Source organism: Dermacentor variabilis, chromosome 5, assembly GCF_050947875.1.
Source record: "Dermacentor variabilis isolate Ectoservices chromosome 5, ASM5094787v1, whole genome shotgun sequence".
Lineage (NCBI taxonomy): Eukaryota > Metazoa > Arthropoda > Arachnida > Ixodida > Ixodidae > Dermacentor > Dermacentor variabilis.
Genome location: NC_134572.1, coordinates 48,442,976 through 48,572,587, shown reverse-complemented (window position 1 = coordinate 48,572,587; position 129,612 = coordinate 48,442,976). Strand labels below are relative to the sequence as shown.

General features: G+C 45.0%; 4 protein-coding genes across 6 annotated transcripts; all 4 read left to right on the top strand.

The window, feature by feature from the left end:
* Positions 1–7,973: 7,973 nt before the first annotated feature.
* Positions 7,974–97,683, top strand: LOC142582558 (cytochrome P450 3A19-like). 2 transcript variants are annotated; one of them, XM_075692411.1, is made up of 6 exons: positions 7,974–8,208; positions 17,817–17,977; positions 19,216–19,307; positions 20,018–20,161; positions 20,277–20,439; positions 97,600–97,683. In XM_075692411.1, exons 2-6 carry the CDS (start codon positions 17,837–17,839, stop codon positions 97,681–97,683), a joined length of 624 nt encoding a protein of 207 aa, XP_075548526.1. In that variant the 5' UTR covers positions 7,974–8,208; positions 17,817–17,836. The 2 variants fall into 2 exon arrangements, 1 of the variants encoding a protein (XP_075548526.1); XR_012828455.1 differs by lacking the exons at positions 17,817–17,977; positions 19,216–19,307; positions 20,018–20,161; positions 20,277–20,439; positions 97,600–97,683 and adding an exon at positions 13,639–13,808.
* On the top strand, positions 27,597–55,139 carry LOC142582556 (cytochrome P450 3A11-like). The gene is made up of 14 exons (XM_075692407.1): positions 27,597–27,883; positions 33,109–33,205; positions 34,604–34,656; positions 35,801–35,897; positions 36,414–36,530; positions 38,258–38,346; positions 42,196–42,341; positions 44,058–44,173; positions 44,945–45,089; positions 46,036–46,196; positions 47,498–47,589; positions 50,863–51,006; positions 51,566–51,728; positions 53,623–55,139. Exons 1-14 carry the CDS (start codon positions 27,816–27,818, stop codon positions 53,698–53,700), a joined length of 1,566 nt encoding a protein of 521 aa, XP_075548522.1. The 5' UTR covers positions 27,597–27,815; the 3' UTR covers positions 53,701–55,139.
* Positions 72,675–76,556, top strand: LOC142582088 (cytochrome P450 3A31-like). Its single transcript, XM_075691498.1, has 5 exons — positions 72,675–72,830; positions 74,057–74,148; positions 74,859–75,002; positions 75,691–75,844; positions 76,479–76,556. Exons 1-5 carry the CDS (start codon positions 72,690–72,692, stop codon positions 76,554–76,556), a joined length of 609 nt encoding a protein of 202 aa, XP_075547613.1. The 5' UTR covers positions 72,675–72,689.
* Positions 97,684–97,719: 36 nt separating the features above from the next.
* LOC142582553 (cytochrome P450 3A41-like) lies at positions 97,720–126,268 on the top strand. Of its 2 annotated transcripts, XR_012828454.1 has the most exons (15): positions 97,720–97,919; positions 103,414–103,510; positions 104,910–104,962; positions 106,208–106,304; positions 106,729–106,845; positions 108,578–108,666; positions 112,528–112,673; positions 114,511–114,626; positions 116,272–116,416; positions 118,638–118,798; positions 120,562–120,653; positions 122,865–123,008; positions 123,570–123,732; positions 125,636–125,901; positions 125,987–126,268. XR_012828454.1 is itself a non-coding variant. In XM_075692403.1 (14 exons), exons 1-14 carry the CDS (start codon positions 97,852–97,854, stop codon positions 125,711–125,713), a joined length of 1,566 nt encoding a protein of 521 aa, XP_075548518.1. In that variant the 5' UTR covers positions 97,720–97,851; the 3' UTR covers positions 125,714–126,268. The 2 variants fall into 2 exon arrangements, 1 of the variants encoding a protein (XP_075548518.1); XM_075692403.1 differs by having other exon boundaries at positions 125,636–126,268.
* Positions 126,269–129,612: the final 3,344 nt, after the last annotated feature.

The window sequence follows — 129,612 nt, the reverse complement described above, 5'->3', positions numbered from 1 at the left end:
AAAATTCGGAAAAAGACTGCGCACCAGATTGCAGTTGCATAGGAATCGCTCCAAAAGAATGTATAGCCTATAACTTTAGCGTCGATCACGCAGTAAGAAAGTGTGTGTTGTTTATGTCGAAGACATCACACTTGGAAGATCAGCTTGGAAACCCAGTCAAATTGCTAAAGCGTAGAAAAGAGTTCGTGGCTATGACCCGAACTTATATTGACACCTTACAGATTGGGCACCTTCCCGGCTCAGAATCGTTGTCAAGTATAAGATGCTGTCGCACTGTAGAAGGTGTCTGTCAAAGATGAAAATACTAACCTTTAACATGAAATACATGATTACGATCATTTGTTACTTAATAATTACGAACACACTCTTTCACAAGACGAACCTTCCGAACAAGACACTGTCAGTCAAGAAGATTTTCAGAGCTAGTTTAAGTTGCTATCTGAAACTGAATGGTTCCTTGCCCCCATTTATATAGAAATAGTGTAATAGAACAGGTTCTTTAGATGGCACCGGTTACGCCTCGTCGATTGGCAAAGCCAAAACGTTATGACAAAATGTGTCCCGCAGTGTATCACGCAGGCTTTTGAAGTGCTCGATTTCATTAGTAACTTCGCCCACTTTGAATGTTAAGATGATTCCGAAAAATAAAGAGCATAACATATGCAGCGACCCTAATTGTGTATATACTAATTCGCGTCACAAAGTTTGTACTGGCTCCTGTTTTGTCGAGGAGACAGCATGGGCCACTATGTATGTGCCAGTGGTCGTGTCGGCGCATACAACTTCGTAGCAACGTCGGCAATGTGTATGCGATATTGGTGTGCACCTATTATTTGAGAATCCTCCAGAATGGATGTGCCAAGGCGATACAGGGGGTCATTCTTGGCCTTAGAGATTGGTCAGGCAATGGAGGGTGTCACAACAAAGTGTTTATTAAAGCTCAGAGAGAGCCAGAACATCCGTGAGTAGTAAGATAATATTAAAATTGTCGCTGTGATACCATATTCAAATATATTCAGTGGAAATTTTTACACTTGTAGTTCAGGTCATATATACGCACTGAGGCATGCGTTAAACGTTGGTTTCATTTAGGGTTGGAAAACGTTAATCTGGGAGGGTGATTTGCAAGAATGCGCGCTTTCATGGTCGGTGACCCCGGATACCGCTGCTCTGAGGGAGAATCACAAGCTCCGCTGATGCCGGTGGATCCGCGGCAGCGCTTTGGTTGGCGTTCGGAAAAGCACGCATGTGACAGCAGAGGCGACGTCACCTGTAAGATTTAGTATACACCCGCCGTGGTTGCTCAGTGGCTATGGTGTTGGGCTGCTGAGCACGAGATCGCGGGATCGAATCCCGGCCACCGCGGCCGCATTTCGATGGGGGCGAAATGCGAAAACACCCGTGTGCTTAGATTTAGGTGCACGTTAAAGAACCCCAGGTGGTCAAAATTTCCGGAGTCCTCCACTACGGCGTGCCTCATAATCAGAAAGTGGTTTTGGCACGTAAAACCCCAAATATTATTATTATTAGGATTTAGTATAGCGTATTGCAGCCAACGTAGCGACTTAGCGTCAGCGTTGCTCGACACAGAAGTGCGCATGCCCAGTATACACTGCGATGCTGGGGCTTTTTCCAGCATACACTGTTTAGGGAGAAACAAACAACAAACACGGTAGGGAGAAACATGGGGGCTACCATAAAATTGATTGAATTGCGCTTCGGATCTGTCGCCGTCCTGCACTCTTTAGCACATTCTATCTGAAATGATGCATGGATTTGCTTTAGATTTGCGTCATGATGCTTCGAGCAAAATAGGGACAATTGGGCGATGTTTCGAAGATTAGTTTTTGATTTTTAGGTGATTTAAGCTTAACAGGAGCTGTGTGTGGCATCCCAGATTTTGCGCCACACGTTATAAACCACGCGTAAGGCGCCCTCCTCGACGTTTACCGGCAACCCGCAAGCACGTCGGTTAAGTGGAACTAGGCACGCGCACTGCCAAATCTTCGAGGCAACGGATTACCAGTTTCTCGCATATATGTTGCCACAACCTAATCTATATGAGCTGGTCCACGCTACCTACGTCGGTACTGTGCAGATAATACGGATACAGCATGTGATGAAGTTGATATTTGGTGTGTATTTGATTTGCGTGCTCGTAGCGAACCTTTAAATCTTTGTGGCGTCGCAGCTGTTTGCAGTCGCATTAGCCTTCCACTCGGTGCCACTGCAAAAAAAAAAAAAGAAAGAGAAAGCTTATTCACACCGTGCTCTGCAGCATACGATATCGTTACGTCACCCGCCAACGGAGGACTTTTGTGCTATGTTCAAACAGTCTATAATGTTGCGCTCCCGTCACACGAAACCACACGAACTTGTGCCGGCCTAAGCGGCCGTGAGAAATCGGTGTGTACATTTGAAAATTTTCAGAAATCGTAGAGTTTCCTGCAAACATTACTAGAGGGAACTTTAGCGCTGCAATCGTTCGATGGGTAGCAAATACAAAAGTTCGCCTAAGCTTCGTGCTATTCGTTTCAGACGTTCGCGGGCTGTTATTTTTACGTTGTTATTTCTCGATCAATCAATCAATCAATCAATCAATCAATCAATCAATCAATCAATCAATCAATCAATCAATCAATCAATCAATCTATTAGAGTTTTCTAAACACTGCGAGTAATTACGTATGCATGCACATGCGTATTGATTCCGAATGATTTCACTTATAACGCGACACTTGAACCATCAGTCGCATACTGCACTTCCATGGCTGCAGCTCCTATAGACACTAGCGCCAGAGCATCTTCTATGTTTTGATGGAAACTCCTTCAAGAATATAATCTGATAAAAATGGCAGCAAGATTTAAAAGATGTAAGTGTTTTTTTTTCAGGAGCACGCTGTACTTCAAGGATAAAAATGCCCCATAAGATTGGTTTGTAACGGAGGCACACAGTTACTGATGGAAACGCGCTGAGATTTCAGTTCGTACAGTACACGTCTCGTCGGTGGTAAAAAAGTGAGCGCTTCGAAAAGAATTTCGTGGCACTCACGAATATTCGTCGCGTTGTTTATTTTTGATTAAATACTTTACGTGCAGGACCTTCGAGTCGAACATGCTTGAACATGTTTGTCGCCGAGCCCGAATTGGTCAAGCAGGTTTTAGTAAAGGATTTCCCATCACTCCCAAACAGAAGGGTAAGTATTTCTTCGGAAAGATGGCAAGCAAGTTTCTCGCTGAGCAGTCTGAATAACACCGCCTGAGAAAAAAAATTACGAGGCAGCTTTAGCTCCGCCCCACCTCGAATGCCGTCTATTCAAATACATGTAAAACGCTGAAATGATTTTCTGAAAGCACCCCTAGGGTTATGTTAATAATATTTGGTGTACTTGAGAGGGAAAGACAACATATAGTGACTGAAGAATGTGAAACATTGATTTAGGGCCTGAATTCTTTACAATAATTTCCGAAAATCGATAACTCTGGAAAAAAAACAGAAACACGAAGTTTACAAATCCATCGCTCTGCAACAAGAGCAGATATCGCAGTTCTAAAATGGACAAACTTGTTTTAATAATGTACAGCTTACGCAGAGTTTTCACCATGCTTGCAAGAGCTTTGCAAAAGCCGTATTCACAAACAATAAATATATATTGCCGGGGGGTGTATAATATTTCGATTTTGTCCACGTTTGATTTATTAATCAAGGCAGGCTTCAGAAGTGTGATACCCTTCTTAATTCTTGAGCTTCAGAGTTCTAAACTAGATGGTTTGGTTTTCCTAAATTTTATATTTATCAATTTCCATAGAAAGACTGATTGCATAAAGCAAAATTCCATTTCCAGCAACCACTACAGTTTCACTTTCTCTTTTAAGTGCAACTAGCCTCATCTAATTCATTGCAGTGGCGGCCGACAAGAACGATTTCTCCTTTCCATGTATTTAGATAGGAGGCATGGAGCTAAAAGCTTCCTCTTAAGTTCATAGTTCTCGAGCAGCGACAGAAAACGACGAGAAAAGAAGCATAAAGGTGCCGTTACAGGTAAAAGAAACAACTGACAAGACAATTAACGTATAACCGAGGCAAACTTAATTATTACAAAGATAGGTAAGAAGCTGTCACTACGCCATCGTAAGAACGACACAAGCTAAGAGAGAGAGAGAGAGAGAGAAAGGCAGGGAGGTTAACCAAAGGCGAGTATGCGGTTTGCTACCCTGCACTGTGGTGGGTGATACAGGGGTTGTAAAGACCACAAAGAGTGAGAGGAGAAAAAATAGGCACAAGTAAAAAGAAAAGCAAAAAGGTAAAGCAAAAAAGAAAGAAGAAAAATGAAAACCGGTAACAGAAAAGGCGTTCCAACCACAGGCGCTCACACAGGTCGGTCAATCTCAAGAAACGCAGTAGCGCTTGCACGCCCTCCTGATGCGATGTTAAGCTAAGCATCGCTTTATGATTATGAGTTTAGCCTTTGGCAATGCAACACTTTTCGAACGGGGTAAGAAAACGTTAGCGACCTGTGTACAATGCTGCTATGAGCATGCGAGCCAAGTACTATTCAGATGCATGCAGCGGGGAGCCCACAACCTCGGGTAATCAATCGCTCAATCTCACCTGAAGTTTTCAAGGCCCCCTAATATGCCTTGCCTGAGACGCCGCAGACCAGAGCGCAACAGCGCATAGACGCCAGCCATTGATCAATTGTTCATGGTCACCGGTTATTCCGAAATCCTTCAATCCTCTATCTAGCAAAGAGGAAAGTGCCGTCGTTGTCGAGGCCCATCCGCCCCGTCGCCGCTCCTGTGTAGCATTGCGCCCCTTTTGCCAGATGCCGAGATTGAAGGCTCACCATGAGTGCAACGCAGAAAGAAGTCAACGTAAGAATGATGAAATAGGCAGGACATTTCTACTGTTGGCGCCCGAGCTAAGGGAAATGTTGGGTTGTAGAAGAGCGGGAAATTGGGAAGGACTCCGCTCTGTATACATTTCCATTTTCATAAGGTAAAATTATGCGGGAATATAGGCATTTATCAGAATGCATCGAATTCACTTCTGTGTCTACTCAGTTTTGTAGAGACGGTGTCGCGAGACCGATTTTAAGTGTAGACGGCAAGAAGGTCAGTTTTTCTATTCCAGGCTATCAAGTTTTACGACCCTTTGCTGGACAACATGATGGGAGTCACTCCTATTGAACAGTGGTGGAAGATTCGACCTGTTGCGAGTCCAGCATTCTCCACTGGAAAGCTGTGAAAGGTGATTGGTGTTGTCCCTCTCGTGTCGTGACATTGCGCATGCCGAGGGTTTATGACGACGACGTCGAAACTGATTCTGCAAGCGTGTACTCGAATACTGGAAAGCATTGAAGACAACTTCCTTTGAATGCTATATAAGATGACAGTTATATAGAAAGTAATGGAACGCACTTGCAAAACGTCTCTGCGAGTTGAAGCTCTCTTGCGTTGGCAAAAAAAAAAAAGCTTATGTTATCCCTATGTGTACGCTTTGCGAGCTCGAACCTATGGAAAACATGGCATATGTTACATGCAGTGCATAAGATAGCGTGGCAATGTCTTTTGTGCCAAGGCGACCTCCTCAGCGAGTTTCGAAGCAATCTGCTCAGTCGCCATTTTGTCTGGACAGCAAAACCGAGGAGAGTCGCTCTCCGCCGCTCGGGGAGAAGCGCCATTCATCCGATGCACCTTTGTCTTTCGGCTGAGAAGCTTGCGACTGGCCGCACCTCAATTCAGCCGCTGAGACCACCGCACACCGTCCCGCTGCTGCGCTCGGCCTTCGTGAGCGACTGACTGCCCCAGGGCCCGAGCGCGGATCCATTCTGGGTGAGCTGACCTCTTAGCCTCTTTTGTGGTTCCAACATTGTGCGGTTTCTATCGCCTCAGACGTGCGGAACGCTCCGCCGCTGTGGTTTTGCATTTGTATTTGTGGTTGCTGTTGCTGCTTGTTGGTATTGTATTATAAGGTGAATAAACACCTTAAGTCCAAATCTCACAATGTCCCCCTGGCCTGGACCCACTGTGGTCGCAACTCAATGCGAACCGCGGGTTAGGGGTCACAGCTCTGACTCTTAGGGCTGCGGCGAAAGTGCTAGCGAGCGACTGCCGCTCCGCCGGTGCTGTGCTATCCAGAGAAGGGTCAGGTGCGCACGCGGGAACTTGAGTAATACCCACATATTTGGCGCCCAACATGGGGCCAGAGGTGTGACAGGTAGAGTCTGTTTGTGTGAGTGACTGCCACCACGCGAACGAACCATAGCAGCATACGGGCTGACTTACAGCCGTTGTAGACGCTGTCACAGGAGGCTACCAACAGGCAACAATTCGAAGCGGCGGTAACTGCTACCGATCAATCATACCCTGCGGCGAACGTTAGCCCTAAGAATTTGGTCAGCTTCGAAGATGGCAGCGCTGCACATGAGGCGCTCTCTCCGGCAGGACGTACCCTTGAAGGCATGAAACACATTATACCGAGCCATTCGCCAGAGTTTGCGGAGAGCATGGAGCCACAGCGGCACACTTGCTCAACGCGTCCCGTTCCTGTGCCAGACTTTACTGGCTAGGGCGAGCCTCAGCAGGTGCTGGTGCGGGATGCGATGCGCCTGATTGAGAGGTTGACAGGTGCCGTGCAGAACACTCTGCTGACATCTGCCGCAGCTGCTAGACCGAGAGTGAGGGTGGACTTACCCACCTACAGCGGGTATCATGATTCAGTTAGCGTCAACGAATACCTCGATCGTGTGCTGACTTACCAGCGCGCAACGGGGCTGTCCGATGGCGAGATGCTGGGTCGCGTCGTAATAGTGTCGCTGGCTGATAATGCTGCGCCCTGGTTCCGGCTTACTGGCTACCGGTCTAGCACGCTGGCCGAGTTCCGAGCGACCTTACGCGAGGAATTCCTGCCCGCAGATTAGCAGCGTCGTCTGCGGCGGAGGGTTGGAGCTACGCACTCAGCATCCGGACGAATCTTTGCTCGAGTATGTGAGGGCTATGGACGAACTTTATCTTACCACTGACCCTTCTGCTCCGAACTGTGATAAGGTGGAGAGAGTCACGCAAGAAGGTCATGCCACCTTCGCAGCGTATAAGAGGCGGCAAGTTCAGGGATTTGGATGAGCTGGTCTCGGAGGCAAATCGCATACAGGCGGACATACTCGCCTCGCGCTCATACCGACCTCCACCCCCCGCGTCCCAGGCACTTGAGCCGCGATTCGCGAGGAACGGGGACACTTTTCGCACTCGTTCCCGGGGAGATGGTGGTGTTGCTTTCAGTGACAGACCCCTGAGAAGCGGTTGGGACTCATGTGACCGGGCTCTCGACCCGTACACTTATGCCATGCGAGCAGCACGCGCTGCTGATGGTCGCAGAATCGGGTTCGACATGCCGGCCCGAGGATGCTCTTGAAGAATGAAGACCTGCCTTGTAACAAATGTCTGTCCTGTCCTAGGAGATTCTAACGTAGTATCACACGGTATAGTACTATAATTTCAACTGTCCAAAAGCATCCCTACGTTTTTTTAGAAAGGCATTATAAATCAACTGTCTCTGTCCTCTGTTCACAAGTGCGATTATATTTGATTGTGTTGCCAGCCTGCTTCGATGCCCGCCGAAATTAAAGGCTGTCGTATGATTGAAAAAGGGAATGAGATAATATGGAAAGAAGAAGGCATGAATCAAGGATATTTCGACATGCAATATCGATATTTCGATATTTTCATGCGGCGCGCGTTTCATCCAGCGGCAAGTAAACGTTAAGCACGTGCCGATTAAACTGTAGTCAGGAGGCGACCTTGACAACTCGACTTCCGCATTATACGGTTTCCACTCGTTCACCCGGGAATCCCCCTCCCTTCTGGATCCTCTTGCCAGAGAGAGAGAGAGAGACAGAGATAGTTTCGTACCCAAGACAACCCACACGCATTATCCGGCCGACGTTGCCTTCACTGCCACTTTACGTAGCCGCGAGCGCTGCTGAACCAACGCCTCGCGAATTCAGAGCTCGGCCTTCGACGAGCGGCAACGACGCGCCTTCACCGGACAGCGAGCGGATCGTTCGGCGTGCAGGGGGCGCTGGGAACAACCCTGTGTATGATCGTGCGCTCACTGAGGCATCACGAATAGCGGATTGACCATGGCGACCTTATTGGGATTACCGGATTGGATTATCTTCGCGGCGACGGTCTGTGTCCTCTTATATCTGTGAGTATATTCTTTCACTTTGCGATCCGTGACATGCTACGCATCCTCTCGGCAGCCAGAGGGTGCTGCGTGCCAAGGGGCGGGTAGCTAATTAAATTAAGAATAGATGAGAGGACGGCACAAGAAAGGGTGCAAACGTACGCAGCGCATTCAATGGTTGTGTGTTCGAGGTGCATGCGTACATGTATATCCGTATAGGAATGCATGTTAAAAAAACTGGAAATGGTCCTCTCAGTTAAACTTAACTCTCTCTTCCTTCCGTCGCTGACAGGAGGCGTCTTTAAATGGCAAGGTTCCCACTGGCGTCGCAGAAGTCTCCGGCTGATTTTTTTCGTCGCGACCCGAAATTAAATTTTTATGGCGAAAGCCTTAAGTAGCTCATACCCCCGATGGCCTTGAAGAAAGCGCGTCGTCTTGTCCAATGTTACAAAAAGTATCATCATCAGCAATGACTCATATCCCCTAAGCAAGCAAAGAGTGCACTGGCTCATCCCTCTCGTAATGCTGAGGCTACAAGTACGCATCAAAGCGAAGTGAACAGTGAATACATTCATTGAATCCCGCATAAAACGTACAGAAACACGGCGTTTAGTTGAGTGGTACAAAGAAACCGCCCGACTTTCTCAATAGCTCAGACACCTGTAAGCAATGGCTCACGCCCCGGAAGCAAGCGACACATGCAATGACTCATACCCCCGTAAGGCTGAGGCTACAAGAGCTCAGCAAACTGAAGCCACACCATTGAACTTTTGAATAACCTTCAAGTGTCCTTACGGGAGTTGTCTCATGGTCAATTTGTTGTTCAATTGCCCAATTATGTTTGCTAATCTTTCTTTGTTTTCAAGGCATGTATTCACTCCTGCGAGGTCTTGCTTAAGGAAGATGGCAGTAATTGTAAATAAAATAAACAAGTAATAACTGAACAGGACGTACATTCTTTGAAATCACACATACAACATAGGGAACAGCATACGTTCCAATCCCCTACTGAGAGGATGCAACGTAAAGTCGAAGAGAAACGTCGTTGGCCAGAGTCTGACCCCGCTGCACGCGTCCGCAGCTAAGCGTCGAAAACGAGCCGAAGAAGGTGAACTGCGAAATGAGCCACGCGATGATGCGAGTCTGCGCATTGCCAAGTGTGCAGCAGGCTTTCGTCTTCATGTGTTACCGGAGTGTAGCATGCTGCCGAATTTTGTTTGTTTCGTTGTAGCTGCTCTGCTGTTTATTCGCTTTTAGACGAAAGCCAACAATCTTATTTTTTTTTTCACAACTGCTGCTCTAGGAAGACACGTCTAAGTGACAAACAGAGGCAACAAGAGTTAACCTGAGGTTACAATAAAGCGGGTTATGTATTATCTCCAGCAGCAGCGGAGGAAGCAGAGTGATCCATCGGTTCGGGCCGCCAAGGCCGGATCGTGCCATATAACGTTATGCCTTACTTCTCTGCCGATAGGTTGTACATTCTGGAGAGTCTTGCGAAGCAATATTGACAAAAAGTAAGAGAATGGAAAAGCAGAAGAATATAAGGTCGCTATGCAGGGTGTCCCAGAGTTCAAGATATGCCGACGCAATCTTAAGACGACGCGACGAAACGCACGTCGCTGACTATTGTATGTAGTAAGCCAATGTATTTTTTGTATTCTACCTAATTACAAAAGTGGACAAGGTTAACTTCATTAACCAACTTCTGAAGCAACGAAGTTAGGCAAAAAATTCCAATTATCGAGTTGTGGAGCGCTTTGCAATATGTCCGATTAAACAGTTTCTAACTTCCTGTCTATCAGGTATTAGTGCGTTTCCGCTTATTGCAGACGCCCTCGAAATACAAAAAAGAAACGAAGAAAGAAATACCACGTGATATGCCCACTCACGCGTCGCGATTGCAGCGCAACGAACATAGCATCTAGCAGGGCGTGCTGCAGCTTAGAAGGCGACAGGGCAGTTGCGTAAGCGTTCGCGCTGCGATTTACGCCACCGATGTGATTCCCCCACGGCAGGCGACGCGGCAGCACTCAAGGTTAAATCCATTGTTCGTTTGTACGCGGAGCGTTTGGCAACGCGGAAATCACGGCACCCAAGCGGGCATTTCACGTGGTACTTTCTTAATTTATTTTGTGGGCATCTGTAGTAAGAGGAAAAAATCACTAATGCCTTATAGATAGAACGTTGGGAACAGTTTAATCAGACGTTTCGCAAAGCGTTCTACAACTTCCTAATCCGTTTTTTTTTTTGCCTAACTTCGTTGCTTCCGAAGTTGCAATGTTTAGTTAGCCTTGACTAATTATGCAGTTAAGCAGAATACAAAGAATAGTGTGAAAAGTGAGCCTGGACACCCTGTAAATTATGGGGTTTTACGGGCCAAACCACTTTCAGATTATGAGGCACACCGTAGTGGAGGACTCCGGAAATTTCGACCACTTGAGGTTCTTGAACGAGCACCTAAACCTAAGCACACGGGTGTTTTCGCATTGCGCCCCCATTGAAATGCGGCCTCCGTGGCTGAGATTCGTTACCGCGACCTCGTGCTCAGCAGCCCAAGACCATAGCCACTGAGCAACCACCGCATGTATATGTAGTGCAAGCAATGAGAACAGAAAGAATAAGTGAAACAAAAAAAGCAAAGAATTCTAGAGATATCGCAAGCATAACATGACCTAACGCAAGACATTGCTATTGAAGCCGACGAAAATTAATAAACTAGAAAAAAAAGAGATCGGAGAACGCTTAAGCTTCGCTTTTAACAGTGGAATGCGATAGGATTTAAAGATCTCTGACCGCTCCTCGCGGTTCCCGGTAAGTGCAGCTTATGTAACATTAACGTATACCGCGAAGCACTGACGGCGAACGGTATGTACGCAGGCGACCTTTCTGGCAGAAACGCGGCAGCTTGCGTGGGCCGATCCTGGAGGTTGTGCGCAGAAGCGCCAAAATAATATCATCATTTCGAGGTTTCTGCTATTGTTTCGCACTTTTAATCTGGGAAGGTTCAACTTGAAAGGCATGCGCTGTCGGTGTGTAGTTTCATGACAGTTGTTCGTGGGTTGCCATTCTCCAAATTCCGAGAAATTATTTTCTCAAGAATGCAAGACATGGTATGAGGAACTTTAGTAACAGAATGGCGTGGAAATATAGCCTGCATATACCGCATGTACATAAACGAAAATATATACGGCACTTTTCGCTCACGGACAACTCCGTCTACGCCGACACAGGATTTGCTGCGACACGGGGGTTTTAACACTATCAAGTTAAAATATCGCCCCTTACCAACTCGCCTAAATGCGCAGTTTACTTGTGAAGAAGATGGACGGAAAGGTACGACTCACCCCTTAATCTATTTATTCCAAAATCTGTCCTATGCGCGACACCTAAACCAAATCAGACCCTCATTGGTTGCATTGTCGTGCTACTGAAAACGAGGTAACGGGTTCGGAACCCGGCTGCGGCTGTTAAATTCTGATAAGGCCAACCCCAACAATCTTTACACACGCACGCCTTGAGAGCCACCTCATGCGCCACTATCGCTAATATAATAATATTTGGGGTTTTACGTGCCAAAACCACTTTCTGATTATGAGGCACGCCGTAGTGGAGGACTCCGGAAATTTTGACCACCTGGGGTTCTTTAACGTGCACCTAAACCTATGCACACAGGTGTTTTCGCATTTCGCCCCCATCGAAATGCGGCCGCCGTGGCCGGGATTCGATCCCGCGACCTCGTGTTCAGCAGCCGAACACCATAGCCACTGAGCAACCACGGCGGGTGCCACTATCGCTATACTGTGCTCGTCCTGTGTTTCCTTCACACAGTACGCCGTTCTTTTTCGTGCTGTTACCACTATGAATGCTTACCATCTTGCTCACCTTTCCACTTTATTACTTCTGCTACTCTCCCGGCCATACTGAGTCTTCGAAAGAGAAAATGAAAAGGTGTCCTTTCACACAATATTTTATTCGAGTTGCCGACAAATTTGACTTAGCTCTGCCATCTGCTAGCCGCATGGTTAGCTTAGATGGTAGAGCGGCAGCCGTGGAAAGGCGGTGGTCCCGGGTTCGAGTCCCGGACCAATCTTTCTTCAACTGCGAGGCTTTTCTTTCCAGTAACCCGTATGGATTTCCTTTGTAGCAATTGCTAAGATTGGGTGGATGTCTCATTTTCGCTTAATTAATACAGTATACGAATTTCGCTCGGCCTTGAGCGACTGGCGTGGCGGCCGCAGCTGCGTATCTTACCACACCGTAACTGCTTGATGACGTCATTAACCGGCGCCTATTCCGTCACGCAAACGTCAGCTTTGCCGTCACGTGACGTGAAGAATGAACTATGAGGTGGTTCCTCCGAATCAGCCATTTTGTCGCTCGTTTCATAAACACGCTGCTTCAAACTCCCAGTGGCGTATCACTGGTGTGCCAATCGGGCCACTGTCTAAGCCTCAAAACTGGTATAACAAACATCTGGGGCCGAATCCACAAAGCTTATCGTTCGTAAGTGCTGTCATTGGCAGGTCGCCTTTGCTAATAAAATGTCCTGCTCCAGGATGGGCTGGAATTGGTTCTTAGTCACAATTCTGGTTTAAGAGCTTTATATGAATACTGGCTCTGATGAAGACAGCGCTTTCTGCACTATTTGTTACTGCCCAGTTCATTGATGCACGTTCTGTGCAAGCTGCAGAAAGATGTCGCGATACACCTTTCAACTTAGTATATACGTGTAGTAGAAAAAGGTTTAATTAAAGGTAACGCTAGTAATATTTTCGAATTATTTTGATTACGGTGGCTGACAGTCGGCAGTGAGTTATTAGCAAGCTGATGTATTATTAATATTAGTTATATACATTTGCTTGACAGTCGATAGGTTCTACAAAGGTGATACCATAACATGTCGGTAAGAGCAGCTCATAAGGATGGACTATATAGTTCTTTGATTTTAAAAATCGTTTACCAACTGTCACCAGTATCTTTGCAGCATGTTATTAAAACGCCTAATGACAGATAAACTCGATGCTCACTATAAATTGGTTCTACAAACATTAATCTGTTTTGCAATGTACTTTTCGCTAGAAATTTCAATTTCAATTTTGTGCTTCTAAAGCCCTGAAGCAGGAGCTTTATGGGGGCTGAGACGGAGAGAAAAAATAAATGGCGTTTGTCGATGACGTCGCAATTAGCGATGTATGCGTGAGGCTGTGCGTGTACTGCATGGGCATGTGTGGAATGAGCACGCATGCGATGCCAGTGGGTTGTACACACTTCTTGCACATATCAGCGGAGTGTGACATCCTACATTAGTTCTGCGGTTCGCAAGCAATTCTGTAGCACGTGAATAATGAAAAAGAAAACAGTGTCGATGCAAAGACATCATTTTTGAGCTTGCGCACTTCACGCAAGTACCAAACGCACGAGCAACGGTTATTTGTGCAATCTTCGCAGGTATGCATATCGGAATCGCAACTACTGGAAGAACCAAAATGTCACGTCAGAGCCATTTGCCCTCATATTTGGCCCCACGTTGAAGCTTACGTTCCAAGTAAGCTATTATTTACAATCATTAGAAGTTATTGTTACGAGTTCGGAGCTGAAGGCGGACGAGCAGATGAAAAAGCGAGCTATTATAAAGGCGATTCAAGATAGTGGCAATGATGATGAGGGCATTGAGATTGCTGGGGAGGTGATAGAAGAACCACGGGAGCGTGAGCGTCGTGAACTTTAGAGTGAGCGTAAGCGTCAAGAACGCGAGAATGAACGGAAGCGTGGGCTTCAAGAACTTACTCTTAGATGTGAGCGTAAAGAACGTCAGCGTGAGTGTCAAGAACGTGAGAATGAACGTGAACGTGAGTATCAAGAAAGTAAGCGTGAGCGTGAGCAAAAGTACGAGAGAGAGAAGGCAGCATTGATAAAACAGATACAATATTGTGAGCAGTTAAAGGCACAGAGACAACGGCTGTCTGAAAATTCTGTAGGTAGTACAGAGCAAAAGAATGAGGAAGTATCTAGCGCATTTTCACCAAAAGCCGACGAGAAAAGTTGTGCCCGTGAGATTAGCGGCCCATTCAGAGGTGAACGGAAAGGGCTAGCTGCTAACGATGCCTTAGCGGCAACAGAGGCCGGTAAAGGCCGTAGTGAAAGCGACGAGGTGCTGGGCCAACAGAGCACTGTAGAGACAGCTAGGCCAGCTGCGAATGAATTGGCACAGTCACCACGCGTGTGCGTCGCATGTAACGTTAACGAGGTAGTTAACGAAGCACAGAATACCGCTGACCCGACAGACCCGAGCACCCATGTCGAGATGACTGTCGAGTCGGATCTGCGTGCCGAAGTGCAGTGCCAGCTGGACGATGCAGTTGAGGGTAACTCTCAGCATTGCGAGCTGTGTAGCTCAAGAGAAGACAACTGCATTGTTCAGGGATCGGTGCAGCTCTCCGCCAGTCTAGGTAGCCAAGAGAGGGATGATTTAGTTAAGGATAATTCGGACTGTGCGGGTAAGAGACCGATCCGGGCCGACGAGATGGGTACCGGCCAGCACGAGGCGCCAGAAGGCGACAAGAAAGCGAGTTCAAAGAGAAAGCGTCGTAAAAAGAAGCGCGATAAAAACCGAAAGACGGTGACTAATGTAGCGCAGCCAAAGACGGCGAGAGACCCAAAAGGGCAGGGCGCGAGGAGAGGAAAGGTGCGGTCGTCGTTGACGACCTGTACGCATCAAGTATGTTCGAGCCACCGGTCGAAAAGAGACCGAGAAGCATGTTCTGCACGGACGCGGACAAACGGCATGGGGCAGTTATGTTCCTTGTCGGTCCGTCGTTCTTTTCGAAGTTCAGCGTGTAGGGCGAAGGAGCGCAAGGTGGCAAGACGAGACGAGGTCAGTCGAGTTCGCGATGAAAGCGTGGCGCCAGGACGCAAATCGGCCGGAGACCGTAACGTCTTGAAGGAGCAGACAGTGAGTCAGCCCTTTTGTTGTTCCTCGGTAGCCAGAGTAGCTTTTGAACCGCGACCACCTCGAGTACGGCTCAAAAGTATGAGTCAGTCGTAATCGTTTGGAACGGGAGGCCAAGCGAGCTTCCGTAGAAGTAAAAAGTGCTGTTTTGTTTTATTTTTGACCATTTGAAAAATATTGCGATTTAAGACTACAGTTTCTTTAAGTATGTAAGGTATGAGCTTTATTTATGTTTTGTTTGAGAAGCTCCGAGAGTTGAAAGACGCGTTTTAAGTAAACCTGTAGTTTAGCGAGTTGTTAGTTAATGAGTAAATAGGCTTTCTTTTTTGTGTGCGTGAGTAACCTGGAGGTCAAGGTTATCGTTGAGAGGCCTATCGTAACGCGCGTTTCTATTAGTTAACTATCTTTTTTAGGTGCTTTTTTATTTTCTAAGGTTAAGTGTGTAGGCTTTCAGTAAGTGCGTGATTTGCACTAAGAGTTCGTAGTTCCATTAGCGCGTGTCTTGTGCGGACGGAAGGAAGCAGATTTATGACTGGGTTGCTCGTGTGTGTTGAGGGTAGCCGTATTCTTTCTTCTTTAGTGAGCGTGCGTAGAACTAGTCATTAGCAGACGCATTTTTTAAGGGTTCTACGGAGTGCGTAAGTTACGCAAGTGTAGTTGTTCGTTTAACGTACGTGTCCTGTATTGACTAGAGAAAGACACGTGAGTAAGCGTGATGGAACGTTTGCGTGCGACGCAAGTACGGGTTCGGAGTAGTGACCACAAAGCTAGCGCACTTGTGATTACGTACTTGTAGAGTTGACCGGACTGTTCAATGGCCCCAATACGTGCGATAAGTACGCCACTGCGATAGGTTGGAAACATGCTGTTCGTGTAGTTAGGCCACTTAAGTTATGTTAGGCTGTTTTCATTTTTTGTTTGCAACGACAACGGCCCTTTGTTTTGCAACAACAGTGTCACTCTGACCTTGTCGGCATTCGGGGAGAAATGGATAGCGGTTTGGAAAGGTGGTTGGAACTGCTTTCTAAAAATTAGGGAAATAAAAGATCAGGGTTCATTTTGACTCAGTAATAGCCTGGCGAGTCAGGAGTGAAGAGCCTGCGCTTACACGTGGTGCAGCGCTGTGTTGTTTTGTTTGTTTGACGTACGTTCTCCAGGGCCCAGGATCCCGAAGTTCGTCAAACGAGGCTCGACATCAGTACCCTGCAGGTTCTTTCAGCGTTCCTCATGGCCAGCGAATTGATTTCACCGGTCATTCCGAACTTCCGGGCCGAGGAGGAGCTGTTAGATACGGGACTTTTCCTGAGCCTCCTTCGAGTTCACCAGACCACATCGAATCGCGCCACACCTAAGTAAGGAACGCAGAAGCAGATCTACCCAGTTCCCGAGGCTTGGCACGTGCAAACGAGTTCGCGTCCCCCACCTCGTGCGCCGCAGGTGGAGCAATTCACTGCTTGACTCTTACCGAAAGTGCAGCGAGAGCCTGGCACTGTTCCAGGTAACGTGGGTCCCGAGGCAAGACGGCTGTAATGCACCGTGAAGCCCTGGCAGCAATCCCCCCATCCGCCTTTGTGAAGGCAGTTGCAGACCGGTAAGGCAATAGCGCTGATAGAAGTAAGCCTCGGACAATTGGGGTCCAAGGTGCCACCCTGTGCGCCGGGTGTGACACAATAGCACGGGCGCCCACCATTGGCCGAAAATGACGACACCTGAGCGGGCTCACCGATTGGCCGAACGTGACGTGACTTCGAGACACCGAAGGGCTTAAAAGCCAGAGACCGGGAGCAGCAAGGGAGCATTCCTTCATTCATCTCTTTCGAGCTTCTTGCCACGGGCCGCAGCGTCCGAGTTGCTTCCAGCCTGTAATGACTGTATGACTGTTAATTTCTTTGTACTCTCACTGTAAATAATGTAAATAAACCTCCAGTTTTTCATCTCAAAGTCCTCCTCAACCTCGGCTAACTCCCGCACCCAACGACAAGGTCCAAAATCTGGGGCAGAGAAATTGGGATTGTCCTCCAAATCCTGACAATGGCCACGATGTAGGTGAAGTGACACAGCACGAAGGCGTTGATCAGCCGAAGCAGGTTGTCCTCCTTCCGGCCACGATGTGTGTTCATGACCCTTCGCACGAGGCGAAATGCATTGTCGGTCTTCGCAATGATCTTGCGCAACGCAGTGCCGTTGCCGCCACCTGATTCGATGAACATGTCCAGGACTCTGATGGTGTCGACCCTGGGTATCGGGTCACCGCTCCGAGTGAACAGGTGAATGTCACTTTCCGAGAACGATTTTCATCCCTTGCTCTGCCGCCTTTTTCTTTTATATAAAGCATAAGATCAGATTTGGTTGGGGAGCATCTGAGTCCGGTGGGTAGCGCGTGCCCCGTGCTGTCTACCGCCTCTTGCATGGCGCTTTCCACTTGCCCTTCGCTACCGCCGGTGCACCAGATCGTGGTGATACGAGAATGTTTGTGCTTACCTTTCATCATGATGACCACCGATCGAGACATTGAATGCGTTCGTATTTTTGTTCAAAATTATGTGTCACCTCTGTGTCGTGTGCTAAACAGCTTCATTAGTCATCCACCTTTGCGGAGGGGAATGGCTCATTATTTAATTCTGGTTAATCACGATACAATTTTTCTGACACTGTCGACGTAAATGTTTGCCTGCAGCCCTGACTGAGGACGAGTCCATGGCGCAGTGCGTACTGTTCTTCCTCGCTGGCCAGGACAAAACCTCAACAGCAATCTCGTTCACGCTGTACTTGCTCGCCATTCACCCTGACGTGCAGGAGAAGCTGAGAGAGGAAGTCGACGAGTGTTTCAAGGTTCACGTACGCAGTCCGAGTTGTTTATTTTTTATTGAATTGGGCGTACTAACGCTTTCGCGTACTGACATCGCCAATGGATTATCATACATTAGCTAAAGTATCATAAAGTCGGGAGTTTTTCGCTAGCTGTGTCACAATTAAAGGACAACTGATAGCTTCTGCATGTCGTGGGTTCGGTTACCGGCCGATGTGTGTGGAATGCAAGAAAACTTGTGTTCTTAGGTTCAGAAACGCGTTGGCAATCTCCAGGTTGTGCAAACCACCCTGCCGTCCCTATCATGGCCTCTCTCGTGTTCCATGTGTTACTTCGAGTCGCTAAACTCAGTGAACGAATCGATCAACCATACTGAAATTCACGTTTCCATTCTAAATGGGACGACTTCGGTCATAACTTCGAAACTGGAGTATAGTTCATTCTCTATGTTTACGTTCAGCTTCAATGACATCCGTAATGTAGGGACTGAGAGACCGGATACAAAGTTTTGCGTTTTACGCTTCTGAAATTAAGGAAGCTTTCGTGAAGAATTCCCATTAAGGACGATGTCGCAGCGTCCCCCGCTTTTTAAAACTCGTTCACAACGGGAAAAGTTAGAAATTGCAGCAGCTTATGCGAATGCTCTATAAGAGCGCTGCGTGTAGTCTATTGTTTCACCTGAGCGGCTTTCAGGATAACCATCCACGAAAAAAGAAAACGAAAAATATCTGAAGCTCTATGCACCAGTCTGAAGCGCGTTATGTAATACTAATACAATGTGCGAACAGGATTAGATAAGACGCTATGTTCGAGGAAGGCAAAATTCTACGCCTGGGAGTGTTGTAGTGTAGCTATTGACATATTAGGCGCATTTATTGTAGCTGAGCTATGGCGAGCTTTTATAGCCATTCGGTGTATTGCTAACGTTGCTGTCGGACCATTCATCAAGCGAGAAAATAGTTATAAGACAGTAGTTTAAGCGTCGAGGTTTTATTACGATGTTAGCTACACGGCTTGTCCAGAGTGGTTACAGTTTAAAAAGGAACATGACAGAGTGGCATTCAACATTAAAGCGAGCGGAAAACGAAACCATTACACGACGCGCCGTAAATTGTAGGCTAGTATATCTACAATACTGAAGTAAAGTTTTCGACATCCATGTGAGTGCAGCGCTAAAGATTTCACAATGAGATTAGGAAAATTTGAACGTGACAGTTCCTCTGGCTTGGCTTCAAGGACATGCCGCTCTGCTCTATGTTGTATCCAGGGAGAGCATCCGAGCTTGCATGTTGTCACAAAACTCAAGTACCTAGACTGCGTCGTCTCCGAGCCTCTTCGAATGTATCCTTCAGCGACGCGGTAAGACCATTCGTTACACTTTCTCAGTGCAGATCAAATTCTCTGTAGTCAATGTGCCAACGGCAGGAAGAATGTGAAATGGGTGCCTTTAAAGGGACACTAAAGAAAAGCAATAAATCAGTTTAGGCTAACCAAGTACTTCTGTAAAACTGTATTTTGCGTTAATTATTAGAGCAGAAAAAGAAGGTAAAACTTCCATGTCTTGAACTTCGCGCCAAAACACCTGCACTGGTACGTCAGTGTGAAGTGGCCGACTTAAAAGTATATTACCGTGTTTGGGCCCTTGTGGCTCAGTAAAAGTTCTTCCAAGATGCTAAGTTCTGTCTTCGGGTCTTTTAGAATACAGTGCAGTATATCTCAAAATGAACAAGAAGAATAAACTAGTCTCACAGAGACGCCGCCACGGTAGGTTGTTGCGGGAACTTCAAGATGACGTCGCCACCCTCCTTCCGTTCCGGCGCCTTTTCTGGCTTACTAAATCTCTCACTGTAGAAGTGGCCTTTGGGTAGTGTAGAAATGTGGTCTGCTGGCATAGCACAAATTATTTCTTCTCTTTAGTGTCTCTTTAATGCGGAACGTTTCTTTACCAACCGAAGCCCCGTTTTCAAATAGATGCCGGGCAACCAATTAGAAAAATAATTATAATAAAGGCAGGTTGTTAGCGTCGATCGGACTTGGCGATCAATTCTTTTTTGCGCGCTTATTTTCAGTATTGAGCGATCACCGTATGAAGACTACGTTCTCGGAGATACGGGAGTGAAGGTGAAGATGGGCGAGTTGGTGGCCGTCCCCGTATACTCGATGCACCACGACCCACAGTACTTTCCCAATCCTTCGAAGTTTGATCCAGAAAGGTAAACGGAGAAAACTGCAACCTTTGAGCAGCGCAGCTCTGCTAGTTACCAGTGGTGTCATGTGTTTGCATTTCTTTAGGTGACGAGAGTAATACGACTGGCCAATTTCGTGCAGGTTCAGTGACGAGAATGTCGAGTCCATACAACCGTACACGTACCTGCCATTTGGAGCCGGGCCTCGCAACTGCATCGGCATGCGCTTCGCCTTGCAAGCCGTGAAGCTGTCTATCCTGCACACCATCCGAAACGTGAAGGTGGTTCGGACGGAAAAGACAAAGGTGAGTTCGAGTGTTTGCGCCAACTCTGGCATCTGGTGCGTTGCGGTGTATGAGCGGCTCTGATGAGTACACACGCATCACAGCGAAGTATAATAGAGAGAGGAGGAGCATTGCTTGCTGCAGGCGGACCTGTTGCCAAGGAGAAGCTGCCGCCGATTGCTCCGACCGAGCGCTATTTATCAAGCGCGGCAGACTCTGAAACGCGTCGCCATACGTCTGGTAACACTGGGACATCTAGTAAGAAAAGTGAATGGAGAGCAAGGATTCGAGCCGAGGAGCCACAGGCTGCACGCCATCCACACGGCGCCACGAATGCTGTCCCACCCAGGTGGTTCGCCATTCGCAGCCCAGCTATGCGTCATGGAGCTTTACAGAGAATATGCTTTAGACACTGATGAAACATGCACATATACTCATACGCCAAGTTGCATTGCAGGTTGCAATTTGTTCATTTACGTATGAGTAAGTTTCTGTGCATCGTAGTACCCTGCTACCGTCAATATACAAATTAGCATATAGGAGTGTGAGATGATGTTTTACTTGGGGACATTTCAGTTTTGTCATTTCTGTGTAGCCGCTCCTGCGCAAGCGAATTTTTTTAGAAAAGTAAGGGCTAACTCTGCCCCTTATTTCAGGTGCCCCTGGAATTCAAGAACGGATTCAGCGTCCTGACAGCCAAAGACATCACATTAGGAATACGGAAAAGGGGCTAGCAATTTTCCTTTATTTTTTCTTCTACAAGTCGTTGAGATATTGAGGACTGGGTGAAGCTGACTGTGCGAACGGCTCCGTCAGTTTGTTTAGTAAAACATGGACATTTACAGCTTTACAGTTGCACAGTGACTTCGAGTTCAAGAACTTTATGCCATCCGGCCAGCACGGAGGCATTCTTAGAAGATCTGTCGCACGTGTCTGAGCTTTTGGGTGAATCTTCAGTTTTATTCTTTACCTCTTCCTCTCCATCTCGTAACTTTCAATGCCTCTACATACCCCACCCCATAATTGAGAGCAGGACAGCCAGCCGGAGAATGCACTGGCTAACCTGCACGTCTCTCCTCACAATTTTTGTCTTTTCCCCTCCTGGATGTATGCGCTTTGTTAAGACGAACGAAACTGTACGAAGATGTGCCCAATGCGCAATAAATATAAGAATGGTGTCCTGCGCCTGTTGTAATTCTTTCTAAAGAGTCATTCACATAACATTGAAGGAGTGTTCATATCATACCTCGTGCTTCCCCAACCGTGCCACACCTCGTGCATTTACCCCAACCTTGAACGAAAATTTATAGGCAAAACATGTTTCGAAGGTTTATTCTTATATGGGTTACACACTAGCCTTACAACGGACGTAAGAGCCATCTTCCTGTGCAGAGAGTGAGAAAACCACGTTGCCTCGGTCGAGTAGTGACCGTAGTCGTACGTTGGTACGACTACGGTCATTCTATTTCATGAGAATAAACAAAGCCTTATTATTTCTTTATACGGAAGCTCTGTGAGCAAAAATTAATTCTCTAGGCAAACAACACTTAGCGCCCTAATTTTTGCGCTAACCATACTCTATATTGTCACGTGAATTATAGCAAAAACAAGTACAGCATGCTTATATTACAGGAATGTAAAGCTACTTGCTAGTTAAATATTGTAGACATGAGTACGACAAATAAACAGCGAATGTAAGATATATTTAATGCAAACCAAGAATTAATAAACGCACAGACCAAACAACCAAAAACGACTTCCTACTTGAGTTTAGCATAAGAAAACACCAGAGCATGCGATTTTTGGAGCATTTATCCGACATCGAGTCTATCGTCTTGGTAGGATATTTTCTTGTATTAGGTGAAGATGGGTGCTGGTCACTAGTTTGGTGCTCACCGACTCGGCCATAGCTCATTCTATGTGACCCGTGCGCGCAACGGTGAAACGAGATTCACTTAGATCTTTGTTGTACTCTACGCCTTCGCTCATTAGGTTGATATAGTAACGCAACAACAGTAATCGTAATAAGTTTTTCTGTCTTGTTCTGTTTCGTTCTTAATACGCCGTGATGGCTCAACAGCTATGGAGCCCACGCTAAGGAATGTTATTAAACAAGACGAGGCTTTCTAGAGATATCTTTAAACATGATGCCATGATAATTGTGAGCCAGAAAAGAAAAAAAAAGAGATCTTAAAAGCCTTGTACCCGCAGCGAAGGTTAATTTAACGCCACAAGGCTTTTCAACGGGTATGTCACCATGACATATGCGGACGGAACTTTAGGAGTATACCCCGTGAATAAACAGGACGTTCCCCGACATGTGACTAAGTCATTCCATTGCATGCACGTACGTCGCACTCTCCATTATAGACCCTCTTCTCGAGACACCATTAGTGGGCACATCGTTATGTGTCCGCTCGCTTAATGTCACGAGGCTATCTCGCATTATAGGCTGCAGGCTGCACTAGTGACAAAGCCGTCAAGGACACATCCTTCAGATAACGCTGACGGTGAAACGCACGAAGGGTAAACAACCTAGAACGGACGTTGCAGCCCAGTGCGCTTGTGCCTGCTTCAGCACATGTTTTCATTCAAGCGTAAGCGGTAGTGAGCTGTAGAGGACGTGAGCAACATTTTATCTGAAACCTAGACGCATTTCTCAGTCGCGAGGAGAGCCATTGGCTTACAGGATCTTTAGCTTCTGTAGTAGCATCAAACACTGTCAATTGAAAAGTACAGGGCTCAGCGAATGAAACGCGATACTCTGAGCGGATGGCGGTAAGCGTTTCGCACCGCCGATGAGCGCTAGTGGATCGCTCGGTGGTTGAATAGAGTCAAAATTTGTCGCAAAAGCTCTCGCTTTCACGGTACACAGAGGAAACTGGTTGCGCAAAAAGCGCTGGCAGCAATGCGCTCCGAGTATCGCGTTTGAGTCGCGGAACACTGTACAGTGAAGATCTTATTCGAACATCATATTCGCAGTATAGAAAAGATGAATGCCTATTGCCTAGATCACCCTAAGTAAATCATCCCGTTGTCTCGACACAGAGGAGCTCACACAACGTTCTCTGAAAGAGGTACAATCGAAGTGTGCCGCCACTAAATAAGGGGCGTTCTGAGCGTTTCGAGGTATTCTTGTAGTGTGCATTGATGCACGCCCTAGATATTCCACTTCTTCTGCGCCCTCGACATGCCAAGGTCAAGTACTAGCCACAATTATTTTCCATTGATTATATTAAATTCTTATCAATTGTTTCGCCGAGTTGCCGCCGAACTGTGCAACAGGGGCGCTATATCGATGGCTGAGAGTTGATGAACAAATAAAACAAAACAAATGAACAATGGAAACAAAAGAATTCCCACAAAATTTGAGCGCTTGCTAATGCGCTTCCTTATTTCGCGTGAAACACGCCGAAAAATGAGAGGTGAGAAAATGACAATACGACATGTCGCTGTTATTTCTGCTAGAGAAGTTTGGATATGGCCGGCTTGCCCCCCCAAAAAAAGAGAAACAATAACGAAGGTGACTCAAGGATGTGTGGTTTTTATTGGAGTCTTGCATAACTTGTGACTGCCCATGGTCACGAGTGCTATTGAGAGAACGATAAATGTCGTCGGCGCACCTATCCCCCCTCCCCCCCCCCCCCGTTTTCTACAGATTTTTATTAATTGTACAGTTCTTCCTCCTACACATCGCACTCAAAGGCGCTCGCACTATATGGAGTGCACGCATCCCTCGCATTTGCCATAAACATTCGATCGTCAGTGCCAGTTTTGAATTTTGACTTGCTGGTGGAGCATCAAATAGGGAATTTTATTGATTGGTGGCTTCAGTTGGAAAGGCATAAACGTTAAAGCGAGTGTTAGAGCTGAAGCTGGAGGTGCACGTGTTGGACGGAGGGATCAGATGCAGACATAGAATGCAGTTGATTTTGAGCGATTCCCTTTTTCCTTGGAAGCCGCAATAGAAATTCAGCTCCCAGCATTGAGCACCACCCGCTAAAGCTACATGACGTAAACCGGAGGCGGTAAGAGAGAGAGAGAGAGAGAGAGAGAGAGAGAGAGAGAGAGGCAAAGGTATGTCAGGGAGGTTAACCAAACGAATATCTCCGGATGGCTGCCCGGCATTGAAGAAGGAGGGAAAGGGGTGCGAAAGATGAGAGAAAAGAATGAAGAAAAACAATACAGAACTTTCTCTGTGGGCTTTGCCGCACAGTCTGCAAAGGCGTTACGTCGTTATACACAGTATCAACGTCCCACTAGTACATACCACGTAACACAGTGCACAGTCACAACTTGCCACACAGTTCACTATCTCATAAATAACGCACCAGCGACTTCATTGCGGCTCGCGCTGATTTTCGTGTAGGCTAGTTTCCAAGATAACTTAAAAGATTACAGGACGAATGATGCGAAGTACGTACGTTACGCAAGTAAGTGTATTCGGTCTTTGTAAACTCGTCTGAAAAACTGCGAAATTCGATACGTATTCTAGAATAATTCTCAGTAGATTTCTTTAATTATCCAACTAAACATGTTTGTATTTTGTGGCTTACTATCCGGTTATCTTTTCTGGCTTCCGGTACTGATGTGCAGAAGGTTGCCGTTCGTGCTGTCTGACCACAAAGGGTCTTTTTCAGCACATATTCTGATTTCAGTTTGTTCACTATTTGTTGAGTAGCTGGCACCGCCTAGACGCGCCAAGATCTCCCTCAAAACAATGCCATTCTAACAAACAGAAATATGGAGCCGTATCAAAATATCAAAACATAAGCTAAACTAAGAAGGAAAAAAGGAACCAGGGACCAGTGGGTGCTGTATAGACAAAGACTTCAAACAGAGAACGAGACATCGAATCATCGCTCAGAAGTCACATCAAACTCAGCAAGTGCTATGCATAGTTACATATCAAGCATCATAGTAAAGACGACATTGAACAATGAACATAAATGTGCGCACTATTACAACAAGAGGAATTTCGCCCAAGCTTTGCTCTACGTTCTTCCTCATGCGGTATTCTGACGCACTTCTATTTCATCTCATCCGTCCTTCTTCGACAGACCACACGCTGATACGCTGTTTGCTAAGTGCAAGAAATGGCATCATTGCGCTATTTACCTTGTTTGTTGGAATTTCTTTTTCTCTTGCCAATACAGGAAAACGGGACGCTAGCTTGACTTTACTGAGGTGAACCACCACAGGGCTAGTGGATGGATGCTTTTGCATAAGTATTCGCTTACCCATCGTCCCGCAAATATCGCCTTATTTCTCCCTGGATGAAATCAAGAAGCCTGCATGCTTGAGTGCACAACGTGAGGCTCACCGCATGGGTCATTAGACGACACGGACCTTGCAGAGGTGCCCATTAGGGCATCAATGCGCGGCAAAGATAAGTTGATCTGGTTCTCCAGTAAATATGTTCTGTCGGGCGAAACGGTGTATAGGAGGTTGTCTAGTTAAGAGGAAAGTGTCTTGCAGAAAGACAATATACTCTAGATACGCCACACAAGTTACGCGCTACAGGACTTTCAGGGCTTTGTCACTCAAGCGGGAGAAAAAAAGGAAGAAATTCGGGGTTTTACGCGCTAAAACTACGATATAACTATGCGGCACGCCGTAGTCGGAGACTCGGGGTTAATTTTGACCACCTGGGGTTCCTTAAGGGGCCCACAAATCGGCCCCACCGAAATGGGGCCGCCGCGGCTGGGATTTGATCGCGCTCCTCGGGGCTTAGCAGGGCAGCGCCGAAGCGACTATATATACGCCACCACGACGGGTTCGCTCGAGTCATAATGAATCGCGATGACAGCGCGGAAAATTGTGCATTACACGATGTGCTTTAGGAGCGACTGATTGATGATTAAGCACCGTGCGTAGCAGGAACTAAGATAAGTTTTACAGCAATGCATAACTCTCAGCGGTGGAACTTATGATATCCACGGTGATAATATGTGAATGTAAATAATGAACTAAAATTCGCTATTTATATTCTCTATTTCCGCTATTAAAAGGCTCAACACCGTTGCAAAAGTGAAGTTACGCAATGCTCAAGATGTATCGATTTTATAAAAATTCTGTGTCTTGCATTATTCTTTAAACGGAAGTGTAGAAGACGTGCCGCGAAACACAGATTTAAGTTTCAGCTGGCATTACGCCTCGCTACATAATATTTCGGTAAAAGATACGTTGACGGGGAACACCGAAATGAATTTCGCCCCACATTATTTCTAGTAACGGGTGGTCGACGCAGAATCATCCAGAATGTATAGTATACTCATTAGGCATGCACTGATGGCTTAATTGCTATACAGCTAACATATTACGCACAAAGTAAATAAAACAGCCAATGTGCAAATTTTATTTATTGAATTCACTATTAGTGATTAACAGAGAGATCATGACGTTCGCCCCAGTGACTAAAGTTCTACTTAAAAACTTGTATCCTAATTTATGGTTCTGTGTGTTTAATAATTGCTATGAGTGTTCTATGAGACATCAGATATAGGTAAGCACGAAATAATAAAAAAAAATTCTTGCAATTTACCAAAGAAAATAGAAGCGAGAAGAATTTCAGTATGTTAACCACATAGTCCAGCTGTATGTAGGTGCGTGGTATAGCAACGCTTTATTTGTGCGTTATTTCATCACACTCTTTCCTTTTTGACCATGATAGCTTGCGCTTAGAAAATGAAGACCTGCCTTTTAACAAAGGTAGCTCCTGTCCTAGGAGATTCTCACGTAGTATCACACGGTACAGTACTGTAGCTTCAACTGCCCGAAAGCACCCTTACTTTCTTTTTTTGTTAGAAAGGCATTAAAAATCCACTGTCTCTGTCCTCTGTTAACTGGTGCGATCATGTTTGCTTTTGCTTTCACCCTGCTTCGATACCCGTCGAAAGTAAAGGCTGTCATATGGTCGAAAAAGAGAACGAGACAATATGGAAAGAAGAAGGTATAAATCAAGGATATTTCCACATGTTGCATGCAGCGTACGTTTCATCCAGCAGCACCTAAACGTTAGGCACGTGCCGATTCGACTGTAGGCGGGAGGCGACCTTGACGACTCGACTTTCGCATTATACGGGTTCCACTCGTTCACCCGGGATTCCCCCTCCCTTCTGGTTCCTCTCTCCAGAGAGAGAGAGAGAGACAGAGATAGTTTCGTACCCAAGGCAACCCACGCGCATTCTCCGGCCGACGTTGCCTTCGCTGCCACTTTACGTAGCAGCGAGCGCGGCTGAACCAACTCCTCGCGGATACGGAGCTCGGCTGTCGACGAGCGGCAACGACGCGCCTTCCCCGGACAGCGAGAGGATCGTTCGGCGGCCAGGGGGCGCTGGGAACAACCCTGTGTATAATCGTGCGCTCACTGAGGCATCACGAATAGCGGATTGACCATGGCGACCTTCCTGGGATTACCGGATTGGATTATCTTCGCGGCGACGGTCTGTGTCCTCTTATATCTGTGAGTACATTCTTTTACTTTGCGATCCGTGACATGCCCTGCATCCTCTTGTCAGCCAGAGGGGGCAGCGTGCCAAGGGGCGGGTGGCTAATTGAATTAAGGACAGATGAGAGGACGGCAGAAGAAAGGGTGGAAACGTACGCAGCACATTCAATGGTTGTGTGTTCGAGGTGCATGCGCACATGTATATCCGCATAGGAACGCATGATAAAAAAAATTGACATCGTCCTCTCAGTTAAACATAACTTGCTCTCTCTCTTTTGCGTCACTGACAGAAGGCGCCTGTAAATGGCAAGGTTCCCACTGGTGCTGCAGAAGTCGCCGGACGCTTTTTTTGTCGCCACGAGAAATTGGATTTAAGGCAAAAGCGTTAAGTTCCTCTTACCAGCGATGGCCTTGAAAAAAAAAAGCGCTTCGTCTGGTCTAATGTTACAAAAGCTTTCATCAGAAACAATGACTCATATCCCCTAAGGAAGCGAAAGATACAATGGCTCATCCCCCTCATAATGCTGAGGCTATACAAGTACGCATCAAAGCGAAGTGTACAGTGAGCACATTCATTTAATCCCGCATAAAACGTAGAGAAGCCCAGCGTCTAGTTGAGTGGTACAAAAAAAAACAACCACGTGACTTTCTCGATGGCTCATGCCCCTGTAAGCAATGGCTCATACCCCCGAAGAAAGCGAAACATGCAATGGCTAATACCCTCGTAAGGTTGAGAGTACAAGCGGTCAGCAAAGTGAAGCCACACCATCGAACTTTGGAATAACCTGAAAGTGTCCTTGCGTGAATGGCCTCACGGTCTATTCAATTGACCAATTATGTTTGATAAACTTTATTTGTTTTCAAGGCCTACGTACTCACTCATGCGAGGTCTTGCTTTCTAAAGATGGCAGTATTTGTAAATAAAATAAACAAATGATAAGCGAACAGCGCGTACCTTCACTGAAATCACCCATATAACACACAGAACAGCATACGTTTCAATCCCCTATAATGAGAGGACGCAACGTAAAGTCGAAGAGAGACGCCGTTGGCGACAGTCTGACCCCGCTGTATGAGCGCGCAGAGCCGTAGCTAAGCGTCGAAAACGAGCTAAAGAAGGTGAACAGCGAAATGAGCAACGCGATGATGCGAGTCTGCGCATTGCCAAGTGTGCAGCAGGATTTCGCCTTCACGTGTTACAGGAGTGTAACATGCTGCCAAATTTTATTTGTTTCGTTGTAGCTGCTCTGCTGTTTATTCGCTGTGAAAAGAAAGCCAACCATCTTTTTTTTTCACACCTGCTGCTCTAGAGGGACACATGTGAGTCACAAACAGAGGCATCAGGAGATAACCAGAGATTATAATGAAGCGGGCGACGTTGTATCTCCCGGGCACCTAGGCGGCCGCGGAGGAAGCAGAGTAATCCATCGGTTCGGGCCGCCGAGGCCGGATCGTGCCATATAACGTTACGCCTTAATTCCCTGCCGATAGGTTGTACATTCTGGAGAGTCTTGCGAAGCAATTTAAGACAATGGAAAAGCAGAAGACAATGGAAAAAGTAAGACCATGGAAGAGCTGAAGAATATAAGGTCGCGGTGCAGGGTGTCCCAGAGTTCAAAATATGCCGATGCAATCTTAAGACGACGCGACGAAACACATGTCGCTGACTATTCTATGTAGTAAGCCAATCTATTTTTTGTATTGTCCCAAATAACAAAAGTGGACAAGGTTAACTTCATTAACTAACTTCTGAAGCAACGAAGTTAGGCAAAAAATTCCAATTATCAAGTTGTGGAGCGCTTTGCAAAATCTCCCATTAAACAGTTTCTAACTTTCTATCTATCAGGTATTAGTGCTTTTCCGCTTAGTGCAGACGCCCGCGATCAACAAAAAGAAAGAAGAAAGAAATACCACGTGATATGCCCACTCACGCATCGCGATTGCAGCGCAACGAACATAGTATATAGCAGGGCGTGCTGCCGCTTAAAAGGTGACAGGGCAGTGGCGTAAGCGTTCGCGGTGCGATTTACGCCACCGATGTGATTCCCCCGCGGTGGTTCATGATAGCGAGAAGCAGGCGACGCGGAAGCACTCAAGGTTGAATCCATTGTTCATTGGCACGCGGAGCGTTTGGCAACGCTGAAATCACGGCGCGCAAGCAGGCATTTCACGTGGTACTTTTTTCATTTATTTTGTGGGCATCTGTAGTAAGAGGAAAAAAATCACTAATGCGTATTACATAGAACGTTGGGAACTGTTTAACCAGACGTTTCGCAAAGCGTTGTACAACTTCCTAATCTGTCTTTTTTTTTTTTTTTGCCTAACTTCGTTGCTTCCGAAGTTGCAATGTTTAGTTAGTCTTGACTAATTATGCAGTTAAGCAGAATTCAAAGAATAGTGTGAAAAGTAAGCCTGGACACCCTGCAAATTATGGGGTTTTACGTGACAAAACTACTTTCTGATTATCAGGCACGCCGTAGTGGAGTACTCCGGAAATTTCGACCACATGAGGTTCTTTAACGTGCACCTAAACCTAAGCACACGGGTGTTCCCGCATTTCGCCTTCATCGAAATGCGGCTGCCGTGGCCGGGATTCGATCCCGCGACCTCGTGCTCAGCAGCCCAAGACCATAGCCACTGAACAACCACCGCATGTATATGTAGCGCAAGCAATGAGAACAGAAAGAACAAGTGAAACAAAAAAAGCAAAGAGGGCCAGAGATATCGCAAGCATGATATGACTTAACGCAAGACATTGCTATTGAAGCCGACCAATTTCAAAACTAGAAAAAAAAAATATCTGAGGGCACTTAAGCTTCGCTTTTAAGAGTGGAATGCGATAGGATTCAAAGACCCCAGACTGCTTCTCACGTTTCCCAGAAAGTGCAGTTTATGTAACCTTAACGTGTACCGGGAAACGCTGGCGGCGAACGGTATGTACGCAGCCGAGCTTTCTGGTAGAAACGCGGCCTCTTGCGTGGGCCGATCCTGGAGGTTGTGCACAGAAGCACCAAAGTAATTACACGATTTCGAGGTTTCTGTTATTGTTTCGCACTTTTAATGCTTAATTCTGGAAAGGTTTTACATGAAAGGCATGCGCTGTCGGTGTGTAGTTTCATGACAGCTGTTCGTGGGCTGTCATTCTCCAAATTCCGAGAAATAACTTTGTCAAGATTGTAAGACAAAGTATGAGCAACATTAGTGGCAGAATGGCGTGGCAATAAAGCCTGCATATGCCGCATGTACATATACGTAAATATATACAGCACTTTTCGCTCACGGACAACTCCGTCTACGCCGACACCGGATTTGCTGCGATATGGGGCTTTTGACGCTATCAAGTTAAAATATCGCCCCTTACCAACTCGCCTAAATGCGTAGTTTACTCGTAAAGAAGGTGCACGGAAAGGTACGACTCACCCCTTAATCTATTTATTTCAAAACGTGTCCTATGCGCGACACCTAAACCGCACAGACTCCTCATTGGCTGTATTGTCGTGCTACTGAAAACGAGGTAACGGGTTTGCTACTCAGCAACGGCTGTTAAATTCTGGTAAGGCCAACCCCAACAATATTTACCCACGTACGCCTTGAGAGCCCACCCATGTGCCACTACCTCTGTACTGTGCTCGTACTGTGTTTCCTTTACACCGTCCGCTGTTTTTTTTTCTCGCCTGTTACCACTATGAATGCTTACCAACTTGCCCACTTTTCTACTTTTTTACTTCCACCACTCTCCCGGCCATACCGAGTCTTCAAAAGAGGAAATAAAAGGTGTCCTTTCACACAATAAATGCTTCGAGTTGTCGACAAATTCGACTTCGCTCTGCCATCTGCTAGCCATTTGGTTAGGTCAGATGATAGAGCGGCTGCCTCCGAAAGGCGGTGGTGCCCGGTTCGAGTCCCGGATCAATTTTTCTTCAACTACGAGGCTTTTCTTCGAGAAAACCTTATGGGTTTCCTTTGTAGCAATTGCTGCGATTGGGTGGATGTCTCATTTTCCTTTAATTAATACAATACACGTATATCGCTCGGCCTTGAGCGATTGGCAAGGCGGCCACAGCTTACCAAACTGTGACTGCTTGATGATGCTGTTAACCTGCTACCATTTCGTCACGCAAACGTCAGCTTTGCCGTCACATGACGCGGAGAATCCACAATAAGGTGGTTCCCACGAATCAGCAATTTTGTCCCTCGCTTCATAAACAAGCTGCTTCAAACTCCCAGCGGCGTTTCACTGATGTGCCAACGTGGCCACTTTCTAAACCTCCAAATTGTTAACACAAATTACTCGGGCCAAAATCACTAAGATTATTGTTCGTAAGTGCTGTCATTGGCAGGCCGGCTTTTCTAATAAAATGTCTTGCTCCAGGATTGGCCGAAATTGGTTCTTAGGAACAATTACAGTTTAAGAGCTTTTTACGAATACCGGCCCTGATGAAGAGAGCGCTTTCTGCACTATTTGTTACTGCGCAGTTCATTGATGGAATTTCTGTGCTAGCTGCTGTAAGGTGTCATGATACACCTTTCAGCTTAATATACCTATCGTAGACAAGAGTTTAATTAAAGGTCTCTCTGATAATATCTGCGAAGAATTTGAATGAAAGTGGCCGACAGTCGGGAGGGAGTTATTAGCAAGCTGATGCATTATAAAAATTATTTGTATACATTTGCTTGACAGTCGACAAGTTCTACAATGACAATAACATAACATGCCGGTATAAGAGCACATTTAAAAGGTCGTTTACCACCTGCCACCAGTATCTTTACAGCATGTTAATAAAACGCCTAAGGACAGATAAACTCGATGCTCACTATCAAGTGGTTCTACAAACATTTTTCTGTTTTGCAATGTACCTTTCGCTAGAAATTTCAATTTCAATTTTGTGCTTCTAAAGCCCTGAAGCAGGAGTTTTTATGGGGGCTGAGACGGAGAGAAAAAAAAATGGCGTTTGTCGATGACATCGCAATTAGCGATGTATGCGTGAGGCTGTGCGTGTACTGCATGCGCATGTGTGCAATGAGTACGCATGAGATGCCTGTGGGTTGTACACACTTCTTGCACAAATCAGCGGAGTGCGACATCCTACATTAGTTCTGCGGTTCGCAAGCAATTCTGTGGCACGTGAATAATATTAAAACAAAAAAAGAGTCTCAGTGTAAAGACGTCATTTTTGAGGTTGCGCCATTTACGCAAGAAGCAAACGCCAGAGCAACGGTTATTTGTGAAATCTTCGCAGGTATGCATATCGGAATCGCAACTACTGGAAGAACCAAAATGTCACGTCAGAGCCATTTGCCCTCATATTTGGCCCCACGTTGAAACTCATGTTCCAAGTAAGCTATTATTTACAATTACTACAAATTATTGTTACAACTCTGCCATGTAACTACGTAGTAAAATAAATAAGCTTCAGAGTTTGAACTTCGAAATGCTCATATCTGCCCGGAAATTCTTTGTTTCAAGAGGTTGCATACCCGGCAGCTCATTAACCTTTCAAACAACATACATTACAAAACACGAAGCATTATTACTTCAGGCGGGGCTTCATCGCGAAAAAAAAGAGAAAGAAATGAAAGAAAACAGAAAAAGGAGAAAAAAGGAAAAAGAGTTTAGTGGCTATCAATTAATATGTTCTGTCAACAAAACGTTGTTATTACAGGCCATTTTATTGTTTTCTCTAATACGTGTTTGTTCTTTATACCAATACTTCACAATATTAAGCCCAGTATGTAGCTGGCTGTTTAATATTTCAACTGGTTGCAGTTTGTTTTTAGCAAATAAGTACGTAAATTACAGCAGAATGATGACTTCTCCTACGCTTGAGCAGCATCATGAGGTATGTTCCTGAAACGTGTATCGACAAATAGTTTTTTTAATGTAAAATCGTTACCACGAAGTTGGCTCGTGAATGAATAGCTTGTGGCCTACACTCCCCACAACCCGACAAAGGGTTGCACCTCACAGAACCCAGAATGTTCTATTATTCAATGGCGCCTGCAGAAATATACTGATTCCTATCCTCAGGTAGAATATAGTTAGGTAAATTGGCGATGCAAGTATTGCTGTCTTCTTACAAAAAGCTTAGCGCTTGACAACCTAGGCAAATTCGAGTTATGAAGATGGTTTCGCGTTCCCACGTCGCCACTACTATGCTGTGTAGTTTTGCATAACAATATGATTTCATGGTTGCCTTCGTCGCAGCGTCCTGATTGATGTGATCGTTGTTTGATTATTTTACTCTGCTGATCTAGGAAATGTTAGCGCCATTTGTCGTCTGGCTTTCAAGCCATAATTCGTCGTCAGACGACGAAACGGAAACGACATGATGGAAAAAATAAAGCAGCAAGAGAACGAACAAATACGCTGAACACAAAGGGTGTCTGGAAAGTAATGACATCATGCATAACGAACGAGTATAAGGATTGAAGGACTCATATTTAATGCGGTGTATGAATTCACTGTGCTAAAATTATATCAAACTTTGAAAGAATCATTTTTCCGAATAAACTACCGAGTGATATAGCTGAGTTATAAGCAGCCATGCTACAGTTATACGGAGGAGTGCGTTTGCTTTTGAAGGCCATAATTGCCGTGATTAAAATAATCCATGTGATATGATGCGCCACAAATCCACTCTTCATTTAAGTTTGTCGTGCTGTGTTTTCATTGATTACATGAACTCACGCATTCTATATTGTTGAACTTGGATTCAATGCCTTCTTACTTTACAGCCTATTCATATTCTTGACACGACCCGGTACAACAAGTATGGACGATTATTCGGGTGAGTGCATCGGTCCCAGTTAGGTAATTGTCTCTGTCTAACCAAAAACATGTAGGGCACACGACATTTCAGGAGGCTTACTTGGTTCATTGTATCCAACGTGAACCAGGGCTCGGTAATATTAGAAGCCACAGAAATCTAAATGTAATGATCTTATCATGAAGCAGACGATAGAACAAGTTTTTATTGTTTGAGCTTGGTATGGTAAATTCGTTATTGGCCTCTCAATACCTGGAAGTTCGATACCGGCAAATCTTCTTTAAGCACTGGAAGCTTTAACCACCGTCAAAAGCAGTGTCTGCGATGGGCTGGAATGAGGTTTCAGTTGTGGACAGTTTAGCGCACCAGTTTGTAATTAATTAGTTACTATACTCATGAAGTTCTAGCACAAACAATATATCATGGTCCTTTTCTACATATACAAATGTGATCTCGGTGTTGGGAAAGAAAGGTGAACCCAGTTGCCTAATTTTCCTTCATGTGCAGAGCCCGCAAACCATTTCACATCAAAGAAAGTTGAAACTTGTTGACATTAATTTCTGGCTATGGAGAGTAATGCTGCGAAGAAAACAGTGAAGTTATAGTTGATAAAAAATTAATGCGGTAATTAGTGAATTAGTAAGTAAACTGCTGAGGTAGACAACTGAAAACTGCCATCAGCACATCAAAATAGCTAGTACTATAGGCTGTACATTCGGTTTCCTGCGCTTAAATTCAAGTTTTTAAGCATCAATATCAGCGTATCAAAAATGATACGTAGGGTTTTGTGGAGTTAAGGAGAAAAGTAAGGAACCCTGATTTCGTGCTCTGATTGAGCGTGAGAGACGCTTGGCCCTTAATTGTGTGTGCTGACAGTGAAACTAAGAGCGGCCTCCCTCCATCTAAATTTCGTGAAGTATTCGTACTATAACTCAAAAGCGGCTGTCGATTACGCTCAGTCAGGTAACTGGCGAAACCGAAACTGCACTATAACCTAACCATGGGCTAAAATGACAAAGCTCCACAATATTTTTTTTTATTGAGAGCCTAGACATTTGGACAGCGTGGTGCATTAGCAATCAGCTAAATACATGCCACCGAATGTAACTTTCCTCATTCTTCTCGTGCGATCACATGCAAGGGACGACTGGTTAATTTTATGCAGTACCTTTGAGACCGGCAAGAGCATCCTCTTTGTCGCCGAACCCGAACTGGTGAAGCAAGTCATGGTCAAGGATTTTCCTGCACTGCCCAATAGAAGGGTACGTCGTGTAGCAGGGCTAAACCCACTTCCTCCTAAGTGGTGTGATGGAAATATGACCAAAAAAGAAGCTGCGATGTGTAGAAGATGATTGTTATTGCAACATAATTCTGTTTTACATTGTAGAAACAACCACATGGCAAAACTGGACATTCTGCGACAAGCAAACAAACAAACAAACAAACAAACAAATGGACTGATGGACAGACAGACAGACAGACAGACAGACAGACAGACAGACAGACAGACAGACAGACAGAAAAATAAGCAAACAAACAAACAAACAAACAAAAAACAAATGAACCAACGAACGAACAAGAAAGAAGAGCTTAGCAGAGTTCGCTAACGCTATATACTGCTCCATTATTCACAATACGGTGCCTTCATTTAGAGTGTGACGGCTTACTGGTCTATGTACTTTTGCTGAAATTGCCGAAAGTGACACGTGCTCACTTTTTAAGGGGACAACGAGCCGGCCAAGGAGCCCCTCCTCGCTACCCAATATCTCCTGTTACAGACGTTCAAGTTCTCCGACCCCATATTGGACAATATGATGAGCGTCATTTCCGTGGATAGATGGCGAAAGATTCGACCGGCCTCGAGTCCTGCCTTTTCTACTGGAAGGCTGAGAAAGGTGATGAGCGTTGTTGCCTTCGTTATTTTTTTAAGCTGTAGATAGACAGCACGTAGTGACAGTGCCATATTATAGAACAGAGACGGTCGAAGACAAGAAATATGTTTTTTAAAGTTCCTGCAGACTTAACGGAACGCTGAAGATGCATAGCCGATGGGAAAGTAAAAAAAAACGAAAAAGTTCACGAAAGGATGGAGACGAAGTGTTCAGCCAATGGGCGAACCAAGAAAATATCACCCTGAGTCAAAGTTTCAAACACATATCTCTTTGTCGAAACATTGGCTTCAAGCTTACTTTTTTTGTTCGGTTCAGTTGTTTGGACCACATGAATAAAAAAATGATAAGAAATTGGAAACGTGTGCTCACAATGAATGATCGAGAGGTTGGTTAAAGGAGAGTAGCTGCTTGTTTCATATTAATGTTCATTGCATAGAGTTTTATTGCTCCCTGAAGGAATATGCTCACTTTTCTTTTGGTTAATAGGAGCAAGCCGAGTAATTATTCAACTCCAAATAACATATAAGAAACGAGCCACAAGCAGTCTTTTTTACTGCGAGAGTATGGATCTGTACTGATAATAATGCACAAGGCTCGATGTCAAGAATGTGTTCAGCAGTAGAAAAAAAACTGCTTTTAGTAGTTAAGGGAGGCTACATCGTTTACGAATATTTGGGTATTATAACTTCTTTCTAGCGTGTTGAAAATTAAAAAAAGGAAAAGAAAAATGAAAAAGACACACACTAAAAGGCATGTATAGGAAGACAGTAATGATCCATAAAGTGTAGACAAATACTTTTTTTTTGAGCTTCTGGAGGTAGAAAAACAAGAGGCATTGAAACAGCAACCATCTTTTACAGTGGCATATAGTATCAAAACATAGTAGCTCGCCTTAAAATATCGGTTATGATAAATACAATAATAGGCAGGTGCATGAGAAACAGCTTGGTGAACGGCATGATAACGAATGTTAAGCCGTGAGAACCCTTGCTTTGGGATTAACGTGTCAGTCTTACACCATAGTATAGGTTTGACTGACCATGTCTGTTTCTTGGGGATGATTTCGGCGACAAACTTATTCTATTGTTCGAGCATAGTAGCCATAAAGATAGTTGGAAGAGGCTGCAACACAGCACAGTCGAGATGAATTCTCAAGAAGTGCAGAGCCATGATCGATGTTGCGTGGAACTGCAATAATACATCATGAAGCCATGCTCAAATGTACCAGTGCACTCACATTGTCGAACAAATGTTTTCCAACAATTACTGTCTTTTTTTCAATAAGGTAATTGTGTTTTATCTGTTTTTGTACCTTTTAAGAGGTATTAAGGCACAGAACATCGTCAGAAAGTAGCAACATGACAGTTAAAGGTGTATGCATTCGTTGGAAAACACAGGTGTGCTACTTTAGTGGCTTGTAGCAAGAACATATTGCTAAACATAATTAGCGCTAAGAACACACACGCACAGGAAAATAGTACGAACACAAGTAACGTATGCAGCAATATCACACGATGACGCTTGCACATCAAAGACGGTTGCTAAGTATTCCCATTCAGAAGCGTGCCTTAAAACAGACGGCGCAAGTAAGCAGCGTAATTATTTTGGGGTATTTTCCCTCCACCATTACGCAACACAAAGTAGCCCAAGAACTAGTACTCCTTGAGCAAATATTGCGTTTAATTGTCATAGAGACATGATGTATGATTGGCATCGACAAATTAACGCAGATGAATTGCTTGATTGAGGACTGCGCAGTGGTGACAGCAGAACACCTGAAAGAGGCGGCGGCAAAGGAGGAGGACATCGACATCAAACAGTGAGTGCCCGCGTGTGCTTTCCGAAAGAATGAATATCATTCACAAAGTAGCTCCTATACGCTCGTATTCTCAAAGACATCGGGGATATCGGCCAAGGATTTTACTTTCGGCAGCAAACAATAGGGAAGCCAGCGAAATAGGATGGTTCATGATATCAACAGAAAGGTTACCGAGTAATCGCTCTTGATAACACCAAGAAAAGCGTAGAGAGTGTGGTAAAGGAGGCAATAACCAATTTACAACGTTCACCATTTTCGTACGCGTCTCGCCTCGTATCCTACGTACGTGTCTTGCCATACAGGTTCTCGTTAATGTGCATTGTTTTACAAGAAAGTGCCATGGTATACTTTGTTATTATCCGATTTGACATAAGTGTGCAGCTGTATACCTTCCTGCCTAAATCACACGTTTATACACAGACCACTACCATGTTAGGTACAGGATTCTTTTTTTTTTCGACAGTGAAATAGAGGGACAACTTGTAGAATTATTGCTTCTGCTCATTTAAAACGACTCTACAATCGAAGCAAGAAATCCTGTTCCTATCGTGGTAGCAGCCTGTGACAGATGATGATACTGAAGAGTAATCTATGTTATGAGGATAGCTTTGTTTTCCTGTTTTTTAGGTTTAACCATGTGCAGTGAACAATCAGTCGTTAGTAGCGCTGTGTCTTAGTCCCCTTCTGTCGTCCTGCATGCTCTCTTTCGCTTTACCTCAAATTACGCAGTACCAAACCCAACGAGTCTGTCCTTTTGAACGTACGGTAACAATGCTTCGTCCGATGCGCACTTCAAGAAAAATAAGATTGCTTGCTTTTGAAATTTCCGCGCTGTTAGTCGCGCGTGGTGCCTAAGGAGGTCTGAAATAAATCACTGAAACGGAAGTAATGTCCTGGAAGTGAAGCCATACCGCCGCCGTCTCAGGAGGCACTGGGTAAAACATTGGCTTATAGTGAAGGAAAAGAAGCGCTTTTCTCACATTCCCCGCAAGCTTAACATGGCTCATTTTGTCTTACACACACACTTCCCCTCTTCCGATAAGAAGCTGCGGGAACTTCCTTCCAGCAATTTTTTAAGACATCCTTGTAAACTTGCGGGCCTCTAAGTCACTCGTTTTATTCATTGCGACGAATTCGAAGTGTCTGCGATCAAGGACGCTATTTCTCTAGCTCAGCTATTTTCCACTGATTTCTGCGCACATCTTTGGAGAGCCGCTATGGTTCGTGGCGCGCATGCAAGTTGACGTTCCCGTGCCTCTGCCGGAGATGGCGACTTCAGCGACGGCAGCGTCTAGGAAGCGTACCGGCCTCCAGAGCAATACCGACGGCGATAACACCAGTGTCTACTCGCTCAGCAGTGAGGACTTCTCCAATGACGCCTTCGAGCTTGTGCGGAGCCGCAAGGCGAAACCGAAGACACACCACCAGGGCATCCATGTCTTCGAGCACATCAACGGTAAGAACAACTCGGTATGCCGCAGGCATTACTATTCTATGTACCAGAACTCGATACCGACAACCTGAGGCAACTCAACAGAGAGTTTGTCTTGGTGCAACTTGAAGCAGTGACACCATATGAAATCACAGACGTTACAGTCAACCCACGAAAAAATGCGTTCGCTAGTGACGTCAAAGATGAGGCTGCGTTGCGAAATTTGAGTAAAGTTACAGAACTTTACGGAGTGAAGGTCCGCTAGTATATTTCTCTGGACAGTGAAACCACTGCTGGTGTCATCTACGAAGTGGACGTCTGCACCTCCAGCGTTCACTTGCCGATTCTAGTGAAGCCTGCCGTTCATGGCGTCGCCATAATCCATGTGTATCGCCTAGGCACGTCCCGCTGTGTGAAAATAATTTTCAAGGGCGAGACTCTCCATTCGCATGTCAAGGTGGTTCATTTTAGGCGCCCTTTGTGGCCATTCATTTCAAAGCCACTTCAATGCCGCAATTGTATGAGGCTGGGACACGTGAGCGCCGTGTGCCAGAACACGATCTAAAGTAGTAGCTTAGCGCAAATAAAACCACGGAAACAAGAAAGACGGACAACACGAGAGTGTACTCACGTTGCAGCGAGTTTCACGCTGCAGACTCTTGTGCAGCCACAGTTCTCAAATGAACAGTTGTCTTGGGTACCATGATGCTTTCTCGAAAAACTGCCCCAAAATGAAGAAGAAAAAGGCGGTCTTGAAGCAGATAGCGAGAGGCCGCTCGTCTCGAAGGGAAGCTGTTGCGGTCGTTAGAATGCGACGCTCCCGGCGCCGTCGGACTTCAAAGAACGCTGGTGCCTCTGTGAAAAGTACGCGCCATCCGACACCACCTCCTCCTTTGCCCCCTTGGACTGGCGGAATCGAATCCAAATCTGACAAGGTCATGGCGGAGATCAATACAACTTGGTCCGTAATACTAAAGCTACAGTCAAAGTAAGAGCCACAGTGGAAGTCACAAAGAAAGCCGCAGCCGATGCCACAGCCGATGCCACAGCCGATGCCACAGATGGAGCCGGAGCCAATTCAAGTGATATAGCTGCGCACCGCTGGAGAGTGCACAGCACGGGTTCCTGACAAATTGCCCGAAGAAGACCGGCAAGTGGTTATGACGCTCCGGTCTCTGATGAATACTTTTCGAAAGCTTTTGGATAACCTGCACACTCCGTCAGGGCGAAGTGCAGTGCAAGTGCTGGATGCTCTCAATTCAGTACTTGCAAGTCTTGAGCAGGCACCATAGCTCACACGCAGCATTCTATTCGCACTGAAGACAAAAAGGCTGGGTTCTACTTTAACGATATAATGCCACGTACTGCAACGTGGTGCTGACAACTAGTGGGTCCTCGGTCTTCACAGGGGACTTAAACTTGCATCACCAGCTATGGGGAAGGACCAAGATTGGCCTCAGACCACAGAATGACGGCAGCCTAATGTATCGGCGTGGCACTTGCTTGGACTTGAATGATTTCAAGGCGCTTTGTTGCGTGCACACAGTGTTCCATCTATCCTGCTTTCCTCTTTCTGTTCCCTCTTTCCCTTCCCCCAGTATAGGGTAGCAAACCGGACGCTATTCTGTTCGACCTCCCTGCCTTTCCTCTCTTTGCTCTCTCTCTCTCTACGCATTGCGTCATGTTTATATCTCGTATATTAACATACACTACGAAACAGATGACTTGAAAGACTCACCACGCAACGTTACCTCTTTACGGCAGCCTTGTACAAGTGCATACGGAACACCGATGCACCTTTAACATTATGTTGTGCCAGCCGAGCCTTAGGGTGTCGAGTTTCGTGTTTAAGAAACATAGTTGCTATAAAATATGCAGGACTTCAACGCGCAAGAAAGAGAGGTGTGGGTTACTTCAGACGTAGGGCAGTATAGTTTGCTTTAAATCTAGAAGTGTTTATAGTGTCATCGGATTGTTTCTTTACTATATGCAGCTGCGCTCTAACCTCATCGCTGCGCCTCACTCGATTTTTTTTTATTTGGATCGGCACGCACGTGCATGTTGTGTCCTTCCTATATACCTCATAGGAATGAGAAACTACAGTATGGCATCGACTGCTTACTTTCGAAATTAACGATCACAATCTCGTCAATGACATTTGTGGGAGGGCTGAACTAATAAAGAGATTGTTTGTTATAACTTACGAAATATCTTCGTGTCGCCGGCTGCGGACAGCCTCAAATGAAACGAACCTTGCAGCTGCTTCCAAGGTAGTCAATAGCGATAGTAAGTCTAAAGCACTGCATTGACCTCAGCCATTCCCCATTTTCAACAACTGCGAAGGACCTTCATGACTTTTAATGGGATCATTTTATTACCTGTAACGTATGACCTACTTAATGGTTTCTGCCACACAGGTTCTTTGGCAACTATGCAGTGGACGTAATTGCAAGATGCGCATTCGGCACGAAGTTGGACTCTCACTCGGACCAGACCAATGAGTTCGTCACCAGATCGCGACAGGCCTTCTCGGGACGTGTCACACCTCGACTTTTTATCTTTTGTGAGTAGTCGAACGTGGCCACATCATTCCTTCTTTACTTAGCTCGTTACTTGATCATTTCGTGAAGGTGATAATGAGTGTTATTCACAACACGCGTTATTTCTTTCCCCTTAATAATATTTGTTTACTTGTTGCTTCCGTTCTTGGGGTGCCACTGTGGCTTATTGGGTACTGCATAAAGGCGAGGTTAAGGTCCCGCGGCGGCCGCCTCATTGGCAAAGATGGAATGTATATACTGTCGCGCACAGTGCTTTGCGTGCATCTTAAAGAACCATAGTTGGTCAAAATCAACCCGCAGTCCTGTGTCCCTCATAAAACACTATGCAGCTTCGAGATGCTCAGCCAACGTATCTAATGCGTTCAATCCATGTGTACCGCGTAGTGTCTTTTTTTAGCATTGTAGTGACAACGAACTTTCCCGTTTGCATCATATAAACTGGTGCTATCGAATGTCAATAAATAAAATAAAGCTTGGTCTCTACTCCACAAATATTGCCTTGTTTTCCCGAAAAGCCTATTAGCATTCAGGGAGGAAACATTTCGAGAGCGTCTCCGTTATCTTAGAGTGGCTACGCCAAGTGTCGTCATGTATTTTCTAGAATCATTTATTGCCGACGAACCTCTCTAATACTACATAGCTGTACTGCAAGCATAGCTGCAGTTCATCGCGGTGTGTGCATGAAACATCTTGGAGCCTCAGCGCGTTATCAGATATAATTTTTGGATGCTCATGCATTCAGACACAGTTTTCTATTCAGGCGCATTTCCGTAAGAAGAAGCTTTAGCTGGGAACCCATTACGATTCCGCCGTTTTAAATACATGTAAAACACAGAAACGCGTTTCTGAGATAACCTTCGGGCCCATATTAAAGAAATGTGCTGCATTTGGCAGAGAATGTTAAATTACAGTGACTGTTGGCAGTGGACTTCTCATTTAAGACCCGATTTTTTAAAGCGAACATTAAGAAAATTGGTAAGATTGAAAAAAAATGCAAGCACGAAGTTCACTAATTCGTAGCTCTGCACTAAGAACAGATACCGAAGTTCTCTCAATTGCACCCGTTAGATCATCCAAGGCGTACAAATTTCATTTAACAAATTACAGATTACGTGAATTTTTTACATTGTTTGCAGGCGTATTCCAAAAGAGTGAGAGTTGTAAACTTCATAGTTTCGTTTTCATAAGATTTGTGAGATTTACCAATTGCTATGAGAAGATTGGCGGCGTAAACCGAAAATTTGCTACGAACAGTTACTATATTTTAACGTTTTCTTTCCAATGCAACAAACTTCATCACACTTGGTGCAGTGGTTGCAGAAAAAAACAATTTCCCCTTTTCATGTATTTAGATAGGAGCCCCTGCGCTAAAGCTTCCTCTTAATGCCGGGATGGTCAGCCCATGCATTTTCCGCACTATCAAGGAATACTCACAGAAACGTTATTTACATGCATGCGCATGTGGCGAGTAGTAATAAGCAGACTAAGTACGTTACGTTAAGATGTACCTAATGTACAAAACGTTGTAGCACTTAGCGTGGGATTGGGCATGTTAGCGTATATTGTAAGAAAGAACGTCGTGCTTGTTTTCCTAAGGATGCTGCGGATAGCTCTGACACTTTGCGTAAAAGTCTGCAATTGACTGTATTTTCTTCCTTGTATAGATAAAGGAGGCGCTGAGATAGAGAAGTCTGCAATTATTTATTTCTCAATTTCAGTTGTATTCCCAGCCATCGCAAGATTGATTGGGATACGACCATTTAACACGGACATATTCCTCTACTTCAAGGAGATATGCCTCAACATCATCAAGGGCCGGCATGACAAACGATCTGTAAGTAACGTACTGGCCATTTTTGGAAACGTTAATTGACGATTAATACAGAAGCAAAGCCTGCGCATACCGACGCCGACACCATCACCATAGCGTTATCCAGACATGACATTACGGCACTGCTCTCCTGTGCAACAAGGAGAACCTTCAGTACGCACTGAACCGATTCTAACTATCGCCAACATTACCTTCTCACGCCAGACCTAGAACTGAGGTTCAGTATTCCAACCTAAGCAATGCAAGTTCATAAAGCTTTACCTGTGACTCAAGGTGGCGTTTATTCGACGTTATCTTCATAAGAACAGCCTCAAAAATGACTCCGACTGTCACAGCCAAAGCCAGAGACGATCTCGCACGTCCTCTGCGATGGCCCTCATTGCAGTAGAGAATGTTGGACGCTTAATGCTGGAGTGTCTGGTTCGGATGACAGACGGCTTTCGGAGCTGAAGATTCTGGCGCCATCGAAAAACACCAAAAGTGCATGGCGAACCAGAGCACCCTTGAACTTTTTTAATGCAGAGTGGCCTCACCTCCGGGCTTTAGAACTGCGTGACAGGCGCATGCGGATTGTGACGTGTTATGCGATGAACATATTTACGAGTCGCATGCATAGGTACTTCACTATGGACTTCATGGCGCACTGTCTCAATTGCCTCCCTTTATCCCTTTCCGCTAAATATAATAGCAGGCCAGATAGCTCTTCCGGCCAATCCTCTTGGTTTTTTACATAAAAGATCTTTCTCTCTCTCTCTCTCTCTCTCTCTCTCTTAGCGGCACGAGGACTTTCTTCAACTGATGATGGATGCCAAGGAAGGAAAACTTGCACCCGCAGTAGAAAATGCTTCTGAACGCGACAATCAACTCTTCAACCTTGGTTCAGACCTGAAGTCCGACACGTCGTTTTCGTCAAACAAAAGTATGGCTATCATTTACTAAATGTTTTTTTTTTAGATCTAGTAAATGGAAAAGGTGACTAGGTGTGGTTGAGTGACACGTACAGCCACGAAGCTGAATATACATCAAGTGATGTTCAAAACCTCAGTGCAGCTGAAATATATCATTGTTAGTGTTTTCGGTACAGTGTGTTGCTCTTCAAGATGCAGACAAATGTGGCTGCTTCATTAAAAACAGGATGGATCAGACGTGAATTAATTTAAATGAGCATTGTGTCATTCTGCTACCGTAACCATACCTCGCTTATATTAGCCCATGCTTGGGCATCGAGAATATCTCACGAGTTTTTATGCCTCTACGTGTACACAACAGCGTTAGACTTTTACACGTTGAACACAAGAATTATTCGGCGCCAAGATTATTGTCGACAAGAGATTCTTCCTAACGTATGCAATGCGCAATATAGTCTCAACGAAGGAGAAAGACCTTGATGCTTTGCGCACCGCAAACGTCAAGCAAGCTAAATGTGAGCGTACTTGTCTGGACATTTGCAGGTAGCCATCGCAGAGAATATTCTCGATTGTTTTTGGTTTTTCGAAGTGATATTAGGCCAGTGTTCCCGATGGTGGCCGTCACGACAACAAGGACGTCATAAAACGGCGTTAAATGTACGGAGAAAAGGGCGTGCGCTGTCCAACGCGTTCAGTTAGCTACAAGTGCAGTTCGCAAGGAAAGTGGTGCTTTAAAATATAACTATGGAAACTTTCTCATTTTACCAACATATTTAAGTGCAGCTTGGCGAAGCTGATCTTCGTAACAGTTACTAAAGAATAAAATTGGAAGATGATTAGAAGCTGTGTTTCAAGGTTGCTGTAAGGGTAAGGTTAAACCGATTTACATAAATGAGAACAGAGAGAGCGAAGCTAGTGCTGTGACGATCTTTTTAACCACTGATGTGCATTTTGCAGCACTGACTGAGGATGAAGCAATGGCCCAATGCGTGCTCTTCTTCTTCGCTGGCCAGGACACGACCTCGAGTGTGATCTCGTACACGCTTTACCAGCTGGCAATTAACCCCGAGGTGCAGGAAAAGCTGAGAGAGGAAGTGGACGAATGCTTCAATATGCACGTAAGCTGTCTAAATCCATGCTTGAGTAATGTAGCTTGGTGGGTATTGTAGGTTGATGCTATAAAATCTACGTGCTTTCTTATATGAAAGTGTTCGAAGCAGTAACGCTCAACAATCTGTTATTCCCTGCCATTTCCATAGCGGCTATATGCACTGCAGAAAGAAGTCATTCTTCTTTCTGAAAATCTTCTTGATGACCCTTTGTTCTGACGCTCCCTTCTTTGTAAAACAGGAGTGATGGTACTCGGCGCCATGATGCTGAGGCAGCACTGTTCCTACAGCACATTTATTTCTTTATTTAAAGATACCTTAAAGGCCTCAAGAGGCATTGTGTAAGGGGGGAGAGTACACTAAAATATTATAAAATAATTAGAATACATATGTGAATACATATATATATAAAAAATACAGTGGAGTGATGGTAGTCGGCGCCATGATGCTGAGGCAGCACTGTTCCTACGGCACATTTATTTCTTTATTTAAAGATACCTTAAAGGCCTCTAGAGGCATTGTGTAAGGGGGGAGAGTACACTAAAAGATTATAAAATAATTAGAATACATATGTGAATACTTATATAAAAAATACAGTGTAAGAAATGCGCTAACGTACAGTAATGTCGTGTTAAAATTGTACAAAGGGCACACCGAATGCTTTTGAACGCGAGAGGTCAGTGAACAAGAAACTTTCACAAAGTAGGATATAGTCAATAGAACTACAGAGCGAGCGGGACATACTGCTGAGCGAGTAGACACTGGTGTTATCGCCGTCGGTATCGCTCTGGAGACCGGTACGCTTCCTAAACGCTGCCGTCGCTGAAGTCGCCATCTCCGGCAGAGGCACGGGAACGTCAACTTGCATCCGCGCCACGAACAAAACAGTATTTAAGGAATAGTAGCACAATAATAACGGGAAACTCAAGAAAAAGAACACGTTACGTTAAGTAGAGTTTAAAAAAATGCGTTGTGATGTGATGCTATTCGTTTCAGTTAGTTGAGAGGAAACATGGTAGCTCCAACAACGGTACCAAATGTAAATCGGCGAACACGTGGCACATAAACACGATGTACTTCGCAATACGCTTTTTATCACGGGCTTCGTGTAGCGCTTTAAAAGCAGTGCCAGAAAAGTGTTCATGATGCTAAAATAAAGAAAATAGTAATAGGGAAAACAGTGCAAAAAAGATAGCGGGACATGTGGAAACGCTTGAGAAAAAGAAATAGTTGGTATACCAGTGGCAAAAGGGGTGATTACTTTCTCAGAATATTCTCTAACATTTTGCCGTTTTCCATGTGCCACACAGGGAGAACATCCCGGTTTGGATGTGATTACTAAACTCAAGTACCTACACGGTGTTGTCTCCGAGGCTCTTCGAATGTACCCTCCAGCTACACGGTAATGTCATTTGTCGTATGTATTGCCGATATCACAGAATTTAAGCGGTACAAAAAGTTGCGTATTTCTCATCGAATACGAAGGCAGAATCTTTAATCTGTTTGTCTCATCTTTGCGCAAATGGTTATCTTATGCAGGTTCGATATATTGTTGTTTAGTGTAGTACTGCATCTCTCTTTATTGTCTTCAGAAAAACTGAGGATTTTGGGTCGCTGCATTCTTGTTTTTCCGTCTTCGCTACTTCTCATTATTTTGTATACGTGTGCCCTCGCATCAGTTCTTTAAACGCGTAATAGGAGAGGTTTACTTAAGTGGCTTCACTTGAGGACCCCTTTCTGTACTTCCGTAGGCCCATCCAGTTTCTCCACAACTGTACAATTGTCGTACGATGTGTGCCTATTTTTCCGTGGCCTTTCGAAGATGTATTATGGATGTGCCAAAATACTTAGTTGTACGTACAAAAGAAGAAGAACCGAGGAACCCGGTTATGTGAATCATACCCACATACGGCCAACATATAATGAAGCCAAGGAAAACACCGGGGAAATTAACTGTGGTTGAAATTAGAATGTAGAAAATAATGAAGTAAAGGGAAATAAAGAAGGAAGGAAAGATACGTTGTCGCCGGTGGCAACGATTATGTTATTAGGTACCATACGAGTGTTTATTAGCCAAGTGCCTGCTTTCCTAATATCTCGTGTTGGGTGACGCCATCGGGCAAAGAAAGGATGTTCCACGTCCGCCCACCCTGGCTCTGAGTGGGGCTGGCTAACACTCCCAGGGCTACATCTTGTAAAACACAAATACCCAAGTTAGTGGAGGAATTGATAGCCGTGGCCTTGTCACAGCTGGCAGTGCAACGCGCGCGTAATGCGGACGTTGTGGGCGCTGATCCCAGCGGCGACAAGTTATCGTGTCGTCTACTTTCATTTCCCCTAGACTTCCTTATTTCATAAATTCCAATTTCAACCACAGTTAATTTCCGCTATGATTTCCTTGGCTTCATTGTCTGTTTGCTTTATGTGGTCATTACTTGTATGCAGTATTTAAGTTCACGCTCTTTTGAAGCTGCATTCAGGAAATCATCAGCACACGTCACCATTCACGCACACAGGAATGAATAGACCACGCATGTGGCTAATCCAGGAAGCAATCTAATTTTACATATAAGTGCCACACTACGTGGTTGGGAGTAATGCGTTTACTTCGCGATATATTTGCGTCGACTTTGGCTGGTGAAGCAGGCACTGCTTCAGCAGATCCTAACAGTTCACACAGGAAATTATCGCTTATTAGCGAAATATTTCTGACTGAGGGAACTTTTTTTTTTTATTTAAGTGAATGTTAGGAGAGGTTGGCGCCTTTATGGTGGCACCGGCTACTCCTTGTCACTTGGCAAACGAAACAAATTTGCGTACAAAGGTAGAATAGCGACACAAAAGATAACACTCAGTAGAACACCGGATCAATAAAAAATATACAGTCCAGCAGTACATGAGTCGCAAAGTTCTGTGCACTCGTTCAGTCCACGTACGCATATATAAAGTCAGATGTTTTGAACAGCCAAAACACACAACACATGTAATACACTTCAAGTACAGAACAGAATTATACATATTGCGTAAAATATGCGATTTAGTGTATTCGGATCATCTGATACCTAATATTTTCCCAAAGTGTTGGTACCCTCTAAAAACTTTTTCAGAGCAAGAAGGGCTCTTTTTTGAAGGCCCGCAGTTGGCCATGGGCCGAGTATCTTTTTAAGAGTGAATGGTCTTCTGTCTAATATAAGCAAATTAGCTTGCAGTACCGTTCTTTGTGCATAGTATTTCGTGCATTCGAGAAGAAGATGATGCACATCTTCGTCTGCATGACCACAAGAACACTGCACTGCGTTTTATCCTGTACAAGAAGTGTTTCGTAAATGCAGTACCAAGACGCAGCCGGTGTACCAATGTTTCAAATTTTCTGTTGTGAACTTAACATTCAGAGCCTAAGGCAGCTAGTAGGTACTAGTAGGTAGTAGTAGTGAACTTAACATTCAGTACCTAAGGCAGCTAGTAGGTACGCACCACGTTCACCGCGCCTTTTCACGTATGCGCGCGATCCATTAACTTAACATTGAGAACCTAAGGCAGCTAGCAGGCAGCTAGTAGGTAGTAGTAGTGAACTTAACATTCAGCACCTAAGGCAGCTAGTAGGTACTAGTAGGCAGTAGTAGTGAACTTAACATTCAGAACCTAAGGCGGCTAGTAGGTACGCACCACGATCACGGCGACTTTTCACGTATGCGCGCGATCCATTAACTTAACATTGAGAACCTAAGGCCGCTAGTAGGCAGCTAGTAGGTAGTAGTAGTGAAGTTAACTTTGAGAACCTAAGGCAGCTAGTAGGTACTAGTAGATAGTAGTTGTGAACTTAACATTCAGAACCTAAGGCGGCTAGTAGGTACGCACCACGTTCACGGCGACTTTTCACGTATGCGCGCGATCCATTAACTTAACATTGAGAACCTAAGGCCGCTAGTAGGCAGCTAGTAGGTAGTAGTAGTGAAGTTAACATTCAGAACCTAAGGCAGCTAGTAGGTACTAGTATGTAGTAGTAGTGAACTTAACATTCAGAACCTAAGGCAGCTAGTAGGTACGCACCACGTTCACGGCGCCTTTTCACGTATGCGCGCGATCCACTTAGTGCTAGTGCCCGGTAAATTCGGTCAAATACCGAATGCTTCACGATACCTGAATGATATAAATTCAAATCAAAGCCTTTCATTCCATTTTGAAGCATTGAATTATCACTAGACCATTCGTTTTAGTTCATATACTGAACATTTTAGCGTAATGTTGCTGAAAAAATAAATATTTAGCACCGTAATATAGAAGTATGCGGAGATATCACTAATGTGCTCGCCTACGTAAATCCGCATAATCTGAAATTTTATTTACCTTTAATTTTTTCACCTTTGTAAAGTGGCACATAATAGTAACAATGGTACAGGTCAAAATGTCAAATTAAGTGATAAGTTTCTGCTTCCAATGAAAGGCAGAGTGAGAGAGAGATGAAGAAGGGAATGTAAGGAGGTTATCCGTGTAGAAAAAGAAACAAAGACAGATTGGTAAAAAAAAAAGAGGGAGTCAGTGCGAATATACTGACAAAGGCCGTCACATGAAAATGATAACTTTAGGAAGCGAGCTCATTGATAGTTATAGGAAGCGAGCCTCAATCACAGTTATACGAACGACTTACATGCTACTTCACCTCTCATTGTGACAGAATTGAGCGATCGCCAGTCGAGGACTACGTCCTGGGAGACACTGGAATCAAAGTGAAGAAAGGAGACTTAATTGCAGTCCCCGTCTATTCCATGCATCACGACCCGCAGTACTTTCCTGATCCGTTCACGTTCAACCCTGAGAGGTAAGCCAATAAAACCTGAATACGAAAATCTCGAATGCTCTGTACTTAGAGGGTTGAAATGTGGGCTTGTTGGTGTATTATGGTAAAGCGAGTTATAGCACGAAAAAAAAAACGCCACACAAGGTCACAAGAAGACACAGAAGAAGAGACAGGCCTCTCATAAAGGCCGTGTGTATCGAGTGTAAAGGAGGAGGACACCGGGGGCGGTGTTGACTGCAGTCGGATCTTGCCTTAAACGACATGTCAGTAAGTGCTCTGCCGGAGCGCTTTCTTTCAGAAAGCTTTAGAAGATGCAAATATTATAGGTATCTCTTAAAGTTTATCGTCGTTAAGAAGCGCAGTGCGAGAAAGCTGAACAAGACTACGCTCAGAGCGAGACGGAACAGGCCATAGTCCTTGAACTCGTGGCCGTCTTGTCACGTCGCTTTTTTTCCCTCGAAGTTATGTGTAGCTCGCGTTGACTCCATACTTCGCTGCCTCATGCTAGTACAGTCACCTAAGCTTAGTCTATTTTGAGATGAAGAAGATCAGAGTGACACAGTTGACCAACTTCTTGCAGGTTCAGCGACGAGAATATGGATTCCATCCAGCCGTACACGTACCTGCCGTTCGGTGCCGGGCCCCGCAACTGCATCGGCATGCGCTTTGCTCTGCAAGCAGTGAAGCTTTCTGTGCTCTACACTATTCGCAACGTCAAGGTGGTGCGCACGAAAAAAACGAAAGTGAGTTGAAATGCTTGCGTCCACACCGTGCGTTTGTCTTTAATGGTTACAGAATACTTTGATTAAGTGAAAGAAGCTACCAAGGTACCAAGGAAGGGGAGGGAGGGGGTAGGCAGGAGCGTTTGTGAGACACTCATTATAAACGAGAAGAAAGGGGGTTAACAGAGGAGCCCGATTTTTATTAGTCATATCATACGAAGCCAACAAACACTGACAGCAAGGACAACATAGGGGAAATTACTCGTGCTTAATAAGTGAAATAAAGAAACGATAAATTAATGGAAATGAAAGTGGATGAAAAAACAACTTGCCGCAGGTGGGGAACAATCCCACAATCACATTACGCGTGCGATGCTCTACCAATAGAGCTATCGTGGCACCGTTTCCCCATCCACTTTCTTGGGCATTTATGTTTTCTCAGTAGAGCCCTTGGAGTGTTAGCCGGCGCCACCACTCCCAAACCTTGGCGGCGGATGTGGAACATCCTTTCTGCCGCAGGCGTCACGAGAACGCGATCTTTTTTGGGTGAAGGCAACCGGTCAATAAACCGCACATGCTACCTGAAGGCATCAATGTTGCCGGATTCTAGACCATTGCGGATTCTAAACTCATTATAAAGTCGCCTGTTAGGTTTTAAAGCCACTAAAATACCGCGCTGGAGCCTCGTAAAGCATCGCTTGGTCTCATCTTGTGTCACTGTGGTAAATAAGCTTATGTAGACATCGTACTGCATTCTGTGACGGCGTGCTTCGATGTTGCCGTGTAAATTGTACATTGAAGACGTGCCACACAAGAACTGTAAGAGTGTGCAGAATGTGCATTTGTAAACTTTCATCAAAAATTGGAAATAACTAAATGATGCCGACTTTTATCATTGAAATTGTATTTGTCAATAGAATATTTTTTTTTCTGCATTTGTGCATAATCGTTTTTCCGTGTTCTCTTTTGTTATCACCTTCCCTTGGCCCTTGCGCAAAAATAACTGGGAACTAATGGGGAACGCCATTTATACTTCCAAAGGAACATTATCGTTTTGGAAAATGGCTAAGAAAAGTATTTGCGTGTGTGTGTGATTTTACGTTGTGCAAGTATACTTTGTCACTATAATTATTTCGCTATTCTTCAAGTTCTTGCATCATTTCGTGCACATCTTTGAATTAAGACAACAGGTAGCCGGCGCTGTCTACTAGTGACACCATTTAGTTGAAAATTAACAAATATATGATTATCACAACAGAACATTGTAGCTCAGTCTAAGGTTTAAACACTAATACATAAACAAAATCCGCTTGAGAAACATGATGAAGTAAAGTCAGTACCTAAAAAAATGTTTTAGTGGAGGAAAGCGTCAGATAGGGGCAGAAGACGACAAGGAGAGGCGCGTAGAAGCTAGGTTTACTTGCGTAGTGGAGGAGTGTTTCACTACAGGTTGTTGAGCTACAGGCGCAGATAGAGTTGAGTGCTCAGAACCGGTTGAGACAGAATTTCACATCTTGCTGATATTACCTGCGAATCGCTTCATTAACTTTGCGGAGAACTGCAGCACATTTGCGCACGCGCTTGAGACAGTGGAAGTGAAGTACGATCATATGAAACTGGACGTTGTGGTTCCCTTTCTTAGCTTAAATCGATCACAATGTACTTCTTCATGGTCAGCCATCGGCATGAAAACAGCAAGTACAGAAAACTTACCAAGTTTCGCTCACGGAGAAATCAGTACGCTTTACATTTTATGGCGCTCAGAATACCTTGCAATATGCTTACTGATCCTGGGCGGTATATAATATGTTTACCTGAATATGCTCGGTAATATTGACTACCTTGCATCCATGACCACATGTCTGTTAGGGCTCGCGATACGATGGTAAGTAACTAAAATTATCTTTATTTACAGGTGCCTCTGGAATTCCAAAACGGGTTCAGCGTCCTCACTGCCAAGGACATCACACTCGGAATCAGGAAACGAGGCTAACAAGCGGGATTTTCTCTCAAGTTATTAAACGCGCAATAACATCGAAAAGTGGTTTCCACCTGACCACCTGAGGAAAATTTCCGCCTCACCGAAACAAACCGACACCAAGCTATTCTCTAGAAAGACAGCGTTATCAATGCAAGCGCAAGTTCCCTGCCTCATCGCAGTTCTTAATGTATAGTAGCAACATAAGCTATTGTTAGGTTAACAGAATCAACTACTGTCCGAAGAACAAAGGAGCTCTAAATTGATTAATTTGTTTTGTTTCCTCAGATACACGTAGTGCAGTTGACGTACTTTTCATAAGACGCAGTTGCCAATTACTGCACGAACACAAACTGCACTGGAATGAGGGGTTTGCAAATAAAACCTAGCATTCATTTTGTAAATTCCGAAAAGCGTTATTGAATTGTCTAAGAGATGTTGACGCTTTTCACGTTGAGACGTTACGTGCTAGTAGAGCAAATATGTAATACGTGATAAGTGGGCCTCTTACGGAAACAAAATGCAGCACTCTTAGATTTCATAAAGATGCTGAAATGACACACAGAAGAACACTATCTCATTGTTTCCATTATATATGCTGTAGAGATGTTCTCCACCCGTGTTTTATTTTAAGTATACTATTTTTGTGTACGTGTGTGCGTGGGTGTACGTGCGTGCGTGCTTGTTCTGACACTACCTAATGCTGACGAATACATGGGAGAGAAAGTCGGCTGAACGGTTAGGGTCATTTGGCTGCGTAGCCGAAAGGTATGGTGCAAGGCAGCATGCGTTATGATTGGGTAAATATTATCTTCTTGGGCGCCCTCACCAGATCAGTGCTGCAGAAGAAAATTTGCAAAAAGGCTGCGCACCAGACGGCAGTTGCATAGGAATCACTCCAAAGGAATATATATCCTGTAAGTGGATCGTTGATCAGGCAGTGAGAAAGTGTGTGATGTTTGTTTGGAAGACATGACACTTGGAAGATCAGCTTGAAAACCCAGTCAAAGTGCTAAAGCGTAGAAAAGTGTTCGTGGCTATGACCTGAACTTATGTTGCCACGTTAAAAGTTGGGTGCCTTCCCGGCCCAGAAGGGTTGTCAAGTACAATATGCTGTCGTGTTGTAGAAGGTGCCTGGCAAAGATGAGAATACCAACCTTTAACATGAAATACATGATTACGATCGATCATTTGTTGCTTAATAATTACGAACACGCTCTTTCGCAAGACGCACCTTCCGAACAAGACACTGTCAGCCAAGAAGATTTTCAAATGTAGTTTAGGTTGCTATCTGAAACTGTAATGGTTTCTTGCCCCCATTTTTTTGAAATGGTGTAATAGAACAGGTTCTTTAGATGGCAACGGCTGCACCTCGTCAATTGGCAAAGCCAAAAATTATGACAAAATGTGTCCCACAGTGTATCACGCAGGCTTTTGAAGTGCTCGATTTCATTAGTTACTTCGCCCACTATGAATGTTTAGACGATTCCGAAAAATAAAGAGAATGACATATGCAGCGACCCTAGTTGTGTATACTAATTCGCGTCACAAAGTTTGTACTGGCTCCTGTTTTGTCGAGGAGACAACATGGGCTATTGCGTATGTGCCAGTGGGCGTGTCGGCACATACAACTTCGCAGCAACGTCGGCAATGTGTATGCGATATTGGTGTGTACCTATTATTTGAGAATCCTCCAGAAAGGATGTGCCAAGGCGACACAAGGGGTCATTCTTGGCCATAGAGATTGGTCAGGCAATCAAGGGTGTCACAACAAAGTGTTTATTAAATAAAGCTCAGAGAGAGATAGAACAACACCCGTGAGTGGTCAGATAATATTAATATTGTCTCTGTGATACCATATTCAGATATAATCAGTGGAAATTTTTTACACTCGTAGTTCAGGTCATATATACGCACTGAGGCATGCGTTAAGCGTTGGTTTCATTTCGGGTTGGAAAACAATAATCTCGGAGGGTCATTTGCAAGAATGCGCGCTGTCATGGTCGATGACCCCGGAAACCGCTGTTCTGATGGAGAATCACATGCTCCGCTGGTGCAGGTGGATCCGCGGCAGCGCTTTGGTTGGCGTTCGGAAAAGTACGCATGTGACAGCAGAGGCGACGTCACCAGTAAGATTTAGTATAGCGTATTGCAGCCAATGTAGCGACTTAGCGTCAGCGTTGTTCGACACACAACTGCGCATGCCCAATATACACTGCCATGGGACGCTGGGGCTCTTCCCAGCATACACTGTTTACGGACGGGAGCTCCGGTTCGGAGGGACATGGGGGCTACCATAAAATTGACTACCACGGGCTTCGAATCTGTCACCGTCCTGCCCTCTTCAGCCCATTCTATCTCAAATGATGCATGTATTTGCTTTAGATTTGTGTCATAATTCTTCAATCAAAATATTAGGGACAATTGGGCCATATTTCGAAGATTGGTTTTTGATTTTTAGGGTATTTAAGCTTAACAGGAGCTGCGTGTGGCATCCCAGATTTAGCGCCACACGTTATAAACCACGCTTAAAGGGTTTGGGACACCAAATTTTGTGGCTATAAAAAGCATGTTGTAGGCTGCTTCCGTATGCAAGGACACCCAGAACGAAGTATTGGACGCTGCAAACATTTTAAAATAATTTTAATTCAGCTCCAAAAAGTCATTAAAAACTCCTTCTCGTAGTCGAGACCCCTCGCTAGCGCGGCCGTTACTACGTCACAGATGAGGAACGAAAATATTGACGTCATAGCACACTAGCACAAAAACGTGACGTATGATGAGTAGCGATGAAATGCCGATTACGGAGCATGCCGAGCCGATCGACCGAGCATAGCCTCCACTATGACCGAGCTACAGGCATATAGAAATCCTTTCTTAATGCAAAGAAAGAGTAAGGCGTGCAGGCACGGACACAAGAGGAGAGAAGTGGACAACACGAACGCCGCACGGCGGCCCGCGAACGGCAAACTGCGTGCGGCGAGTTGCCGAGCGGACGGGCCTACATTTGAGCCGGCCGACTCCCTTTAGGATATGCGGCGTTCGTGTTTCCGCTTCTCTCTTAGCATAGTCGCATAGTTCGGCTGCTCGGAGCGGTCTCTCGTTCGCTTGGCCTTTCTCAATGTGAGGGCCTGTGCACGTTACCGGCACGGAAACTCGCCGCACGCCGTTTGCGGGCCCCCGTGCGACGGCGGTTTTGCTCGCGAACGGCGAGATTTCCTTGCCGTAGAGAGGATGGGCCCGGGACCCATTTGTGCGGCAGCCGTACGGCGAAGCGGCCAATCAACGACCAAGGAGTGGTCACTCTGGCACCGAGGGCAGCTTCACCGCCTCTGATCTTTCGGCGCCGCCGATATCGTCGCTAGGCCTTTTCCGGTTCACTTCAAAGCTAAAGCGTACGGCGCTTCGGAATGAATCACCGACTCTCACAAGCCGCAATATTTTCTTACCGTTGTTGTCGCTCTTCGCAATAATTATAATAATCGCGACATGCACTTCGAATCGCCAGTTGTTGACACCTGTTGGCAGAGCACGCGTATGCGCGAGCAGACGACGCAGCATAGTTTTACGTCACTATTTTTTGTGGCCCACGTGACCAAGCCATGTTGCGTTTCCTCCTCTGTGACGTCATAGCATCCACGGTGCCCAGAAACCGAAACCGAAATCGCTCGGTATAATAATGCTATTATTAAATTATTTATCGGATATATATGAATCCCGCTGTGTGTATCGTGCACCGTGTGTATCGTGAATCAACCGTGTGCACCGTGTGTATCGTGAAACAGTCTATAATGTTGCACTCCCGTCACACGAAACCACACGAACTTGTGCCGGCTTAAGTCGCCATGAGAAATCGGTGTGTACAATTAAAAATTTTCAGGTATCCTAGAGTTTCCTGCAAAAATTACTAGAGGGAACTTTAGCGCTGCAATCGTTCGATGGGTAGCAAATACATAAATTCGCCATAAGCTTCGTGCTTTTGGTTTCAGACGTTCGCGGGGTATTATCTTTAACGCGGTTCTTTCTCGATCGATCGATCGATGAATAAATAAATAAATAAATAAATAAATAAATAAATAAATAAATAAATAAATAAATAAATAAATGAGTTTTCTAAACACTGCAAGTAATTATGTACCCGTGCACATACCTAATGATTCCGAATGATTTCAGTTATAACGCAACACTTCAACCATCAATCGCATGCTGACTCAAGTGCCATAGTTGCAGCTCCTCTAGACATTAGCGCTAGAGCAGCTTCTTCTAAGTTTTGATGGAAACTCCTTCAAGAATATAATCTGATAAACATGGCAGCAAGATTTCAAAGATGTATGTTTTTTTTGCAGGAGCACGCTGCACTTCAAGGATTAAAATGCCCCATCAGATTGGTTTGGAACGGAAGCACGCAGTTACCGACGGAAACGCGCTGAGATTTCAGTTCGTACAGTACACGTCTCGTCGGTGGTAAAAAAGTGAGCGCTTCGAAAGGAATTTCGTGGCACGCACGAATATTCGTCGCGTTGTTTATTTTTGATTAACAACTTTACGTGCAGGACCTTCGAGTCGAACAAGCTCATTCTGTTTGTCGCCGAGCCCGAATTGGTGAAGCAGGTTTTAGTGAAAGATTTCCCATCACTCTCAAACAGAATGGTAAGTATTTTTTCGGAAAGATGGCAAGCAAGTTTCTCGCTGACCAGTCTTAATAACACTGCCTGAGAAAAAAAAAATTGCGAGGCAGCTTTAGCTCGGCCCAGCTCCGATGCCGTCTATTCAAATACATGTAAAACGTAGAAATGATTTTCTGAGACAACCCCTCGGGTTATTTTAATATTATTTGGTGTACTTGTGCAGGAAAGATAACATATAGTGACTGAAGAATGTGATACATTGATTTAAGGCCTAAATTCTTTAGAATAATTTCTGAAGATTGATAACTCTGAAAAAAAAAACAGAAACACGAAGTTTACAAAACCGTCGCTCTGCAACAAAAGCAGATATCGCAGTTCGAAAATGGACAAACTTGGTTTAATAATGTACAGCTTACGCAGAGTTTTCACCATGCTTGCAAGATCTTTGCAAAAGCGGTACTCACAAACAAGAAATATATATTGCCGGGGGGTGTATGGTATTTTGATTTTGTCCACATTTGATGTATTAATCAATGCAGGCTTCAGAATTGTGATACCCTTCTTAATTCTTGAGCTGCAGCGTTGTAAACTAGATAGTTTCGTTTATATTCATCAATTTCCATAAAAAGACTGACTGCATAAAGCAATATTCCACTTCCAGCGACCACTAGAGTTTCACTTTCTCTTTTAAGTGTAACAAGCCTCATCTAATTCGTTGCAGCGGCGGCCGACAAGGACGATTTCTCCTTTCCATGTATTTAGATAGGAGGCATGGAGCTAAAAGCTTCCTCTTAAGTTCATAGTTCTCGAGCAGCGACAGAAAACGACGAGAAAAGAAGCATAGAGGTGCCGTTACAGGTAAAAGAAACAACTGACAAAAAAATTAACGTATAACCGAGGCAAACCTAATTATTATAAAGATAGGTAAGAAGCAGTCACTACGCCATCTTAAGAACAACACAAGCTAAGAGAGAGAGAGAGAGAGAGAAAGGCAGGAAGGTTAACCAAAGGCGAGTATGCGGTTTGCTGCCCTGCACTGTGGTGGGGGATATAGGGGTTGTAAAGACCACAAAGAGTGAGAGGAGAAAAAAAAGGAACAATCAAAAAGAAAAGAAAAAAGATAAAGCAAAGAAAGAAAAAAAAAAACGGTAACAGAAAAGGCGTTCCAATTACAGGCGCTCACACAGGTCGGTCAATCTCAAGAAACGCAGTAGCGCTTCTACGGCCTCCTGATGCGATGTTAAGCTAAGCATCGCTTTGTGATTATGAGTTTAGCCTTTGGGCAATGCAACACTTTTCGAACGGGGTAAGAAAATGTTAGCGATCTGTGTACAATGCTGCTATGAGCATGCGAGCCAAGTACTATTCGGGTGCATGCAGCGGGGAGCCCACAACCTCGGATAATCAATCGCTCAATCTAACCTGAAGTTTTCAAGGCCTCCTAATATGCCTTGCCTGAGACGCCACAGACCAGAGCGCAACAGTCCATAGACGCCAGCCATTGATCAATCGTTCATGGTCACCAGTTATTCCGAAATCCTTCAATCCTCTATCTAGCAAACAGGAAAGTGCCGTCGTTGTCGAGGCCCATCCGCCCCGTCGCCGCTCCTGTGTAGCATTGCGCGTATTTTGTCAGATGCCGAGATTGAAGGCTCACCATGAGTGCAACGCAGAAAGAAGACAACGTAAGAATGGCGAAATAGGGAGGACATTGCTATCGGTGCTGCCCGAGCTGAGGGAAACGTTGGGTTGAGGAAGAACGGGAAATTGGGAAGAACTGCGCTCTGTATACATTTCCATTTTCATAAGGTAAAATTATGCGGGAATGTAGGCATTTATCAAAATGCATCGAATTCACTTCTGTGTGTACTCAGTTTTGTAGAGACGGTGTCGCGAGACCGATTTTAATTGTAGGCGGCAAGAAGGTCAGTTTTTCTATTCCAGGCTATCAAGTTTTACGACCCTTTGCTGGACAACATGATGGGAGTCACTCCTATTGAACAGTGGAGGAAGATTCGACCTGTTGCGAGTCCAGCATTCTCCACTGGAAAGCTGTGAAAGGTGATTGGTGTTGTCCCTCTCGTGTCGTGACATTGCGCATGCTGAGGGTTTATGACGACGACGTCGGAACTGATTCTGCAAGCGTGTACTCGAATACTGGAAAGCATTGAAGACAACTTCCTTTGAATGCTCTATAAGATGACAGTTACCCGCCGTGGTTGCTCAGTGGCTATGGTGTTGGGCTGCTGAGCACGAGGTCGCGGGATCGAATCCCGGCCACGGCGGCTGCATTTCGATGGGGGCGAAATGCGAAAACACCCGTGTGCTTAGATTTAGGTGCACGTTAAAGAACCCCAGGTGGTCAAAATTTCCGGAGTCCTCCACTACGGCGTGCCTCATAATCAGAAAGTGGTTTTGGCACGTAAAACCCCAAATATTATTATTATTAAGATGACAGTTTCTATAGAAAGTAATGGAACGCACTTGCAAGACGTCTCTGCGAGTTGAAGCTCTCTTGCGTTGGCAAAAAAAAAAAAGTTTGTTATCCCTATGTGTACGCTTTGCGAGCTCGAACCTATGAAAAACACAACATATGTTACATGCAGCGCATAAGATAGCGTGGCTACGTCTTTTGGGCGCAGGCGACCTCCTCAGCGAGTTTTGAAGCAATCTGCTCAGTCGCCATTTCGTCTGGACAGCAAAACCGAGGAGAGTCGCTCTCCGCCGCTCGGGGAGAAGCGCCATTCACCCGATGCACCTTTGTCTTTTGTCTGAGGAGCTTGCGACTGGCCGCATCTCAATTCAGCCGCTGAGACCGCCGCACGCCGTGCCGCGGCTGCGCTCGGCGTTCGTAAGCGACTGACTGCCCCAGGGCCCGAGCGCGGATCGATTCTGGGTGAGCTGGCCTCTTATCAGCCTCTTTTGTGGTTCCTACATTGCGCGGTTTCTATCGCCTCAGAAGTGAGGAACGCTCCGCCGCTGTGGTTTTTTATTTGTGTTTGTGGTTGCTGTTGCTGCTTGTTGGTTTGTATTATAAGGTGAATAAACACCTTAAGTCCAAATCTCACAATGTCCCCCTGGCCTGGACCCGCCGTGGTCGAAACTCACTGAGAACCGCGGGTTAGGGGTCACATCACAGCTCTGACTCTTAGGGCTGCTGCGAAAGTGCTGGCGAGCGACTGCCGCTGCGCCGGTGCTGTGCGATCCAGAGAAGGGTCAGGTGCGCACGCGGGAACTTGAGTAATACCCCCATATTTGGCGCCCAACATGGGGCCAGAGGTGTGACAGGTTGAGTCTGTTTGTGTCAGTGACTGCCGCCACATGAATGAACCATGGCAGCATACGGGTTGACTTACAGCCGGTGCAGACGCTGTCACAAGTGGCTACCAACAGGCAACAATTCGAAGCGGCGGTAACTGCTACCGCTCAATCATACCCTGCGGCGAAAGTTAGCCCTAAGAATTTGGTCAGCTTCGAAGAGGGCGGCGCTGCACATGAGGCGCTCTCTCCGGCAGGACGTACCCTTGAAGGCATGAAACACATTATACCGAGCCATTCGCCAGAGTTTGCGGAGAGCATGGAGCCACAGCGGCACACTTGCTCAACGCGTCCCGTTCCTGTGCCAGACTTTACTGGCCAGGGCGAGCCTCAGCTGGTGCTGTTGCGTGATGCGATGCGCCTGATCGAGAGGTTGACAGGTGCCGTGCAGAACACTCTGCTAACATCTGCCGCAGCTGCTAGACCGAGAGTGAGGGTGGACTTACCCACCCACAGCGGGTATCATTATTCAGTTAGCGTCAACGAATACCTCGATCACGTGCTGACTTACCAGTGCGCAACGGGGCTGTCCGATGGCGAGATGCTGGAATGCGTCGTAATAGTGTCGCTGGTTGATAATGCTGCCCCCTGGTTCCGGCTTACTGGCTACCGGTCTAGAACGCTGGCCGAGGTCCGAGCGATATTGAGCGAGGAATCCCTGCCCGCAGATTACCAGCGTCGTCTGCGGCGCGAGTTGGAGCTACGCACTCAGCATCCGGACGCCTCCTTGCTCGAGTATGTAAGGGCTATGGACGAACTTTATCGTACCACTGACCCTTCTGCTCCGAACTCCGATAAGGTGGAGAGAGTCACGCGACAAGGTCATCCCACTTTCGCAGCATATAAGAGGCGGCAAGTTCAGGGATTTGGATCAGCTGGTCTCGGACGCGAATCGCATACAGGCGGACATTCTCGCCTCGCGCTCATACCGACCTCCACAACCAGCGTCCCAGGCAATTGAGCGGCAATGCGCGTGGAACGGGGACACTTTTCGCACTCGTTCCCGGGGAGATGGTGGTGTTGCTTTCAGTGGCAGACCCCTGAGAACCGGCTGGGACTCATGTGACCGGGCTCTCGACCCGTACACTTATGCCATGCGTGCAGCACGCCCTGCTGATGGTCGCAGAATCGGGGTCGACATGCCGGCCCGAGGATGCTCTTGAAGAATGAAGATCTGCCTTATAACAAATGTCTGTCCTGTCCTAGGAGATTCTAACGTAGTATCACACAGTATAGTACTATAGTTTCAACTGCACAAAAGGATCCCTATGTTTTTTTTATTCGAAAGGCATTGTAAATCCACTGTCTCTGCGCTCTGTTCACAGGTGCGATCATATATGATTGTGTCGTCAGCCTGCGTCGATGCCCGTCGAAATTAAAGGCTGTCGTATGATTGAAAAAGACAATGAGATAATATGGAAAGAAGAAGGTATGAATCAAGGATATTTCGACATGCAATATCGATATTTCGATATTTCCATGCAGCGCGCGTTTCATCCAGCGGCAAGTAAGCGTTAATCACGTGCCGATTAAACTGTAGTCAGGAGGCGACCTTGACAACTCGACTTCCGCATTATACGGGTTCCACTCGTTCACACGGGATTCCCCGTCCCTTCTGGTTCCTCTTACCAGAGAGAGAGAGACAGAGATAGTTTCGTACCCAAGACAACCCACACGCATTCTCCGGCCGGCGTTGCCTTCACTGCAAATCTACGTAGCAGCGAGCGCTGCTGAACCAACGCCTCGCGAATTCGGAGCTCGGCCGTCGACGAGCGGCAACGACGCGCCTTCACCGGACAGCGAGCGAATCGTTCGGCGTGCAGGGGCGCTGGGAACACTCCTGTGTATGATCGTGCGCTCACTGAGGCATCACGAATATCGGATTGACCATGGCGACCTTCCTGGGATTACCGGATTGGATTATCTTCGCGGCGACGGTCTGTGTACTCTTATATCTGTGAGTATATTCTTTCACTTTTCGATCCGTGACATGCTACGCATCTTCTTGGCAGCCAGAGGGGGCTGCGTGCCAAGGGGCAGGTAGCTAATTAAATTAAGGACAGATGAAAGGAAACCATAAAAAAGGGCACAAACGTAAGCAGCGTATTCAATGGTTGTGTGTTCGAGGTGCATGCGTACATGTATGTCCCTATAGGAGTGCATGCTAAAGAAATTGGAAATCGTCCTTTCAGTTAAACATAACTCTCTCTCTCTCTCTCTTTTGCGTCGCTGACAGAAGGCATCTTTAAATGGCAAGGTTCCAACTGGCGTCGCAGAAGTCTCTGGCTGATTTTTTTGGTCGCGACCAGAAATTAAATTTTTAAGGCGAAAGCCTTAAGTAGCTCATACCCCCGATGGCCTTGAAGAAAGCGCGTCGTCTTGTCCAATGTTACAAAAAGTATCATCATCAGCCATGAATCATATCCCCTAAACAAGCAAAGAGTGCACTGGCTCATCCCTTTCGTAATGCTGAGGCTACAAGTACGCATCAAAGCGAAGTGAACAGTGAATACATTCATTGAATCCCGCATAAAACGTAGAGAAACACGGCGTCTAATTGAGTGGTACAAAAAAACCGCCTGACTTCCTCAATAGCTCAGACATCTGTAAGCAATGGCTCATGCCCCGGAAGCAAGCGAAACATGCAATGACTCATACCCCCGTAAGGCTGAGGCTACAAGAGCTCAGCAAAGTGAAGCCACACCATTGAAATTTTGTATAACCTTCAAGTGTCCTTGCGGGAATTGTCTCATGGTCAATTAATTGTTCAATTGCCCAATTATGTTTGCTAATCTTTCTTTGTTTTCAAGGCATGTATTCACTCCTGCGAGGTCTTGCTTAAGGAAGATGGCAGTAATTGTAAATAAAATAAACAAATAATAACTGAACAGGACGTACATTCTTTGAAATCACACATACAGCATAGGGAACAGCATACGTTCCAATCCCCTACTGAGAGGATGCAACGTAAAGTCGAAGAGAAATGTCGTTGGCCAAAGTCTGACCCCGCTGCACGCGTCCGCAGTTAAGCGTCGATAACGAGCCGAAGAAGGTGAACTGCTAAATCAGCAACGCGATGATGCGAGTCTGCTCATTGCCAAATGTGCAGCAGGCTTTCGCTTTCACGTCTTACAGGAGTGTAGCATGCTGCCGAATTTTGTTTGTTTCGTTGTAGCTGCTCTGCTGTTCATTCGCTTTAAGGCGAAAGCCAACAACCTTATTTTTTCGTTTTCACAACTGCTGCTCTAGGAAGACACGTCTAAGTGACAAACAGAGGCAACAAGAGGTAACCTGAGATTACAATAAAGCGGGTGATGTATTATCTCCAGCAGCAGCGGAGGAAGCAGAGTGATCCATCGGTTCGGGCCGCCAAGGCCGGATCGTGTCATATAACGTTATGCCTTACCTCTCTGCCGATAGGTTGTACATTCTGGAGAGTCTTGCGAAGCAATATTGACAGAAAGTAAGACAATGGAAAAGCAGAAGAATATAAGGTCGCTATGCAGGGTGTCCCAGAGTTCAAGATATGCCGACGCAATCTTAAGACGACGCGACGAAACGCACGTCGCTGACTATTGTATGTAGTAAGCCAATCTATTTTTTGCATTCTACCTAATTACAAAAGTGGACAAGGTTAACTTCATTAACCAACTTCTGAAGCAACGAAGTTAGGCAAAAAATTCCAATTATCGAGTTGTGGAGCGCTTTGCAATATGTCCGATTAAAGAGTTTCTAACTTCCTATCTATCAGGTATTAGTGCGTTTCCGCTTATTGCAGACGCCCTCGAAATACAAAACAGAAACGAAGAAAGAAATACCACGTGACATGCCCACTCACGCGTCGCGATTGCAGCGCAACGAACATAGCATCTAGCAGGGCGTGCTGCCGCTTAGAAGGCGACAGGGCAGTGGCGTAAGCGTTGACGGTGCGATTTACGCCACCGATGTGCTTCCCTTGCGGCGGTTCATGATAGCGAGAAGCAGGCGACGCGGCAGCACTCAAGGTTAAATCCATTGTTCGTTTGCACGCGGAGCGTTTGGCAACGCGGAAATCACGGCGCGCAAGCCGGCATTTCACGTGGTACTTTTTTCATTTATTTTGTGGGCATCTGTAGTAAGAGGAAAAAATCACTAATGCCTTATAGATAGAACGTTGGGAACAGTTTAATCAGACGTTTCGCAAAGCGTTCTACAACCTCCTAATCCGTCTTTTTTTTTTTGCCAGCTTCGTTGCTTCCGTAGTTGCAATGTTTAGTTAGCCTTGACTAATTATGCAGTTAAGCAGAATACAAAGAATAGTGTGAAAAGTGAGCCTGGACACCCTGTAAATCATGCTGTTTTACGGGGCAAACCACTTTCAGATTATGAGGCACACCGTAGTGGAGGACTCCGGAAATTTCGACCACTTGAGGTTCTTGAACGAGCACCTAAACCTAAGCACACGGGTGTTTTCGCATTGCGCCCCTATTGAAATGCGGCCTCCGTGGCTGAGATTCGTTACCGCGACCTCGTGCTCAGCAGCCCAAGACCATAGCCACTGAGTAACCACCGCATGTATATGCAGTGCAAGCAATGAGAACAGAAAGAATAAGTGAAACAAAAAAAGCAAAGAATTCTAGAGATATCGCAAGCATAACATGACTTAACGCAAGACATTGCTATTGAAGCTGACCAAATTCAATAACTAGGAAAAGAAAAGGTCGGAGAACGCTTAAGCTTCGCTTTTAACAGTGGAATGCGATAGGATTTAAAGATCCCTGACCGCTTCTCGCGGTTCCCGTTAAGTGCAGCTTATGTAACATTAACGTATACCGCGAAGCACTGACGGCGAACGGTATGTTCGCAGCCGAGCCTTCTGGCAGAAACGCGGCCTCTTGCGTGGGCCGATCCTGGAGGTTGTGCACAGAAGCACTAAAATAATTACATGATTTTGAGGTTTCTGTTATTGTTTCGCACTTTTAATGCTTAATTCTGGAAAGGTTTTACATGAAAGGCATGCGCTGTCGGTGTGTAGTTTCATGACAGTTGTTCGTGGGCTGTCATTCTCCAAATTCCGAGAAATAACTTTGTCAAGAATGCAAGACATGGTATGAGCAACTTTAGTAACAGAATGGCGTGGAAATATAGCTGCATATACCGCATGTACATATACCAAAATATATACGGCACTTTTCGCTCACGGACAACTCCGTCTACGCCGACGCAGGATTTGCTGCGACATGGGGCTTTTAACACTATCAAGTTAAAATATCGCGCCTCACCAACTGGCCTAAATGCGCAGTTTACTTGTGAAGAAGATGGATGGAAAGGTACGACTCACCCTTTAATGTATTTATTCCAAAATCTGTCCTATGCGCGACACCTAAACCAAATCGGACCCTCATTGGCTGCATTGTCGTGCTACTGAAAACGAGGTAACGGGTTCGGAACCCGGCTGCGGCTGTTAAATTCTGATAAGGCCAACCCCAACAATCTTTACACACGGACGCCTTGAGAGCCACCTCATGCGCCACTATTGCTATACTGTGCTCGTCCTGTGTTTCCTTCACACAGTACGCCGTTCTTTTTCGTCCTGTTACCACTGTGAATGCTGACCATCTTGCTCACCTTTCTACTTTATTACTTCTGCTACTCTCCCTGCCATACCGAGTCTTCAAAAGAGAAAATGAAAAGGTGTCCTTTCACACAATATTTTATACGAGTTGTCGACAAATTTGACTTAGCTCTGCCACCTGCTAGCCGCATGGTTAGCTTAGATGGTAGAGCGGCAGCCGCGGAAAGGCGGTGGTCCCGGGTTCGAGTCCCGGACCAATTTTTCTTCAACTGCGAGGCTTTTCTTTCCAGTAACCCGTATGGATTTCCTTTGTAGCAATTGCTAAGATTGGGTGGATGTCTCATTTTCTCTTAATTAATACAGCATACGAATTTCGCTCGGCCTTGAGTGACTGGCGAGCTGCGTATCTTACCACACCGTAACTGCTTGATGACGTCATTAACCGGCGCCTATTCCGTCACGCAAACGTCAGCTTTGCCGTCAGGTAACGTGAAGAATGAACAATGAGGCGGTTCCTCCGAATCAGCAATTTTGTCGCTCGTTTCATAAACACGCTGCTTCAAACTCCCAGTGGCGTATCACTGGTGTGCCAATCGGGCCACTGTCTAAAGGTAACGCTAGTAATATTTTCGAATTATTTCGATTATGGTGGCTGACAGTCGGCAGTGAGTTATTAGCAAGCTGATGTATTATTAATATTAGTTATATACATTTGCTTGACAGTCGATAGGTTCTACAAAGATGATACCATAACATGTCGGTAAGAGCAGCTCATAAGGATGGACTATATAGTTCTTTGATTAAAAAAATCGTTTACCAACTGTCACCAGTGTCTTTGCAGCATGTTATTAAAACGCCCAATGACAGATAAACTCGATGCTCACTATCAATTGCTTCTACAAACATTAATCTGTTTTGCAATGTACTTTTCGCTAGAAATTTCAATTTCAATTTTGTGCTTCTAAAGCCCTGAAGCAGGAGCTTTATGGGGGCTAAGACGGAGAGAAAAAATAAATGGCGTTTATCGATGACGTCGCAATTAGCAATGTATGCGTGAGGCTGTGCGTGTACTGCATGGGCATGTGTGGAATGAGCACGCATGCGATGCCAGTGGGTTGTACACACTTCTTGCACATATCAGCGGAGTGTGACATCCTACATTAGTTCTGCGGTTCGCAAGCAATTCTGTGGCACGTGAATAATGAAAAAAAAACAGTGTCGATGCAAAGACTTCATTTTTGAGCTTGCGCACTTCCACCAAGTACCAAACGCACGAGCAACGGTTATTTGTGCAATCTTCGCAGGTATGCATATCGGAATCGCAACTACTGGAAGAACCAAAATGTCACGTCAGAGCCATTTGCCCTCATATTTGGCCCCACGTTGAAGCTTACGTTCCAAGTAAGCTATTATTTACAATCATTAGAAGTTATTGTTACGAGTTCGGAGCTGAAGGCGGACGAGCAGATGAAAAAGCGAGCTATTATAAAGGCGATTCAAGATAGTGGCAATGATGATGAGAGCATTGAGATTGCTTGGGAGGTGATAGAAGAACCACGGGAGCGTGAGCGTCGTGAACGTAAGAGTGAGCGTAAGCGTCAAGAACGCGAGAATGAACGGAAGCGTCGGCTTCAAGAACTTACTCTTAGATGTGAGCGTAAAGAACGTCAGCGTGAGCGTCAAGAACGTGAGAATGAACGTGAACGTGAGTATCAAGAAAGTAAGCGTGAGCGTGAGCAAAAGTACGAGAGAGAGAAGGCAGCATTGATAAAACAGATACAATATTGTGAGCAGTTAAAGGCACAGAGACAACGGCTGTCTGAAAATTCTGTAGGTAGTACAGAGCAAAAGAATGAGGAAGTATCTAGCGCATTTTCACCAAAAGCCGACGAGAAAAGTTGTGCCTGTGAGATTAGCGGCCCATTCAGAGGTGAACGGAAAGGGCTAGCTGCTAACGATGCCTTAGCGGCAACAGATGCCGTTAAAGGCCGTAGTGAAAGCGACGAGGTGCTGTGACAACAGAGCACTGTAGAGACAGCTAGGCCAGCTGCGAATGAATTGGCACAGTCACCGCGTGTGTGCGTCGCATGTAACGTTAACGAGGTAGTTAACGAAGCACAGAATACCGCTGACCCGACAGACCCGAGCACCCATGTCGAGATGACTGTCGAGTCGGATCTGCGTGCCGAAGTGCAGTGCCAGCTGGACGATGCAGTTGAGGGCAACTCTCAGCATTGCGAGCTGTGTAGCTCAAGAGAAGACAACTGCATTGTTCAGGGATCGGTGCAGCTCTCCGCCAGTCTAGGTAGCCAAGAGAGGGATGATTTAGTTAAGGATCATTCGGACTGTGCGGGTAAGAGACCGATCCGGGCCGACGAGATGGGTACCGGCCAGCACGAGGCGCCAGAAGGCGACAAGAAAGCGAGTTCAAAGAGAAAGCGTCGTAAAAAGAAGCGCGATAAAAACCGAAAGACGGTGACTAATGTAGCGCAGCCAAAGACGGCGAGAGACCCAAAAGGGCAGGGCGCGAGGAGAGGAAAGGTGCGGTCGTCGTTGACGACCTGTACGCATCAAGTATGTTCGAGCCACCGGTCGAAAAAAGACAGAGAAGCATTTTCTGCACGGACGCGGACAAACGGCACGGGGCAGTTATGTTCCTTGTCGGTCCGTCGTTCTTTTCGAAGTTCAGCGTGTAGGGCGAAGGAGCGCAAGGTGGCAAGACGAGACGAGGTCAGTCGAGTTCGCGATGAAAGCGTGGCGCCAGGACGCAAATCGGCCGGAGACCGTAACGTCTTCGAGGAGCTGATAGTGAGTCAGCCCTTTTGTTGTTCCTCGGTAGCCAGAGTAGCTTTTGAACCGCGACCACCTCGAGTACGGCTCAAAAGTATGAGTCAGTCGTAAGTGTTTGGAATGGGAGGCTAAGAGAGCTTCCGTAGAAGTAAAAAGTGCTGTTTTGTTTTATTTTTGACAATTTGAAAAATATTGCGATTTAAGACTACAGTTTCTTTCAGTATGTAAGGTATGAGCTTTGTTTATGTTTTGTTTGAGAAGCTCCGAGAGTTGAAAGACGCGTTTTAAGTAAACCTGTAGTTTAGCGAGTTGTTAGTGAATGAGTAAATAGGCTTTCTTTTTTGTGTGCGTGAGTAACCTGGAGGTCAAGGTTATCGTTGAGAGGCCTATCGTAACGCGCGTTTGTATGAGTTAACCATCTTTTTTATGTGCTTTTTTATTTTCTAAGGTTAAGTGCGTAGGTTTTCAGTAACTGCGTGATTTGCACTAAGAGTTCGTAGTTCCATTAGCGCGTGTCCTGTGCGGACGGAAGGAAGCAGATTTATGACTGGGTTGCTCGTGTGTGTTGAGGGCAGCCGTATTCTTTCTTCTTTAGTGAGCGTGCGTAGAACTAGTCATTAGCAGGCGCATTTTTTAAGGGTTCTACGGAGTGCGTAAGTTACGCAAGTGTAGTTGTTCGTTTAACGTACGTGTCCTGTATTGACTAGAGAAAGACACGTGAGTAAGCGTGATGGAACGTTTGCGTGCGACGCAAGTACGGGTTCGGAGTAGTGACCACAAAGCTAGCGCACTTGTGATTACGTACTTGTAGAGTTGACCGGACTGTTCAATGGCCCCAATACGTGCGATAAGTACGCCACTGCGATAGGTTGGAAACATGCTGTTCGTGTAGTTAGGCCACTTAAGTTATGTTAGGCTGTTTTCATTTTTTGTTTGCAACGACAACGGCCCTTTGTTTTGCAACAACAATGTCACTCTGACCTTGTCGGCATTTGGGGAGAAATGGATAGCGGTTTGGAAAGGTGGTTGGAACTGCTTTGTCAAAATTAGGGAAATAAAAGATCAGGGTTCATTTTGACTCAGTAATAGCCTGGCGAGTCAGGAGTGAAGAGCCTGCGCTTACACGTGGTGCAGCGCTGTGTTGTTTTGTTTGTTTGACGTACGTTCTCCAGGGCCCCGGATGCCGAAGTTCGTCAAACGAGGCTCGACATCAGTACCCTGCAGGTTCTTTCAGCGTTCCTCATGGCCAGCGAATTGATTTCACCGGTCATTCCGAACTTCCGGGGCGAGGAGGAGCTGTTAGATACGGGACTTTTCCTGAGCCTCCTTCGAGTTCAGCAGACCACATCGACTCGCGCTACACCTAAGTAAGGAACGCAGAAGCAGCTCTACCCCTTTCCCGAGCCTTGGCACGTGCAAACGAGTTCGCGTCCCCCACCTCGTGCGCCGCAGGTGGAGCAATTCGCTGCTTGACGCTTACCGAAAGTGTAGCGAGAGCCTGGCACTGTTCCAGGTAACGTGGGTCCCGAGGCAAGACGGCTGTAACGCACCGTGAAGCCCTGGCAGCAATCCCCCCATCTGCCTTTGTGAAGGCAGTTGCAGACCGGGAAGGCAATAGCGCTGATAGAAGTAAGCCTCGGACAATTGGGCCCAAGGTGCCACCCTGTGCGCCGGGTGTGACACAATTGCACGGGCGCCCACCATTGGCCGAAAATGACGACACCTGAGCGGGCTCGCCGATTGGCCGAACGTGACGTGACTTCGAGACACCGAAGGGCTTAAAAGCCAGAGACCGGGACCAGCAAGGGGGCATTCTTTCATTCATCTCTTTCGAGCTTCTTGCCACGGGACGCAGCGTCCGAGTTGCTGCCAGCCTGTAATGACTGTATGACTGTTAATTTCTTTGTACTCTCACTGTAAATAATGTAAATAAACCTCCAGTTTTTCATCTCAAAGTCCTCCTCAACCTCGGCCAACTCCCGCACCCAACGACAAGGTCCAAAATCTGGGGCACAGAAATCGGGATTGTCCTCCAAATCCTGACAATGGCCACGATGTAGGTGAAGTGACACAGCACGAAGGGGTTGATCAGCCGAAGCAGGTTGTCCTCCTTGCGGCCACGATGTGTGTTCATGACCCTTCGCACGAGGCGAAATGCATTGTCGGTCTTCGCAATGATCTTGCGCAACGCAGTGCTGTTGCCGCCACCTGATTCGATGAACATGTCCAGGACTCTGATGGTGTCGACCCTGGGTATCGGGTCACCGCTCCGAGTGAACAGGTGAGTGTCACTTTCCGAGAACGGTTTTCATCTCTTGCTCTGCCGCCTTTTTCTTTTATATAAAGCATAAGATCAGATTTGGTCGTGGAGCATCTGAGTCCGGTGGGTAGCGGGTACTGCCCCGTGCCGTCTACCGCATCTTGCATGGCGCTTTCCACTTGCCCTTCGCTACCGCCGGTGCACCAGATCGTGGTGATACGAGAATGTGTGTGCTTACCTTTCATCATGATGACCACCGATCGAGACATTGAATGAGTTCGTATTTTTGTTCAATATTATCCGTCACCTCTGTGTCGTGTGCTAAACAGCTTCACTGGTCACCCACCTTTGCGGAGTGGAATGGCTCATTATTTAATTCTCGTTAATCATGATACAATTTATCTGACACTGTCGACGTAAATGTTTGCTTGCAGCCCTGACTGAGGACGAGTCCATGGCGCAGTGCGCTCTGTTCTTCCTCGCTGGCCAGGACACAACCTCAACAGTGATCTCGTTCACGCTGTACTTGCTCGCCATTCACCCTGACGTGCAGGAGAAGCTGAGAGAGGAAGTCGACGAGTGTTTCAAGGTTCACGTACGCAGTCCGAGTTCTTTATTTTTTATTGAATTGGGCGTACTAACGCTTTCGCGTACTGACATCGCCAATGGATTATCATACATTAGCTAAAGTATTATAAAGTCGGCAGTTTTTCGCTAGCTGTGTCACAATTAAAGGACAACTGATAGCTTCTGCATGTCGTGGGTTCGGTTACCGGCCGATGTGTGCGGAATGCAAGAAAACTTGTGTTCTTAGGTTCAGAAACGCGTTGGCAATCTCCAGGTTGTGCAAACCACCCTGCCGTCCCTATCGCGGCCTCTCTCGTATTCCATGTGTTACTTCGAGTCGCTTAACTCAGTGAACGAACCGATAAAACATACTGAAATTCACGTTTCCATTCCAAATGGGACGACTTCGGTCATAACTTCGAGATTGGAGTATAGTTCATTCTCTATGTTTGCGTTCAGCTTCAATGACATCCGTAAGGTAGGGACTGAGAGACCGGATACAAAGTTTTGCGTTTTACGCTTCTGAAGTTAAGGAAGCTTTCGTGAAGAATTCCCATTAAAGACGATATCGCAGCGTCCCCCGCATTTTAAAACTCGTTCACAAAGGGGAAAGTTGGAAATGCGAATGCTCTATAAGAGCGCTGCGTGTAGTCTATTGTTTCACCTGAGCGGCTTTCAGGATAACCATCCACGAAAAAAGAAAACGAAAAATATCTGAAGCTCTATGCACCAGTCTGAAGCGCGTTATGTAATACTAATACAATGTGCGAACAGGATTAGATAAGACGCTATGTTCGAGGAAGGCAAAATTCTACGCCTGGGAGTGTTGTAGTGTAGCTATTGACATATTAGGCGCATTTATTGTAGCTGAGCTATGGCGAGCTTTTAGAGCCATTAGGTGTATTGCTAATGTTGCTGTCGCATCATTCATCAAGCGAGAAAATAGTTATAAGACAGTAGTTTAAGCGTCGAGGTTTTATTACGATGTTAGCTACACCGCTTGTTCAGAGTGGTTACAGTTTAAAGAGGAACATGACAGAGTGGCATTCAACATTAAAGGGAGCGGAAAACGAAACCATTACACGACGCGCCCTAAATTGTAGGCTAGTATATCTACAATACTGAAGTAAAAGTTTTCGACATCCATGTGAGTGCAGCGCTGAAGATGTGACAATGAGATTAGGAAAATTTAAAAGTGACAGTGCCTCTGGCTTGGCTTCAAGGACATGCCGTTCTGCTCTATGTTGTATCCAGGGAGAACATCCGAGCTTGGATGTTGTCACAAAACTCAAGTACCTAGACTGCGTCGTCTCCGAGTCTCTTCGAATGTATCCTCCAGCGACGCGGTAAGACCATTCGTTACACTTTCTCAGTGCAGATCAAAGTCTCTGTAGTCAATGTGCCAACGGCAGGAAGAATGTGAAATGGGTGCCTTTAAAGGGACACTAAAGATAAGCAATAAATAAGTTTAGGCTAACTAACTACTTCTGTAAAACTGTATTTTGCGTTAATTATTAGAGCAGAAAAAGAAGGTAAAACTTCCATGTCTTGAACTTCGCGCCAAAACACCTGCACTGGTACGTCAGTGTGAAGTTGCCGACTTAAAAGTATATTACCGTGTTTGGGCTATTGTGGCTCAGTAAAAGTTCTTCCAAGATGCTAAGTTCTGTCTTCGGGTCTTTTAGAATACAGTGCAGTATATCTCAAAATGAACAAGAAGAATAAACTAGTCTCACACAGACGCCGCCACGGTAGGTTGTTGCGGGAACTTCAAGATGACGTCGCCACCCTCCTTCCGTTCCGGCGCCTTTTCTGGCTTACTAAATCTCTCACTGTAGAAGTGGCCTTTGGGTAGTGTAGAAATGTGGTCTGCTGGCATAGCACAAATTATTTCTTCTCTTTAGTGTCTCTTTAATGCGGAACGTTTCTTTACCAACCGAAGCCCCGTTTTCAAATAGATGCCGGGCAACCAATTAGCAAAATAATTATAATAAAGGCAGGTTGTTAGCGTCGATCGGACTTAGCGATCAATTCTTTTTTGCGCGCTTATTTTCAGTATTGAGCGATCACCGTATGAAGACTACGTTCTCGGAGATACGGGAGTGAAGGTGAAGAAGGGCGAGTTGGTGGCCGTCCCTGTATACTCGATGCACTACGACCCACAGTACTTTCCGAATCCTTCGAAGTTTGATCCAGAAAGGTAAACAGAGAAAACGGCAACCTTGGAGTAGCGCAGCTGTGCTAGTTACCAATGGCGTCATGTGTTTGCATTTTTCTTTAGTTGACGAGAGTAATACGACTGGCCAATTTCGTGCAGGTTGTGGGGTCTCTCACACCGTGCTCTTGGGACAAAGGAACGACAGTACACAGTAGAGTAAACAATCACAAGGGCATTTATTGCACCTTTCATAGATCAGTGCCTACTAGCCGAGTTGCTATCCACAAAACATGCCTATGGGCGCGCGACAAATCTAGAAGTCTGACTCACCGCGACCGGAAGCGAGCGAATATGTTCGCCCCATGCTGGATCCCAAGGCCTGGTCGTTCGCGTGTATGGTCACGCGAATCGTGGCGCGTTCGAGGGCGGCCACGCGAGGCGGTCTCGCAGAAGCATGGGTCGGCGCGCACGCGGGAGACGTCCCCGCCGCGCGCCGACCCGCCGGGCAAGAGGGTCGCTGCACGTGCGGCACGACCGTCCCGCTTGCCGTGTCGACCCCAACAGCCCGAGCGCCTGGTCTCCCGACGCCCGAGTAACCCCGCAGCGGCGCGACGCTCGCGCCGTCTCGCGGGCGCCAGGCCACGCGGCGGGCGAAGCCGCCTTGCAGGAGACTAGCCATGCGGGAAAACTAGATCTCAGGGGAGGCGTGAGAGTCACGCATCCCCACAAGGTTCAGTGACGAGAATGTCGAGTCCATACAACCGTACACGTACCTGCCATTTGGAGCCGGGCCTCGCAACTACATCGGCATGCGGTTCGCCCTGCAAACCGTGATTCTGCACACCATCCGAAACGTGAAGGTGGTTCGGACGCAAAAGACAAAAGTGAGTTCGAGTGTTTGCGCCAACTCTGGCATCTTGTGCGTTGCGGTGTATGAGCGGCTCTGATGAGTACACACGCATCACAGCGAAGTATAATAGAGCGAGGAGGAGCATTGCTTGCTGCAGGCGGACCTATTGCCAAGCAGAAGCTGCCGCCGATTGCTCCGACCGAGCGCTATTTATCAAGCGCGGCAGACTCTGAAACGCGTCGCCATACGTCTGGTAACACTGGGACATCTGGTAAGAAAAGTGAATGACGAGGAAGGATTCGAGCCGAGGAGCCACAGGCTGCACGCCATCCCCACGGCGCCACGAATGCTGTCCCACCCAGGTGGTTCGCCATTCGCAGCCCAGCTATGCGTCATGGAACTTTACAAAGAATATGCTTTAGACACTGGTGAAACATGCACATATACTCATACGCCAAGTTGCATTGCAGATTGCAATTTGTTCATTTACGTATGAGTAAATTTCTGTGCATCGTAGTACCCTGTTACCGTCAATATACAAATTAGCATATAGGAGTGTGAAATGATGTTTTACTTGGGGACATTTCAGTTTTGTCATTTCTGTGTAGCCGCTCTTGCGCAAGGGAATCTTTTTAGAAAAGTAAGGGCTAACTCCGCCCCTTATTTAGGTGCCCCTGGAATTCAAGAAGGGATTCAGCGTCCTTACAGCCAAAGACATCACATTAGGAATACGGAAAGGGGGCTAGCAATTTTGCTTTATTTTTTCTTCTACAAGTCGTTGAGATTTTGAGGACTGAGTGAAGCTGACTGCGCGAACGGCTTCGTCTGTTTGTATAGTAAAAGACGGACATTTATAGCTTTACAGTTGCACAGCGACTTCGAGTTCAACAACTTGATACCACCCGGCTAACACCGAGACATTCTTAGAAGATCTGTCGCACGTGTCTGAGCTTTTGGGTGAATCTTCAGTTTTATTCTTTACCTCTTCCTCTCCATCTTGTAACTTTCAATGCCTTTACATACCCTACCCCTTAATTGAGAGCCGGACAGCCAGCCGGAGAATGCACTGGCTAACCTGCACGTCTCTCCTCCCAATTTTTTGTCTTTTCCCCTCCTGGATGTATGCGCTTTGTTAAGACGAACGACACTGTACGAAGATGTGCCCAATGCCCAATAAATATAAGAATGGTGTCCTGCGCCTGTTGTAATTCTTTCTAAAGAGTCATTCACATAACATTGAAGGAGTGTTCATATCATACCTCGTGCTTCCCCAACCGTGCCACACCTCGTGCATTTACCCCAACCTTGAACGAAAATTTATAGACAAAACATGTTTCGAAGGTTTGTTCTTATATAGGTTACACACTAGCATTACAACGGACGTAAGAGTCATCTTCCTGTGCAGAGAGTGAGAAAACCACGTAGCCTCTGTCGAGTAGTGGCCGTATTCGTACGTTGGTACGTCTCTTTGTACAGGCCGTCATTATTATTCTTAGTTCTCACAATTACGTAAGTAATTCTATTTCATGAAAATAAACATAGCTATTTATTGCTTTATAATGAAGCTGTGTGAGCAAAAATTAATTCTCTAGGCAAACAACACTTAGCGCCTTAATTTTTGCGCTAACCATACTCTATATTGTCACGTGAATTATAGCAAAAACTACACACTAAACAAAAATAACGCGAAACGGGAGTAAACCGCTCGTCCTGTATCGCATTCCCGTTTCTGGGTTTTTTTTACTACGTACCAGTCGAGGTAAAAATTTACTACCATGCTGACCAAGTTTTTTGTATGTAGAAACGAGAGTAATTTTTTAATCTGTGGGAAGGTTTTTAGGGACGATAGTGCGACTATATTTTTACTCCCATCACGAAGTTCTAGCGGCTATTCCTGAGAGTTATTTTTCAAGCCCATTCGCGAGTTTCTTGGGTCTGATGTGAGAGTATTTTTTTACCTCCTTCATTAACTTTTCTCAGCTTTATCTGATAGTAATTTTTCAAGCCCATTCTGGAGTTTTTTGGAGGTGATGTGGGATTACTTTTTTACATCATTCATCCAGTTTTCTAGGCTATTCCTGGGAGTTATTTTCAGGCCTATTCTCGAGTTTGTTGGTACTGATGTCGGGGTATTTTCTTACCTCGTTATCAAGGTTTCGTAGCTCTACCTGAGAGAAATTTTCAAGCCCATTCTGTGGTTTCTTGGAGCTGATCTCGGAGTATTTTTTTACCTCGTTCATCAGGTTTTCTCGGTTCTTTCCGAGAGTAATTCTTCAAGCGCGTTCTGGAGTTTCTTGGGCCTGATGTGGAAGTAGTTCGAAGACAATTGAAAGATTACAAGGATGATTTCATGGATCCCAAGCATGAGTGATTGTTTATTAGTTGTGACATGTTTCTCATAAAAAAGTCAGGCATGAGTTAATCATCACAAAACTATAGCCTTACAAAATGCTGTGATAAGCATAATAAATATTTGTACTAATACACAGACTGGGGGCTGGTAACTGCCCATTAGATCTCTCATAGCAAAATAAAATACATCACAACACATTCAATGTGCAATCCCACTAAAGTACAGTGAAAACAAGCAACATACAATATAAAATCTAACTGATAAATATACAGTCAGTACTAGAGACATTCACATTAAACCCACTGAATATGCAGGTCATTCCTTCAAACAGGCAGTTGTCCAGAACATGGGTGTGCTGTGCATCCAATGGATTAGTATGAACATAACTATGCAACATAAAAATATTGCACTTAAGGCCAAATGGCATCTGCTGCTAACGGCCATTACTGCGCCAGACAAAATGAAACAACCATGTGGTAAATACAGCAAGCATTCGTACTATCACATTAGTGCCGGCCACTGCCCATCATATCTCTCACTGCAAAAGGAAAACTATCAACCCATTCACGATGTAGTGAAACTAAAGCACAGCGAAAACAAAATGACACACAATACAATATCTAACTCACAAATACACAGGCAGTACTAGAGATTTTCACATTAGACACACTGAATATGCAGATCATTCCTTCAAACAGGCAGTTGTCCAGAACATGGGTCTGCAGTGCATTCAATGGATGATTATGGACAAAACTATGCAACATAAAAATATTGCACTTAAGGCCAAATGACATCTGCTGCTAACGGCCACTACTGCCTCAGACGAAATGAAACAACCATGTGGTAAATACAGCAAGCATTCGTACTATCACATTAGTGCCGGCAACTGCCCACCACATCTGTCACGGCAAAATAAAAACTATCACAACACATTCAAGATGTAGTGAAGCTAAGTCAGTTGTAGAGATGTTCACATTAGACCCACTGAATATGCAGATAATTTCTTCAAACAGGCAGTTGTCCACAACATGCGCGTGCAGTGCATTCAATGGATCATGAACAATACTATGCAACATAAAAACATTGCACTTAAGGGCAGCTAGCATCTGCTGCTAATGACCATTACTGCCCCAGCGAAAAATTAGTGTCGGCAACTGCCCACCATATCTTTCATTGCAAAAGAAAAACTATCACAACACATTCAAGATGTAGTGAAACTAAAGTACAGTGAAAATAAACAAGTGACACAATATACAAAATCTAACTCTTAAGTATTGCAACAAGCAAATGAGAGGGCACTAGAGATTATCATTAGACCCATCGATAGCATGCTGACCTTCAAACAGCTAGTTGCCCAAGACATGGGTGCACAGTGCAATGAATGGATAGTTAGGAAGAAAACTGCAACAACCATGAGCAACATGTTCTATAAACTTTCAAACTTTCTAAAAAATGAACTCACTCAGATAAGGAAAGTGGTGATTGCTAATACACACGACAAAACATATATGTGAAAACAGCCATTAACTGATACTAAAGCCCCTCCATACACGTTTCCGCCAACCAGGTTAAGTACCGCCAACCTACCCTCTTCCTCCACGTTCCTCTGCCACTCGCCCCCTTAGCTTCCAGCGTCAAGCGGAACTTCCGTAGCTGCAGCTTCCTGTTCCGAGTGGAAGTAACGCTATGTTTTTCTTAACGTTGTTTACTTTCGCGTCGATGGAAAGGCTTTAATTGCACCAGCTGCGGTTTAAACTGTGAATGCGATTCCATCCAAGTACCACCGCCTATTGTAACCAGCGATCTGATCATGTTCGCTGTTTCGCGTCAACCTGCGACGGGTTGTGCCACGAGACAACGTACAGTGGAATGTAGTGCCTGGGCGCTTGGAGACCACTGCCATTTTTCGTGCATTTAGAAAACAGCGACCGCGAATTACTACTTCAGCGGAATACAACAGCTTGTCGCCTTTGCATTCTTCTCATGGTGACTACCACAGCTCTGCTAAGCACGCGTGGGCATCTCACCATCGGCAGTCAAAGCGGAAATTCCCGCAGCACAACTCCAGGAAGCGGTAACGCCGGAACCGGAAACTTTGAAACTGGAAATGCTGGAACCGGATTTGATGTCAGGGGAAAAGGCGGCGCACAACAAAGGTTGTCGCTACTTAAGAAAACGGCAGTGGCGCGTGGATGGAGGGGCTTTAACTGATACCACTCCCCCTTGTGCTCAAAGAAAACGTATGCAGCCCTTTTTCCACACAAGAGGAACATATTATACAACTGTATTGCAGTACTTATGGGTACAAGCCAGATGTCAATTTCGTTGCCTAAATATTGTAGTGCTTCTTAGATAGAATAAAAGGTAATTGAGTGTGTTGCCCTTGTCTTTTTCTAGGCATGCAGTTGTGATGGATGCCATATGCTTGTGTGACAAATTGAACATAGTGCTATAGGTACGACTACAAGGATGTATATTCGTAGCTGCCCTCAAACCCCTTCATGTTGCCAGTCAGCATCTATGGTGTATCTTTGTATTGCTCATCTAACACTGTTTACACACAAAAGGCATGTCTGAATACCAAACCACCTTATTCTCCAGTTACTTTAAAGTGAATGCGTTGTGACAAAGTGTAATGTGAGAAGTCCATGATAAAGAAAAAAAAAATAAACAGCTAATTCAACTCCCCCCTGAATTACCAATTTCTGGGCCATTAAGTTTTGCATAATACACTTGTGGTGATTAACACAGAGCCATGTTGGCCTAACCCTAGTGGCACAGGACATCCTTCAAATTATCAGTTGGTACAGAATCACTGAGCATGCTGCTGGTGCTCTTGCCCCCGCTGAGAACACCTGTCGCAAACTAACACACATTTTGTTGCTAAAGGTCCATTACAGAGATACTAAAGAGAAACAATAAATCATTTTAGACTGATAAAACAATCTTTCAGAACTGTATTCATGAACATTGTGGCAATAAGCGGATTAATAGATGAGAAAATGAAGATTTAACTTTCAAGTTTTATGCAGTGCCCGCACATCAGTGTGGAGTCATACTTCAACTAAGTATATTCTTTGACACCTTTACAACAGAATTCATCAATATTGGCCAGTAGAACATTAGCTAGACCCGAACAGACACCGTCAAATTCCATATCACAGCGAGCTGGTGCAGGAATTATAAGGTGGTGGTGGCGACACCAGTTTTCGTTTTTGCAAGTTATCTGGCTTATCAAGCCAATTCTCATGGAGGGAGTTGTTTTTTCGGTGTTGTAAAAAAATGATTTAATAACGCTCAAAGAAATTTTCCCTTTTGTGCCCCTTTAAAGCAAGCACTGTGCTACATGGCTTGGGCAAGCTGCCAGCCACAGAACCCACGAGTGCTTTTGTTAGGCAAAATAATTTTTACAGAAACTTTCTTGAGGATATGCATCTGAAAATTTTTTTGCCTAGCAATAGTTCTTGTAAATATTGACTAAATCCAATGCTTTCACCTGCAGCTTTGTGTAGCTCAAATCCAGAAAGCAGTGCTCAATAAATGTCAAAACCCTGTGGGCCTTTTCGAGTAGATAACGTGGAAGACCCAGAACGAAGCGAAAAGGCAGGCCAGGCCTGCCAGCAGTGACGATGTCACAAACAATCGCTGCGCATCCATGTGTAGCGCCTCCCTTCAACCTCTTCTTTTGTAAAAGGAGCCTTAAGGAGGCCCCCCGCGAACTGAAAGCCTGAGTTGTTAGCATCCAGGCGCAGCCTCTTCAGCAGGCACTTTTCAACATATACACCGTCGCCGATGTCTACCTGTGAAACAATAGAACAAGCACAGATTAATTTTCTACACTTTTGATCAAGGAAAGGTTAGGAAATAGGGTAAGGTGTGCAAAAACGGAAGTAGCTGCTTCTTGTTGATATGGTTTAAAGAACAAAGTACCCTTACGTATACCATACGTGCGTTGTGCTGAGCTGTGTACTTTCACCTAAGACTAGAAAGTATTGGGAACTTCAATGCGAAAGAAAGACATTCATCTGCCTAGCTCTAAGCGAATGCGTTCCACCCCTTGGCACAGAATGAGATCTGGTGCTGTTCTAGCGATTAGCAGACATTGAAAGCTTCAAGCCTGATTTAGTATTAGGCCAAGGGTCAAGCTGTGCTCGATTATAGTCGGATACAACTTTAGAAAAACAGGCGTTTACTCCTCCGAGGCGGATGCACACGAGCATCCACTAATGGTTGCGCACTCTGGACTGATGTCATGCGCCGGACGGCCGGTGGCCCGCCGTCGGAGAAGATGGCCGCCCGGGCTTCGAACTAGGCCAAGTCGCGTCAGCTGTGCGCGTCAATGCCTCGTCACAGTGAATTCCCAAACAGTTTGTCATTGTCTATCATGCCGGAAATATTACTGCGAGCTTACGATGCGGCATCTGTGCTGCATGCGTGTATTCTAAGCCGTGATCCGGCGAAGAAACATTGCAGCGAGCATTGCTGATGCTGCGCTATGCTTTGCCTGAAAACAGGATGTCTCGGTGACTGCTGCATACACACATCCTGCCTGTTTGTTCCATGTTTTTTATTTCGCTCCCGAGTGAAGTTAGGACAAGAAAAGTTTGCCAAAGTCTGGTGCCTGCTGCCAGCTGCGGGTGAGTTCGTGTACCGTGTCGCTGCATTTTCCGTCGGACGGGGTAAAGTGATGGAGCAAAACCATTCTGAGGAGAAATTAGAAAAGCGTGCGTGCGTGAAACAAACCTACGAGCGTCTCAACAGAAAATATTTGCAAAAGAAGCCTCCAATGCAAAGATTTGTCGCCGTCAACTTAGCGTGAATGATTGTTGTCAACAGTGAGATAGCCGAGCGTCTAACAGCGGTGTTCGAGCGTTGTGTATAGCACCGTCGATTGATTTCTTTCCAACAGTGCTCACCGCGCACGCAAGCTGTAGAATGCGTGCTGTGGCACAGTCACGCATAAGTTGTGTTGCCAGCGTTCCTGCTTCCATGCGTGTTTGCACTTAGTCATATTTGTCCTTTTATTTTATATTAGCATTTGTTTTTACTAGTTTTCTTTCAGCAAAATCTTTACACATTTTCATTAGCCAATCTCATTCAAAGCACTAACTCCTGTACACTGCACAACTGGCCTCTTCCATCTCATTAAAACCTTTCTCGCTGGTCTACCTCGTCTTCTCAATCTGCCTACTCGCTGCGTTTTCTGTCCTTGTTTCTTGTGCTGTTGCTGCAATGTGACTAACCAACTTGCTCAAAACAAATTTTGATCGCCTATCAAAACAGAAAGGTTTAGAGATACATTTTCTTAAAAGCGTCATGTGGGTTGCACAGTAACTTTGCCTCTTACCTCTGTTCATGTTTATGCATCAGTGCATGTGGCAGCTAGCCAGAAGTGCACATGAAAGGCTGCATATTGTGAAACACCTTGCTATGCTGTTGAATTTTTCATGCATGCAGTCTTAGTAAACAAACGGTTTCACTGCCTATCACATATGATGGTGAAAATTTTCAGCACGAATAACAATGTGCAGTGGGGTGTGATTTCTGTCTGACGCTTTCGCCGTTGCAAGGACATTATTCAGTGAATGGAGCCCAGCAAAGCAGTGCACTAAGAGCTTTTGCAACTTTCACCCTTTATTACTTCACAAATGACATTGTCTGAACCTGGCCGTTGATCGACATGCCGATGGCTTGTGAATTAAATAATTGCCTCAATAAAACACATTCAATTTCACTCAGCATTTTTTAGCACAATGCTAGCAGAGCTATTCAGGGTGAATAATTGTGCTTACATTGGTGTTACTTGCCCGGTCAGATAAACAAATACAACAATGGCTGCGGTATGACTGTGATTTGACATGCAGACTGCTAATGGTGCCTTTTGAGCGTGCCCTTGACTACTGCTATTAATAGCTACCCGCCTGGGTATATTGGGCCTAACTAAGCTAATGATGTTTGATAATTGTTCTCTTATTCGCATTACTTGCCTGGGCCAGGTAACCAAAATAAACAATGCCAACACATGAATGTGTGTTTGCATGCAAGCTGCCAACAGTGGCTGTCATTCTCCATTGATTGCTGCCATTTCACCAACAGTGGCGACGGATTGACTGCGCTTTGACGTGCAGACTGCTAATGGTGCCTTTCAAGCGTGCCCTCGACTACTGCTATTAATAGCTACCCGACTGAGTATATTGGGCCTAACTAAGCTAATGATGTTTGATAATTGTTGTCATATTCGCATTACTTGCCTAGGCCAGGTAACCAAAATAAACAATGCCACCACATGAATGTGTGTTTGCATGCAAGCTGCCAACAGTGGCTGTCATTCTCGCATTGATTGCTGCCGTTTCACCAACAGTGGTGACGGCTTGACTGGGCTTTGACGTGCAGACTGCTAAAGGTGCCTTTGAAGCGTGCCCTGATGACTGTTATTTCATCACAGGGCCCGTCATGCTCATAGGTGGCTGCCCAATAGAGTATTGGGCCTTCTGACATTGGCATTATTCATCTCAACGGGCTGGAAAAAACAGTAGGGGCAGCACAACTGCACGCAAAGCACAATGTGCTTTGGCGTGCAGGCTGCTAAGAGTGGCTGTCAATTTCATTCACGTTGACTACTGCTTTTTCGTGTGAAGCTGGACAGTGGATGCCCGAATGAGCATTTCGGACCCCACATAGTTATTCAGGATTAATAACTGCATTTGCATTCAGATTTTCCGGCATTTCAGCACGTTTCCATGCCAACGCTTATATTGAGCATGATCTGTGCAGGACGTTGCTTTTTCAGAATTGGGCTTCCATTAAAAGGAATATATCATCAAATGAACTGCTTATTTATTTGAGAGGCCACGGGAGAATGCTTGGCTGCTGTGCTTGACACACAGTACACCGCTTCAGTGATGGGAGATCCATTGTTGCGTTTGCCGAGGTATGTGTGGCTGGCAGGAGGTCTGGACCTCGCTTCACGCAGAGTCAGAGACGAGGAGAGTTTTCTCTGCGAATAATTCTTTATACAATGTTTACATGTTGTCGTCGTTATCAGGACAGAGACCAACAGAGCAGCTGCAAGCTGCTTAAATAACACCCCTCAGTCCAAAGATCCCCCAGACAGTCCCCAAGGACGAAACAAGGTCGAGAGAGGGAGGGTCCGGGCAGCCTCCGGTGTCCTAATGCCGCTCTCGGTGGCCGGCGCTTCCTTGAACCGCGCTGCGGCGTCGGGACGATTTGGCGGTCGGTCAGAATGGTGCGCCGGTCAAGTTTTATGGCCCGCATAGGACAAAGGGAACCAACTGCAAGGCACTGGGTCGAAACACAGCCCTCCTTTGGAAACTGTCCCCAACACAGCGGGAGTCGTTTGTGGTGCGGGCGCCGCCGGACAAACGAGGGGGAGGGGGGGTTGCATTGCTGCCGGGACGGGGAGGGGCCGAAAAGCAGTCCGTGATCCGGTGGCTGCTTCCGTCGTGGACGCCGTGCAGCCGCGAGGAAACCCGAGCCGTGCACGTAGTCGTGTCCGAAGCAGGCAGGCACCATGCAGGGATGAATGCTGCCTCCACGGTCGACAAACCATAGCACTGGCCTTCCGTCAGGCAAATCCCAGGGCACAAACATAACACCACATACACTTCGAGAACTCGTTAGTGATCTTCTCGATCGTCGGTATCTCGTTGTGGTGAAAGAAATCGTGCACACGACCTCAGCGCACATGTGTCCTACTTCGTGCTGCTTCTTCTTTTCTCCACATTTTGTGGGCGTTTTCACGAGGGTGTCGACAGTTTGCCACCCGAAATATGCGAAGCTTTGACCTCCCTCCTCACCTTTAACCCGGTGCTTTCGCTGACACTGAGCATCTTGGGTTTGTAATGGTTGCGATAAATGCATTGTTTTATATAAGTACTTGTTCAGTAGCAACTGATTCATTTGAAGCTCGGAACAGGAGTAGTAAATTTGCCGTGTACATGTAAACAAGCACAAATGCCATGCAGAGTTGCTCTTTCTACTTTTGCCACTTGCAATGAAGCTAAAGAGCAGACGACGGGCAGCGTTGTGGAAGGCACGGGGTTATTTTTCTGTCGCGATCTGGCATGTGCTGTAGCACATGAGAGCTCTACTAATCCAGTCATCAAAGTCTTTATTTATACCGAGAATTGCGCGTTTCCGAAGCACGATTTTTTGAGCGGGATTATTTTAGTCGCGGAGGCAATCGGACGTCGCGCTTCAGTCATCTGGGCGGGGCCTCCCCTTTTTTCTAAAGTTGTATCCGACTATAGTGACGCACAAGTGCTCGAGAACTATTGAACAAGACGCAATTGTTTTCGATTTACTGACTGCACTTGGGTGTAAAGCTTTTGTCTGAGAAATGAATAAACCACATACACAAGCAGCATTTTCATAGTTAGCACAGTCTTTAATAGGTACTGATACCTTCAATTTAGAAAGCCCTGTATATTGGGCCTCATCAAACTAATTTCATAAAAGGTTTGGCAAGGTAGAAGCATAGAATTTTAGAGTCATTAGAAGACAGGTGAAATGAGTTATTTATTGCAATTATTACTCAAATTTAAAATTTAGACCACTCGTCCAGTTTGTACATGCCACATAAGCATGTAGATATCAAAAATGGGGATTAGAGAAAACCTTCCCTTGGAGGTTCATTATTGGAAGCAGTCATGCCCTCGAGGAGAAATAACTTCTTTTTCTGTAGGCAGAAATGAGGCTCGGGTATTTTATTGACACATATATATGCCCATGCATATATGTTATCTCTGCTGTAAACCTTTTTTTCATGTATATGCAAGGTGTGTGTGTAACATCTCATTGTGCACAAAATCAAATCCATAAGAACCCGACAAGAAGCTAAACAAACAAGAGAGCAATCCCAGTGACAAGCCATGCTAAACCAACGAGGTAGCCATCGCAGTAACAACCCGTATCAAAAATTTTACTGACATGAATTCTGACCTTTGAAACATAACATGTGTATATGAATACTATCTACATTAGGGCAATGGGCAACTTTAAACAATGGCTACGCCAACATCAGAACTACGTGGATGAGAAAAGAGTGGCATCAAATGCTTTGGCAGAGCATGCAGCAATGACTAAACACAATAGTGACTGGATAGTGTCTAGCATAATCGGCCAGGAAAGAAATTGGAAGCCATGCCTGTACCCGGATTCCCTGGAGATGCAATCAACAGGACACACGTTTATCTGAAACCAAGGAGCCCACGCCCATCTTATGCTAAAACTTAATTAAATATGCAGTTCCACTTTTTTTAGCCTTATTGTGAACAAGGCTTCCATATGGAAGCCAAAATGTATTGCTTTTAATGTTGTATTTGGTTGGTCTATGTCTTTCTTTGTCATGTTTCATACCGACCACACAGGCTTCTATGAAACTCTTGATGATACAACTTTTGTGCGAAAGCATTGCTTAAGGCACTTTTGCCTAAACCATGTCTTTAGGCGGTACAACGCCTTTTTCGAGACACGAAACCTCAATTCATGGTTCTTAAAAAGGCATTTTGGCTAGATTAATATAGTCTATACGGAGTATATAAGGCATAATTACTCAAGCGTCCAATTATATTTAACTCAGAGGAGGCTACTTTAGGTAAATTCATTAAACTGAGGGCACTCCACCAAAACATAAAATTCGTGATCAGCCACTAGAAATCCTGAAAATGGCAATACAGTAAAATGATTGCATATTACACAAATGTGTCCTACAACTCGAAAGGCAGCGCCAGTTTTGTACGCACCTTTGAGAAAGCACACAGATCACGTGCTTTATTGTCGTGCTGTCCAGCTTCCAGCAGTGCAGCAGGTTCCTGCTTGATGTAGGGATGCCTCCAGAATCCACATAGCCTTCAAAAGTAAGAAATGTTTAATTTATTGTGTTGTGAACCTGGGAATTTGTGATTTACCAGTGTCATGTGGAATTGCAAAGAGAGCCTCACACAGCCAGCTGCATGAATTTGCGTCTGGTTGCACAAATGTCTCTTTGTTATATCTAAGGAGGTTACACTGATATTTTGTAACAAGCGAAGTTTCAGGAAGGAACGAAATCAGCAACAACAGGCTACCTGGACAATCAAAAACAAAACTCAAATATGCAGTAAAACGTGGCGCATTGGATTAAACAAAAATATTAAGCACATGAAAAGCATTCTGAAAGCTAGATCGCGATTTTGTAGCGATGCTATTCCTTTTCGTTATTCGTTAGTGGTTTGACCGTCGCCCCGGCCCGTGCTACGTACTGGAACAGCCGGCCGTTTGCGGTGGGCGACAAGAGTGGTATAGAATCGAGGGGTAAGTATCGCTACAAAATCGCAGTCCTTACTTTATTACGCACTGCCGTATAACCTACGATTGCAAGAGCTGGCATCCCGTTCGTAAGAATTGGTTGGTCTATGTCTTTCTTAAAGGCCGGTGTCTGAAATGTCTCGATTAAAAATAAACTTCGTTACTGTAATATCGGCCTATGTCGGGTCTGCAGCATAGAAGACAAATACGCGAAGACACTCAAGAACATAAACAATACACAGGTTCTCGCGACGTGGTCATCCAAACCAAACTGTATACATAGAAAAATCTTCATACAAGCTTCTATCTGCTTAAGCGTCAAACATAGGAATCGTGTGCCAACGCGCGAAGCCCATGATACATCGACGGATACATTACACATGTACTGTACTTGCGGGAATGCATATATAACGAATAACTTCTTGCCAGAAAACTACCGAACGAACAGCAACTTTCAGTGTTTTCATAATTGTGTGCCCATTCAGGCATAGCAATCAAGGCGGGTAGCATATATTTTACAGCAGAATGCAAGTACGCTGTAACATCAGAGGAAGCCTTCGTGAAATTGTTTGCTAAATGTGCACAGCAAGACGGCCAACCTACGATCAGAAAGCGCGTTGCTCTAGCTAGTTACACAACGTTCATTACGTAAATCATAAGTTCAAGAATGCGCGCAAGGGCCAAACTTGCTTACCTTTCAAAAAGACTTGGCCAACGCTCCTTCGTCTCAAAGGTACCGAGGCACCGACGTTTTTCTGGCGCAAGCACTGTAGAACTTCCGATGAACTCCAGCTCCACAAAAGCACAACCTTCAACAGTCTTCCATACACTACGATTCGAAGCTCCAGTACCATAGTTTTCACGAGAGCGCGGGCAGACAGCTCGGCAGAACAAAGGCAGCTCGGACGGGCGCTGTAGTAAGACACTCACTGTCGACACTGGTAGATCGCACGAAACACACGGCGAACTAACGGCGTTACACAAGTCCGGAGGGTTTGCGATGGTTACTGCACACGACAAGGAGCAGATTTTGTCTAGGCACTTCTAAAATATAACTCAAATACCGCCTTACTGCAAGGTGCATTCACTACAACCAACGTGGTATGTCGACCAAACAAATACTGCAGTGGCGCCACTCTACGGTTTTTAGAAAAATGTATCGTAAATGAGAAAATTACGTGTTTTTTCCTAACAACAATCGGTAGGGACACTTTAACAAATTTCTTGGGTTCAAAAGTGTTAACTTTGTATAAATATGCACTTTTTTATACGAAGTTTAGGAAAATGTACTGTATATATTAAAAAAAAAATGAAGCGGATGTCGCCTTCAAGATTCGCAACCGCTTCAGTGGCATGCAGTTTACAAAAGCACGGCCTTCGAAATCGGACTTTGTCGCTCAAACGAAGCCGCAGCTGGGAGGAGGGCAGGCATTTAGGCCCCAATTGTTGGGTTTACAGTGCCTAGGTAGGCTTCCTTATTTATAAAGAATATACAGGGACTTACGCCGAACCATGAGCGAGCTTTAAGCAGGGGACACACGGTACGATTTGGCGTCCGATCCAACGTGCGTGTATCCGAACGGTCGAGCGGCGCGTAAGCTCCGCCCAGATCCTACCCCCCCCCCCCCCCCCCCCCGCTTGAGTACATATTCACGTCGAGAAACGCAATATAAACAACTCTGCACAACACTACTTCGCTTTACGTGAACACTGTCAATAAAATTATGCCCCTGCAAATGACAGAACACTTCACGACGGCGCGTTGTCCACTGACGGCTCCGGTGACAGCCAGCGATACGGCCGGCAGGCATAGCTAGGCGGACGCTGCGGCCGACGGCGCTTGATTCAGCCCGAGCTCGATGAAGAGGGCTTATTTTTGCCAAAACAATTACCGCTGTGCACTTAGGTAGCCCGTAATTAAATACAATTGGTTTACTCGACGCAGTCGTTGCGAAGGGCAAACGTGCAAGCGAAGCGAGCAGCCTCGCTCAGACGGTCGGTGTGTGCTATTTGCCCACGGAAAGGCCCTCGCGTCGCGGCTCCCGATTTCGACGGTAGCTTAGTGCTAGTGTACTAGGCGCTGTTTTGCATAATAAGCACAGGTTCGAGATAACTTTATTGAACTGGTAACTATTTCGTGTCGGCAACAAACTGCAGCAGGCAAGGAAAAAAAAAGACGGCGAGAAACCGGCCTGCCAGCGCCGCCTCCGTGGAGGGAACGTCAGAGAACGTCACATTAGCAGCGGCCAAACGACGGTGCGGTCAGTGCGGTTGTCGGACACATCAGACGATGAAAATTTGCCCGGTTTGTCGCACGCCGGACGTCCGATCCGGCGGTTCGGCACGGCAAAACACCTCGATTCCGGCTGCCGTTCAGGCGCGTCGGACGCCGGATCGGACACCGAATCGGGCCGTGTGTCTCCCGCTTTAGCTGGCGAACACGAGCCCATCAGCGCGCCGTCCGTGCAGCTCCGTCTGCTTGCAATAGTGGATGGCCTACGGACTTCTTTGACGCCTACTGAGCACAAATTCATGATCACCGCTCGTATACACGCTTCCTACAGCGCTAGCTGTAGTGTTTACGAGATTATATGCCCTCATCTTGAATTGGTGAGACCGCTCGACATGATCGCATCTATTTCTAGTGCGTGAGGCTTTCCATTGACTGTCACTACAACTTACCAACGTTTTATTTTGTGCTACAGTGGGTCGTGACGATTCCGTTCACAGCTTCAAAGTGGACAAGCGACAGTCGTTTTCTAGCTCGTAGAAGCATGAAAAAGTGGGCTTGTGCTTGGCAATGAACTTTGACCGACACGCTTGCTTCCGGCCGGAGCAGCAGACGCGACAACTCGCCGTTTGTAGGCTGCCGGCCGATGGCGGTATCCCTCGCGAACGGCAAGATATTTACCTGCCGTAGAGAGGATCGGTCCAGGAACGATTCTTGAGGCGATTTTTGTCGCTGAATGCGAGCATGGCCACGCCGGTTCGCCGTGCAGAGCGGAATCGGAACATTATTTTTCGATGAGTTCGCACTGACGCAATGCAGTCGATTGGCTCGTCGGTCGTGCAACGGGCGGCGCGCCGGCAGGAAGCCGCGTCCACTTGAGGCACCTCTTACGCGACGTACATACGTTCCAAGTTTCCAACGTTCTGCCGTTCCGCTGGTGGATGTACCGCCACGGCATCGATCTTTGCTATTTCTGCCGCGGCCGTGCCTGTCGCCGAGCATAGGCTTAACTGGATTGGGCGGAGCTTGCAATGATCGAGACCTTGGGGAGTAAAGTGGTAGTATTTAATCACGTGATCTTCAGGTTGGTTCCAGATCACGTGGTTTTAAACTCTCAATAGATGGTTTTTGGTCACGTGATCTAAAACTCCGTACGTCGTAAAGCCGGCTCATGACATCCTTTTACTACGTTTCTCAGAGATGGTAGTAAAACGATGTAATGTAACGCATTTTACTGCCTCATGCCAGAGTAATTTTCTGGTGCAAGGTAGTCTTCAAAGCTCATGAGCCGCAAAAACCCCAATGTCGGCTAACTTTTGTTTACAGTGTAGTACAACATGCTTACATTACAGAAATTTAAAGCTACTTGCTAGTTAAGTATTGTAGACATGAGAAAAACAAATAAACAGCGAATGTAAGATATAGTTAATGCAAATCAAGAATTAACAAACGAACAGAACAAACAACCAAAAACGACTTCAAACTTGAGTTTAGCCTAAGAAAACACCGGAGGATGCGATTTTTGGCGGATTTATCCGACATCGTCTTTATCGTCTTGGTAGGATATTTTCTTGTATTAGGCGAAGATGGGTGCTGGTCACTAGTTTGGTGCTCACCGAGTCGGTCATAGCTCATTCTATGTGACCAGTGAGCGGAACGTTGAAACGAGATTCACTTAGATCTTTGTTGTACTCTACGTCTTTGTTCGTTAAGTTGGTATAGCAACGCAACAACAGTAAACGTAATAAGTTTGTCTGTCTTGTTCTGTTTCGTTCATAATACGCCGTGATGGCTCAACAGCTATGGAGCCCACGCTAAGGAATGTTATTAAACAAGACCTGGCTCTCTAGAGATATCTTTAAACATGATGCCATCATAAGTGTGAGTCAGAAAAAAGAAAGTTATGTAAAAGCCGTGTACCAATAACGAAGTTTAATTTAGCGGCACAAGGCTTTTCAACGGGTTTGTCACCATGACATTTACCGACGGAACCTTAGGAGTACACCACGGGAATAAACAGGACGTTCCCCGACATGTGACTAAGCCATTCCACTGCATGCACGCACGTCGCACTCTCCATTATAGACCCTCTTTTCGAGACACCATTAGTGAAGACATCGTTATGCGTCCGCTCGCTTGATGTCACGAGGCTATCTCGCATTATAGGCTGCAGGCTGCACTAGTGCAACGCTGCCAAAGCCGTCAAGGACACATCCTTCAGAGAACGCTGACGGTGAAACGCACGAAGGGTAAACAACCTAGAAAGGACCTTGCAGCCCAGTACGCTCGTGCCTGCTTCAGCACACGGTTTCATTCAAGCGTAAGCGGTAGTACAGAGGACGTGAGCAACATTTTAACTGAACGTTAGACGCATTTCTGAGTCGCGAGGAGAGCCATCGGCTTACAGGATCTTTAGCTTCTGTAGTAGCATCAAACACTGTCAATTGAAAAGTACAGGGCTCAGCGAATGAAACGCTATACTCTGAGCGGATGGCGGTAAGCGTTTCGCACCACCGATGAGCGCTGGCGGATCGCTCGGTGGTTGAATAGAGTGAAAATTCGTCGCAAAGGCTCTCGCTATCACGCTTTACGGAGCAAACTGGTCGCGCAAAAAGCGCTAGCAGCCATGCGCTCCGAGTATCGCGTTTGAGTCGTGGAACACTGTACAGTGAAGATATTTATTATTTATTTGGATTTTAAACAACGCCGTTTATTCCACCACCCCTTTTCCACGTCAACCAATGTAGCGGAGCATGCTAAGGGGGTGAGGGCAAGGCTGACTTCTTCCCATATTTCTTCCAGTCGAGCCTATACGTGTCGATTTTGGAAATGTTTACACTACCATAACTTAGCAGGCGATGATTTTATTACACGAACACCATATTCGTAATACTAAAGAGATGAATGCCTATTGCCTAGATCACCCTGGGTAAATCCTAACGATGTCTCGACACAGAGGAGCTCGGACAACGCTCTCTGAACGAGTTACAAGCAAAGTGCGTCGCCACTAGATAAGGGGCCTTCTGAGCGCGTTTCGAGGTATTCCTGTAGTTGGTATTCCTTGATGCACGCCCTAGCTATTCCACTTCTTCTGTGCCCTCAATATGCCAAGGTCAAGCACTAAAGACTATTGTTTTCCATTGATTAGACCAAGTTCTTATCAATTGTTTCGCCCAGTTATCGCCGAACTCTGCAACAGGGGCGCTATACCAGTGCGCGAGAGTTGATGAACAATTCTGAAAGGAATGGAAAGAAAGGAATACCCACAAAATTTGAGCGCTTGCCAATGCGCTTGCTTGTTTCGCGTGAAACACGCTTAAACGTGAGAGGTGAGAAAATGACAATACGCCATGTCCCTGTTATTTCTGAGAGAGGAGTGTGGGTACGGTGGGCTGGCCGAAAAAAAAAAAAGAATGACAAAGGTGACTCAAGGATGCGCGGTTTTTATTAGTGTCTTGCGCAACTTGCGCCTGCCTACGGTGAGGAGCGCTATTGAGAGAACGATTCAATTTCGCTTGCGTCTCCCACCCCCAACCTCCCCGTTTTCTACAGCTTTTTATTAATTGTACAGTTCTTCCCCCTACCCATCGCACTCTAGTGCGCTCGCACTAAATGGAGTGCACGCATCACTTGGATTTTCCATACACATTCGATCGTCAGTGCCTTACATTTTGTGGCCATGACTACCAGTTTCGAATCTTTACTTGCTGGTGGAGCATCAAATAAGGAATATTATTCATTGGTGCCTTGAGTGCGAAAGGCATAAACGATGAAGCGAGAATGTTAGGAGTGAAGCTGCAAGTGCACGGGCTGGACGGAGGGATCAGATGCAGACATTGAATGCAGTTAGTTTTGAGCAACTCCATTTAATTGGAAGCCGCAATAGAAATTCGGCTCCCAGCATTGAGAACACCCGCTAAAGCTACATGACGTAAAACTGAGGCGCTAAGAGAGAGAGAGACAGAGAGGCAATGGAATGTCAGGGAGGTTAATCGAAAGGATATCTCCGGTTGGCTGCACTGCACCGGGGAAGGGGAAAGGGGTGCGAAAGATTAGAGAAAAAAAAACTAAGAAAAAAAACAATACCGAACTGCCTCTGTCGCACAGTCTGCAAAGCTGTTAACGTCCCACTATTACATTCCACGTAACACAATGCACCGTCACAACTCGTCACACAGTTCAGTATCCCTTAAATACCGCACCAGCGACTTCATTGCGGCTCGCGCTGATTTTCGTGTAGGCAAGTTTCCGAGATAAAAGATTACAGGACAAATGATCCGAAGTACGTACATTATGTAAGTAAGCGTATTCGGTATTTGTAAACTCCTCTGCAAAGCTGCGAAATTCCATACGTATTCTCGAATAATTCTCAGTACATTCCTTTAATGATACTACGAAACAAGTTTGTATTTTGTGGCTTGCTATCCGGTCATCTTCTCTGGCTTCCAGCACTGATGCACAGAACGTTCCCGTTCGCGCACTCTGACCACAAAGAGTGTTTTTCAGCAGATATTCTGATTTCAGTTTGTTTACTATTTGTTGAGCAGCTGGCCGCGCCTAAATGCGCCAAGATCTCCCTCCGAACAATGCCACTCTAACAAACAGAAATATGTAGCCGTATCAAAATATCAAAACATAAGCTAAACTACGAAAGAAAAAAGGAAGGCGGGACCAGTGGGTGCTGTATAGACAACGACTTCAATCAGAGAACGAGACATCAAATCATCGCTCAGAAGTAATATCAAATTCAGCAAGTGCTATGCATAGTTCCATTCCAAACTTCATAGTAAAAAAGACATTGAACAATGGACATCAATGTGCGCACTCTTACAACAAGAGAAATTTCGCCCAAGCTTTGATCTATGTTCCTCTTGATGCGGTATTCTGACGCACTTTTATTTCATCTCCTCGGTCCTTCTTCGATGGACCACACGCTGATACGCTGTTTGCTAAGTGCAAGAAATGGCATCATTTCGATATTTACCTTGTTTGTTGGATTTTATTTTTCTCTTGCCAACACAGGAAAACGAGACGCCAGCTTGACTTCACTGAGGTGAACCACCACAGGGCTAGTGGATGGATGCGTTTGCATAAGTATTCGCTTACCCATCGTCCCGCAAATATCGCATTATTTCTGACTGGATGCAATCAAGAGGCCCGTATGCTTGAGTGCACAAAGGGATGCTTACCGCACGGGTCATTAGACGAGACGGACGTGGCAGAGATGCCCATTAGGGCATCAATGCACGGCAAAAATAAGTTGATCCGGCTCTCCAGTAAATATGTTCTGTCGGGCGAAACGGTATATAGGAGATTGTCTAGTTAACAGGAAAGTGTCTTGCAGAAAGAAAATATACTCTAAATATGTTACGCAAGTACGATATGGTTATGTGGCACGCCGTAGTCGGAGACTCGGGATTAATTTTGACTACCTCGGGTCCCTAATGGGCACGCAAATCGGCTCCACCGAAATGGGGAGCCGCGGCCGGAATTTGTTCGCGCTCCTTGGCAGCGCCGAAAGCACTATATATACGCCACCACGACGGGTTCACTCAAGTCATAATGAATTGTGATGACAACGCGGAAAAATGTGAATTACACGGTGTGCTTTAGGAGCGACTGAATGATGATTAAGCACCGTGCGCAGCAAGAACTAAGATAAGTTTTACAGCAATGCATAACTCTCAGCGGCGAAACTTACGATATCCACAGTGGTAATATGTGAACGGAAATAATGAACTAAAATTCGCTGTTTATATTCTCTATTGCCGCTTTTAAAAGGCTTGTGACCATTGTAGAAGTGAAGTTACCCAATGCACAAAACGTACCGATCTTACAGAAATCCTTTGTATAGCATTAGTCTTTAAAAGTACCTGTAGAAGACACGCAGCGGAATCCAGATTTCAGTTTCATTGGGCATTACGCCTCCCTGCGTAATATTTCGGTAAAAGATTCGTTGACGGGAAGACCAAAATGAATTTCGCCCCGCATTATTTCTAGCAACGGCTATTAGACGCAGGATCTCTCCAGAATGTATTGTGTATGCTTTACGCATGTACTGAAGGCTTACTAGCTATACACACTAAAGTATTACGCACAAAGTGAATAAAACAACCAATTTGGGAATTTTAGTTATTTAATTCACTATTAGAGATTATCAGAGAGGTCTTGACGTTTGCCACAGTGACTGAAGTACTACTGAAGAACTTGTATCCTAATTCATGGTTCTTTGTGTTCAATAATCGATACGAGTCTTCCATGAGACATGCGATATAGGTAAGCCCGAAACAGGAAAAAAATATTCTTGTAATTTAACAAAGGAAATGAGAAGCGACAAGAATGTCAATGTGTTAACCACATAGTCCAGATGTATATAGATGCGTGCTATAGCAACGATTCATTTGTACGCTATTTTATCACGCTATTTCCTTTTTGACCATGCTATAAGTTGCTCTTGAAAAACGAATACCTGCCTTGTAAGAAAGGTCCGTCCTCTCCCAGGAGATTCTAAAGTAGTATCGCACGGTATAGTACTTTAGCTTCAACTGCCCAAAAGCATTCCTATAGACTTTTGTTTTATTGGAAGTACATTAAAAATACACTGTCACTGTCCTCTCTTCATTGGTGCTATCCTATTTGCTTGTGTTTTCAGCCTGCTTCGATACCCGTCGAAAGCAAAGGCTGTCAAAAAAGAGAATTAGGCAATATGGAAAGAAGAAGGTATAAGGATATTTCCACATGTTGCATGCAGCGCACGTTTCACCCAGTGGCACGTAAACATTAAGCACGTGCCGATTCAACTGTGGGCGGGAGGCGACCTTGACAACTCGACTTTCGCATTATACGGGCTCCACTCGTTCACCCGGGATTCCCCCTCCCTTCTGGTTCCTCTTTCCAGAGAGAGAGACAGAGAGAGTTGCGTTCCCAAGGCGACCCACACGCATTCTCCGGCCGACGTTGCCTTCGCTGCCACTTTACGTAGCAGCGAGCGCGGCTGAACTAACTCCTCGCGCACTCGGAGCTCGGCCGTCGACGAGCGGCAACGACGCGCCTTCACCGGACAGCGAGCGGATCGTTCGGCGTGCAGGCGCGCTGGGAACGCCCCTGTGTATGATCGTGCGCTCCCTGCATCACGAATAGCGGATCGACCATGGCGACCTTCCTGGGATTACCGGATTGGATTATCTTCGCGGCGACGGTCTGTGTCCTCTTATATCTGTGAGTATATTCTTTCACTTTGCGAACAGTGACGTGCTACGCATCCTCTTGGCAGCCAGAGGGGGCTGCGTGCCAAGTGGCGGTTAGCTAATTAAATTAAGGATAGATGAAAGGAAGGCACAAGAAAGGGTGCAAACGTACGCAGCGCATTCAATGGTTGTGTGTTCGAGGTGCATGCGTACATGTATATGCGTAGGGGAATGGATGTTAAAAAAACTGGAAATGGTCCTCACAGTTAAACATAACTCTCTCTCTCCCTCTCTCTTGCGTCGCTGACAGAAGGCATCTTTAAATGGCAAGGTTCCCACTGGCGTCGTAGAAGTCTCCGGCTGATTTTTTTTCGTCGCGACAAGAAATTAAATTTTTAAGGCGAAAGCCTTATGTTGCTTATAGCCCCGTTCGCCTTAAAAAAAAAAAAAACGCGTCGTCTGGTCCAATGTTACAAAAATTATCATCATCAGCAATGAGTGATATTCCCTAAGCAAGCAAAAAATGCAATGGTTTATCCGTCTTGTAATGTTGAGGCTACAAGCACGCATCAAAGCGAAGTGTACAGTGCATACAGTCATTGATTCCCGCATAAAACGGTGGGAAACGCGGCGTCTAGTCGAGTGACAGTGACAAGAACTTTATTGGAGTGTCCTGAGGAACTTAATTGGGCGGAACCGAAGGCTCCCCAATCAAGTTGGTGGCTCCGCCCACGACAGGAATGGGAGGTGATGACTCTCCGCCACGTCGCGGGCCCTCTGGACGGCCTGTAGCTGGTTCGTCAAATCCGAGCTGTTCAGCAAGGCCTCCCAGTTGGATTTGTATTGCAGGTCGGAGCCCGCGTTGTACGGCCACAGTGAGAGCATATGGTCGAAGGAGGAGCATGCGTGACCGCACTAGGAACACGACTACGGGAAGTTGGGGTCTATCCAACTAAACAATCTGTGGTGAAGTAGGATCTGGTCTGTAATAGCCTGAAAATACCAGCCTGAGTCCTGTTCAGTTTCGGGCTGGGGGGAAGGGAATTTCCTCCTGCTGTGTCTGTAATGCGAAGTAATTTCGTGAAATGTGGGAAGAGGATCTTGGAAGGGGCAATCCTGTGGGAAAGCAGGACCGTTAGCTTGGGCGCGGTTCGTGAATTCGCGCGCCAGGCAGTTGGGCCGCTCGTTAGGGTTGCAACCCGCTTGGTTAGTTATATCCTTCCGGTGGGCCGGCAACCACGTTGTGACCTCCAGTTTCCTCGCCCGTAGTAATAGGAAAGGATCTGTTGACGATGCCGACTGCGTGTTTCGAAACTAGAGTGGACGAGAAAGCCCTGACCGCCGTGCGCCAGTCAGAGAAAATGGTTGTCGGGCCTTTTGCTGCTTGAAGAGACAAGGCTATCGCGGTTACCTCCGCTTTGTTCGCATGTGTAGTGTAGATTGACGCGTCGCTCATCAGTGTTCCGCGCACCTCAATGACCGAGATTGCAAACCTGTCTGGTCGAGTGGTACAAAAAAAAAAACAAAAAACGCGTGATCTTCTCAATGGCGCATACACCTGTAAGCAATGGCCATGGCTCATACCCCCGAAGCAAGCAAAACATGATGTGGGTCATACCTCCGTAAGGTTGATGCTACAGGCGCTGAGCAAAGTGAAACCAGACAATTGAACTTTGGCATAACCTTGAAGTGTTCCTGCGTGAATGACCTCACAGTCAATTTGTTATTCGATTCCCCAATTATGTGTGGTAATATTTTTTTGATTTCAAGACTTATGTCCTCACTCCTGCTGGGTCTTGCTTACGCAAGATGGCAGTATTGGTAGATAAAATAAGCAAACAGCAAGCCAACAGTGCGCACATTCATTGAAATCACCCTTGCAACACACAGAACCGCATACGTTTCAATCCCCTACTAAATGGATGCACCATAAAGTCGCAGAGAAACGTCCTTGGCGAGAGTCTGTACCGCTGTAAGCGCGCGTAAAGCCGCAGCCAAGCGTCGAAAACGAGCCGTAGAAGGTGAACTGCGAAATCAGCAACACGACGATGCGAGTCTGCGCATTGCCGAATGTGCTGCAAGCTTTCGCCTTCACGTGTTACAGGAGTGTAGCGTGCTGCCGAATTTTGTTTGTTTCGTTGTAGCTGCTCTGCTGTTTATTCGCTGTAAAACGAAAGCCAACAATCTTATTTTTTTTTGTTTTCACAACTGCTGCTCTAGGAGGACATGTGTAAGTGGCAAACAGAGGAAACAGGAGATAACCTGAGGCTACAATAAAGCGGGTGATGTAGTATCTCCAGGGCACCTAAGCAGCAGCGGGGGAAGCACCGTGGTTGCTCAGTGGCTATGGTGTTGGGCTGCTAAGCACGAGGTCGCGGGATGGTATCCCGGTCATGGCGGCCGCATTTCGGTGGGGGCGAAATGAGAAAACAACCGTGTATTTAGATTTAGGTGCACGTTAAAGAACCCCAGGTGGTCGAAATTTCCGAAGTCTTCCACTACGGCATGCCTCATAATCAGAACGTGGTTTTGGCACGTAAAACCCCACAATTTAATTTTCTTTAATACCGATGAACTCTAAGACGACGCGACCAAATGCATGTTGTTGACTACCGTATGTAGTAAGTCACACTATTTTTTTTTTGTATTCAGCATAATTACATAATTGGTCAAGATTAATTTTATTATCCAACTTCTGAAGCAACGAAGTTAGGCAAAAAATTCCAATTGGAAAGTTGTGGAACGCTTTGCAAAACGTCCGATTAAAAAGTTTCTAACTTTCTATCAGGTATTAGTGTTTTCCCGCTTATTGCACATACCCGCGAAAAAAATAAGTACCACGTGACATGCCCACTCGAGCGTCGCCATTGCAGCGCAACGAACATAGCATCTCGCAGGGCGTGCTGCCGCTTAAAAGGCGACAGGGCAGTGGCGTAAGCGTTGGCGGTGCGATTTACGCCACCGATGCGATTCCCCCGCGGCGGTTCATGATAGCGATAAGCAGGCGACGAGGCAGCACACTCGGCTAAATGCTTTGTTCGTTTGTACGAGGAGCGTTTGGCAGCGCTGAAATCACGGCGCGCAAGCGGGCATCTCACGTGGTATTCTTAAAAAATTTATTTTACGGGCATTTGCAGTAAGTAAAAAAAAAACGCTAATGCCTAATAGATAGAAAGTTGGGAAATGTTTAATCGGACGTTTCGCAAAGCGCTCTACAACTGCGAAGGCTAGCCTTCTGGTAGAAACACGGCCTCTTGCGTGGGCCGATCCTGGAGGTTTTAATACTTTTAATACTTAAGTCTGGGAAGGATTTGACATGAAAGGCATGTGGTGTCGGTGTTTCGTTTCACGACATTTGTTTGTCGGCTGTCATTATACAACTTCCGAGGAATAACTTTGTCAAGAATGTAAGACATGGTATGAGCAACTTTAGTGACAGAATGGCGTGGCAATATAGCCTGCATATACCGCATGTACATATACCTAAATATATACGGCACTTTGCGCTCACGGACAGCTCCGTCGACGCTGACACCGGATTTGCTGCGACGTGGGGCTTTTAAAGCTATGAAGTTAAAATATCGCCCCTTATCAACTAGCTTAAATGCGCAGTTTACTCGTGAGGAAGATCGATCGAATGGTCCGACTCACCCCTTAATCTATTTATTCCAAAACGTGTCCTATGCGCGACATCTAAACTGCCGCGGCTCCTCATTGGCTGTATTGTCGTGCTACTGAAGACGAGGTAATGGGTTCGGTACCCGACTGCGGCTGTTAAATTCTGTTAAGGCCGATCCCAGCAATCTTTACTCACGCACGCCTTCAGAGCCAACTCATCTGCCACTACCTCTATACTGTGCTCGTCCTGTGTTTCCTTCACACCGTCCGCTGTTTCTTTTCGCGCTGTTACCACTACGAATGCTTACCAACATGCCCACTACTACACGCCCATTACCTCTACTACTCGCCCGGCTAAACCGATTCTTCAAAAGCGGTAATGAAAAGGTGTCTTTTCACACAATATATGCTTCGAGTTGTCGACGAATTCGACTTCGCTCCGCCATTTGCTAGCCGCCTGGTTAGCTCACATGGTAGAGCGGTGGCCCTCGAAAAGCGGTGGTCCCGGGTTTGAATCCCGGACCAGGACGAATTTTTCTTCAACTGCGAGGCTTGTCTTTCGAGGAACCCGTATGGGATTCCTTTTTCGCGATTGCTGCGGTTGGGTGGATGTCTTATTTTCACTTAATACATTACACGTATTTCACTCGGCCTTGAGCGACTGGCGCGGCAGCCACAGCTGTGTCTCACCAAACCGTGACTGCTTGATGACGCCGTTAACCTGCCCCTATTTCGTCACGCAAATGTCAGCTTTGCCGTCACATGACGTGGAGAATCAACAATAAGGTGGTTCCGACGAATCAGCAATTTTGTCCCTCGTTTCATAAACACGCTGTTTCAAACTCCCAGCGGCGTTTCCCTGATGCGCCAATGTGACCGCTGTCTATGCCTCCAAATTGTTAACACAAACATTTGGGGCCTAAATCACATAGTTTATTCTTCGTAAGTGCTCTTTGTCATTGGCAGGCCGCCTTCGCTAATAAAATGTCCTGCTCCAGGATTGGCCGGAATTGGTTCTTAGGAACAATTACAGTTTAAGAGCGTTTTATGAATACCGGCCCTGATGAAGAGAGCGCTTTCTGCACTATTTGTTACTGCTCAGTTCATTGATGGAATTTCTGTGCAAGCTGCAGTAAGGTTTCACGATACACCTTTCAGGTTAATGTAGTCCTATCGTAGAAAAGACTTTAATTAAAGGTAACTCTAATAATATTTTCGAAATATTTGAATTACGGTGGCCGACAGTCGGCAGTGAGTTATTAGCAAGCTGATGCATTATAAAAATTATTTGTATACATTTGCTTGACAGTCGACAAGTTCTACAATGACAATATCATAACATGTCGCTATAAGAGCAGCTCATAAGGACGGACTATAAGGTACTTTCATTTAAAAGATTGTTTACCACCTGACACCAGTGTCTTTACAGCATGTCGTTAAAGCGCCTAATGACAGCTCATAAACTCAATGCTCACTATCAATTGGTTCTACAAACGTAAATCTGTCTTGCAATTTACTTTTTGCTAGAAATTTCAATTTAAATATTGTGCTTCTAAAGCTCTGAAGCAGGAGTTATTATGGACGCTGAGACGAGAGAAAAAAATAAATGGCGCTTGTGAACGACGTCGCAATTAGCGATGTATGCGTGAGGCTGTGCGCGTACTGCTTGTGCATGTGTGGAATGAGTACGCATGCGATGCCAGTGGGTTGTGCATACTTCTTGCATATATCTGCGGAGTGCGACATCCTACATTAGTTTCGCGATTCACCAGCAATTCAGTGGCACGTGAATAATGAAAAAAAAAAATAAAACAGTGTCGATGCAAAGACTTCATTTTTGAGGTTGCGCACTTCACGCATGCAAGAAGCAAACGCACGAGCAACGGTTATTTGTGCAATCTTCGCAGGTATGCATGTCGGAATCGCAACTACTGGAAGAACCAAAATGTCACGTCAGAGCCATTTGCCCTCATATTTGGCCCCACGTTGAAGCTCATGTTCCAAGTAAGCTATTATTTACAATTATTACAAGTTATTGTTACAACTCTGCCATGTAACTACGTAGTAAAATAAATAAACTTCATAGTTCCAATTTCGAAATGCTCATATCTGCCCGGAAATTCTTTTTTTTTTCTGCTTCAGCAGGTCGCATACCCGGCAGCTCATTTACCTTTCAGACCGCATACATTACAACACATGAAGCATTATGACTTGAGGCAAGGCTTCATTGCGAAAAAAAAAAGAAATGAAGAAATTAAAGAAAACAGAAAGGAACAAAAAAGAAAATGTGTTTAGTAGCTATCAATTAATATCCTCTTTCAATAAAACGTTGATATGATAGGCCATTTCATTGTTTTGTACAATACTTGTTTGTTCTTTATACCAACACTTCACAATGTTAAGACCAGTTATGTAGCTGGCCGTTTAATGTTTCATCTGATTGCAGTTTGTTTATAAACAAATATGTGCATAAATTACAGCAGAATGATGACTTATTCTATGCTTGAGCAGCATCATGAGGTGTGTTTCTGAGACATGTGTCGAAAAACACTTTTTTTTCCATAATAGCGTTGCCATGAAGTTGCGCTCGTGAATAAATAGCGTGTGACCTCCACTCCCGACAACCCCACAAAGTGTTGCACCTCACAGAACCCAGACTATTCTATTATTCAATGGCACCTGTAAAAATACACTGGTTCCTATCCTCAGGCCGCATATAGTATTGCTGTCTTCTTACCAAAAGCTTAGTGCTCGACAACTGAGGCAACTTCGAGTAATGAAGGTGGTTGCGCGTTCACAAGTTGCCACTGCTATGCTGTGAAGTTTTGCATAACAAAATGATTTCATAGTTGCCTTCGTCGCATCGTCCTGATTGATGTGATCGTTCTCTTATTATTTCACTCTGCTGATCTAGGAAATGTTAGCGCCATTTGTTGTCTGGCTTTCAAGCCATAACTCGTCGTCAGACGATGAAACAGAAATGACATGATGGAAAAAATAAAGCAGCAAGAGAACGAAAAAGTACAATTAACAAAAAGGGTGTCTAGAAAATATTGACATCACCCATAACGAAACAGTATAAAATTGGAAGGACTCATATGTTTAATGCGGTGTACGAATTCACGGCACAAAAATAATATAAAGCTTTGCAATAACCATTTTCCTAATAAACTACCGACTGATATACCTGCGTTATGAGTAGCCATGTTACAGTTATACGCAGGAGTGACGTTCGCTTTTGAAGGCAGTAATTGACATGCTTAAAATAATCAAATATCCAGCTGATATGATGCGCCACAGATCCACTCTTCATTTATGTTTGTCGTACTGTATTTTCATTCATTACGTCAACTCACGCATTCTATTTTGTTGATTTTGGCTTCAATGCCCTCTTACTTTACAGCCTATTCATTTGCTTGATACCACCCGGTACAACAAGTATGGAAGATTATTCGGGTGAGTGCATGGGTCACAATTAGGTAATTGTCCAAAGCTAACCAAAAACATGTAGGGCACACAAAATTTCAGGAGGTTTTTTTGTTTCATTGCATCAAACGCCAACAAGGGCTCGGGAATACTAGAAGTCGCAGAAATCTAAATGTAATGATCTTATTATGAAGCAGACGATAAATCAAGTGTTTTTTTAGCTTAGTCTGGTACACATGCTATTGGCTGCTCGATACCTGGAAGTTCGATACCGGCAAATTCTTTTTTAAGCACTGAAAGCTTAAACTACCCTCAAAAGCAACGTTTTCGAAGAGCTGAAGTGAGGTTTCAACTGTGAACAGTTTATCATGCCAATTAAAAATTAATTAATCACTATACTAATGAAGTTCTAGCACAAAAATATCGTGTTTCTTATATATGTATTTTTATTTATCGTCTTATATATATATATATATATATATATATATATATATATATATATATATATATATAAATATATATATATATATATATATATATATATATATATATATATATATATATATATATATATATATAAATGTCTTCTCGGTGTTGGGAAATAAAGGTGAGCCAGTTGCCCACAAACAATTTCACGTGAAAGAAAGTTCAAACTTGTTCACATTCATTTCTGGCAATGGAGGGTATTGCCGCCAAGAGAACAGTGAAATGACAGTTGAATAAAAAATTAACACACTAACTAATGAATTAGTAATTGATTTGCTGAGGTAACCACAACTGAAAATGCCCATCAGCACATCAAGAAAGCTATTACTATAGGCACTACAATCGGTTTCATGCGCCTAAATTCAAGTTTTTAAGCATCAATATCAGTGTATCAAGAATGATACGTAGGGTTTTGTGGGGTTAGGTTAGGTGAACCCTGATTTCGTCCTCTGATTTATCGTGAGCGACAGTGGGCGCTTAATTTGGTTTTCCGACAGTGCAACTAAGAGCGGCCTCCCTCTATCTAAATTTCGTGAAGTATTCGCACTATAACGCAAAAGTGGCTGTTAGTTACGCTCAGTCAGGTAACTGAAGAAACCGAAACTGTACTAGGACTTAACCATGGACTAACATGGCAAAGCTCCACAATATTATATTTCCTTATTGAGAGCCAAGACATTTGGACAGCGTGGTGCATTAGCAATCAGTTAAATACATGCCACCGAATGTAACTTTCCTCATTCTTATCGTACGGTTACATACAAGGGACGACTGGTTAATTGCTTGCAGCACATTTGAGACCGGCAAGAGCGTCCTGTTTGTCGCCGAACCCGAACTGGTGAAGCAAGTCATGGTCAAGGATTTTCCTGCACTGCCGAATCGAAGGGTACGTTGTGTAGTAGGGCTAAGCCAACTTCCTCCTAAGTGGTACGATCGAAATATGACGAAAAAAAGAAGCTATGATGTGAATAAGATGATGATAAGATGATAAGACTTTTATTTTATAGAAACAACCACATTGCAAAACTAGACGTTCTGCGACAAACAAACAAACAAACAAACAAACAAACAAACAAACGAACGAACGAACGAACGAACGAACGAACAAAAAAAGAATAGCTTAGCAGCGTTCGCTCACGCTATATACTGCTCCATTATTCACAATACGATGCCTTCATTTTGGGAAGCAACGGGTTACTGGTCTATTTAGTTTTGCTGAAAGTGCCGGAAGTGACACGCAATCACATTCTAAAGGGGACAGTGAAAAGGTCAATGAGTCCCTCCTCGCTACCCGGTTTCTCCTGTTACAGACGTTCAAGTTCTCCGACCCCATATTGGACAACATGATGAGCATCATTTCCGTCGATAGATGGCGAAAGATTCGACCGGCCTCGAGTCCTGCCTTTTCCACTGGAAGGCTGAGAAAGGTGATGAGCGTTGTTGCCTTCGTCATTTTTTTTAAGCTGTAGATAGACAGCACGTAGTGACAGTGCCATATTATAGAACACAGACGGTCGTAGACAAGAAATATATTTTTCAAAGCTCCTGCATACTTAACGGAACGCTGAAGATACATAGCCGGTGGGAAAGTAAAAACAAAACAAGGAGTTCACGAAAAGATGGAGGCGAAGTGCTGAGCCAACGGGCGGACCAGGAAAATATCAGTCTGAGTCAATGTTCCAAAGACACGTCTCTCTCTCGAAACATTGGCTTCAAGCTTACACTTTTCTTTGTTCTGTCATTGGTTATCACGTGAATAACAAAATAAGAAATCGGAAACGTGATCTCTAAAGACAATGAATGATTGAGAGGTTCCTTAAACGAGAGTAGCTGCTTGTTTCCTATTAATGTTCATTGCATAGAGTTTTATTACTCCCTGGAGGAATATGCTCACTTTTCTTTTGGTTAATACGAGCGAACATAGCCCAGCGGGGAAGTAATTATTCAACGCCAAATAACATATAAGAAAGGAGTCGCACGCAGTATTTTTACGGCGACATTATGGATCTGTACTGATCATACTGCAGGAGGCTCGATGTCAAGGATATGTTCAGCAGTAGAAAAAAAAAAGCTTTTAGTAGTTAAGAGAGGCTACATCGTTTACAAGTATTTGGGTATTATAACTTCTGTCTAGAGTGTTAAAAAGTAAAAAAAGAAAAAGAAAAAGGAAAATATTAAAAGGCAGGTATAGGAAGACAGTAATGATCCATAAAGTGTGGAAAAATACCTTTCTTGCTCTTCTGGAGGAAGAAAAACAAAAGGCATTGAAATAGGAACCATCTTTACAGTGACATATGGTATCAAAACATAGTATCTCGCCTTAAAATACCGATTATGGTAAATACAAGAATAGGCAGGTGCGTAAGAAACAGCTTGGTGAACGGCATGATAACGAATGTTAATCCGTGAGAGCCCTTGCTTTGGGATTAACGTGTCAGTCTTACACCGTAGTACATATTTGACTGACCATGTCTCTTTCTTGGGGATGATTTCGAGGACAAACTTGTTTTTTTGTTCGACCATAGTAGCCATAAAAATAGTTGGAAGAGGCTGCAACACAGCGCAGTCGAGATGAATTCTCAAGAAGTGCAGAGCCATGATAGACGTTGCGTGGAACTGCAATAATTCATCATGAAGCCATGCTCAAATGTACTAGTGCCCTCACATTGTTGCATAAATTGTTTCCACCAATTACTGTCTTTTGTTCAGTAAGATAATTGTGTTTTATCTGTTTTTGTAACTTGTGAGAGGTAATAATGCACAGAAAATCGTCAGAAAGTCGCAATATGATAGCTAAAGGGGTACTTATTAATGGGAAAACGCAGGTGTGCTACTTTAGTGGCTTATAGCAAGCAAATATTGCTAATGACAATTAGTGTTAAGAACACTCACGCACAGAAAAATAGTACAAACAAAAGTAATGTATGCAGCAATATCACACGATGACGCTTGCACATCAAAGATGGCTGCCAAGCATTCACATTCAGAAGCATGCATTACAACAGACGGCTCAAGGAAGCAGCGTAATTATTTAGGGGTATTTTCCCTCCACTATTACGCAGCACAATCTAGCCCAAGAACTAGTACTGCTTGAGCAAATATTGCATTTCAGTTGTCATGGAGACATGATGTATAATTGGCATCGACGAATTAACGCAGATGAATTCCTTGATTGAGGACTGCGCACTGGTGACAGCAGAACACCTGAAAGAGGCGGCTGCAAAGGAGGAGGACATCGACATCAAACAGTGAGTGCCCGTGCGTGCTTTCCGAAAGAATGAATATCATTCCCAAAGTAACTCCAACGCTCGTGTTCTCAAAGACATCTCGGATATCGGCCAAGGATTTTGCTTTCCGCAGCAAACAATATGGAAGCCAGCGAAATAGGATGGCTCATAATATCAACAGAAAGGTTACCGAGTAATCGTTCTTGATAACACCAGGAAAAGCGTAGAGAGTGCGGTAAAAGAGGCAATAACAAATTTACAACGTTCATCACTTTCGTATGTGTCTTCTATCGTATCTATACGTGTCTCGCATCGTATCGTACGTACGCGTCTTTGCCAGACAGGTACTCGCTAGTGTGCATGGTTTTACAAGAAAGTGTCACGGTATACTGTGTTATTCTCTAGTTTTGCATAAGTGTACAGCTGTATACCTTCCTGCCTAAATCAAACGTATATACACAGACCACTACCATGTTAGGTACAGGATTTCTATTTTCGACAATGAAGCAGATGGACAACTTGTAGAATTACTGCTTCTGCTCATTTAAAACGTCTCGACAATCGAAGCAAGAAATCCTGTTCCTATCGCGGTAGCAGCCTGTGACGGATGATGATGCTGAAGAGTAATCTATGTTATGACGGTAGCTTTGTTCCCCTGTATTTTTTCTTGTTGCACTATGGTTAATATGTTTAACCATGTGCAGTGAACAATCAGTTGTTAGTAGTGCTGTGTCTTAGTCCCCTTGTGTCGTCCTGCGTGCTTTCTTTCGCTTTACCTCAAGTTACGCTGTACCAAATACAACCAGTCTGTCCTTTTGAAAGCACGGTAACAATGCTTCGTCCGATGCGCACTTCAAAAAACAAAAAAAGATTACTTGCTTTTGAAATTTCTGCGCTGTCAGTCGCACGTGATACCTAAAGAGGTCTGAAAATAATCACTCGAACGGAAGTGATGTCCCAGAAGTGAAGCCATACTGCCGCCGTCTCAGGAGGCACTGGATAAAACATTGGCCTATAGTGAAGGAAAATAAGCGCTTTTCTCACATTCCCCACAAGTTTAACATGGCTTATTTTGTCTTAAACACACACTTCCCCTCTTCCGATAAGAAGCTGCGGGAACTTCGCTCCAGCAATTTTTTAAAACCTCCTTGTAAACTTGCGGGCCTCTAAGTCGCTCGTTGTCTTATGCATTACGACGAAGTCGAAGTATCTGCGTGCAAGGACGTTTTTTCTCTAGCTCAGCTGTTTTCCGATGATTTCTGCGCACATTTTTGGAGAGCCGCCGTGGTTCGTGGCGCGGATGCAAGTTGACGTTCCCGTGCCTCTGCCGGAGATGGCAACTTCAGCGACGGCAGCGTCTAGGAAGCGTACCGGCCTCCAGAGCGATACCGACGGCGATGACACCAGTGTCTACTCGCTGAGCAGTGAGGACTTCTCCAATGACGCCTTCGAGCTTATGCGGAGCCGCAAGGTGAAACCGAAGACACACCACCAGGGCATCCATGTCTTCGAGCACATCAACGGTAAGACCAACTCGGAATGCCGCAGGCATTACCATTCTATATGTACCAGAACTCGATACCGACAACCTGAGGCAACTCAACAGACAGTCTGTCTTGGTGCAACTTGAAGCAGTGGCACCATATCAAATCACAGACGTTACACTCAACCCACGAAAAAAATGTGTTCGCTAGTGACGTCAAAGATGAGACTGCGCTGAGAAATTTCAGTAAAGTTACAGAACTTCACGGAATGAAGGTCAAGCTCGTATATTTCTCTGGGCAGTGAAACCACTGCTGGTGTCATCTACGAAGTGGACGTGGGTCACTTGCCGATTCTAGTGAAGCCTGCCCTTCATGGCGTCGCCATAATCCTTGTGAATCGCCTAGGCACATCCCAGTGTGTGAAAATAATTTTCAATGGCGAGACTCTCCATTCGCATGTTAAGGTGGGTTCCTTTAGGCACCCTGTGCGGCCATTCATTTAAAAGCCACTCCAATGTCACAATTGTATGAGGCTGGGACGCGTGAGCGCCGTGCGCGAGAACACGAGAGTGTGCTCACGTTGCAGCGAGTGCCAGGCTGCAGACTCTTGTGCAACCACGGTTCTCAAATGAACGATTGCCTTGGCACCATGATGCTTCCTCGAAAAACTGCCCCAAAACGAAGAAGGAACAGGTGGCCTTGAAGCAGATGGCGAGAGGCCGCTCGACTCGAAGGGAAGCTGTTGCGGTCGTTAGAAATCGACGCTTCAAAGAATGCTGACGCCTCTGTGAAAAGTACGCTCCATCCGACAACACATCCTCCTTTGCCCCCGAGGCCTGGTGGAATCGAATTTATATCTGACAAGGTCATAGTGGAGATCACTGCAACTTGGTCCGTACTAATAAAGCCACAGCCAAAGTCAGAGCCACAGCGGAAGTCATGGCCGAAGCTGCAGCCGATGCCGCAGCCGATACCGCAGCTGATGCCCCAGCCGATACCACAGCCGATGCCACAGCCGATGCCACAGATGGAGCCGGAGCCACGGCAAGTGACACAGCTGCGCACCGCTGTAGAGTTCACAGCACCGGTTCGTGACAAATTGCCCAAAGAAGACCGGCAAGTGGTTATGACGCTCCGGTCTCTGATGAATACTTTTCGAAATCTCTCGAATAACCTGCACACTCCGTCAGCGCGAAGTGCAATGGAAGTGCTGGATGCTCTCAATTCAGTACTTGCAAGTCTTGAGCGGGCATGATAGCTCACCCGCAGCATTCTTTTCGCACTGACGACAAAATGGTTGGGTTTTACTTTAACGATCTAATTCCACGTACTGCAACGTACTGCTGACGAGCAGTGGCTCCTTGGTCTTCACAGGTGGCTTCAACGGGCATCACCAGCTATAGGGAAGCACCACGATCACCTTTAGGCAGCAGAGTGACGGCAGCGTATTGTATCGGCGGGGCACTTGCTTGGACTTGACTGATCTGAAGGCGCTTTCTTGCGCGCACACAGCGTTCAATCTATCCCACTTTTCTCTTTCTGTTCCCCCTTTGTCTTCCCCCACTGCAGGGTAGCAAACCTGACGCTCGTCTGATTGACATACTTGCCTTTCCTCTCCATGCTCTCGCTCTCTTTCTCTCTCTCTCTCTCTTCGAGCATTGCGTCATGTTTATATCTCATATATAGCATACATTACAAAACAGGTGATTTATAAGACTCACCGCGCAACGTTACCTTTTTGCGGCAGCCTTGAACAAGTACATACGGAACACCGATGCACCTTTAACATCATGTTGTGCCAGCCGAGCCTTATATTGTCGAGTTTCGTGTTTAAGAAACATAGCTGCTATAAAATATGCAGGACTTCGAAGCGCAAATAGAGAGATGTGTGTTACTTCAGACGTAGGGCAATACAATTTGCTCTAAATATAGAAGTGTTTATAGTATCATCGAATTGTGCCTTTATTATTATATCTACGCTCTAAACTCATCGCTGCGCTTCATTGGATTTATTTAATTTAGATCTGCATGCACGTGGATGTTGCGTCCTTCGCATTATAGCTCGAAGGAATGAGAAACTACAGAATAGCATCGACTGCTTCCTTTGGAAATTAACGGTCACACTCCCGTCGACGACATTTGTGGGAAGGCTGAACTAATAAAGAGACTATTTGTTATAACTTATGATATATCTTCATGCTGCCGGCTGCGGACAGCATAAAATAAAACGAACATTGCAGCTGCTTGCGAGGTAGTCACTAGCTACAGTAAGTCTAAAGTACTGCATTGACCTCAGCCATTCCCAATTTTCAACAACTACGAAGGGCCTTCATTGCTTTTAATGTGATCATTTTATTACCTACAATGTACGGCCTACTTAATGGTTCCTGCTGCACAGGTTCTTCGGCAACTATGCAGTGGACGTAATTGCAAGATGCGCATTTGGCACGAAGTTGGACTCTCACTCGGACCAGACCAATGAGTTTGTCACCAGATCACGACAGGCCTTCTCGGGACGTGTCACACCACGAATTTTTATCTTTTGTGAGTAGTCCAACGTGGTCATATCATTTTTATTTTCCTGAGCTGGTTACTTACTCTTTTCATGAAGGTGATAATGTGTGTTATGTAGAAGAAGCGTTATTTCCTTGCCCCTTATCCTATTTGTTTATTCGTTGCTTCCGTTCTTTCACCACTGTGGCTTAGTGTGCTACTGCATAAAGGCGACGTTAAGGTACCGCTGCGGCCGCCGCATTGGCGAAGATGGAATGTATGAACTTTACAGTGCTTTCGGTGCATCTTAAAGAACCATAGGTGGTCAAAATCAACCTGGAGTACAGTGTCCCTCATAACTCACTATCCAGGTTCGAGATGCTAAGCCAACTTATCTAACGCGTTTGTTCCATTTGTAACACCTACTGTCTTTTTTTTAAGCATTGTAGTCACAACAAACGTTCCCGTTTGCCTCACATAAACTGGTGCTATCGAGTGTAAATAAATAAAATAAAACAAAGCTCGGTCTGTACTCCGCCAATATTGCCTTGTTTTCCCGAACAGCCCATTAGCGTTCAGGGAAGAAACATTTCGAGAGCGTCTCCGTTATCTTGGAGTGGCTACGCCAAGTCCCATCGTGCATTTTCAAAAATAATTTTTTGCCGAGCCTCTCTGATACTTATAGCTGGGCTGCGGGCATAGCTGCAGTCATCGCGGTGTGTGCATGAAACATCCTGGAGCCTTAGCGCGTTATCAGATTTTATTTATGCATGCTCATGCATTCACACATAGTTTTGTGGCCGGCCGCATTTCCTTAAGAGGAAGCTGTAGCTGGGGCCCCACTACGATTCCGCCTTTTTAAATACATGTAGGACGCAGAAACGCTTTTCTGAGATAACCTTCAGGCCCATTTTTAAGAAATGTGCTGCATTTGGGAGAGAATGTTAAATTACAGTGACTGTTGGCAGCGGACTTCTCATTTAGGACCCGATTTTTTAAAGGGAACATTAAAAAAATGGTAAGATTGAACAAAAAATGGAAGCACGAAGTTTACTAATTCGTAGCTCTGCACTAAGAACAGATATCGAAGTTCTGTCAATTGCATTCGTTAGATCATGCAAGGCGTGCAAATTTCATTTAAAAATTTACAGATTACGCGAATTTGCTACATGGTTTGCAGGGGTATTCCTAAAGTCCTACTCAAATAATAGTGATATATCTGAAAGTCATATATAATACATCAATTTTGTGGGCTTTAGATGTGCTGTTAGATACAATTTACATACAATTTACAGAATTGTGATATTGCTTTCATTGCTAAGTGAGAGTTGTAAACTTCATAGTTTCGTTTTCTTAAGATTTCTGAGTTTTAACAATTGCTATTGAATGATTGGCGACGTAAATCGAAAATTTGCTACCAGCAGTAAATATATTTTAACTTTTTTCTTTCCAATGCAACAAACCTGATCAAACTTAGTGCAGTGGTTGCAGAGAAAAAGCGATTTCCCTTTTTCATGTATTTAGATAGGAGCCCCCGCGCTAAAGCTTCCTCTTAATGCCGGGATGGTTGGCCCGTGCATCTTCCTCAGTATCAAAGAATACTCACATAAAACTTATTTGCATGCATGTGCATGTGGCGAGTAGTAATAAACAGACTAAGTACGTTACGTTAAGATGTACCCAATGTACGAAACGTTGTAGCACTTAGCGTGGGCTTGGGCAAGTTAAGAGATATTGAAAGAAAAAATTGGTGCTTGTTTTCATACAGATGCTGCGGATAGCTTTGACACTTTGCGTAAAGGCCGCAATTCACTTTATTTTCTTCCTTGGATAGATAAATGATGCGCTGAAGTAGCGAAGTCTTCAATAAATAATTTCTCAATTTCAGTTGTATTCCCAGCAATCTCAAGATTACTTGGGCTCCGACCATTTAATACGGACATATTTCTCTACTTCAAGGAGATATGCCTCAACATCATCAAGGGCCGACAGGACAAGCAATTTGTGAGTAACGTTGTGGCCGTTTTGTAAACCTTAATTGAAGATTAATACAGAAGCAAAGCTTGTGCACACCGACGCCGACACGGTCACCACCTTCTTATCCAGACATGACATTACGGCATTGCTCTCCTATGCAACAAGGAGAGCCTGTAGCATAAACTCCCTTACAATTTTAATAGAAAGTCTATAGACAGTCAATAGACATTTGTCTATGAAGTCTATAGACATTTCTTTATAGTAGTCTATAGACAGTCTATATACTTATGGCCATACACTTTTTATAGTCTAGTCTACAAAAAGTCTGAGTCTATAGACTTTTTACAGATTGTCTATAGACTTATGGCTATACGCTTTTTATAGACTAGTCTATAAAAGTCTGAGTCTATAGACTGTCTATATACTGTCTACAGACTGTCTAGAGAATAATGAAAATTCATGTTTGTAGACAAGTGTTTGCAGAATGTCTATAGACAACTGTACAGGCTTATAGTTCTACATTTGTAGACTGAAGTCCATAGAATGTCTATAGACTATTCCAATAGACCAGTCTATAGACAGTCTATGAACTTATGGCGATACACTTTTCATAGACTAGTCTATAAAAAGTATTAATCTATAGACTGTCTATAGGGTGTATATAGCGTAATGAAAATTCACGTTTGTAGACAAATGTCCGCAGAATGTTTATAGACAAAAGTGTATAGGCTTATACAGTTATATATTTGTAGACTGAAGTCTATAGCATGCCTATAGACAAATGTCTATAGACTACCTATAGACATTTGTCTATAGACATTTTATATACTTCAGTCTACAAAAGTATAACTATATATACAGTTCTACTTTTGTAGACTGAAGTTTATAAGATGTCTATAGACAAATGTCTATAGATAGTCTGTAGACATTTGTCGATAGACATTCCATAGGCTTCAGTTCTGCTTTTGTAGACCGACGCCGACACCGTCACCATCGCCTCATCCAGACATGACATTACGGCATTGCTCTCCGGTGCAACAAGGAGAACATAGAGCATGAACAGGGCCAATTCTAACTATCGCCAACATTGCCTTTTTACGCCAGACCTAGAACTGAGATTCAGTATTCCAAACTAAGCAACGCAAGTTCATACAGGTTTACCTGAGACACAAGGTGGCGTTTATCCGACGTTTAATTTCATAAGATGGGCCGCAAAAGTGACTCCGACGGTCACAGCCAAAGCCAGAGATGATCTCGCACATCCTCTGCGACGGCCCTCATTGCAGTAAAGAATGTTGGACGCTTAATGCCAGAGTGTCTGGTTTGGACGACAGACGGCTTTCGGAGCTGAAGATTCTGGCGCCATCGAAAAACACCAAAAGTGCATGGCGAACAAGAGCCCCCTTGAACTTCTTTAACGCAGAGCGACCTCAACTCCGGGCTTTAGAACTGCACGACAGGCGCATCCGTATCGTGACGTGTTATGCGATGAACATATTTACGAGTCACCCGCATAGGTAGTTCACTATAGCCTTCATGGCGCACTGTCTCAATTGCCTTCCTTTTCTCCTTATCCGCTAAATATAATAGCAGGCCAGAGAGCTCTTCCGGCCAATCCTTTTGGTTTTTTACATAAAAGACCTCTCTCTCTCTTTCTCTCCCTCTCTCCTAGCGGCACGAGGACTTTCTTCAACTGATGATGGACGCCAAGGAAGGCAACCTTGCACCCGCAGTAGAAAATGCTTCTGAACGCGACAATCAACTCTTCAACCTTGGTTCCGACCTGAAGCCCGACACGTCGTTTTCGTCAAACAAAAGTATGGCTATCATTTACTAAATCTTTTTTTCAGATTTACTAAATGGAAAAGGTGACTAGGTGTGATCGAGTGACACGTACAGCCACGAAGCTGAGTATACATCAAGTGATGTTGAAGACCTCAGTGCAGCTTAAATATATCATTGTTAGCGCTTTCTGTACAGCGTGTTTCTCTTCAAGGTGCAGAAAAATGTGGCTGCTTCATTGAAAACAGGAGGAAACAGACGTGAATTACTTTAAATGAGCATTGTGTCATTCTGCTGCCGTAACCATACGTCGCTTACATTAACCCATGCTTGGAAATTGAGAATATCCCACGAGTAGACGTGTTTTTTTTTTTTTTGGTCTCTACGTGTACACAAGAGCATTGGCCTTTTCCACGTTGAACACAAGAATTATTCGGCACCAAGATTATTGTCGACAAGAGATTCTTCCTAACGTATGCAATGCGCGATTAAGCTCTCAACGAAGGAGAAAGACATTGATGCTTTGCGCACCGCAAATGCCAAGTAAGCTAAATGTGAGTGTCTTTGGTAAACCTTTCTGGACATTTGCACGTAGCCATGGCAGAGCATATTCTCGATTGTTGTTGGTTTTCCGAAGGAATATTAGGGCAGTGTTCCCGATGGCGGCCGTCACGGTTTTGTGTCTTCCTTATTTCCCACTTGATTTCAGATTAGTTCAGCGCTATGTTTCAAATCCAGAGGATCACTAAATGCACTTTCACAGTAGCGCATACAAAAATTCATTATGCAGCGTAAGTTCACACGGTAAGAATTACACGAAATCTTCAAAGCAACTCTCACGAATTTGAAGGCTTTAATGCGAATAAGTTTGATGCCATGTGGTCCTGAAACCGGCATTGGTCTTTTTAATATAGCCGTTCCCAATGCTGTAGGTTTCTCGGAACTATACCTCTTTGAGCCCAATGCACGGCAAAGAACTTGTGTGTCACAACAAAATACGGTACCTACACAGAAAAAAATGTTTCCCACTAAAAGCATCAAAAACAACAACGATATAGGGACTGTAACACCTTTACTCGGTCACCCCTTGTTGTCGCCGTGCCTTGTATTATACATGTAATGCATGATTACGTGTGAACGCATAGTAACGAATTTAAATGGTACTGCATTGTCTCTTCGCGACGCTCTTCTTTTGTGCGTTCGCTACAGTGCGATTCTATTCTTCACAGCCTTACAAACTCGTTGAACAGTCTTATAATATTATTAGTCTACAGAAAGTTTGACTGTCATGCGCGATTACCATAGCACTTGAAACTTCAATGGTACCATAGCTCAATCGTATGCGGTGACATCTTGCCTTTTTGACATTCACGAGCCGTTCCTGCAACTCGTTCGTCCTTTGGAGCGCGGAAAAATTGTCAATTCTGTAACAGAAAACTTATGCGCCAACCAGGACTGGAACATGGAAAGTAGGCAACACACAAACCGACACTGCAAGCTTCGATATCTCTTCTAAATCGTCCTACGCGGTGCCTTCGTTGAAACTGGAGATATCAGAGGCATATGTCGCTTATCTAGGATGAATCTCGCTTCGTTCAATGGGGGTCCCGGAATGCGCTACACGAGATGACCGAGCAGTAAGGTTCATAGCCAGACCGTCGCCGTCATCGCCGCCATCTGTCGATCACATTTAGAAATTAAGGAGCTGGTAAGGATACTAAGGACGATAATGAACGTTTGCCTATTTTCTATAGCAATACAAGGAAATGGGTGCCAGATCGAAAAGCTACAAGAGGTAGCTTCAAATCGTTCGACGCTTGGCAAAAAACGTCACAACTGGCAGCTGACCATCCAGGAAACGTTTCTTTACCCAGATGACGGGCAAGCAATAAAGTAAGAAAAAGCCGATTCTGGTTCATATGTACCCCACAAAGACGTCATAGAACGGCAATAAATCTACAGAGAAGAGAGGGTGCGCTGCCTAATGCATTCAGATAGCTACAAGTGCACTTCGCAAAGACAGCGGCGCATTAAAATCCAAATATGGGAACTTTTTATTTTAGCTACGTATTTAAGTCCAGCCTAACGAAGCTCATCTTCGTAACAATTACTAAACAATTAAACTGGGAAAGAGTTAGAAGTTGTGTTTCAAGCTTGTTGTAAGGGTTAGGTTAAGCAGTTTTTACATAAAGGAGACAAGAGAGCGTAAAGCTGGTGCTGCGACGATATTTATAACCACCGATGTGCATTTTGCAGCACTGACTGAGGATGAAGCAATGGCCCAATGCGTGCTCTTCTTCTTCGCTGGTCAGGACACGACCTCGAGTGTGATCTCGTACACGCTTTACCAGCTGGCAATTAACCCCGAGGTGCAGGAAAAGCTGAGGGAAGAAGTGGACGAATGCTTCACTATGCACGTAAGCTGTCCAAGTCCATGCTTGAGTAATGTAGCTTGGTGGGTATAGTAGGTTGATGTTATAAAATCTACGTCCTTTCTTATATGAAATTGTTCGAAGCAGTAACGTTCAACAATCTGTTACTCCCTGCCATTTCCATAGCGGCTATATGCACTGCAGAAAGAAGAGTCATTCTTCTTTCTGATTTTAGATTTTACTAAAATCTTGTTGCCACCGACTAAAAGAAAGCTTTGCTAATCAGGTAACAAGACTAGCTTCGGTGGGATTCCCGGAACACATTACAGTCAGAGCCGCCGAAAAGGTAATAAAAATAGTAAAGGGTGTACAACCCACACATTCAAGAAACAGGCTTAGCACGAACAAAAAACGCCTTGCAGTTGTACCTTACGTACATTATTTTTCCCATGAGCTAAAGAATGTTGCCAGCCGGTATGGCGTTGAAGTGGTTTTCAGCGCTCCTAACAAGGTGCAAAAACTGTGCCAAGCTATTTCCAACAAATTAGACACTAGGTTAAAAAAATGTAGCTGCGGTCTAAAAGACTATCAAAAATTCACAAAATGCAGAATAGGTGTTGTGTACCGGCTTCCATTGACATGTGGCAACATGTACATAGGGCAAACCGGTCTGTGCATAAACACCCGTGTAAAAGAACATGAACGTTCTCTTGGTAAAGAAAATCATTCGCACTTGTCAAACCATTGCAATCTATGCCACTGTGATCCGGTATTTTTTAACACTGACATTTTGTTTTCAGATAAAAATAAACTAACACGTGAAATCACAGAAGCATTTCATATAAAGAAGTGCGCTGAAAGATGCATAAGCCAACCATCGGTTGTAATTACTGAAAATGAATTCGCTTTTTTAAATACTGGTTGAACCTTCTTAATCTGTTCTTTAATCTGTTTCTGTTTTACTGGCACGCTCAGCACATGCTCAGCGCTGATAGCTGGGGTATATATGTTCTATATCTTTCCGAAAATAAAATGGTTGTGAGTAACCGCTCGTGTGTCCCCCCTTCACTGTGTCCTCGTCAATTGTGCGCGCAAAAATATTTTACTATGAATTCGTACCAACTCGCCCAACTATCAGTTCTGCTGCCGGGGGAAAGTACACTCAAAGATTATACAATAATTAGAATACGTACGTGAATACATATACAAAAAATATAGCGTAAGAAATGCGCTAACGTACAGTAATGTGGTGTTAAAATTGTACAAATGACAAACCGAATGCTTTTGAACGCGAGAGGTCAGTGAACAAGAAACTTTCACAAAGTCAGATATGGTCAATAGAACTACAGAGTGAGCGGGACATTTATTTTGGCTATAGCAAAACAGTATTTAAGGTAAAGCAGCACAATAATAACGGGAAAGTCAAGAAAAATAACACGTTAGCTTAAGTAGAGCTTGAAAAAATGCGTGGTGATGTGGTGCTATTTGTTTCAGTTAGTTGAGAGGAAACGTGGCAGCTCCAACAACGGTACCAAACGTAAATCTGCGAACATGTGGCACATAAACGCTATGTAGTTGACAATCCCCTTTTTATCACGGGCTTCTTGTAGCGCTTTAGAAACAGTGCCACAAGAGTGCTCATGATCCTAAAATAAAGAAAATAGTAATAGCGAAAACAGTGCGACAAAGATAGCGGGACATGTGGAAACGCTTGAGGAAAAAAAATAGTAGGTACCCCAGAAGCAGAAGGGGTGATTACTTTCTCAGAATATTCTCTAATATTTTGCCGTTTTCCATGTGCCACACAGGGAGAACATCCCGGCTTGGATGTGATTACTAAACTCAAATACCTACACGGTGTTGTCTCCGAGGCTCTTCGAATGTACCCTCCAGCTACACGGTAATGTCATTTTTTGTATGTGTTGCCGATATCACAGAGTATAAGCGGTACAAAAAGTTGCATTTTCTCATCGAATACGAAGGCAGAATCTTTAATCTGTTTGTGTCATCTTTGCGCAAATGGTTGTTTTATGCACGTTCAATATATTGTTGTTTAGTGTAGTACTGCATCTCTTTTTATTGTCTTCAGAAAAACTAAGGATTTTGGGTTGCTGCATTCTTGTTTTTCCGTGTTCGCTACTCTCATCGTTTTGTATTCGTGTGCCCACGCACCAGTTCTTTAAACGCTTAATATGAGAGTTTTACTGCAGTGGCTTCACTTCAGGACCCCTTTCTGTACTTCCGTTGGCCAATCCAGTTTCTCCACAAATGTACAATTGCCGTACGATGTGTGCCTCTTTTTCCGTGGCCTTTCGAAAATGTATTATGGATGTGCCAAAATAATTACCTGTACGTACAAAAGAAAAAGAAGAACCGAGGAACTCGATTATGTTAATCATACCCACATAAAGGCAACAGAAGCCAAGGAAAGCACCGGGGAAATTAACTGTGGTTGAAATTGGAATGTAGAAAATAATGAAGTAAAGGGAAATGAAGAAGTAAGAAACGATAGCTTGTCGCCGGTGGGAGCCATTATTTTATTAGGTAGCATACGAGGGTTTATTAGCCAAGTGCCTGCTCTTCTAATATCACGAGTTGCGTGACGCCATCGGGCAAAAAAAGGATATTCCACGTCCGCCCACCATGGCTCTGAGTGGCGCTGGCTAACACTCCTAGGGCTAGATCTTGTAAAACACAAATACAAAAGTTAGTGGACGAATTGATAGCCATGGCCGTAGCACAATTGGTTGTGCAATGCACGCGTAATACGGACGTTGTGGGCGCGGCTCTCAGTGGCGACAATTGATATTTTCGTCAACTTTCTTTTCCCTTGACTTCATTATTTCCTAAATTCCAATATCAACCACAGTTAATTTCCACGATGATTTCCTTGGCTTCATTGGCTGTTAGCTTTATGTGGTCATTACATGTATGCAGAATGTTAGGTTCATGCTCTTTTCAAGCTTCATTGAAGAAATCATAAGTACACGTCACCATTCACAAACCAGGAATATAAATATCGTGCATCTAATCTAATTTTACATATAAGTGCCACACTAAGTGGGTAGGAATAATGCATTTACTTCGCGATATATTTGCGTCAACTTTGCCTGATTAAGCAGTCACTGCTGCAACAGATCCTAACAGTTCACACAGGAAATTATTGCTTATTAGCGAAATGTATCTGACTGAGTGAACTTAACATTCCGAACTAAAAGCAGCTAGTAGGTACGCACCACATTCAAGGCACCTTTTCACGTATCCACGCGATGCACTGAAGGCTAGTACCCGGTAAATTCGGTCAAATGCCGATTTTTTCACGATACATGAATGATATAAATTCAAACCAAAGTCTTTCATTCCATTTTAAAGCATTGAATTATCACTAGACCCTTCGTTTCAATTCATATACTGAACATTTGATAATAATATTTGGGGTTTTACGTGCCAAAACCACTTTCTGATTATGAGGCACGCCGTAGTGGAGGACTCCGGAAATTTTGACCACCTGGGGTTCTTTAACGTGCACCTAAATCTAAGCACACGGGTGTTTTCGCATTTCGCCCCCATCGAAATGCGGCCGCCGTGGCCGGGATTCGATCCCGCGACCTCGTGCTCAGCAGCCCAACACCATAGCCACTGAGCAACCACGGCGGGTACTGAACATTTGAGCGTAATGTTGCTTAAATAATAAAAAGTAAGCACCGTAATATAGAAATATGCGGAGATATCGCTAATTTGTTCGCCTGCGTAAATCCGCATAATCTGAAATTTTATTTGCCTTTAATTTTCTCACCTTTGTAAAGTGGCACATAATAGTAACAATGGTACAGGTCAAAATATCAAATTAGGTGGTAAGTTTCTGCTTCCAATGAAAGGCAGAGCGAGAGAGAGATGAAGAAGGGAATGTAAGGAGGTTAACCGTGTAGAAGAAGAAACAAAGACAGATCAGTAAAAAAAAAAAAGAGGGAGTCAGTGCGAATATACTCACAAAGCCTGTTGCATAAAAATGATAACTTTAGGAAGTGAGCTCAATGATAGTTATAGGAAGCGAGCCTCAATCACAGTTATACGAATGACTGACATGCTACTGCACCTCTCATTGTGACAGAATTGAGCGATCGCCAGTCGAGGACTACGTCCTGGGAGACACTGGAATCAAAGTGAAGAAAGGGGATTTAATTGCAGTCCCCGTCTACTCCATGCATCACGACCCGCAGTACTTTCCTGATCCGTTCACATTCAACCCCGAGAGGTAAGCCAACAAAACCTGCATACGAGAATCTTGAATACTCTGTACTTAGAGGGTTTAAATGTGGGCTTGTTGGTGTATCATGGTAAAGCGAGCTATAGCACGAAAGAAAAAACGCCACATAAGGTCACCAGAAGACACAGAAGAAGAGACAGGCCTCTCATAAAGGCCGTGTGTATCGAGTGTAAAGGAGGAGGACACCGGGGGCGGCGTTGACTGCAGGCGGATCTTACCTTAGAGGACATGTCGGTAAGTGCTCTGCCCGAGCACTTTGTTTCAAAAAGCTTTAGAAGACGCAAATATTATCGGCATCTCTTAAAGTTCGTCATCGTTAAGAAGCGCTGTGCGAGAAAGTTGAACAAGACGACGCTCAGAGCGAGACGGAGCAGGCCATAATCCTTGAGCTGGTAGCCTTCTCACGTCGTGTTTTTTTTTCACCTCCGGAGTTATGTGTAACTCGCCTTGACTCCATACTCCGCTGCCTCATGCTGGTACAGTCACCTAAGCTTAGTCTATTTTGAGATGAAGAAGGTCAGAGAGACACATTTGACCTACTTCTTGCAGGTTCAGCGACGAGAACATGGATTCCATCCAGCCGTACACGTACCTGCCGTTCGGTGCTGGGCCGCGCAACTGCATCGGCATGCGCTTTGCTCTGCAAGCAGTGAAGCTTTCTGTGCTCTACACTATTCGCAACGTCAAGGTGGTGCGCACGAAAAAAACGAAAGTGAGTTGAAGTGCTTGCGTGAACACCGTGCGTTTGTGTTTAACGGTTACAGAATACTTGGATCATGTGAAAGAAGCTACCAAGGTACCAAGGGAGGGGAGGGGGGTAGTCAGGAGCGTTTGTGAGACACTCATTATAAACGAGAAGAAAGGGGGTTAACAGAGGGGCCTGATTTTTATTATACATATCATAAGAAGCCAAGAAACGCTGACACCAAGGACAACATAGGGGAAATTAGTCGTGCTTAATAAGCGAAATAAAGAAACGATAAGTTAATGGAAATGAAAGTGGATGAAAAAACAACTTGCCGCAGGTGGGGAACAATCCCACAATCTTCACATTACGCGTGCGATGCTCTACCAATAGAGCTACCACGGCGCCGTTTCCCCGTCCACTTTCTTGGGTATTTATGTTTTCCTAGTAGAGCCCTCGGAGTGTTAGCTGCAGCGCCACCACTCACAAACCTTGGCGGCGGAAGTGGAACATCCTTTCTGCCGCAGGTGTCACGAGAACGTGATCTTTTTTTGGGTGAAGGCATCCGGTCAATAAACCCACACATGCTACCTGAAGGCATCAATGTTGCCGGATTCGAGACCATTGCTGATTCTAGACTCATCATAAAGTCACCTATTAGGTTTTAACACCACAAAATACCGCGCTGGAGCCTGTGACAGCATCGCTTAGTGTCATCTTGTGTCACTGTGTTAAATAAGCTTATGTAGACATCGTATTGCATTCTGTGGCGGCGTGCTTCGATGTTGCCATGTAAATGTGTACATTGAAGACGTGACACACAAAAATTGTAACAAAGTGCAGAATGTGCATTTGTACAGTTTCATCAAGAATCAGGAATAAGTAAATGATGCTGACTTTTATCATTGAAATTGAATTTGTGGATACAATATTTTTTTTCTGCATTTGCGCATAATCGTTTTTCCGTGTTTTCTTTTGTTATCGTCTTCCCTTGGCTCTTACGTAGAAATAACGGGGAACTAATGGGGAACAGGATTTATACTTCAAAGGAACATTTTTGTTTTGAAAAATGGCTAAGAAAAGTTTATGCGTATGTGTGTGATTTTACGTTGTGCAAGTATACTCTGTCACTATAATTATTTCGGTATTCTTTGCTTCAAGTTCTTCCATCATTTCATGCACATCTTTGAATTAAGACAACAGGAAGCCGGTGCTGTCTACTAGTGACACCATCAATTTGAAGATTAACAAATATATGGTTATCACAATAGAACATTGTAGCTCAGTCTAAGGTTTAAACACTAATACATAAACAAAATCCGCTTGAGAAACATGATGAAGTAAAGTCAGTACCTAAAAAAAGAATGTTTTGGTGCATGAAAGCGTCAGATAGGTGCTGGAGATGACAAGGAGAGAAGCGTAGAAGCTAGGTTTATTTGCGCAGTGGAGGAGTATTTTACTGCAGGTTGTCGAGCTACAGGCACAGATAGGCTTGAGTGCTCAGAACCGGTTGAGACAGAATTTCACATTTTGCTGATACTACCTGCGGATCGCTTCATTAACTTTGCCGAGAACTGCAGCACGTTTGCTCACGCGCTTGACACAGCGGAAGTGAAGTACGATCATATGAAACTGGACGTTGTGGTTACATTTCTTAGCTTAAATCGATCACAATGTACTTCTTCATGATCAGCTAAGGCATGAAAACAGCAAGTAAAGAAAACTTACCAAGTTTCGCTAACGGAGAGATCACTACGCCTTACGTTTTATGGCCCTCAGAATACCTTGCAATATGCTTATTGATCCTGGCCGGTATATAATATGTTTACCTGAACAAGGTCGCTAATTTTGACTACCTTGCATCCACGACCACATTCTTTTAGGGCTCGCAATACTATGGTAAGTAAATAAAATTATTTTTTATTTACAGGTGCCTCTGGAATTCCAAAACGGGTTCAGCGTCCTCACTGCCAAGGACATCACACTGGGAATCAGAAAACGGGACTAACAAGCGGGTTGTTCTCTCAAGTTATTAAACTCGTAATAACATCGAAAACTGGTTTCCACCTGACCACCTGACGAAAATTTCTGCCTAACCGAAACAAAGCGACAGCAAGCTATTCTCTAGAAAGACAGCGTTATCCATGCAGGCGCAAGTTCCCTCCCGCATCGCAGTTCCTAATGTATAGTAGCAACGTAAGTTATTATTAGGTTAACAGAATCAAGTACTGTCCGACGAACACAGAAGCACTGAATTTAGTAATTTGTTTTCTTTCCGCAGATACATGCAGCGCAGTTGACGTACTTTTCATAAGATGCAGTTGCCAATTGCTGCACGAACACAGACTGCATTGGAACGAAGAGTTTGCAAATAAAACCTAGTATTTATTTTGCAAATTCCGAAAAGCGTTATTGAATTGCCTGAGAGATCTTCACGCTTTTCACTTGAGACGTTACGTGCTAAGAGAGCAAATGTGTAATACGGGATAAGTGGGCCTCTTATACAGCACTGCCGGATTTAATAAAGATGTTGAAATGATACACTGAACAACATTATATCATTGTTTCAATGCTGTGCTATAGAGATGTTCTCCAACCGTGTTTTATTTTAAGTATACTATTTTTGTGTGCGTGGGTGTGTGTGTGTACGTGCGTGCGTGTTCTCACGCCACCTAATGATGTCGAATACAGGTGAGAGAAAGTGGGTTGAACGGTTAGGGTCATTTGGCTGCGTAGCCGTAAGGTATGGTGCAACGCAGAATGCGTTATGAATGGCTAAATATTGGCTTCTTGGGCGCCCTCACCAGATCAGTGCTCCAGAAGAAAAATTCGCAAAAAGACTGCACACCAGACGGCCGTTGCATAGGAATCACCCCAAAAGAATGTATATCATGTAACTGGATCGTTTATCAGGCAGTAAGAAAGTGTGTGATGTTTGTTTGGAAGACATTACACTCGGAATATGAGCTTGGAAACCCAGTCAAAGGGCTAAAGTGTAGAAAAGTGTTCGTGGCTATGACCTGAACGTATGTTGCCACCTTAAAAATTGGGCACCCTCCGGGTCAGAAGCGTTGTCAAGTATATGATGCTGTCGCACTGTAGAAGGTGTCTATCAAAGATGAAAATACTAACCTTTAACATGAAATACATGATTACGATCATTCGTTACTTAATAATTACGAACACACTCTTTCGCAAGACGCACCTTCCGAACAAGACACTGTCAGTCAAGAAGATTTTCAGAGCTAGTTTAAGTTGCTATCTGAAACTGAATGGTTTCTTGCCCCCATTTATATTGAAATAGTGTAATAGAACAGGTTCTTTAGATGGCACCGGTTACGCCTCGTCGATTGGCAAAACCAAAAAGTTATGACAAAATGTGTCCCGCAGTGTATCACGCAGGCTTTTGAAGTGCTCGATTTCATTAGTAACTTCGCCCACTTTGAATGTTAAGACGATTCCGAAAAATAAAGAGCATAACATATGCAGCGACCCTAATTGTGTATATACTAATTCGCGTCACAAAGTTTGTACTGGCTCCTGTTTTGTCGAGGAGACAGCATGGGCCACTATGTATGTGCCAGTGGGCGTGTCGGCACATACAACTTTGTAGCAACGTCGGCAATGTGTATGAGATATTGGTGTATACCTATTATTTGACAATCCTCCAGAATGGATGTGCCAAGGCGATACAGGGGGTCATTCTTGGCCTTAGAGATTGGTCAGGCAATGAAGGGTGTCACAACAAAGTGTTTATTAAATAAAGCTCAGAGAGAGCTAGAAGAACGGCCGTGAGTGGTCAGATAAATTTAATATTGTCTCTGTGATACCATATTCAGATATATTCAGTGGAAATTCCTTACACTCGTAGTTCAGGTCATATATACGCACTGAGGCATGCGTTAAGCGTTGGTTTCATTTCGGGTTGGAAAACATTAATCTTGGAAGGTCATTTGCAAGAATGCGCGCTATCATGGTCGATGACCCCGGAAACCACTGTTCTGGTGGAGAATCACATGCTCCATCACATCACATCCGCGGCAGCGCTTTGGTTGGCGTTCGGAAAAGTACGCATGTGACAGCAGAGGCGACTTCACCAGTAAGATTTAGTATAGCGTATTGCAGCCAACGTAGCGACTTAGCGTCAGCGTTCCTCCGCACACAACTGCGTATGCCCAGTATACACTGCGACGCTGGGGCTTTTCACAGCATACAGTGTTTACGGACGGGGGGTCCGGTAGGGAGAAACATGGGGGCTACCATAAAATTGACTAAAATACGCTTTGGATCTGTCGCCGTCCTGCACTCTTTAGCACCATCATCATCATCATCATCGTCAGCCTAGTTACGCCCACTGCAGGGCAAAGGCCTCTCCCATACTTCTCCAACTACCCCGGTCATGTACTAATTGTGGCCATGTTGTCCCTGCAAACGTCTTAATGTCATCCGCCCACCTAACTTTCTGCCGCCCCCTGCTACGCATCCCTTCCCTTGGAATCCAGTCCGTAACCCTTAGTGACCATCGGTTATCTTCCCTCCTCATTACATGTCCGGCCCATGCCCATTTCTTTTTCTTGATTTCAACTAAGATGTCGTTTACCCGCGTTTGTTGCCTCACCCAATCTGCTCTTTTCTTATCCCTTAACGTCACACCCATCATTCTTCTTTCCATAGCTCGTTGCGTCGTCCTCAATTTCAGCAGAACCCTTTTCGTAAGTCTCCAGGTTTCTGCCCCATATGTGAGTACTGGTAACACACAGCTGTTATACACTTTCCTTTTGAGGGATAGTGGCAACCTGCTGTTCATGATTTGAGAATGCCTGCCAAACGCACCCCAGCCCATTCTTATTCTTCTGGTTATTTCAGTCTCACGATCCGGATCCGTGGTCACTACCTGCCCTAAGTAGATGTAGTCCCTTACCCCTTCCATTGCTTCGCTACCTATCGTAAACTGCTGTTCTCTTCCGAGCCTGTTAAACATTACTTTAGTTTTCTGCAGATTAATTTTCAGACCCACCCTTCTGCTTTGCCTCTCCAGGTCAGTGAGCATGCATTGCAATTGGTCTCCTGAGTTACTAAGCAAGGCAATATCATCAGCGAATCGCAAGTTGCTAAGGTATTCTCCATCAACTTTTATCCCCAATTCTTCCCACTCCAGGCCTCTGAATACCTCCTGTAAACATGCTGTGAATAGCATTGGAGATATCGTATCTCCCTGTCTGACGCCTTTCTTTATAGGGATTTTGTTGCTTTCTTTGTGGAGGACTACGGTGGCTGTGGAGCCGCTATAGATATCTTCCAGTATCTTTACATATGGCTCATCTACACCCTGATTCCGTAATGCCTCCATGACTGCTGAGGTTTCGACTGAATCAAACGCTTTCTCGTAATCAATGAAAGCTATATATAACGGTTGGTTATATTCTGCACATTTCTCTATCACTTGATTGATAGTGTGAATATGGTCTATTGTTGAGTAGCCTTTACGGAATCCTGCCTGGTCCTTTGGTTGACAGAAGTCTAAGGTGTTCCTGATTCTATTTGCGATTACCTTAGTAAATACTTTGTAGGCAACGGACAGTAAGCTGATCGGTCTATAATTTTTCAAGTCTTTGGCGTCCCCTTTCTTATGGATTAGGATTATGTTAGCGTTCTTCCAAGATTCCGGTACGCTCGAGGTTATGAGGCATTGCGTATACAGGGTGGCCAGTTTCTCTAGAACAATCTGACCACCATCCTTCAACAAATCTGCTGTTACCTGATCCTCCCCGGCTGCCTTCCCCCTTTGCATAGCTCCTAAGGCTTTCTTTACTTCTTCTGGCGTTACCTGTGGGATTTCGAATTCCTCTAGGCTATTCTCTCTTCCACTATCGTCGTGGGTGCCACTGGTACTGTATAAATCTCTAT

Bases quoted from the DNA above. Each gene is read 5' to 3' on its own strand.
- LOC142582558 (XM_075692411.1), top strand. From the start codon at position 17,837: ATGGCGCAGTGCGTACTGTTCTTCCTCGCTGGCCAGGACAAAACCTCA. The intron at 19,308-20,017 runs GTAAGACCATTC...GCTTATTTTCAG, and splicing joins ATGTATCCTTCAGCGACGCG to TATTGAGCGATCACCGTATG. The intron at 20,440-97,599 runs GTGAGTTCGAGT...TCCTCTTTCCAG, and splicing joins TTCGGACGGAAAAGACAAAG to AGAGAGAGACAGAGAGAGTT.
- LOC142582556 (XM_075692407.1), top strand. From the start codon at position 27,816: ATGGCGACCTTCCTGGGATTACCGGATTGGATTATCTTCGCGGCGACG. The intron at 27,884-33,108 runs GTGAGTACATTC...AAATCTTCGCAG, and splicing joins GTCTGTGTCCTCTTATATCT to GTATGCATATCGGAATCGCA. The intron at 51,007-51,565 runs GTAAGCCAATAA...AACTTCTTGCAG, and splicing joins TTCACGTTCAACCCTGAGAG to GTTCAGCGACGAGAATATGG.
- LOC142582088 (XM_075691498.1), top strand. From the start codon at position 72,690: ATGGCGCAGTGCGCTCTGTTCTTCCTCGCTGGCCAGGACACAACCTCA. The intron at 72,831-74,056 runs GTACGCAGTCCG...TGTTGTATCCAG, and splicing joins ACGAGTGTTTCAAGGTTCAC to GGAGAACATCCGAGCTTGGA. The intron at 74,149-74,858 runs GTAAGACCATTC...GCTTATTTTCAG, and splicing joins ATGTATCCTCCAGCGACGCG to TATTGAGCGATCACCGTATG.
- LOC142582553 (XM_075692403.1), top strand. From the start codon at position 97,852: ATGGCGACCTTCCTGGGATTACCGGATTGGATTATCTTCGCGGCGACG. The intron at 106,846-108,577 runs GTGATGAGCGTT...GAATTAACGCAG, and splicing joins CCACTGGAAGGCTGAGAAAG to ATGAATTCCTTGATTGAGGA. The intron at 108,667-112,527 runs GTGAGTGCCCGT...CCTGCTGCACAG, and splicing joins GAGGACATCGACATCAAACA to GTTCTTCGGCAACTATGCAG.